This window comes from Ambystoma mexicanum, chromosome 5p (assembly GCF_040938575.1).
Source record: "Ambystoma mexicanum isolate Mex_15411 chromosome 5p, UKY_AmexF1_1, whole genome shotgun sequence".
Classification (NCBI taxonomy): Eukaryota; Metazoa; Chordata; class Amphibia; order Caudata; family Ambystomatidae; genus Ambystoma; species Ambystoma mexicanum.
This window is the reverse complement of record NC_090930.1, coordinates 559,586,775-559,730,953: the sequence shown is the minus strand read 5'-3', so window position 1 is coordinate 559,730,953 and position 144,179 is coordinate 559,586,775. Positions and strand designations below refer to the sequence as shown.

General features: G+C 43.9%; 1 long non-coding RNA gene across 1 annotated transcript; it reads right to left on the bottom strand.

Moving 5' to 3' along the window:
• Positions 1–76,373: 76,373 nt before the first annotated feature.
• LOC138481684 (uncharacterized) lies at positions 76,374–136,738 on the bottom strand. Its single transcript, XR_011274331.1, has 2 exons — positions 136,669–136,738; positions 76,374–76,792 (listed from the first exon to the last, which is right to left on the bottom strand). It is a non-coding gene; the product is annotated as an uncharacterized lncRNA (long non-coding RNA).
• Positions 136,739–144,179: the final 7,441 nt, after the last annotated feature.

The following is a 144,179-nucleotide window of genomic DNA, read 5'->3' as shown; positions in this document are numbered from 1 at the left end:
CTTGTGGTACTTGTGCTGACACACTTGTTGGATTTACGCTGAGACGCCAAACCGCCCCTTGTTTCTCACTGCTTTCTTCTCATTTTTAGATTTCAATTGTAAGCCATGCCCCCCACCTCTCGAGTGACGACCACAGGGTTTGCTTAAAACACCAGGGGTATGTGCACCCGCGCGCGCTCCCAGGAAGTGCAAGAAAGTGGCTGTTTGGCTGGTCGTGCTGTGGGCTCCGGTCTAAGGGGACTCTGGAAACGTTGAGTCGGCAAGAAGAAGTACTCGCCGCCCGACATACCCTGTAACTTGTTGGAGTTACCTTTGTGTTTCACAAGTAAATACATAAATCTTTATCAAACCTCACGGTTTTGTTATACTGGTGCAGACACACTTGTTGGACTTGTGCTGACACATTTGTTGGATTTACGCTGAGACGCCGAACCACCCCTTGTTTCTCACTGCTTTCTTCTCATTTTTAGATTTGAATTGTAAGCCACGCCCCCCTCTCGAGTGACGACCAGAGTGTTTGCTTAAAACACCATGGGTACACGCACCCGCACGCGCACTCAGGAAGTGCCAGCAAGTGGCTGTTTGGCTGTTCGGGTGAGATGGTGGGTGTATGCACTTAAAAGATTTCAGCATAATATACTAATTGTGGTGTTTGACTACTGGGAACTGGATACATTATATGACGGTAAGAACATCAATCTTGAATTACTATAGCTTGCTATTTACTCTATCTATCTTTCGGTTGAATCAGTGAGTTGGACTTAAGTGGTGTGTCGATTTGATTGGAATACACTTTAGTAAAAACTTAAAGTATTAGGTTTGTCATGCATTGAATGATAGGCCATCTCTATGGTTGTCTAGCTAAATATTGACTGCTTAGATTGATAGAGACGGTTTGTGTGATTGCAATAGGTTACTTTTTCTGGTGTCAACAATACTGTTTAAATTGAGTAGGAGAAAAAGTGCTTAAAACTAATCCAGTTGATATGGCAATTGGCCATAGAAGCGGGAAGTGCACTAAAATGGCAAGCTCCCAGTGTGTGGTTGACAATGTCACTGATAGTTCTATCCGTGACTCCGAAGATATTGAAATGAATGAGGCAGAGTTTGATGATCAAATATCCCTATCCGGTAATGGCCCAACAACAAAGCAGGACATGAATGGCACCATAGCAAATGTAGTTACGGATTTGGATAAAAAATGCCATTTTTGCCTATATATAATGAAAAGGTACTGCCGGCTACTTGCTATAATATGACTCGACCCATTAACATGTATGACAATGCTAAAGATGAGGCTGTTCAAAACATCTCAAGTCCATTGTCTAAATCTCTGCCCTCAATTGCTGATTTCAATATTAATGCTATGGTCAACCTTGATTCCCGTATTAGATTGTCTATTGGTTTACTAACTCCACTTATACCTAAGGCAAGAGATATTAGTGATTCTGATTATGGGAATGGTTTTTTTAATCTGCCCAATGCAAATCAGTCCAATTATGAGGTAAATACAACATTAAAGACTGCACTAGGTTCTGAACCTATTAATGGCTCTTCACATGATCTAGATGTAGGATCTGTTTCCCCAAAGGCCAATAGTAGGGATGTATTATCGCCATCTTCACTGAAAGATCAGGAACAATATACCTTTCCTGTAATAGTTAGGATGCTGGATTTACTCGACAAAGGACATGATATTACCCATCTTGAACCACGTAATATAAAACACACAATGAGAAATATTATGTCTAAGCTAAATAGATTAGAAGGCTTTATATGTGCATGAGAAGGGGCCCAGGGTGGGATAAATATCGCAGAAATTGGAAAATCAAAAATAACTCATGAGCAAGCTACTCAATATAATGAGGTATTTACCACTGACTTGCATGAACAAGGGACTACACCATGGCAAGTGTTGGATACTTTGGTAAATGAGATAGGGATGATCAACTCAACTTTATTCGATCTGAGGAAAAACCTATGCCATCCCATCATAAATGAGTTGACCCGAGCTAGGGAGGTCCTTGCAGATAGCCCTACAATATTAACTAACATTATCGAACAATAACTAAACGAGGAACTGTCTGAGGATTTTGACATGAACTTTTCAGGACACACCTCAAAACGATATCGAAAAAAACAAAAATGTGCTATAAAATGTGCAGAAAAAAAAGGAGATCTGCCAAAGAAAAAAACAAAAAAAGAAATTTCGGCTGTTTCTGACAGTGGTGGGAATGATGTGATTGACGTTGCCCAACTCTCTATGGAAAGTCAGGTGCATCTTGGAACAAAAGGCGAAAGAAGGACAGCTTCTAAGGATGGTAAATTAAAGTTAACAAATCGTGAAGATGCTAATGTAGCTATAGCGGAGATACATGTGGAGTGTATCAACTCACAAGCTAAGTGTGAAACTAAAAAGGATCCCACTACTCTGAATAAATCGGAAGGGGATGTAGTGAAAATCCCCAAAATCCTACCAAATTACTTCAAGAGTGATGGGAGAAAATGTACTTCTAATAAGTCCCTAATGACTTTTAATTCAAAGGCTGACGTAACCAAATTAGGTGAATCTTGCTCTGTATTGATAGACACTGAAAAGGGACTACCATTGCTATATTCTGAAACCTGCAGTCTTTCAATAAGAACTGACCCAAAAATGTATGAGAAAATAACTAACGAGACTATTGTGCTGACAGGTGGTGGTAAATGTAAACAATTGGACCATGAAATGGCAAACATAAATCATACTCCCCTCCTAAGATCGGATGTTAATGGTCTGGATTCATCTGCTCAAATTTCAGGCAAATTAGGTCCGGGTTCATCTGCTCAAATTTCAGGCAAATTAGGTATGCAGAAACAAAATTATGCTATTCAAAATGTAACATATGAAGTTGGTGAGCATAGGACTGAGATATCAGCTCCAATAATAGAACATAATTTGATGCAATCACAGAGTTATGCTCGAGAGTCTCTAGAGAAGGCTCTAAACGATGGCACTATATCGCTGGAAATTATTAACCAGCTATTAAATCCAGTAACAATAGGGCCTGTGGTAGCTGAATAACAAAGAGCTACCCAACCCTTAGTTAAATGCCACAATGAGGCGCTAACTAACTTAAAGAATGTTTTAAATCTGGAAGAGTTAACTACTAGTGCCAACAAGGCAGGAAAGCACTCGCAAGACACTAGAAGGATGGAGGAACTTACTACAACTGCTAGCGTCCAACATGATCAGGTAAATAAAAATCATAAGAAAGTTATCAATATGATAGGTTTGGAAGGCCAAAGGGAAAACTTAGGAAATTCAAGAATAATTGCAGGTCTCCTGTATTCAATTCCTCCTTTAAGAATTCTGTCTTCCAATAACTTTGATAATATTTTGCTTGCTCCAACTGTCAGGTGTATTGACCCATGTTCGAGTTATTATGCTGAAACATTTGGTGCTGTGGGCTTAGAAAATCCAAGATGGCCGAAAAGCCCACATTTGCGCCAGAATCCAGGAAAACCGTGCAGTTTTGCGCACACCAAAATGGTCTCCTGACCTGCCACCCACCAGTGAGAGCGTGATGGGCCAGAAGCACCATGAGTGAAACGTGGTGCTAAAGGAAAAACAGCAGTGCCTGTTAGATCAAAAAGCGCTTTGAAATCACCTTTGTTTCTCTGAATGCAAGCTCAAAATGCCTATTTTAAACATTGCAAGATAGTTAATACAGGAGACAATTGCCAGATCCTATCCTTTGGCTGCACACAGAGCAAAACCAGTGCAAAGGAATATGGTGCTGTTCAAAATCCGTTTTAATTGATGTCAAAAATTGCTAAAATCATGGGCACGAAACCAACAAACAAAAAAATCCAACTTCTGGTTGGGTGTTCTACATTACTCTACTGCAGAATACACATCAATACAATGTTAGCAAGGATCATATGCTATCAAGTAAAATCCCCTTTTTGAAATGTATTAATTCAAGACAGCTGCCAAAAATGGGTGCAGTACCGGTGTTTGCCACTGACCGACGCTGGTGAGCTAAACTCTGACATGAGACCTGTATTTCAGAAGTTAAACAGCATCCTAAGTTAGCTGAGACTTCAAAGGCTTGCTGGTCAATGAGAATTCTTAACACCTACTCTTCCCAGGCCCCATACCAGAAGGCAGTCTAATTTAATTAAAAGTTCAAGAGGCCTCTGTCCATGGGAAGCCTTAACACCTACTTTTCCCAGGCCCTACACCAACAGCACAGGATATCACAGGGTCCTGTTGATTAAAAGGGGAGGAGAGTTTCCCTGCAGCCTGGAGGAAAGAGACAATGGATGCCTTCAGCTGAATAGAATATGCTGATTTTGGGTGTGAACTGTCAACAGTTCCTCTGGCAGGAAGACATCTGATCTCTCTGACTCACCAAGTTCCCGGGGGCGGGGACAACCAAATGGGTGTACTGCAGGGAAGGCAAATATATGTTTTATTAAATTGCTTATAAAATATTGTATCAAGCGGACAAAAATGTACAATTTGGAGATTCTTAATATGAAAAATGTGCCCACAATTTGAGACTAAACTCAACTCTGTGTGATCTTCTGAGACCAAACCCTGCGATTTATTCATATTGTAGACACTGGGTTTATGCTAGAAACATGATAACTTATAGTAATATGCTCAGGGAGGGGGTGCAGGTCTGTGTAAAATTTGATGCAGAACCGACCATGGAAAAACCCACTAAAAACGCAAAATGTTGTCGTTTCTGAACCCAAGCTCTTAGAAAGATCAGGGTTGGACAGAGACCTGTCTTAATTCATCTGTGATGTGCACATGCATTATGAACCACATGTGTATCTGGGAAACCTGTTTGTTATGAAAACATAATTTTCTAAGTGAAACCAAAGGGGCGTTTCTTCAATAGATTGTAAAATGGTAGCATCACTCTGACTCACAGCTCAGTTATCCAGTCAGGCGACAGAGAATCCTCTAACCTATCAGGATCCTCAGACAGGTGGGCATAGAAAGTCAGCCTTCCCACCCATTTTCAAAAGACATAAAAAGAACCACTGAGACCCAGAGAGGGACATTCACTTTCCACTTCAAACTGATTTCTTGCGAAGCACTTTGACGGACGACTTCAAATCCAGGCAATATCCAGAGACCAGAACTTAGAATCCAGACTCCAGAACTTAAAGCAGAGGGGCCTGAACCACAAGTTGGATCCTTTTCAGTGGCCTCAAAATCTTTTGCAACCTGATTCTCAACAGCCGGGCGAGCTGTCTTGCTTCTGGCTAGAACTCTGTGCCAGAACCAGACCCAGAAAGCAGAACTGTATCCAGAACCCGTCAGACCCAGACCAGACTGCTGTGCAGCGCCGATAGCAGACCAGACCAGACCGGTGTGCAGTGCTGATAGCAGACCAGACCAGACCGCTGTGCAGTGCCAAGAACTTTTGCCAGAACCAGAGATCCAGACCAGCAGAGCAGAGCTGACCCAGATAGCTGTGACTTCAGAACCACCCGCCAGAAGTCCAGTCTAAACCTGTTGACCAGATCTTGACGGCCTATTTCAAATTTATAGTGTGAGTATCCAGCCAGAACTGTGCAGAACCAATCCCTTAGTTTAAAATAATCTAATTCAAACCATTTCCATCTATCCAGAACTGCATAGGAAATCGTGTGCCCATTCTGTGATTTCAAAGCTATGAAAGTGTCATTTGTCATTCTGAATCTTTACTGTATTTCTGAGAATCTACCTCTACAAAAACGTCTGTATCTTTTGAACCGTACATCCTAGAAGCGAAATTTAACTCCTTATAGTTTTTCGTAATCGCGATCGACGCACTCGGAAAAAGTGTTGCGAATTGCAAACTGGCTCAATTTCACCACTTGTAAAAATAGCTGCTTCTTGCTTTCCACTGCTGAAATTCGTTTCACTCTGATAATCATTCCTGAATCATTGCTATTGTTGACCTGAACTAATTCCAAGTAGTTGTCACCTACCCTGAATCTCCTATAGGGAATTAAAATCATTTTTAGTATATTTTTCACTTCACTGCAAATCACATTTAAAAGTATTTTTGCCTGTTTAAAAGCATACCGGTTGCTCTAGGCTTGCTAGGGGGGAACTGGAATTTGAATTGCATTTTGATTGTATTCCTGAGAACTGTGTGCTCTCCTTTTCATCTCTTTATATGGTATCAGGGGGGGAGTGAATTGCCACAAGGAGAAAAGTGATCATATTATCTCTTGTTGAAACCATATCAGTTTATTTCTGTGTTGCATTCTTTCCATCATTGCTTTTCCTTGAAACCATAAAAGTATTCTCTGCTACCTTATCCTTTCTATACCAACTCCTAAGTAATTAAAGAAGTGTGCTAGTGTAATATTATCCATTGTTGATCATTGTCATATTCATAAGTGTGCTGTCAAATATTAATTTATTCATAAAAGTGTGCTATATATATATGGTTTAATTTTTCAAATAAATCTTTTAATTTGCAAAACAAACCTACTTCTTGGCTCAGTGAGGTCAGGGGGATTCAAAGAGAGGGGCGTTATATAAGGGTTCATCATCCAGATTTATGAACTTGTCATAAAAATATATAAATAAGGGCTTCCATTGGGCATCCCAGACCAGGCATTGACTTAGTTGGATTGGTAGATTGGAGTCACTTACACAATGAATAATTATCGTATGACATGCCATTTATTTTCCGAACAAGTACTGAAGTTAATATTGTCTTATAGAAAAGAACTAGCTGACATGGGATTTACCTTTAATGATGCAAATATAGCTGTAGAGTTTCTATATTCTAATCAGACTACTCAGATCTCAGAGAATCATGTTAAGGAGGGAGTTACTGCTAATGCAAAGAATGAAAAATGATGTATTTCCCAATTATTGTCAATTGCACCTAACAATAATGTCCTGCACGTAACAATAATGAAATGGCATGGATTGAACCATTGTTGAAAACTATTTTTGCAGCTAATCCCGATTTATCCACCTTATAAATCAATGTGAAGTCCTTACTCACTATTTATTCATGTGGTTTTTGTAATATTCCACTTTGGTTAGCAACTTTAGATGAGAAGGATCGTCCATCTATTATTCTCTTTCAGGAAGCAATGAAAGTAGATCCATTGATAATTGCTCACTATTGTACCTATTGTTCTTTTGCTACTAAAGGTTTTGAGGGAAGACCGTATGGAGGTGTTGCAATTTCTATTAACAATGCCATGGATTGTAATCTAATGCTGGTGACTCATCTGTTCATGTGTTGGATGTTCTTGTGACTATGAACAAGAGAGGTGTGAACCCTATTATAGTAATTAGTCTAGACTGGAATCCCTGAAAATATAACATTTATAAGTTATTTGATGACATTGATCTATCCTTGGACCACACTTTTATTGTTAATCCTCACATTGAAGTCATGGTGGGTTGGGACTTTAATTTGCTATTTCTGGAACGTTATACCTGCCATACCTCCCTTAATAACGTTAGAATGACTAGTACCAAGAGGGGGGCTGAGCTGCATTCTTATGTTAATGAATGGGAGATGTCTCTTGTACAATTTAGAAAACTATCCCCAACTCATACTTGGAAAAGAGGTAATGCTAGCTCTGTGATTGACTTTTTTTGTATTTCCAATTCATTATTTTGACCATTGATATTACAAAGATTGGGGAAATAATGCATAGTGATCATGCACCCATCCATATCTCGACGTTTATTGACCTAAATACTTTGAACATAGACCATTGATTGCATGGAATTGAGAAAAAACAGGGTAATATCCATTGCAAGCGAATAGCTGAACGAGTATCGGCACATCTTAAATGTAGTAATGATTTTAGTACCCCCGAATTATATTCAGTGCATTATATTCAGTGCATTATCTTGATCAGCTTGTCACTGCTTTAACTATCGATGCTCTTGGATATTTCCGGTCAAAGCAAAAACCAAGGACTACCGATTACAAGCATGCCTTTGATTCTAAAATCAAATATATTAAAAGAAAAAAGAAACAAAGACATAAGAAAGCTTTATAAAGAGCATCTAAATGTTGGTCAACATATGCACCATTTGATCATATAAGTATAAAAGTAAAGGTTTACACATTGCGCAGTATAATGAACAAAATTGCAAAATGATCAAATCTGCAATTAAGAATGGCAATTCATTTCAACAACAATCTAAAAATATAATTCGGTGGAAGTATGGATAGATTATATTAAGAACAAATATGCATTAACAACACACTTCGCTCAAACAAAAGATTTGGATGTACTGTATCCTCCGTCATAGCAATTTGTTTGGGCTGTTTCCGATATCATGTGGGCAATGAACAAATTATCAAATTCTCGTGCAGCAGGACCAGATGGTATTCCATCGTGAGTCTAATAGGCAGATTCTACCTTTTGGGGCACGATACTAAACACTACGTTTTACAATATCATTGCCTTGGGCATTATCCCGGAGTCTTGGGTCATTACTATTTTGATCCCAATTTATAAAAAGGGAGATCCTAGTATGCCAGAGAATTACAGACCTATTTCCTTATCGGATGCCGCAGCTAAAGTTTTCTCAATTAATTATTGCAGAGTTAGCTAAACATCTGGACTCTCATAAAATCTACTCTAAATCTCAAGTTGGTTTTAGACGGGGGATGAGTACTACCTTAAATGCCACAATCTTGGCGCATTTATTAGATGGAATAAAAAAGAAAGAACTCAATACATTATATATTGTGTCGATTGATATGTCATCAGCTTTCGACAGTGGTTCGTAATGTCTTATGGGAAAAGATGTATAAGCTAGGTATAATAAGCTATGTATAAGCTATGTATCCCCGAACATCTTACATATTGTATCAGAACTTTTAACTCAAATACATCCTACAAAATTCAAACTGGTCATCAAGTCAACAAAGGAATCAGCAAAAGTAGAGTTATACCGAGAAGGATGGTAGACAATCAGAATATGCAATGAAAAAGAGGCTGTCAGCGAAATCCACACTAAAGAAGTTCCACTGTGGCTACAAAGGACAATAATACGATAGCAGCTTTAAGAACAGACTTACAGATAAAGGCAACATTTCCTCATGGCTCATCAGCAATACGATTTGCACGATGTATGTTTCATTCAGCAGGAAGGGATCGAACCACTGAGGGACCTGATGTCTCAGAGAGCCAGGTTTCAGTTACACACAAGTAGTCAGAGGCACCATCTTGTAAAAGATAAAAGCAAAAAGCTGCATGAGCGTTCAAAGAACAAGTATTCAGGAGCAAACAGTTTAACACAAAGCCTGATCTCCGGTCATTTACTGCACTTACTAAGGGTACCATGGGATAGCCCTGAAGCAAACAGGTCTCAGGTGGAGCCGAAGCCAGTATGCTCTCATGAGACAGAGAGATTATCGATGTTAAAGTAGATGTAGGCAGACTATGAAGGGTAATACTAGCCCATGGTCCGTCCGCAGCCCGGACGGGCACAGTTGGACTTGCCTCTTGTGCTCTTTTGGCTTTCATCAGTCACGCCCATTGCACCTGACCGCTGCATGACCACATACATGCCAAGCAGAGAGGTCAGGTAACCCGTGAGGTGTGTAAAGGCAATAGAGTCTGACAAAATACTGCCGTAAGCAAACATTAAGTGGATAAGTACAATTACAAGCAAAATCAAATAAGATATGCAGGACAGACAACAGAGAACATAATATTAGGAAAATTGGCAAAAGGGAGCACAGTGTAAAATCAGGAATTAAAAATTAAAAGCATCACAGAAGCATTTCCAAGTCAGATTTCAACAGCCTCTTACTTTCGCTGTAGAAGCGGGCGGCTCTGCCGGCACATAAATGCGCAGCATTGAGGTGTGTAAAGGCAATAGAACGTGAGAAAATACTGCTGTGAGCAAACGGTAAGTAAATAAGTAAAATCAGGTGCAAAATCAAATAAGATATTCACGACAGAAAACAGTGTCCCTTCTTATTTGGATTTCTGAAACATTGTAGCCAAAGGACATATGTGAGAGGTGGTAACAGCAGGGCTTCTAATACTGTCTATGTGGTTGTTGTGAGGGTCCCACGCTCAACGTAAGCATCAGTGTGACATACATCCGTTCTCTATGTTCAGCCCAGCAGTTTTCAGGTTGAGAATCTGATGTCCACCTCTGTGTGTGATTTTCGTTTTTTGCTCTTTTGTCATGTGAGTAGTATCCGATGAAGAGGTCTCTAGGACTTCAAAAGCTAATGGAACTACCATGTCAGCGTAATATCTTCAGTTAGTCCAATTAAAGGTATCAACAAACGGAATTTGTTTGATTTTAAATCAGGACTAAAACTGTGCCAAACTCTTAATTTATAACGCTTTGGACAAACATCCTATTTCACAACATCAGAATTAAAACATTGATAGTGGAATGTCAGTCTTTACTTGCTCAACGTTGCATCGCAAAGAATGTGCATACAAATTAAATAAGAGGGAGGTGAACACACACTCTTGTTTTGCCCCTTTCTGGATGTAGATTTGTTTGTCCAAGACCACAAGTTCCAATAATGACCGCCTGGGAAAAACCCTTCCAAGCATGTTGCAGTAGTACCCTTTATGGTGTAAGGCTCCAGTGATACGGTGCCCAGTAATGGAAAACGCACACCAGTTGGTGCGCTGTCAGAACAGGACACTGCAGACTTATTATAGCATTCACTGTGTGGATACACGTATATTCCCACTCCTTGCCATGGCTATCTATGTCCCGAGCCTTCATGGACACCCCATTCCTCTTATCATGTCCTAACAGAGCACAGTGATCCCATTCTTATGTAGCTAGCCCTGCTGTCGTGAAAAGGACTGTCTAAGCGCTTTTCTCTGTTGTGCCCTGTATTGCAGATAACTGTGTAACATAACCGACCTTTGCTAATGGACTGAATTGTGCTAGCCCATTATTCTTGTGAACAAACTTACTGTCGATTCCATGACGACTCACTTGTGTACCTATCATCATTCTTGTGTTAATTGTTTTTCTCCATACTCCCATATCTTGCTGATGTACAGCCTATTTTCTTTCTCCCCCATGCTACTGACTCCACTTGGAGCCGGTGATGGACTGTCCTACAGGACATTCTGGAGATTTTCTGGTGGACCAGACCACGTGCCTCTTTTGTGTGAGTACCCAGGTTTTCTGCTCCTCTTACACTCTTACCAATCACCCCATCACCATGTTTCCATCTCTTCTCATCCCCACATCTCGTTGAAGTAAAGCACATTTTGTAGAGCTTCCTATATGTCGTTCCCCACTATTAACAAATGTTACATGTCCATTTTCTGTTATGTTTAACTATCTCTCTTTAACATTCCCTAGGTTAACCCATTGATCCATGTCTTTTTGTAGGAGAACCCCACCAAGCCCTATTTAGAGAGGTTGCCTTGCTCATACAATGTGATATTGGGCAACATTTGAAAAACCTTTTCAGGGCCACTTTTGTTTTCCAGCCCACCCCTGCCCAGAGCTCAGTTGCTCTCTCTCCTGGACCATGCTTTATACTCCCCCAGGAAATGCTGCTGTTTTACACTTAAATTGTTTTCATAATTTCTCATAATTTGTTTACCTGGCTGTTTATTTCCCTGTGCAGCCACTGGAGACAGTGCTTGGTTTGGTTTTGCCCATTCATATTTTCAGTACTTTAGTGAGATTGACAGTGAGTCATTGTTGCTCACCTCGTTAGCATTGGGGGAGATATGTGAGGGCTAGCATTGGCAAGCATGCAGTTCCTAACAATGACAACCAACACAGTACTCTTTTGTATTAGAATAAGTAGTTGAAGAAGATATCATGGAATACCCATTTATTTTAGGATTGCCCGGATACAGGGCCAAAGGAAGTTAACAAGTCAACGAAAGTCAAACATACAGGGACACCTGTAATAATTGCATTCTTTAACAGAGTGCAATATTGATTTAAAGCTTGGTTAATTTCTCCATGGCCCTCTCCAAATTCCAGTTGAGTATTCACCTGCATTGGCCTTAACCCATTCTAGTATTCTTGAATGTACAGTGTCTCAAAAGCTTGTAATCACCCACCTCAAACAAAAAAGGGCAGTACAATACTGAGAGTTATGTATCACTATTTTTGTATATTGATGCTACAATCACTAGTTTACAGTGGTTATGATTTTCTGTTACTATAGAATTAAAGATGTTAACACTGGGACCATGAATTCTATATTGTATTTGAATAAATCCACAGGGATCACATCCTGGCCATTGCGTTTGTAAGATTTTGTATACTAAAGCCTTCTGGACTTGCATCAACTTAAATGGTCTTAATGAGATACAATGACGGTCCCCAAGGTTCTGAGATGGATCAAATTGTATGTGCTGGATCCTTATAACTACCCACATGCAGTGTATCAATTCTAAAACGGCCATTCAGAGCGGCGTGGGCTGACAGGTCCCTCTCAAGGCGCTGACAAATCAGGTGATTATATCCTGCTGTCACTGCTTCCCAAAATGAACGGGTGCTAGAGTACACAAACCCTCAAGGGAGAGTAGGACCCCAACCCCACGTAGCTGTTCTAGGTCAGTTCAAATTTGCTGACATTAACAAAGACCTCTACTCTGATGTTATCCAGTTTCTTTTAAAATAAAAAAGATATCACTTTTATTAATTTCTGAATATATTTAACACAGCAACTGTAGGATATAATAGACCTGCAATCACTATACATCCTGATTGTTCCACTGTTTTTTGAGTAGCCCCCGTTCACACTTGAGAAGAAATACAGACATGACCCATTACGAGACATGTTTGTGTGTTAGAGGAGGCAACCCATTCCTATAGGGCTAAGTCGTATTTGCATTCCCTGCAATCCATTACATATTGCTTCTTTCTAGAAGCAATAAGGGTTCACTTGTCCCCATAGGTCTATGTGCTTTCCAGAGTTCAAGTTTGTTTGGCTGCTTTCCAGGGATGTCAAACCAAGCATTAGGTTTTAAATTTGCTTTAGAGACAAATGGTGTCGCCTTTCTCAAAAGTTCCCCAGTAGCCCCTATTAGTGAAACCGGGGTCAGGATTGACCTTTTTTGATACTAACAGTTTTGCCGCAGATTTAGAGGTTGCATACAACAGTGCATGATTAATCGTATCCCATCTCAAAAGTCCCTTGTTTGTAGTTAAACTTCCTTCATTTGCTCCATAGCAAAGTGCCAAGAATATTAGTACTAAAGGGATGCGGTCACCTTCTGGGCACAGCCCTATGTGCATGTTCTCTATTATGTGCCAAACATTAATAGGTCAATGAGTAAGCATCCTCTGTGACCTTTAAATGACTCATTCCATGATGTGTCCAATTCTTAGTGGCCCTTCACCAATTTCAGCGCTTCTTTTGTCAGAAAAGGTTAAAGTTTGTACGTTGTCTACATGGTCATGGATTGGTTAGCGTTATATATTCAGAATTTTCCCATTGTAGGTCTGTATCATGATCACTATAGTCCTCCCCATAAACTGTGACACATTTTCATTTTAAATTCTCCTCTGAGCATTATTAAGGCAGAGAATGTTCTGGAATACTCCAGAAGGAATTCCAGCTGTTCTTCAAACATCTTCGCACAAGATCACTGACTCTTCTTCAGCGGCACATTATATGATAATCATGTGCATCTTTTCTTCATGTTTAGTTAAGATGTTACATTCGCAATCTCATTTGAGGTTCAAGAATAATCAATCAATGTGTGCAGGGATTTACTTAGCCAATTTAATGTATTTCTTTATTTATTGTTTGCTTGTTAGTACCCGGCGAGAGTCAACCAGCAGGCCTATAATTATGGGCCCCGGGGCATTACCTGACTCGGTAATGCCCCCGCTGCTCGGGTCATATTGCTTAAAGAATATACAGTTTCAAAGCGCCCACAGGGCAAGGAGAGAGGCAAGGTTGGAAATACATTACAACACAATATTTAAGAGCAAAGGGGGAAGAGGGATAGGGACAAACCTACTATGCCTTGTGAGTATTCATAATGTGCAATTGCAGAAAGGAAGAGGGAAGAGGGGGTAAGTGCTGGGGAGTCCGAGCGTGTGGAAGAGGCATGGACGAAGTGCTAGGAATGTTGAGTGCTAAACGGCCTGCGCTGCGAGAGGTGTAAGTGCGAGTGTACAGATGCAAAGTACTGTGGATAGACAGGAGCTGGGAAGAATTGGTGTGGGAGGTCAAGGCCCTGAAGATGCATAAGGGCCAAGGACACAGATTCAGCAACTGTGGGATTATTAGAGGAGAGAAGGAGGGAAGGAGGAGAAAAAGAGGAAAGTCTTAAGGAGCTTCCGGAACTTGAGAAGATCCTGCTCAAGGCGCAGGGGGAGGCTATTCCAAAGGAGGTAGCACAGAGGAAAGTGAGCGACCCCCTACCCTCTGTTTAGCAAAACACTTTAGACACAAGGAGTTGTGCCAGAGGAGTGACATGGTCTAAAGGGAGAGTGCGTAGTGAGATAAAGTTGAAGATAGTGTGGTCCGTGGGCCTAGACAGCCTTGTGGATGATGCAGAGGGATTTGAATTTAATCCGTGCAGCAACCGGGAGCCAGTGAAGACTTTTTAGTTCAGGGGAGATGTGGTCCCTGAGCTTAAGGCCAAGGAGAAATCTTGCTGCCCTATTCTGGATACGCTGAAGGGGCCACAGAGTGGAAGAAGGAAGATTCAGGAGGAGGCTGTTACAATAGTCAAGTCTAGAGAGAACCAGGGCTTGAGTCACATTGAGCCTATGAGGGAAAGGGAGAAAAGGTAGAATTCCTTTGAGAAGGAAGAGCTGATAGTTGGACTTCTTGTCAATATCCTGAGTGTGAGGGGGGAAGGAGAGAGAGGAGTTGAAGATGACTCCAAGGTTTCTGGCTTCAGTTGAAGGTGCAGGGGGAAAGCCCAAGGAGGAAGGCCAGAGTGAGGGGAAGAAGGAGGGAGCAGTGGTCCACAAGAGTTTCACTCTCTTGTGTTCGCTTTTTTGTGGGAATCTGACATAACAGAAAAATGTCAATGTGTGATGAATCAACTTCTGTGATAACAGTGGTCATGGGATGAATATTCTTTTCTAAACCATAAATCAGCCCCATAGCCTTAATACACCAGAAGGGATCTAAACAGATTTGAATAATACACACATTATAAACCTCCTTGTCCAATTTTAGGAAAGTCAACGAAACAGCAGGCTTATCTCCGAAAGTTCATGGATCACTGGTTAGTTGCAACACAGCAAAAATACAATTATTACTGAATGATAAAAGCAGTATCCAGTCAAGGTTTTATTAAAAATATCTACTTTATTAATTACAACAGACAGTCTAACAACATTAGGAAATACAACCCACCCTGTAAAGGAATGCAGAGGACAGACAGTTTCAAAGAAGGCAAAGGGATGCACTCTGGATACTGACAGGAGGATAGTTGGTATGGTTAATACACACAACAGTTTCTTAAGTTTTATTGGCTTTAGCACAAAGAGAGCAATGGGTCATTCAATGTCTCTAGTGCCTTCTGGGCAGGAACAGAAGACAGAACCACAATGTACATTGTGCTTAAGATGTTCTTGGTGCTCGACAGGGTTGAGTCGGCTAAAGGGTGCTTTGCAGGATTCTGTGACAAAGTTCGAGACCGGAGTCGCTGTGTGTACCATGTGGTACAACGGTTAGGTGAGCAAAGCTGTACGAATGGCTGCAGGCTTGCCTAAACCACAGAAATAGTTCATGAATCATTGTCTCAGTGTGGAACGGCAGGTATGACGTACTGGTTGAGGCATCTCTTGCGGATTGACAATGGTCAGCCTTACAGTCGGTTGCAGATCGAGGAACTCGACGGGCTCGAAAATGTCCTTTAAAGCAGAGGTTGGTAGATGGTCATCGAGGGACTTCTCCCAGCTTCTTCAATGGGTTTCTGTTGTCCTTTAAAGAGGACCATCCAAAACATAGGAGTGTGTTGCAGGCAGCTTCCTTGTCCTTGGTTGTAGGTTCAGAGACCTTCTGGCACTTCCTCTCCAGTAAGCTTGCTGCAGATCCTAGCAGGGCACGCTCTGAGTTCTTTTCTCCCTCCGTTCCCTGGGAGAAGTTTAGGGGAGGGCTCTTGCTTCTATCATTGGAAATCCTGGCCTTCCTTTACTGGCGGAAGACATAAGGCAGACTGTACCTTCAGCCAGGGTCTAAGGTTGAGTTCTTCTTTCTTACATCTTGTGATGTCTTCAGATTATCTGCCAAAAGAGGTGCTCAGCCCTCTCTTAAAGCCCAGTGTGCCACAGTGATTGGTGTAGGCCATGTCTACCTTAATGAACCAATCCTGGGGTCCCTGCCAACAATCTTCTGTCTGCATGAGATCATAACCAGAGTGCTTTGCAACATAAAAGGTAAAGGGGTGAACATAGGAAGAAGGTGTGCCCCAGTCCTAAAATGGCTGAACCCTTCTCTTAAGAGAAATAACTCTGGGCTCACTCTCTTTTGTTACTAAGTTCCACCCATCATCCTTTCTGTTGTTTTCAAACAGTGTCTCTGGTTAATGGCCCTCCCTGTGTGGTCCCTGTTAAAGCAGCAGGCTTCCCATGTATCTGTGGTGATACCGACTGTCTGGCTCCTGCAAACCACATTGTCATACCTTATGAAAGGGGTTCCGCTAGCGTTGTGGCTTACCTTAAACAACAGGCCCAGATATGACAGTTCACTGTCATTGATACTGAGTGTGGGAGCTCTCTTCAGGTTGGCACTGTTACGTATGAAAGGTTGGTGGGTTTCCTGTCTCTTTTGTTAACTTCTGCAGCCAGGTCCCATGTAGGCCTTTTTGAAGTACCCTCTATTGATATGTTTATTGCTGTCAAAATATTAGCCCTGCAATCTACCAGACAAATACTTTACGTGGCAACATTCTTCAATGGCTGTTTATGTCTCATTCCAACAAGGCATTGTCCCCATTAAAATATCAATTTCACTAGCCAGGTGGATTGAAGAGGAAAGTATAGTCAAGGAGCATTTTGGTGCTCCTTTTGTGATAGGCCAAGGTACAATGTTTGGCTTGAGGGTGTAAAAAAGGTAAGGAAACCCCAAGTCATTCTATCTCATCCAAGAAATCAAACATTTAAAATCCATTTTTATAAACAAACCAGCAAAAAGTGCCCGTTCTCTGATTGGGCACTCTGAACAGACATGACAACTCTCTCTGAAAATCAATGATCATGTAAATTGTTGTGATTTGATTATTGCTTGATGTGCTTTGCACTCTGAGGTAAACTGCACTGAGAATGGGCATGTGTAGCTGGCTGACATACACCAGTGCAGACGTTGGGGTGGAGGCGAGAGTTGCTATGCTACTCCACTTTGGGACCTACTGTGCTCTCTCCCCACCTGTTTCCTCGCCATAGATAGTTGCAGGTTTTTGCAGTGCATTGCGCTACAAATGTCCTAGAACTGTGCATTCTAGGTTGAGAACCGTCCTTCTACGACCACATTGATGTTTTGCCGATTTCAGGCAACTGTTTCATGTGTCAAGGTGCTGAAATCCAGGGAAAGAGGTGGGTGTCCAAATGGCATGTAGCCAGTATCTTCCTGAGGGTCCTAACAGGTAACTCTGCAAAATTCGGTGCAGATTGGTGAAACAGTGTGGAATTGTATTGGGAACAACGCTTTGACAAGCCACAAACCCAGCCACAAACCCACACAGTTTCGCTTTAATAAATATAGATGGTTGATGGTACAAGTCTCTTCCTCCTGGGCAGTATCTTTGATGATTTGGTCAAAACCTTCTGCACCTGGGATCTACATGTTAACTTTCTTTGTTAATAGTTTGCCTGTCTTACTGGTGGATCAACATAATGTAACAGATACATTGTAATCCCACTATCTTGCCTTTTGACTGATACATTTCAATTTAAATTATATAGTTTCAGGTGTGAACTAGATATGGTCAACAAAATACAAGCTCACACCAGAGGATTAGAATTAGGGCTGAGCCATGAAGTATGTCAAGCCATTATAAGAGACAAAGGATTAATTGATGGGCCAATGATGTTATACCTGATTGTATGAGTTGATTTATTCATAAGGGATGTTGTGCGTTCACTCCTATATAATGACAAATCAGGTATCAATGTTAATATTACTGTAAGTGATAAGGCTTTTGGCAGAAGATATAAAACATGTTTGGAGTCATTATCATTGGGGTTTAACTTTTTATACTCTTACCTCTAGGATTCAAGCTCTCACCGCTGTAATACTGCTAAAGGTAATGACCGCTAACACCAGTGTTGTTCGACCAAATTACAATGTTTCCTCTTCCCTCGTGATGATGGTAATTGAAATATATTGAAAACCACCAGATGTTTACCTGAAATACAGTTGCTATTTTTTCAACTATTTTTTCTATTAATTTCCTTTGCCAAAATGATTGTGGAAATTGATAGTGCAGAGAAATGGTTGTTACCACCACCGTACATTTTTATTTATTAATTTTCTTTTTGTGTTTTTGGTTAAAAAACAAAAAAAACAACAATCATAGCCATGTTTTCAAAACTTGAGGTTTCCTCGACAGTCTATCAACATATCCTTACTTCAGTTTGATTGTTTTAGCCTGTTGTGTGAGTGGTTCCACAGAAGAAGCTATTCATTGTGATACACGAAAAGGATTTTCAAGCTTCAAACAGGAGAATCAATGATAGTTGTCTTTGGTGTCCCTTCTTCAAATAAATCTTCTCTATGTTAGTTAATCATTCAGATTTGTAACATTAGTAGTGACTCCATGAATGCCAATGATTCCTGTATCAAACGGGGGACCCCGGGGGGAACGCTCAGCGTTTCCCCCCGGTGTGGTTTTGGGCGCTGCACAGGCCAGCGAGCTGGCCTGCGCATAGCGTGACGCAGGGGGGGTATTTAAGGGGCAGGGAATGTTCGAAAGCAGGAGACCATTAAGGGCAAGTTTTTTGTCAGGGTTTTCTTCTCTCGAGCGTTCCTTACCTCGGGGCCTGCTAGGTTAGTGGAGGTGAGCATGGAGGGCTAGCTGAGTCAGAGGTGGTGGGGGTTGAGCGGGTGTAGTGCTAGGGGGCGGGAAATCAAAAAGAAAAAAAATATATATAATACAATGGGGAATAGCGGGGGTACCGTAGATAATGTACCCCCTTCTTACCTGGGGCGAGGTCTTGGTCGTCGCTGTTGTGGGACGGGCCGCTGCCATGGGGCAGAGCGTGGCCGGCGAGCGTATTAGGGCAGGGGGAAGGCTGTCGCGGGCCATAGAGCACGTGAGCTTGGGCGGCCGGCGAGCGCGCGAGCTTGGGCGGCCGGCATTCACTGAGAGCACCAGGGAGGGGCTGGGCGGAGAAGCGCGTTACCTTTAAGGGGCCACATTAGGGGAAGAGTAGGCTGTCTGCCACACATGAGTGCGGTGACCGGAGCGCCTTCAAGGGGCGTGAGGTTTAGGAGGGGGTGTAGGGAGAGGGATTTGGGTCGGTCGCGGTTTCGGGGGGTATAGCTGCCTTTCTGGGCCCAAGGGGCGGGCAAGAGGGGCAGGTAGTTTGGGGGGAAGGATTTATAGTTAAAAAAAAATAGGTTTATACAGGGAATAGTAGCAGGTGGGAGGGCTAATAAAAAAAAGAGAGAGAGAAAGTAAGGAGGGAGGAGATAAGGAGGCGTAGAGGGACAATTGGGATAGCCCATAGTTACCACATAGTGTGGGGGGACAGCAGTAAGTTGGGTAGGAAAAGGGGGCACAAGATTTGGGGTACCCTTTGGCATTTGCTGGGTTGGGGGCTGTCGTAGAGGATCTGAGCAGCAGTTGGTAGGGCAACAGGGTGAAGGAAAGGGGGCTCCATGGGTGGCGCTAGCAATCAAGGTTGGCACGTGTTGCGTGAGGGAGGGCGGGATGGTTGGCCGCGGGGCAAGCAAAAAAGGGCTGGTAGACGCCAAGGCATTGAGGGAGGCCCTTGCGATTATCAGCAGGACCTCCAAAACACAGTTGGAGGGCGCAGTGGTGGAAGTTACTGGCAGGGGTGGTGGGGAGGGGGGAAGGCCGCAGCGGCGAGCGGAGGCAGATGTGGCGCTGGCGGCGGTCGTCGCATGCAGCCCTACAGCTGATAAAGGGGCGGCCTGGGATGGGGGTAGGAGGAGTAGGAGGGAGATCCCTAGGAGAGCATCAAAGAGGTCCAGGGAAGAGGGGAATGGATCGAGGAGGGTTTCGGGGGAAGAGGTCGGGGGAGAGGAAGGAAGAGAGGGGAATGTGCACAGGAGTGCTGGCGGAGGGTAAGAAGAGAGTAGGGGTGCGGAGGGCCAAGGGGGTATGTTAGGGCAGAGAGGTAGGGGTGGTAAGTATTTGCAGAAGAGTGTCAGAGGTAGAAGAAAGGAGCGGTCGCCGGGGAGCAGCAAGGAGAGGGAGAAGTGCAGAACAGCCTCCCCAGTGAGGAGGGCATCTGTTGGAGGGCTCGGGGCGGCCCCCACAGTTCTGCTGAAATGGCCAGGAGAGGGCTTAAGAACGGCCCCTCTACAGTTTATCAGGGAGCAGCCTAGAGGGCGCAGCATGGCCCCTAGCGAGGAGGAGCAACGGGTGGAGATGAGGACCCCTCACCCAAGAAGAGAAGAACAAGCAGGGGTTGCCACGGCCCCGCAGAGAGTGAGAAGGAGCAGCGGGGTGGACGCCCTGAGTTCAAAAGAGGAGGAGCTCCCCAGCCCGAGCATGTGCTCGCAACGGCCCTGGTATGGCGTGGGGGATGATGAAGGGGTCGAAGAGTATGTGGATGGAGGAGGGGTTTGGTGGGGCTAAGAGGAGGGAAAGAGGCTTTGGGTTAAGGAGTGAAGGGGATGACGAAGGGCAAGGAGTTCGGCAAGGGTGGGGTCTGGGCAATTATCGGGAGAGGGTTGACATGCAGCAGGAGCCCATTGAGGAGGGAGATGCGGAGCATTGGAGTTGAGGCAAGACTGCAGACAGGCGGCAGCGGGGCAGAGAGAGGTGAGCAGGAGAGGGAATGGTCAGCGGCATGGCAAAGGAGGGATGGGAGGTTGGGGGCAAACGGGGAAGGAGTGTTGGTGCAAGGGGCAATGAGAGAGGTGGTTATGCAGGTTGTGGGAGCAGTGTGTGAGGAGAAGAAAGTGTCCTCGGTGGAGGTCCAGACTGACAGGGCGACTGAGCCCGGGGCAACTGAGGTTCAGGTAACAAAGGAAACAGATGGAGAGGGTAAAGGAAAGGAAAATAATTTACCCTATATGGGCATCACTAAGCCATTGGGAGCGCACCTGATGGCATCTACAAAAGAAAAGATCTGGGCAGGTGAATTTGTGGAGGTTTTCAAGCTATTACACCGGGAGGTCAGAGCCAAGGAGGGCTCCAAGGAAGAGGAGAGGGAGTTAGCCATGCGTCTGAAAGTACCTGTGACTACAGAGAATTGGACGTCAGCATTTATCATATATGCCAGTGTGTAGTGCGAAAAATTTACGGAGAGGTGTGTAGCACTGTGGAAGTATATGGATATGATTAGGAAGGCTTTTACGAGCTTTGGAGGTTTCGTGTGGGTGCGATACAATGAGGAATTTAGGGTGATACTGGCAGAAGAAAGCCAGTCGGTCTGGGGGGAGATTGATATGGACCTCTGGCTACAATGGATGGCGCTGACAATGCCTGCGTCGACGGTGCAGATGGCGAGTGGCTTACCTGGGCCTTACCGGTCCGTTCTTGGTCAGCCCGCCCATGAGGGGGTGGGGGTAGGAGGCAGGGCCCAGCAGTCGGCAGTGTGTTGGGGCTTCAATAAGGAGGGCTGCACGAGGACAGAGTGCAGGTTCAGACACGAGTGCACCAGATGTGCAGGTCGGCACCCGGTTACACAGTGCTTTCAGTAAGGGGCTCGATGGCGGGGGCGTGGAGCATGTCGAGGGGTTGTGGGGAAAAGCTTTTACTCCGGTTAAAGTTGAAGTTCTGGAGAGGTGGCTCAATTTTAATCCAGACAGGGAGGAGGTGGAGATCCTGGGAGTCGGTTTTTGGGAGGGATTCAGGTTGGGGTTCCAAGGGCCGAGGGTGCGTGAATGGGCAGAAAATTTGAAATCAGCCAAAGAGAATGCGGAGGTGGTTAGGGCGAAGTTGCTCAAGGAAGTGGAGGCAGGGAGGGTGGTAGGTCCATTTGTAGATCTGCCGGGCGATTTGGTGATATTGCCGTTGGGGGTAGTGCTCAAGAAGGCGCCGGGGGAATTCAGGCTGATTCATCATTTATCTTGGCCAGAGGGCTTGTCCGTCAATGATTTTATTGCCCCGGAGGATTGTGGGGTGTCATATGCGAGCATGGATGAGGCATTGGAGTTGATAAGGATAGTGGGTTGTGGAGCATTTTTGGCCAAGTGTGATATCAAGGCAGCGTTCAGGTTGCTGCCGGTGCACCCGGAGGATTTTTGGTTGCTGGGGATGCAATTTGAAGATCGCATTTACGTGGACAAGACTCTACCGATGGGGTGTGCGATATCCTGTGCGTTGTTTTAACGTTTTAGTTCATTCTTGCAGTGGGCTTTTACGTTAACTTCAGGTCCTGAGGGGGTTTTGCACTATCTGGACGATTTTTTGTTCATCGGCGGGGCAGAGGATGAATCAGAGTGCAGGAACATGCTGAAGTCTTTTCAGGCATTGATGCAGGAATTTGGGATGCCTTTGGCTGAAGATAAAATGGAAGGGCCTGCTGTGGTTTTGACCTTTTTGGGTATTGAGCTGGATTCCAGGTCCATGACATCATGCTTGCCGCACGACAAGGGGAGTCGTTTAGTGGGTCTGCTGGAGAAGGTGGTGGTGGCGCGGAAGATGACATTGCTGGAAATGCAGCGGTTGGTAGGGCATTTGAATTTTGCATGTAGTGTGGTGGCTCCGGGCCGTACTTTTTGTAGGAAGATGTCATGGGCCATGGCGGGAGCTAAATGCCCACATCATCAGGTGAGGGTCTCAGGGGCGGTGCGGGAGGATTGTAGGATTTGGTAGCATTTCTTGGAAGGTTTTAACGGGGTGTCCATGTGCCTTCAAGGGGATCCTGTAAGTTGGGAGGTGCAGATATTTTCGGATGCAACAGGTGCGGGTGGTTTTGGAGTCTTCTGGCAAGGCAGATGGTGCGCAGAGAGGTGGCCGCCGCGGTGGTTGGACGAGGGTAGAAGTATAGCATTCCTTGAGTTCTTTCCTTTGTTGGTGGTGTTGGAACTGTGGGGCAGGGAGTTTTCCAACAGGAAGGTGAATTTTAATGTGGACAACGAGTGCATGGTCAATGTTGTCAACAGGCAGTCGGCAAGGGACCTGAGGGTGGCGAGGCTGATGAGGGAGTTTGTTTTGCGATGCATGGAATGGAATGTGCTGTTCAGGGCAACACACGTGCCGGGTAAGGATAATGGCATCGCTGATGCATTATATCGTTTTCAATGGCAGAGATTCCGTGGATTGGCACCTGGAGCAGACCAGATTGGGCAGACGGATCCCGGAGGAGCTGTGGAAGCTAGGAAGTTGAGAGCTCTGTCATTAGTGGAGGGCTCCCTAGCCTCGGCGTCTAGGGCAGCTTACAGGAGGGCGTGGGAAGAATTCATAAAGGGGGGGCGCATAGCTGGAAGGGTAGGGAGGTTGCTGAGGAACACAGACTGGATGATGTAGTCAATTTTCTGTTATGGTGTATGGATAAGTGTTGGTCGAAGGCGACTAAAGCTGGGAAATTAGCGGGGATAGCTTTCTATGGCAAATGGATTTGGGGATTCCCACCTAGTGGCGGGGAGATGGCGAGTAGGATGTTAGAGAGATGGGTGAGGGAAAGGGGTAAGGAGAAGGATAGCAGATGACCGGTATCGGTGACCCTGTTGGTCAGCTTGTGCAGGGCTTTGGAAGAATTTTGCTGGACAGCGCGGGAGGGAGTTATGTTTTAAGTCTTCTTTACGTGGTTGTTTTTTGGGGCCTTGCGAGTATCGGAGCTTGTGGGGGTTAAAAAGGGAGCTGGTGGGTTGCAGTGGGAGGATGTCCATTTCTCGGATTTGGGGGTGGATATTTGGATCGGGAGGTCAAAGACAGACCAGAGGGGAAGGGGCTGCTGGGTGTCGCTGGGGTGGGGAAGTAAGGAGCTGTGCCCGGTAAGGGCAGGTTTGGCGTGGAAGGAGCTATCTGGAAGGAGTTCGGGATGGTCTTCTGGCATGAAGGGGGGTCAAGGGTGTCGGCAGTGCAGGTGTTGGGGGTACTGAGGAAGGCGATGGAGGTAGTGGGGGAGAAACCGGAGGAATTTGGGATGCATTCATTCAGAATGGGTGCGGCTTCTGAGGGTAACCGCTTGGGATTATCAGAGGACGAGGCAGGTGGAGGTCGGGGAAGTATAAGGGATATATTAGGGAGCTGGGAAAAGGGACTGGTTGAGTGGGGTTTGTGGTGGGAGGGAAGGGGTTTAGGATGTTGAGGTGACAATATGATTTCTTTTTCAGAGACGGCGAGGAGGCCGAGGCAGATGCGGCTAATCTGGATCGTCGGGCACTCAATCGTGAAATGGGCGGGTAGAGAGGCAGAGAAGAGGGTTTTTGGCATGCAGTTGGGTTGCAGCTATCAAGTAGGGATTGTGAGGTGGTCGGGTCTCGGGGGGTTGCGCTGGAACCAACTGCTGCCCATGCTGGCGGGGATGAAGGAGCGCTTTGGGGTCCAGGACGGGTTAATCATTCATGCTGGGGAGAATGATTTGGTGCGGGATACGGGAGTAGCTCTGTTGAAGAAGATGAAAAGGGATCTGGAATAGCTTAGGGAAATATGGCCTAAGGTAAGTCTGATATGGACTAAGTTGTTACCGAGGAGAGTTTGGAGAGGTGAGGTAAGTGAGGGCATGGTAGAGCAAACGAGGAAGAAGATTAACAGGGAAATTATCAAGTTTTGTGGTTTGGCAGCAGTGCGAGTTGTGGAGCATAAGGATATTGTATATGAGAACTTTGCTTTTAGGGAAGATGGGGTTCACCTGTCGGTTTATGGAAATAGCTGCTACCTGTTGGATTTGACGTTGTTAGTACAGGACATGGTGAAGAGTTGGAGGTAGTACACTATTCAGGGGTGAGGCAGAAAAGAACACCTCAGGGGAGGGTTTTTTCTGGTGCCAGGGGGAATGGCCACTTTGAAGAGTGGAGAGGCAAGCAATGGGGGGAATAGCGTGGGTAAGAATGGGGGTGGTGCTGTTTGTACGAATGGGCTACCCCGGGGGTGCAGAGAGGGGAGCAGGTCTTGAAGATGGAGGGGCATGGCCCCGGGGAGATGATGCCAAAAAGTGGGAACGAAGGTTTGAGTAGATGGTAAGGGGATGTAAGGGCCTGGGGATAGGTAGGGAGATAGTTGTGATTAATTATTTATTTATTGTTGGGGCATAAAGAGTTATTTATTTATTTAATGTTTTGGCAAATTGTTAAAGCGGTTAATTTTAGTCTGTATGGCCAGGGGCCAGGTTAGCGTTTATTTGTCAGCTTTGGCCTGTCACATTAAAGCGACCTTTTCCACTTTTAAGCGAGTTTGGGATTTTGTGCAGTAAGCCCAAAGTGGAACCCCAGGGGGAATGCGCAGCGTTTCCCCCCGGTGTGGTTTTGGGCGCTGCACAGGCCAGCGAGCTGGCTGCGCATAGCGCGCCACAGGGGGGGGGGTATTTAAGGGGCAGGGAATGTTCGAGAGCAGGAGACCGTTAGGGGCAAGATTTTGTCCCCGCCCCCCTTTTTTGTGAGGTCCATTGGGGTAAGTGGAAGGGGTGGCTGATTTGTGTTTGGGTTGTTTGTTTTCCTTTTATCCCCTGATTTACAGTTTCTTTGGGTTATTTTAAGTTTGGGGCATAGTTCGGGGGTTGATGGTAGTTTTTGTGTGACAGGTCAGGGAGTTAGTTGGGGGTCATGTTGTAAGGTTTTGTTGTAAAGTTTTGTTGCTGATGTAACAGGTCGTCCTGGCCGCGGGTCGGTGGAAGATGGAGTTTGGTGTTGAGGGGAGTTGAAGGGGTTGGAGTACATACGGTTGCCGGGGGGCATGGCCCCTTTGGATGAGGGGGGAGGCAAACAATGGGGGGGAATGGCGCGGGTAAGGATGTCACATTAAAGCAACCTTTTCCAGTTTTAAGCGAGTCTGGGTTTTTGTGAGTAAGCCCAAAGGTCTATTGGAACACCATTGGCAGAGGGCTCAGTGAAAGGCACACCTTCTCTTTCCTAGAACTGGAATGAAGGGCTTTTTGAAGACAGTAATATGGCTTATTTATTCAGTGTGGTTAGTTGCATTGACAATACTCTATGAAAGTCATGAAATAGGATGTTTCACAGTCTTAATCAGTATATCACCCTGCTTGCTCAATTGTAAAGTGTCTGAACATAAAGTCTGTTCAGTAAGGAAAATAATTGGCTCCAATCCGCTTTCAACAAGTAAGTGTGAATGGAATTTGATACAATGGGCTTTTTAAGATCACTTGTCTCTTTTGGGAAAGCCATAGCCCTTCAAATAGTCACAACTATATGATGGTGCGAGGTGTTTTATTTAACAGTGTAAATAAGCACTGTGCATTGCTCTTTTGCCACCAAAGTCAATTGATAACATAAGTACACAGTTGGTCAGTTGAAATTAAGCCATACAAGATTTTAGGGTGTCTTTATATTTTCCATTTATACTATAATTGAAAATATTTAATGAAAAATGTTACATGCCTAATAAATGGTACATTCAATGAATGACTAACATACTGTGCACAAATATTATCAAAAGATCTTACATTAGAAAACCAAGCAATATAATTTGTCTTCTAAGCTAAGTGACTTTTAAAAAAGAGAAATAAGAACAATATTCTATGATTATTTTCTTTGCAACTAGTATTTTGTCTCATCACAAAAATGGCACACTCATGTACAGCCACTGAATGTAACATGTAACCGCTTGCCTCCAAATAATTCTAAGACTTTGGACCTCATTTTGAGTTGGCAGACATTTTATTTTTTAATGGTATGTTATTGCTGGAGGTTATTACTGTTAGAACCAGTGTTGTTCTATCAAATTACAACTTTCCCTCTTGCCTTGTAGTGATGGTAATTGACATATATTGAATACCACCACATGTTTACATGAAATACCACTTACTCTTTTTTCAACTGTTTTTTTCTTTTAATTTCCTTTGCCAAATTGATGGTGGAAATTGATAGTTCAGAAACATGGTTGTTACCACTACTGTATTTTTATTATTGTGTTTTTGGTTAAAAAAATCATACCTTACACAAATATAAAAATCATATAGGATAAGAAAAATAATCACTGATCATTGAGGCCCCAGCAACAACGGGGGCTAATAGTGCGCATCCACCTTGAAGGTAAGACCTCCTGGGCTTGGTTTCATCTTGTGGTGAATTTCCATTTTTTTATAAGATTGCATGCCCATAATTCCCTGCCATCATGTTTTTCACATTGGGTGGTGCTCCCATGCCTATGTCAGCCCTCGAGGCCGCTGTTGCTCCAGCTGCCCACATTGTAATTGCCTTTGTTTGCCTCGTTAAAATGGTCCCCAGATTTTCCATCATTGAGGCTGTTTGGGCTGTGCTCTTTCGGCAGCTCTGATTGGCCGCAGAGCGTGATATTCTAGCCAGTCATGGAAGCCAGCAGGTGAATGCAAGCCCCAACCATGGCCCTCTTCTAAGGCTCCTGTCCGAGCCTGTCAGAGCATCATGGGGTGTTGGGCACCTCTCCTTGTAATCTCCTGCGACCTCCCAGCCCTATTACTTGTCCAAATATCTACCACCAGCCCTGGTAAGCTACCATGAGGCATGCTTTCTCCTCCTCTCCATAACAATACCTTTGCTGACACTTTGGCATGCTCCTTCACTCACTAACTTTCTCCTACTCCCACACATCACAAGTCATCACCACCTTGTTCCACATGCCTCTGAATGCCTGCCTAGCCAAAAACCTTCTCTGACTGCACCCTCCACCTGTGCTACCGATTTTGTTTTGTGTGTTCAGAGTGCCTTGTATCCAAAATCGATTTTAGGTGCCCTTACATCTATGCTGCCAATTTCGTTTTTAGTGTTCAGAGTGACTAGTATCTAAAATCGAATTTAGGTTCTCTACCTATGTTTTGTGTGCTTTGATTGCTATTCCAGTGCATCTGTTTCTTGCTTCCCTCAGCTACTAGGCCACCTGGTGAGTTTGTACTTCTACTGTGCTGTGCAGTTCCTCCTATTTCTTTCTCATTTCCTCCACCATTATGGCACTCACCATCTCCCCTATATTTTCTAATTGCTATAATATCACCTATCCTTCCTCTCTCACAAGGTTTGGAAGAAAAAAGTTAAACAAGATGTACTTACCACTAACCCTGGCCTACCTATTGCATACACCTCTGTCAGTACAATTTTGAGGCAGATCTTTACTGATAGCCTATTCTCTGTCCCTTCTCCAGATCTATGGACTCATCATCTCATCTCTACTCTCTCTCTCCTCTTACATCCTCACCCATTAATGGTGGCACTAAATAGGAAGTCCTCTTAGTAGGGTTTTCATCATCCAGGTGTATCAATATTGTCTATCACAGAGGCATTATTTTGGTTCAGGGTCCTCAACCCAACCTCCTCCTCTTTGACCGGCATCTGCCATCCCTCATTAACCTCCTCCCTATTCCTGCTACTCCATATTTCGCTCACTCTACCCTCTCTGACTGGTGTACCACACACCTGTACCCCACCTTGGGAAACCTTCAAAGGTTGAGACCTCTAGCATCTAGCTACGCTTAATGCTCGTTCTGCCATCAAACACTGTGCCGACATATGCCTCCTTCTTGAAGACCTTGACCTTGATATCCTTGCTCTTACTGAGACGTGGTTCAAGGCCAGCTCAGTAACTGTTTTTGACTCCCTTCTTCCTGATAGCTATAGGATCATCTCCAAGCCTCGCGCTCACCGTGCAGGCAGTGCGGTTGCTCTTATCTTCCCTGAGTGGGTCCCTTCTTCCCACATACCCACCCAGCCTTACTATTACTTCGAGAGCCTGGTTTGCAAATTGGTCATCTCTCCAAGCTCCTCTCTGACCATTGCCACCATCTACAGGCTATCCGGCTCTACCTTCATGTTCCTCTATGAATGGCCCTCTTTCTCCTCCTCTCTCCTCACAACCACCAATAAACTCCTTCTCATTGGTGATTTTAACTTCCATCTGGACTCCTCAATCACAACATCCACTCTCTTCCATGACTTCTGCTGCTCACTCTCCCTCTCCATTCTCCCTTCTGTTCCTATCCACTAGACTGGACTCACTCTTAATGTCTTCATCCACACTAATCTTTCACTCTCCTCCCCCCTCATAACCCCACTCTCCTGGTCAGACCACTCTCTCCTCTCACCTGGGTCCTCTGGGCCCACTGACCATGTGTCCCCAGCCATGCCGACCTCTTTTACGAAAGTTTGTCCGATGAAACAAGTATCAGCTGATGCCTTTGCATCTACCTTCATCCACCCTCTGTTCCCACAACATACCCTACCTCTGACTATGCTCTCAGCACCCTCCATCTCGCCATTACTAATACCCTTGACATTCTTGCGCCAGTCATGAGGATCCGACTGAAACATGCCTCTAAGAGCAATGCCTGGTACAGCTCTGAACTTGCAGCCCTGAAAAGCAAGTGCAGAGCTGCGGAAAGGAAGTGGCAGACCTCAGGCTCACCCTCTAACAAACTGGCCTGTTGCCTGATCCAAAGGCAATACAGACTCTCCATCCGGACGAAGAAAAGGGTCCACATCCAGGCTTGTTTCTCTGGTGCATTCAACAACAAGGCTGAACTCTTTATAATGTGCAGGGAACTAGCCAACACCCCACTGGCCTCACAATTCACTGCAAAAACTCAGGAGTTCCTGAGCACCCATGTGTCCCTTTGCCCCACCATTTATCTCACCCTCTTCCATCCTATTGACTCCCATCCTCCCTCTGCCTCTTTCTCGTCTCACATCTGATGAGGTCACCAGAGTTTTCCGCTCAATGAAGGTCTCCTCCAAACAGGTTTCCCCCTGCTCCTCCAGAACCATTAAGGACAATATTGGCTCCCTTGCCACCATACTTGCTGATTTCTGCAACCATCTTTTGCTACTGGATCTTTCCCCTACACCTTCAAGCACTCATTCTTGCTCCCCCTGATGAAAAAACATTCTGCAGACCAATCTTGTCCAGCCATCTACCACCCCTTCCTTGGGAAACTCTTGGAGAAGCTGGTCTTCCCCCAACAACTGATCCAGCACAATAGACTTGCAGGTTGCCTCCACAGCCATCAATCTGGATTCTGAGCATCCAGAGTCACGGAAACTGCTCTTCTGAAAAACCTGTGAGGAACTGCTTGCATCTCTTGATTCCAACTCTCCAGCTTTTCTCATTCTACTTGATCTTTCCCCTGCATTTGATACAGTCAACCATTCCATCCTTATAAACTTCTCCACGATATCCTAGGTATCTTGGAGTGGGCATTGGACTAGCTACTCTCCTCTCTCAGTGACCGTCCGTCCCAGTTTATTCTGGGCTCTTTCTCCTCCCCCACCTCTATCTCCACCTGCAGCATCACCCATGGCTCCAACCTTTCTCCCTGGCTCTTGAACAACTACCTTCTTCCGCTTGCACACTTCATTTCCACCTTCTCCCCAAACTTCCAGTGTTATGCAGATGACAAACAACTCTTCTTCAAACTTCGCTCTGGTCCTCTTCTTACATCCTCCATCATTCCTGACTACCTAGCTTCCATTCGGTACTTGTGTACTTCTTATGACCTCTGCCTCTACACCAGCAAGACTGAGATCCTTCCTATTGGGACTCCAGCTCCCTCTTTCTGTCCCTCACTCTGGCCATCTTCTATGGGCTCTCCCCCTTCTCCTTCATCTGAAGCCATAAACCTTTGACTCCTCTCTCTCCTTCATCCCTCACACTCAGGACCTTAACAAGAAGTCCCACGTTCAACACCAACCCCTCAGAGGAATTTGTCCTTTCCTCACTTTCCCACAGAAGTTCAATGTCTCTAGAGCCCTGTTTATCTCTAGGCTAGACTACTATAATAGCATGTTCCTTAATCTACCCTCTTCTTCTCTACGAACCCTCCAGCTAATCCAAAAGAGGGCTGCAAGATGTATCCTTGGCCTCAAGCCGAGGGACTGCAGCGCTCCAGCCCTAAAAACTCTCCACTGGCTCCCGGTTGCTGCAAGGATAAAATTCAAATCCTGCTGCATCACCCACAATGCTGTCTGGAGCTGTGGACCACGCAGTCTACAACTTGCTCTCATTAAATACCCTCCCTCCAGATCTTTAGACTCCTCCGGCACCAACTCTCTGTGTGTTAAGCGCTTCACTAAACAGCAAGCTTGTGGCCGATCTCTTTCTTCAGGAGGCTCCCTCCTATGGAACAGCCTCCCCCTTCCTCTTCATCTTGAGCTGGATCTCCTAAAATTTTGGAAGCTCCTCAAGACTTTCCTTTTCACCTCCTCCTTTGATTCCTCCCTCCTCTGCGAAATCCCACAGTTGCTGAGATTGGTGACCAGGGGTGTTGCTAGGTCTGAAAAAGACCCGGGGCTACGCTAATGTCAGAACTGTCGAGACTGGGGGCTAGCGAGCCTTTTGGTTGTAGCTCCCGAGATTCTATCCCGGGCTACAACCAAAAGACCAGGGGCTATAGCCCCCGTAGCCCCCCCTAGCAATGCCTCTGTTGGGTCTCGGGGAGTTGGCTGGAACCAACTGCTGCCCATTCTGGCGGGGATGAAGGAGCACTTTGGGGTCCCGGACGGGTTGATCATTCATGCTGGGGAGAATGATTTGGTGCGGGATACGGGAGTAGCTCTGTTGAAGAAGATGAAAAGGGATCTGGAATAGCTTAGGGAAATATGGCCTAAGGTAAGTCTGATATGGACTAAGTTGTTACCGAGGAGAGTTTGGAGAGGTGAGGTAAGTGAGGGCATGGTAGAGCAAACGAGGAAGAAGATTAACAGGGAAATGATCAAGTTTTGTGGTTTGGCAGCAGTGCGATTTTTGGAGCATAAGGATATTTATTGTATATGAAAACTTTGCTTTTAGGGAAGATGGGGTTCACCTGTCGGTTTATGGAAATAGCTGCTACCTGTTGGATTTGACGTTGTTAGTACAGGACATGGTGAAGAGTTGGAGGTAGTACGCTATTCAGGGGTGGGGCAGAAAAGAACACCTCAGGGGAGGGTTTTTTCTGGTGCCGGGGGGCATGGCCCCTTTGAAGAGTGGAGAGGCAAGGAATGGGGGGAATAGCGTGGGTATGAATGGGGGTGGTGCTGTTTGCACGAATGGGCTACCCCGGGGGTGCAGAGAGGGGAGCAGGTCTTGAAGATGGAGGGGCATGGCCCCGGGGAGATGATGCCAAAAAGCGGGAACGAAGGTTTGAGTAGATGGTAAGGGGATGTAAGGGCCTGGGGATAGGTAGGGAGATAGTTGTGGTTAATTATTTATTTATTGTTGGGGGCATAAAGAGTTATTTATTTATTTAATGTTTTGGCAAATTGTTAAAGCGGTTAATTTTAGTCTGTGAGGCCAGGGGCCAGGTTAGCGTTTATTTGTAAGCTTGGCCTGTCACATTGAAACAACCTTTTCCACTTTTAAGCGAGTCTGGGATTTTGTGCAGTAAGCCCAAAGGGGGAGCCCGGGGGGAATGCACAGCGTTTCCCTCCGGGGTGGTTTTAGGTGCTGCACAGGCCAGTAAGCTGGCTGCGCATAGCGTGCCGCAGGGGGGGTATTTAAGGGGCAGGGAATGTTCGAGAGCAGGAGACCGTTAAGGGCATATTTTTTTTCCCCGCCCCTCCCCTTTTTTGTGAGGTCCATTGGGGTCAGTGGAAGGGGTGGCTGATTTGTGTTTGGGGTGTTTGTTTTCCTTTTTCCCCTGATTTACAGTTTCTTTGGGTTATTTTAAGTTTGGGGCATAGTTCAGGGGTTGATGGTAGTTTTTGTGTGACAGGTCGGGGCGTTAGTTGGGGGTCATGTTGTAAGGTTTTGTTCTAAAGTTTTGTTGCTGATGTAACAGGTCGGCCTGGCCGCGGGTCGGAGGAAGATGGAGTTTGGTGTTGAGGGGAGTTGAAGGGGTTGGAGTACATAGGGTTGCTGGTGGGCATGGCCCTTTTAGATGAGGGAGGAGGCAAGCAATGGGGGGGGAATAGCACGGGTAAAGATGTCACATTAAAGCGACCGTTTCCACTGTTAAGCGAGTCTGGGTTTTTGTGAGTAAGCCCAAAAGTCTATTGGAACACCATTGGCAGAGGGCTCAGTGAAAGGCACACCTTCTCTTTCCTAGAACTGGAATGAAGGGCTTTTTGAAGACAGTAATATGGCTTAGTTATTCAGTGTGGGTAGTTGCATTGACAATACTCTATGAAAGTCATGAAATAGGATGTTTCACAGTCTTAATCAGTATATCACCCTGCTTGCTCAATTGTAAAGTGTCTGAACATAAAGTCTGTTCAGCAAGGAAAATAATTGGCTCCAATCCGCTTTCAACAAGTAAATGTGAATGGAATTTGATCTTTTGGGAAAGCCATAGCCCTTCAAATAGTCACAACTATATGATGGTGCGAGGAGTTTTATTTAACAGTGTAAATAAGCACTGTGCATTGCTCTTTTGCCACCAAAGTCAGTTGATAACATATGTACACAATTGGTCAGTTGAAATTAAGCCATACAAGTTTTTAGGGTGTCTTTATATTTTCCATTTATACTATAATTGAAAATATTTAATGAAAAATGTTACGTGCCTAATAAATGGTACATTCAATCAATGACTAGCATACTGTGCACAAATATTTCATAAATTATCAAAAGATCTTACATTAGAAAACCAAGCAATGTAATTTGTCTTCTAAGCTAAGTGACTTTTAAAAAAGAGAAATAGGAACAATATTCTATGATTATTTTCTTTGCAACTAGTATTTTGTCTCATCACAAAAATGGCACACTCATGTACAGCCACTGAATGTAACATGTAACCGCTTGCCTCCAAATAATTCTAAGACTTTGGACCTCATTTTGAGTTGGCAGACATTTTATTTTTTAATGTAATGTTATTGTTGGAGGTTATTACTGCTAGAACCAGTGTCGTTCTACCAAATTACAACTTTCCCTCTTGCCTTGTAGTGATGGTAATTGACATATCTTGAATACCACCACACGTTTACATGAAATACTACTTACTCTTTTTTCAACTGTTTTTTTCTTTTAATTTCCTTTGCCAAATTGATGGTGGAAATTGATATTTCAGAAACATGGTTGTTACCGCTAATGCATTTTTATTATTATGTTTTTGGTTAAAAAAATCATACCTTACACAAATATAAAAATCATATAGGATAAGAAAAATAATCACTAATCATTGAGGCCCCAGCAACAACGGGGGCTAATAGTGTGCATCCACCTTGAAGGTAAGCCCTCCTGGGCTTGGTTTCATCTTGTGGTAAATTTCCATTTTTTTAAAAAATATTGCATGCCCATAATTCCCTGCCATCATGTTTTTCACATTGGGTGGTGCTCCCATGCCTATGTGAGCCCTCGAGGCCGCTGTTGCTCCAGTTGCCCACATTGTAATGGCCTTTGTTTGCCTCGTTAAAATGGTCCCCAGATTTTCCATCATTGAGGCTGTTTGGGCTGTGCTCTTTCGGCAGCTCTGATTGGCCGCAGAGTGTGATATTCTAGCCAATCATGGAAGCCAGCAGGTGAATGCAAGCCCCCAACCATGGCCCTCTTCTAAGGCTCCTGTCCGAGCCTGTCAGAGCATCATGGGGTGTTGGGCACCTCTCCTTTTAATCTCCTGCGACCTACCAGCCCTATTACTTGTCCAAATATCTACCACCTGCCCTGGTAAGCTACCATGAGGCATGCTTTCTCCTCCTCTCCATAACACTACCTTTGCTGACACTTTGGCATGCTCCTTCACTCACTAACTTTCTCCTACTCCCACACATCACAAGTCATCACCACCTTGTTCCACATGCCTCTGAATGCCTGCCTAGCCAAAAATCTTCTCTGACTGCACCCTCCACCTGTGCTACCGATTTTGTTTTGTGTGTTCAGAGTGCCTTGTATTCAAAATCGATTTTAGGTGCCCTTACATCTATGCTGCCAATTTCGTTTTGAGTGTTCAGAGTGACTTGTATCCAAAATCGAATTTAGGTGCCCTACCTATGTTTTGTGTGCTTTGATTGCTATTCCAGTGCATCTGTTTCTTGCTTCCCTTGGCTACTAGGCCACCTGGTGAGTTTGTACTTCTACTGTGCTGTACAGTTCCTCCTATTTCTTTCTCATTTCCTCCATCATTATGGCACTCACCATCCCCCCTATATTTTCTAATTGCTATAATATCACCTATCCTTCCTCTCTCGCAAGGTTTGGAAGAAAAAGTTAAACAAGATGTACTGACCACTAACCCTGGCCTACCTATTGCATACACCTATGTCAGTACAACTTTGAGACAAATCTTTACTGATATCCTATTCTCTGTCCCTTCTCCAGATCTATGGACTCCTCATCTCATCTCTACTTTCTCTCTCCTCTTAAATCCTCACCCATTAATGGTGGCACTAAATAGGAAGTCCTCTTAGTAGGGTTTTCATCATCCAGGTGTATCAATAATGTCTATCACAGTGGCACTATTTTGGTTCAGGGTCCTCAACCCAACCTCCTCCTCTTTGACCGGCATCTGCCATCCCTCATTAACCTCCTCCCTATTCCTGCTACTCCATATTTCGCTCACTCTACCCTCTCTGACTGGTGTACCACGCACCTGTACCCCTCCTTGGGAAACCTTCAAAGGTTGAGGCCTCTTGCATCTAGCCACGCTTAATGCTCGTTCTGCCATCAAACACTGTGCCAACATATGCCTCTTTCTTGAAGACCTTGACCTTGATATCCTTGCTCTTACTGAGACGTGGTTCAAGGCCAGCTCAGTAACTGCTTTTGACTCCCTTCTTCCTGATAGCTATAAGATCATCTCCAAGCCTCGCCCTCACCGTGCATGCAGTGGGGTTGCTCTTATCGTCCCTGAGTGGGTCCCTTCTTCCCACATACACACCCAGCCTTACTATTCGTTCGACAGCCTGGTTTGCAAATTGGTCATCTCTCCAAGCTCCTCTCTGACCATTGCCACCATCTACAGGCCATCCGGCTCTACCGTCCTGTTCCTCTAAGAATGGCCCTCTTTCTCCTCCTCTCTCCTCACAACCACCAATAAACTCCTTCTCATTGGTGATTTTATCTTCCACCTGGACTCCTCAATCACAACATCCACTCTCTTCCATGACTTCTGCCGCTCACTCTCCCTCTCCATTCTCCCTTCTGGTCCTATCCACTCAACTGGACTCACTCATAATGTCTTCATCCACACTAATCATTCACTCTCCTCCCCACTCATCACCCCACTCTCCTGGTCAGACCACTCTCTCCTCTCACCTGGGTCCTCTGGGCCCACTGACCATGTGTCCCCAGCCATGCCGACCTCTTTCACGAACATTTGTCCGATGAAACAATTATCAGCTGATGCCTTTGCATCTACCTTCATCCACCATCTGTTCCCACAACATACCCTACCTCTGACTATGCTCTCAGCACCCTCCATCTCGCCATTACTAATACCCTTGACAATCTTGCGAAAGTCATGAGGATCCGACTGAAACATGCCTCTAAGAGCAATGCCTGGTACAGCTCTGAACTTGCAGCCCTGAAAAGCAAGTGCAGAGCTGCTGAAAGGAAGTGGCAGACCTCAGGCTCACCCTCTAACAAACTGGCCTGTTGCCTGATCCAAAGGCAATACAGACTCTCCATCCAGACAAAGAAAAGGGTCCACATCCAGGCTTGTTTCTCTGGTGCATTCAACAACAAGGCTGAACTCTTTATAATGAGCAGGGAACTACCAACACCCCACTGGCCTCGAAATTCACTGCAAAAACTCAGGAGTTCCTGAGCACCCTTGTGGCCCTTTGCCCCACCCCTTACCTCACCCTCTTCCATCCTATTGACTCCCATCCTCCCTCTATCTCTTTCTCATCTCACATCTGATGAGGTCACCAGAGTTTTCCTCTCAATGAAGGTCTCCGCCAAACAGGTTTCCTCCTGCTCCTCCAGAACCATTAAGGACAATATTGGCTCCCTTGCCCCCATACTTGCTGATTTCTGCAACCACTCTTTTGCTACTGGATCTTTCCCCTACTCCTTCAAGCACTCATTCTTGCTCCCCCTGATGAAAAAAACTTCTGCAGAACAATCTTGTCCAGCCATCTACCACCCCCTTCCTTGGGAAACTCTTGGAGAAGCTGGTCTTCCCCCAACAACTGACCCAGCACACTAGACTTGCGGGTTGCCTCCACAGCCATCAATCTGGATTCTGAGCATCCAGAGTCACAGAAACTGCTCTTCGGAAAAACCTGTGAGGAATTGCTTGCATCTCTTGATTCCAACTCGCCAGCTTTTCTCATTCTACTTGACCTTTCCCCTGCATTTCATACAGTCAACCATTCCATCCTCATAAACGTCTCCACGATATCCTAGGTATCTTGGAGTGGGCATTGGACTGGCTGCTCTCCTCCCTCAGTGACCGTCCGTCCCAGTTTATTCTGGGCTCTTTCTCCTCCCCCACCTCTATCTCCACCTGCAGCATCACCCATGGCTCCAACCTTTCTCCATGGCTCTTGAACAACTACCTTCTTCCGCTTGCACACTTCATTTCCACCTTCTCCCCAAACTTCCAGTGTTATGCAGATGACAAACAACTCTTCTTCAAACTTCGCTCTGGTCCTCTCCTTACATCCTCCATCATTCCTGACTGCCTAGCTTCCATCCGGTACTCGTGTTCTTCTTATGACCTCTGCCTCAACACCAGCAAGACTGAGATCCTTCCTATTGGGACTCCAGCTCCCTCTTTCTGTCCCTCACTCTGGCTATCTTCTACGGGCTCTCCCCCCTCTCCTTCATCTGAAGCCAGAAACCTTTGACTCCTCTCTCTCCTTCATCCCTCACACTCAGGACCTTAACAAGAAGTCCCACGTTCAACACCACCCCCTCAGAGGAATTTGTCCTTTCCTCACTTTCCCACAGAAGCTCAATGTCTCTAGAGCCCTGTTTGTCTCTAGGCTAGACTACTACAATAGCATGTTCCTTAATCTACCCTCTTCTTCTCTACGACCCCTCCAGCTAATCCAAAAGAGGGCTGCAAGATGTATCCTTGGCCTCAAGCCGAGGGACTGCAGCGCTCCAGCCCTAAAAACTCTCCACTGGCTCCCGGTTGCTGCAAGGATAAAATTCAAATCCTTCGGCATCACCCACAATGCTGTCTGGAGCTGTGGACCACGCAGTCTATAACTTGCTCTCATTAAATACTCTCCCTCCATGTCTTTAGACTCCTCCGGCACCAACTCTCCGTGTGTTAAGCGCTTCACTAAACAGCAAGCTTGTGGCCGATCTCTTTCTTCAGCAGGCTCCCTCCTATGGAACAGCCCCCCCCTTCCTCTTCATCTTGAGCTGGATCTCCTCAAATTTTGGAAGCTCCTCAAGACTTTCCTTTTCACCTCCTCCTTTGATTCCTCCCTCCTCTCTGAAATCCCACAGTTGCTGAGATTGATGACCAGGGGTGTTGCTAGGTCTGAAAAAGACCCGGGGCTACGCTAATGTCAGAACTGTCAAGACTGGGTGCTAGCTAGCCTTTTGGTTGTAGCTCCTGAGATTCTATCCGGGGCTACAACCAAAAGACCAGGGGCTATAGCCCCCTGAGCCCCCCCCTAGCAACACCTCTGTTGGTGACCAGGGCCCTTATGTGTCCTCTTGGGTTCTGGCCTCCCACACACAATCACATACAGCCTCCACCCCTCCCAGCACATTGTCTTTGCACCCTCCAGCCTATTTCACTACAGGCCTGCACTTATCTATTGGTGGCTGACTACTCCACCTAGGCACTTACAGCTGCTCAATCCCCAGAACTTCCCTCGTGATACACCTAGCACGTCTCCCCCACTCCCTCATCCTCTCTCTCTCTCTTTCTCTCTCTCTCTCTCTGCAATTGCACATTTTGAATGCTCACAAGTCCTAGTAGGTCCCCCTCTATCTTTCATTGTTATATTTGTTTTCATTTCCATGTTCCCTCATTGCTGCCCCGTGGGCACTTTGAAACACAATTTACTTGATATATAAGCACCTTAAAATGTGCAATAAATAAAATAAATAAATACATTTATCACAATTCTAATAAAAAAAATCTAAAAGCAATTCTCATTAATCACGGTTTTCATAAAAAAATCTAAAAACATCCAAATACTTTTATTAATTCAAATCAGATATTCAAGTCACATGTCAATTTATTTCTAAAATGTAATTTCCTTGTCTAAACATCAGATTCAATTAATTAAAAATTGACTTTGAAAAACTAACCAGCGCTATTATTAATGGGACTTGTGAACCATTCATTAACCTCTACCATAGACTGAGTGACATAACAGCAGATGTTGCATGCACAAACGGTACTAAAAACATTGTCCTCAAGGATACCAATGAAGTGCATTCCATTACATGACTGATAGTTTCTATTAAGTGGGTGTCAAGTGGACTGCAGTCGGGCAGTCAGTGGTGGTGTCCTTTTGCTGGAAGACTTGCTCATCTTTCTTGTGGTTTCGAGTGCCTGGAGGCATTGCAACACTTGCAGTATGAAACATAACCGTTGCTTTACTACAGGCTCTAGTGCCTTTAATTCAGAGGCAATGCTGTGAGGGACGTTGAGCGAATGTCCAGGGCTCCATCGCCACCATCATCAAAACCCTCGCAGGACTGTGAAGTGGCCGCAAAGTGGGCGTCAAGTGGACTGCAGTTGGGCAGTCAGGCAAGAGGGCAACGGTTGAGTGAGCTTCAACCTTTGCACTTACAATTCCAGCTTCACACACTCAGGAGAGTGTCACAACATTGAGGGAGGTGTTGTGACCCACATACTTAGCCCTATTTTCCCTTGTCTGACACTCACGGTCAACTTTAAGCTGCTGTCATAAATGTCATAGAGAAACATAGTACGGAGACTGTGGGGCTCAGACCCTTTGATCCGCTACTCTTTGACCTAGAACGGCGAGCGGGTGTCACCAGCAAAATACTACCTCTCGTTTTATTCACCGGACCACCACCCTTCGATTGAAAAGTACACCTGCGAATATGGATGAGACCCTGGTTACTGGAGATCTATTTTGTAACACTGGGTCTCCCCTAAAGGAGGCAGCTCTCAATGCGCCATTGACATATGTGTGGAAATTGGTTTAATGCCGTCCTCCCCTCAAAACATTCTAAAGCGTCCTCTTGAATGTGACACCTCCCTTCCACTTGTTACCTCAACTGACACGATACTTGGAAGCGACATGGAGGACACTGCTTTATTCTTGGACGTTCTGGAAAGTCTGACACAACCTATAGTATCTACCAGCAGTGACGGGCACCTAGTTCCTCATGTAGAGGACAACAACTGTGCCCGCACAGAAGGCACTAAGGACCCAGAAGTAGCTCAGCAGACTTATATTTGGGACGGTGTACCAAACCAACCTCAAGAAATCAAACAGTTCGAACTCTGGTCATACATCCTGGAAAACTAGATGCTTGACCCCAGTTATATTACAAGCCAAACAATGCTTTTTTTACACTCGTTCAAACTCTTCTTCTACACTGAGTGACCACTACGCCTCATTAACCACTACTAACCCAATGACTGGTGGTAGACCGCACCATCAGGGTACAGTTCTCTCCAAAAACACAACTTCACTGGACCTAATCAAAGAGCCAACACAACTAAATGACCATGAAAATCTAACTGAGATCCCTCTCTCCTTCATGCCCCAGAATTTGGAGATGACAAATCGAAGTACAACTCACTCCAACTGCTTGACGGACAGACTGCACCTCGCTGGCCCTGGGAGGGTCAATGCTAAGGGCACCGTATTGCCAACACCATCTGGAGCGCCTCCAGACCATGCTGGTGGACATTTTAGAGGGTCTCACTTAAACAACACATACATCTTGAAACAGACCGACAGTCCCATACTTTCTGATCTGCAAAGGCCAACTCTGCCCCACTCGAACATCACACATCTGCAATATATCACCTGTAAATGCCGCAGACTTACATCCAGCAGTCATAACTCTCTCCTGACAGCAGCCCCCCTCATGTCAGACGAGGATCTGCTATTAGACCTCATACCTGCTGAGGTTGATGAAAAAAACTTGCCCACACCATCCATAGATGCAAACATGATTGCAGCCTTCTCTTTAACCATGGCCCCTTTCATGAGCTGTATGAAACCATTGCGGACCAGTTTAAAGATCAAACCACTCTCCTAGCCATGTTACACTCTGAAATGGTTTTTGTCGAGGGCTTTATCTCGACTCTCCAGGGGAACATGGAAAAAAATTCAGCGCACATAACAAAATTCCTAAGGAGCATTCTGGATCCAATAATAAAAGAAAAAGACAAAAGAAGGTTGTCGATGTTACTAAATCATTAGAAAGGCACACTTCTGGTACAAGACACACATGATAACAGCCTCCAAGTACCAAATGACGTGGAATTTGAGAGGGATGCCATTGCCGAACTCCCCCTTGCTGCACACGCAGTGAAAGGCAATACAGTGGTCAACAAACAGGATGCCATCCTTGTTACACCAGCTCAAGTACACCAAACCAAAGGCCCCAAATGTATTGAATTACTGAGCGAGCTGGGATCAGAAGCAAGTGAACAAAATGTAAATACACTGGATGACCTGCAGGTTGTGGATCTTACCAAACCGCCTCACTCTAATAACAACACAAAAGAATTGCGGGGCCAGTCAGGTTCAGGAAAAAACAGAAATCCATCAACAGCTTGTTTAAATAAATCTGAAACACCTGTTGCCCTTTTCCTAGCTCCCTCGCCAGCAAAAATGTATGCTACTTTCTCTAAATTTCACGATTTCACAAACAACTCAAGGGTCGCGGGTTCAGCTCCAATCACAAAAAGAGCCCCAGGGAACAAAACACAACTCAAACAAGTGAATCACAATACAAAGAGTACACCAACGAGAGCCAAATGACAGGTTAATTAATCAAGAATATCAAGGACCAGGAGCGTCCTTCCCCCAAGACGCAAGATAATGTTAGTGAAAAGACAACACTTGACCTACAAGAAAGACAACAGGACTTATTCCACCCAAAACCTATAGATGATTCTTCTACCAGTGTGGAATTAGTACATGAACCTCAGAGTTCCCTCCCAGAATGGCAGCGGGCCTCCTCTTCATGGATTCACAGTGACATTTCACAAAAGGAAATATCAAGTGACACAGAGGATTTGAGGAACCTCTCCACCTATTCCGATGACTGGGAAGAAGGTCCTCTGTCTGAGGCGTCTCTAGCAGATAGCCTGGCTATTCTTAGATTACACTATACCCACAGTGTTCAGACCAGTGACATACTGGACAAAGAAAGGATCAAAGACCAAGAAGACGTCATTGAGTGGCAGACAGAAAATCAGAGGTGAACCTTCCTCCACAGGTCTTGATTTCAAGGCCACATGCAAAAGCCAGGGGAATTTGTGGGGCATACACTGAGACACCACACCAGGCGGATAAGTGGAGAATTACACCAAAGTCACTGAGAGGTTGTTACAGGACTCTAGAAAAAAGACGTACGGACCTCAATGGGCAGGCTAACTGGTCAGATAAAGTGACCCTGTCATGGGTCCCGAAACAAGACAAGCCGGCCCAACCAAATTGATTAAAAAGAGTTGTAGAAACAAGAAGAGATGACATGACTCGTATGTTACTCGAAAGAAAACTGTATATAAAGGATAACTTGATCCTCAATAGGGCGAACATTTTAAGACTCTTCCAGAGTATTAGCTCACTTACGATCATTCACTTCAAGGATCTCCACCTGATTGATTTCCCTGAGGAGTCAAGAAAAGATAAGGTGGTTATCTACTTCTCTTCGTTCAGAATTAAGCAACTCCTAGAAAAGAAGCTCCTTTATTAAAAACCATGGGATTCTCCCTGAATGAAGTAGTATATCCAGAATCGATGGAGACTAGAGCGGTCGCAGACTTGACCCAAAGGCCAATGCAAGACTTCAAACAACTGAATAGTAGATCTAATAATGCGATGCGTGGATGCAACCAAACAAGCTCCAAATTGTGATAGATAATTCTAACTCCGCACTGGATAAGAGTCGGACCCAAAAAGGCGAGCAGGAGGACAAGGACGACGAAGGATGGCACTGGTTGGCTGGTGCTCTAGTATTCCCCTCATAAGGCCCAAAGTCTGCGATTAACGTTGTACAGCGAGACCTTTTACTGGGCTGCTGGAACACGAGAGGCTTTAAGCACCTGTTTGGTAAAGGGTCTGTGTAGTTTCAAGAATTTGATGTGGTATGTCTCCAGGAGATGTGGTTAATAGACACGCCACTTCTCGAGGGCTTTTCCACCTACTTAAACCCGACAATAAAAGGATCGACAGGACGACCTATGGCTGGCCTCCTCATGCTACTAAATCACTCCAGTGGTCTGAGGGAAACATGGGTACGGAACATCTCCCCTCCTGTTAAAATTGTGCTAATAGAAAGAAAAAGCCCCAAAAACAACACTGCTGGGGCGCTTCTAATATGCAGCTTGTATTGGAACATCAAAGCAACGTCATCTACTAACTTCATCCAACAGGTTATGGAGGAGCTTGACAAAGACAGGGTCAACAGGGCGGACGTGAACATCATCCTGTGTGGTGATCTAAACATCCACAGCTTCAATAATGTCCCAAGCCTGATAGAGAGGTCAGCTTCTAACTGGCAGGAAGCCAAACTACAAGGCTTGATGTGGAGAAAGGAACTCACTTCAAGAAACATCTCATTAATAAACAGCTCAGTTGCGGGTGACACCCCACCCAACCATACTCGGAAGAGGGGTAATGACACCCAGATACTGGACTACATCTTCCTCTCAGATAACCTGCACATAAATCTAAAGGACATGGTGATCATTCACACGACTCTTAGTGACCACAACAACTTGAAGATGCAAATCTCATATGAGTTGATCAAAGGGCCTGCGATGAGGACTGAAACCATTGGAATGCAGCCTGGAAGGAACAGACTGAGATTGACAAGCGACAATGTAATCATCTTAACAGCAGCCCTGGGTGGCTCCCTCGAAAATGCTGACATAGACTACCCCAGACATATGTCTATATATACAGAAAGAAGAGCCACAGGAGGATGACCTGGCAGTATCTGTGAGGAAGAAAGAATTGAACAGGCTTAAAAGAGCTCACAGGAAACAACCATCATCACAAACCCTAGATACTGTCAACAAAGGCAAGTTTATCTATAAAATCTGGCTGAAACAACACAAATACACATTAACTCAACAAAACTTGGAGCATATGCTAAAACTTGTAGCCCCAAACAACTCTGGGGAGATGTGGCAAATCTTCAACTCTTTAGACGCTCCTCAGCAGTCTATATTAACAAATCTAATTCCAGTCAGAGTGTGGATAACTCACTTCAACGCCCTCTTTTAAAGCTTGAAAAAAGACAACGTAAATGGCCAAGACCCGATTCACCAAAAAGGGTCGTTTGAAACCAGAAAAGAAGACATCTTAGACCAAATAAAAAATTCCAGCAATTTGAGAGCAGCCGGCCCTGACGGCATGACCAACATGACTCTCAAGAAGAATCCGGAAGAGTGGGCATCTTTCATGTACGATCTGCTGAACCTTGTGAAACTTAAGAAAAAAATACCAGCTTCTTGGACTCCCTCACTTTTTGTTCCAATCTTCAAGAAGAGCGATAGGTCTCTTCTAAAACTACAGGCCTATCGCCCTTCTGGATGTTATTGGCAAAATATTTGCATCCCTTATTTTGAAACACCTCACTACCTGGAGTAAGGAATCAAATCAATACGATCAATGACAGGCCAGATTCGAAAATGGCATTGCAACTTCCCAGAACTTCTTTCTGATCAATTTCCTGAAGATGAGAACAACACAGAGGAACAGCAAAAAGATTTACCTGGCTTCAGTGGACCTGTCGCAGGCTTTTGACTCAGTGAACTGACAAATCCTATGGTCCAAGTTAAGAGCCTGGGGCTGTCCTCCTGACCTGCGAGAAGCCATAGAGGCCCTCCATTGGGGTACATGGATCCAAATAAGGTTGAACAAACTGGGTGACACGGCGAAACCCATCAAGACAACAATTGGCCTTAAACAAGTCTTTCACCTTGCACCAGCGATTTTCAACCTATACACATCTGAAATGGAAGATGCATTCAAGGGGGTCAGGTGTTTCCTGCCATCTATATCTGGAACACCTTGTAAGTAGACTTCTGTACGCCGATGATGTAGTGATAACGGACGAAACGCCAATTGGTCTTCAGCGTCAGATAGAGGCACTGGCTTCCTACCTGTCAGCCAACGGTCTCCGGATAAATACATCCAAACCCGCTGTCCTAACATTCGACAGGTCTTTAGGGAAATGTTAAGAGCAAGGGCTGGTTCATAAATGGAGCAAACATTCCAGAGATCACCTAGGTGACATATCTAGGCATTTCAATAAATGACAGCTCTAATGACGCACCCAGAGAGGCCAACCTAAGAAAGAAAACGAAGATTCTATCAGCACAGGCAAAACTTATTAGGTACTGCAAATCTTTATTTGTTCCAGTAATTACATTGTACTGTATCAAAGTCATTCCCATCTTGACCTACGGGGCATAAGCATCACTTGCACTGAGCTGGAAAGTGTGGTGAGTCCTGGAGGGCACCTTCTGGAGATACGTTTTATCCCTGCAACGCTGTACGCCAGTAGCAGTGATCCCAAAGGAGTTGGGCCTCACTCTGTTGCTCACAGTGCCACTCTGGAAGACTCTTTCCTTCTATCAGAAATGCCTACTGCCACCATCAGAAGGAGGGTTTGCTCTACTTGGACAGGCACTCCAGGCTACTAGGGAACGCACATTGTTGGAATGGAGCGACAAATGTAAAGGAATATTGGATACCATTGATGTCACAGAGAAATTGCTCAAGGAAAATCCAGACCATGTGAAATGAAAATTCTACTAACAGGACTTGATTGACACTTAGGAGTCAATTACTAACCTCAAACTATATTGGAAACACTGCACTGCCCCTATCAGGTGAGGTTCCAATCTACCATACCTGACAAAGTTCAACTCGGACCGCTTACAGAGCCAACTATTAAGATTGCGCCTTAACCTGTTGCCAACACGGGAGCTGCTTGAAGTTAGGAAAGCCAAGGATGCAGGAGGTTATCGCTGCAGACTATGCAACTACAAAGTAGAATCTCTATACCACCGGATTATAATCTGCCCGGCTGTTGAACATACTAGAACCAACTTGATGGGCATGTTTTTTGCTGGAAATTGTACCTTAGCAAAAGGGGACATTTGGTTCAAATTAGTGCAACAAACTCAGCTTTCTTTGACTCTTGCCCTGTTGGACTTCGTCTCAACAATTCTTTGAAAACTTGAAGAAGGAAATGAAGTTGCGACTTGACCACTTTGAACTGTTACTTCTCAGGTTGATCGAAATCTTATTCTTCAGACTTAATAATTTTTATCTTTTTTCTTTGTGCTACAAAAACTATATCAGATTAACCTGCAACAGCTAAAAGGTTTTACTTAGAAATCATATGCTAAATAAAAAAATATAGTTTCTATACAATTCAAATCACACAGTCGACATACTCTCAGCTCTTTTGCAATTTGCATTTTTGGTCCCATGATCTCTAAAGTTGGAAGGTAATTACATCTAAATTTCATATATCATATTCTAATTTCTTGAGAAGGGAGCGTTTTCAAATAAGGTTTAATATCTCTCATTGTAACATACCAAAAAGTCTTGTCTTAACACAAGTTTACTCTCAGTAAAATATTACTATCTGTAAACGTATCCCACCTGCTGTACTTCTTTTTATCACCATTTTGGATACCCAAGATTGAGGGCAGCATCTTGCATGAAACCCTTACAGTGTTTCCAAAATGTTCAAGTGAAAGCTTTTGTGTTCACTTTCATCATCCCCCACAGACATGTACCCAAACTTGACCCATCCAATTCCATAACTTTGTTACATAACCCAATAACCTTCTTTACATACACCGACCACCAAGATTGAAGATTCAATTCCAATCATATAATACTGAATGGTACAGATTTAGGTAGACCAAGAACCACTTTCCAAATGCTCCCCTATAGAATATCAAAGTGTTTCCTATTGGTGATAGATAGGACTTCCGCCCCGTATAAGACCATTAATGTTACTTTGGGCCAGTAAAGCTCCATAAACGGTAACCGTGAAAAGGTGAATAATATACTCTTTATCGCTTCCTTCAATGTAATACACCCCTTTACTTTTGCCTCCATTTATTCTTTTTGTTTCACTAGACTATTGTCAAAAGAATGAGTCCCAAATATGTAAACATTTCCACCTCTTTTATGCTTACATTATTTAAAGTTCAGAAGCAATGCTTTCTGTGTTTCTTATTGCTGATTATAATAATTTGGGATTACTCTGCATTAATAACCATTTTATTTTCAGATAGAAATGCAGCTATCCCATTCAGGGACCGCTAAAGTCCTGCAGGCGTAAAGTTGAAAAAGATCAAATTGTCAGCATATGCTATACAAGTGACTCTGAGACTATTTAGTTTGGTCGGAAAGGTACCCGACTTTTTACACTCATGCCAGAGATACACATATGTGAACATATATGTTAAAAAGCGTTGGCGCAACAACGGATCCCTGACAAACTCCTCTTTCTACCTGCATTGCTCTACACATCGCCCTCCACATTAAGTCAAACTATAACATCAATATTGGTATAGAATAATTGGAGCATATTAAGCAAGCCAGGATCTCCCCCTCAAGCACTTAACTTAGCCCAGAGTCTTGATCTATCAACCTTATTAAATGCAGGGGATAGATTGAGGGTTGCCACATAAAACATTCTCCCTGTTCCACAGTCCGCTTGCACAAAGCATGCCAGGACTGCCAACCACTAATGATCGTACCTATCCATTTGTAACCAGTTTGTAAAGGGTGGACTCTGTGTGTAGATTCTGCCCACTTTGTTAGATCCTTCAACACAAGACAAACTAGTATCTTTGATGAGATGTCAGTAAGAGAAATAGAATGATAACTTAGGGGAGACTCCCTATTGCCCTTTTTGTTAATGGGGATAATAATAGCCTGAGTCCAAGTCACTGGAATAGTTAGAGACCCCACAATGTGTGCATACAGATTGAAAAGAATATCTGCTCATAGATCTATATTATTCTTCAAAGGCCATTTGTCATCCCATCCAGGCAACTTGCTCTCAAACTCTTTAATCTTCCTGTTGCAAGTTTAATGTCATCTCTGTCAAAATTCACAACCCACATAGCCATCGGCAAGTGATTCCCTTAGCCAGTCGTATTTCCTCTTCCACATGCTACAACAACAAAGTAAAATTAGTCATTCATTTTCAGGAAGACTGGTGGATTGTGATTTCACTTGGAATTGTTCTTTATTATTGAATCTCCAATAGATGCCTCTTGCATCTTTTTTGACAAGTTCTTTTAACATTCTGTGATTCTCTTTAATATACAACTTAATTCTTCCTATTTTTTCCTTCTTTACCATCCAATCCAAGTTACACAATCTTATTATCTTCTTTATATGTGCTTGCATACTTCATTTCTTACCATTAATGGTGCTAAAGATCCTACCTTTTTTCCCACAAATACCTTTTGCCTCCACCTGACTTGTGTTTCTGTCAATGGTTTTAGCTTAGTCAAAGTATTTGCACATTTGGGGTAGGAAAAATAGATTTGTTCACTAGCTTTTAAGTCATCCCACCACTTTGATACTTGGATGTTGACTTTCTCAATGTTCCTGTTGAACTATATCAATCTACTCCCTGCTGCATTGAACACAACATTGCTATATATCGATGTTACTAAACACATTGGCCCTCATTAGGACCCTGGCGGAAAGTGACTGACCTGACCGCCATAGCGTAAATAGCGTTTCCGCCATTGCACGACGGAGCAAAGTGCGGCTAATTCCGACCCATCGGGGACGAGCACTACGCCATGGCGGAAGTGCAAAGTCCGCGATGGCGGAAATGTCCCCAAAACGGCTCTCACCGCCGCCGTACGGCGCCCTAGGTGCAATTCCGCCACCCATCATAGCGGTCACCGCAATGAGCGGCAATCGGAAAGTACGGTGACCGGAAATATACGGAAACGGAAGTAAAAACATGGTCCCGGAACGGGAAACAGCACGCCGTACACCTATAAAAACACAATTTCCACACAACCATTAAAAATACTACCCTGAGACTCATCCCAACCCGTCATCCACCCTAGTGAAACCAATAAAAATGGGAAAAGTAGCGAAAAAAGCGTGCGACCGCAAGTGGCAGGTCCACTTCTCCCGTGAGGAACTCACCGTGCTCACAGAGACCCTCCAGGAGAATGCTGCCGTCGTCTTCTCGACGCAAATGACCAGGACGGCACTTGCGAACAAGAAGGCCATATGGGCCCTGGTGGCACAGCGGGTAAGTGCGGTGGGGACCGCACCCCGCAACCCACAGCAATGCAGAAAGCGATGGGACGACTTGCGGATACGCGTACGGTGCATACTATACGCCAACCGTAACATTGCCACAGCTACCAGGGGAGGATCGGAATCACCCATCAAGTTGACCCCCTGGGAAGAAATCTGTGCCTCCACCATTGGAATGGAGAGTATAGAGGGAGTCGGAGGGATGGAGAAAGGAGTGCAGACATCCGAAGAATCAGGTAGGTGGGCCAAATAAAACAATGCTAAATCCACAATGTCCAATCATGTGAAGTACCATGTGTCCACATAGTGCAACAGTAACACATGTCCAGGAGAACGTCCACATACATAGGCCTGATAGCACACTTTAAAAGTCACATTAAATACATAAATAATTAAAAATCCTAAAAACACCCTCTACACGTGCAGCAGGCACACCCTAACTGCAGGCTGCAAAACAACTGCATCCTCAATCCACACAAAAATGAAACCACCTCCAAGGCCCCAACCCAAATCACCCTCAGGTACCACCCCAATGCATGTGATACATTGCCATTCCAATTTCCACAGACCCATTAAATACGCTCGCCCTCCTTTACTCCACCACAGGGTCCGATTCAAACGACGAGCTCCACGACACCCCTACCAGCACACCTGCAAAGAGGGCCAAGACCAACGGCCAAAGACCCTCCACCTCAGCTGCACGCATCAAGACACGGCAGCAGCACAAATCAAGTGGCAGCACACAGGAGGGAACTTCAACAGGCACCCCAGCAGCCAGCATGCCCACAACAGCACCACCACAGGTCCCCCCAATGGATGCCACAGAAGGCACTGCTTCTGGTGGCAGCAGCACCATAGGTGACACTGCATTAATGGCAGCATGCTCCGACACAGAAAACGGGGATGTCGATCTAGGATCCATCCATGACCTGTCTCAATCCCCCTGTTTGTTCCATCCCGTACACCATGAGGATACCACGCAGGGGCACCCACAAGACGACGACTGGCCATCCCCCACAAGCCCTGTGGCAAGGCAACATGAGGTGACCAGCCCCTCTGTGACACCACCGCAAATGGCCATGGCACAGCAGAGGCAACAGTCCCTCGACCAGGTGATCGTGCAACAGCAGCAACTGGCCACGCTCCTCAAGGACCATGCTGATGAATGTGGGGGTACTAAGGCAGCCATAGAAACATCAACTGAGACACTTAGGGCAGAAATGGAGAGAAGTACAGAGACACTAAGGGCACAAATGGAGAGAAGCACCGAGAGCCTGAGAGTACAAATGGAGAGAAGCACCGAGAGCCTGAGGGGGGAACTGCATGCGACGTCCAAAGACGTATGTGCTGAACTTGCTGCTGTGCGCCGTGTGCTCACTGAGCTCTCACAAACCCTTAGGGACATGCATGGACGTGAGCAGGCAGAGACATCATCCATTGCAAGTTCCGCCCAGGGCAGCCCCCAACGTAGATTTGGGAGGAACCTGCGCTCCACAGGCAGGGGTGCCCCTGATGCCCGGAGAGGGGGCTTGCAATAGCGACTGCCCACTGACAATGAGCATCTTTGGACACTGGTGTTCGGGGGGGAGGTAGGAGGGTGGAGGGGGTGTGTTGGGCTCACTTGGGTGGCGGGTCGATGGGGTGTGTAACATAATTTCACATATGCCATAAACAATGCACGATCATCCAATGAGATGTGTGGACATTGATCTTTGTGTACGAGGCCATTATAGGCGTACAGTCCATATTGTGCATGTTCCAGACACACACAGTGCCACAAGTCCCGTGTCCATGTATCAGCCACCAGGCGTGAGTGCTAGAAGCATGCATCTATGATATGCTGACGAATGTCACGGCCCTCCTGTGCCTCGCAGACTCCTTGAGGTGCTGCCACATCCCCACCCTCATCATGACCATCTTCAGGTGCTTGCAGTTCTGCGTCAGGGGGCCTGGGCACATTTCTACGTACGCACATGTTGTGGAGCATGACACATGCCATGACCATCTTTGCAACCTTCTCATGGCGGTACAGGAGTGCCCCGCCAGACCTGCTGAAGCAGCGGAAACGAGTCTTCAGTAGGCCGAATGCCTGTTCTATGACTACACGGGTACGTGAGTGTGCATGGTTGTAGTCCTCCTCATGCTGGTCCTGTGGGTTCCGGAGTGGTGTAAGGAGCCATCTCTTCAGTGGATACCCGGCATCACCTGTATGTGGACAATAAAGGATGTTTGTGGAATGACATTGCTACGTACGCACCCCCCCCCTTCCTGCCAGGTCATTGCCGCATCACATACCCCACATCATCATGCATGAAATGAGACTCACCGAGTAGCCAGGATCTGTTCCCTGCGTGTCGCTCCATGTAGCGTGGTATTGTAGAGTTCCTCAAGACCATAGAATCATGGGTTGATCTAGGAAATCGGGCACAACAATGTGTAATGATCCTGTTGGAGTCACACACCATTTGTACATTCAGAGAATGAAATTGTTTTCGGTTGCGGTACTGGGCCTCCATGGCATGTGGGACGACCAATTCCACATGGGTGCAGTCGATGGCACCAATGCAACCCGGTATGCCGCCAAGTGCATGGAATCCCACTTTTGTGTTCGTAATTTCCTGCTCTGAGCGTGGTAGAGAGATGTAGTCGTCTGCGTGCCTCAGGAGGGCATCGAGCACTTGCAATAGTGTCCGTGAGAACAGTGGCTGTGAAATGCCATGCAACTGTCCGACTGTGTGCTGGTAGGTGCCTGTGGCCAGGAAGTGGAGTACAGACACCACCTTCAGTAGGGGTGGGATGGCGGTTGGGCTATCTATCATGCTGACAAGGTCAGCCTGTGTCATGTCCACAATGGCGGTTATGGTGTCCCGGTCCAAACGGTAGAGGGTGTGGATCTGCTCAGCAGTCAGGTTGAACGGATGTGCTCGGAGGCGTGGGATTGCGGGCTGCCTGCGTGGTGGTAGTGGCTGTGCTGGCGGCCCTTGCTGGCCCTGCCTTGCCCTCCTCCTCCTCCTGCGTCTCCTCTGTGCGGCCGGTTGTTGTAGTAGTTGGTGTTCGTCTTCTTCTTGAAGTTGGAGTACTTGCAGTGCTATCAGGTCCCCCAGGGCCAACATCGCTAGTCCTGCCGGTAGCATTTCGGAGTGGGTGTGGTTATGGGAGGGGGTTGGGTGTGCAATTTATGTGTTTTCAGGCTGTATAGCCTCCACCTGTGGTGATTCATTCCACCTGTGCAAGCTGCTATCCCCTTTGGGCGAGCACGTCCCGCACACAACGCTGCAATTCGACGAATGGCATCTTGCTATTGCAATCATGTATTTGTTCCCGATGGCAGTGAAATATTGGTTCATATGTTCATTCTGCTATGGTCCCATTGTTTCACATACTATCTTTGCAGTCGCGAACAAACTTGTGAAGGGTCAGTGGAATGTAGTACTCGATTAACGGTGGACCGTCATGCAGCACTGTACCGAGGTTCACCGACGGGCGGGGCGTCCCATTTGTGAGTGAAGCCAGTTGCCATTTTCACACACTGCCGCACTAGATGGATGAATTTGTGATTTCAAGCGGTCACAGATGCCTTTTCGACGTGATGTTGCAAATGAGGAATTCGAAGGACAGCGCTTTCGGTTTTCAGCTAGCGGCGAGGAGATGCCCACAGGTCTGACTGCAAATATAACGTTCTATTGTTCAATGTCCTTGGGACAGGGGCCATGGCGAGAATGCAATGATTGATATGAATAGTATGGGATGCGCAATAGCGTAGTGGACGATGAGGCCGGACGTTCCCAAATACATGTTACTTCACAACACTGGAATTACGGGCTGGAGCACAGTGGATTTTGCAGACTGCATTACGCACAGACTCAATGGAAATTTCACATGTTATGTGAGTATGAAATCAGGCGTTTTCATTACGGGATGAGGGAATGATGTATGGATGCATGGACAGATGATTTAATACGGAGTTTGCCATGTACAGGGCTTTTTGGAATCTATCCACCTCCCCTGCGCTATGTGATGCAGAGCTGCCATAGTGGGACCATCGTCTATCGGGCCTTGTTGAACCCTCCCTGTCTCGACGCGCCTTCAGACACTTGTGTCTATGCACGTTACTGATCCCATCTGATGGATTCTGTTTTAACAGACGCATGCACAAAAACACTCGTTTGTAATAGTGTTTTCACCTCGATATATATAGTTATGATTCGCAAGTGGTTTTTGGGTGGCAATAATCCTTTGGAGTGGGCTAGCATGCATATGGCTGTGGATTTAGTGTGATCATTGAAGTGAGTAATTCAAATGAAGTTCTGATGCCCATACTATTCTTTTTCATTTCATTTGGGTGACAGGTATCTCCTCCCCTTTTGCCACTGCCATCTGTATGCCACTCCTGCAGATGGATTTTACTCCCGACACCTACTGCTTCGTGTTAATCAGTGGAGCACCATTACGATCTTATGGGACGATCGCCAATGGGCCACATGCCCTTACGCAGTACTAGTGGCTAGGAGCAACATTTCGGCCTTTCAGCTGGACTAGTGCCTACCTAATGGGACGGCCCTGCGGTTCTAGGCGCTTCCATGTTGCCTTTTTGAACGTGAATGTAGCCCCTGTGTACCATGAAGGAACAGGGCGTCACACAAGAAGAAGCTGGTCATTTATTGCGGATGCAGCCCACAATGATGAAATATATTTTGGAGTTCATGACCTAATGGCTGTATGGGCTTGGTGATTTTGTTGTGCATTAAATTTCTATTCTGATATGAACCGTGTAGCGTTCTTCTTTGCAAGTGATGTAGCATATTCCTATTTGTGGAGCGATGTATTGTGAGGTGATCTGCATTGGGTTCCAGCTTCGGAGTATAGTTGCGTGGTACTGTACTGGGCGCGTTTGCCTACGAAGCCCAGTGAGGTCAGGGATAGGGGCTGCCATTATGACTGTTTTAATGATGTCATGCTCAGGGGCGGGGGATTAGCTTTTGTGTAACAGATGCCGGTCAGCCAGGTGGATTGGTGGAATGATGTGATTATCAGAATATGGCTGGTCACAGGTGCCTGTGTTTGCGTGCGTTTCTTGGAGGGAGACTGAGGTCATGTCCATTTGAATGGCTTCTGTATTCATGCCATCTGTGCCCTGCAGCTCCCATTGGCCCCTCTTGAGATGAGCCTGGCTGCTCAGTCACTCTGCCAACTTGTGTGGTGCATGCTTATGCTGATGGTTGGTTTGTTTACTGGCAGGAGTACAGGGCTGGTGCAGTGTCACTCAGGATACTGCTTTGAATGTTGCCTTACACTGGTGTCAGTCGATGGGGGGGCCTGTTTTTGTTTGTCTCATTTTTCTGTTCATGTTGCTGGACTTGACCCTTCACATGCCCGTGCTGCATCAGTGCGGCAATGGTGCCATGGCAAATATGGATGGCCACTCACAAGGCACTTGGAGCCCCTAGATTCATTTGTTCGTTGGCAGGCATGGATGACTTGTACATTTCACTGGTTGCATTGTGTGACTTCATTGCACCTATGAGGAGTTGTGCAATGTGGCCAGGGAGTGGTGTACAGGCACTCAGTAGGGACGTTTACGGTTGGTTCGCGATGCCGTACTTCTCACCATGGCGGAATGGTACTTTCCGCCATGCTTGATGGCGTTAGGTGCATGTCCGCTAGGGTCAGAATTCGCGTACCGTTGCGCCATGGTGGTGATTACGGTTTGGCATGGCGCGCGTGCGCGTACTTGGTGCAGTTAGCGTTGGCGTTCACTACGGTGTCGCTAATGGCATCGTACTTTACGGTGACGGGTCATGATCGCACCGAGCGCTATTCGATGGCGGTATTGCATTTCCGCCATCGTTTTTCGATTTCCGCCAGGGTCGTAATGAGGGCCATTGTCACTGCTAATCTGCAGAATTTCAAGGTAAGGATAGAGTGGTCACTCAAATGCATTGTGATGGTTATAGGTGAAAGGATCGAAAAAAGGGTCGAATGACAAAAAGGTTGAGTCAATTTGACCGAAAAAAAGGATCCTTTTTTTTTTTTTTAAATTTTTTGGGGGGTAAAAAAAACCCTTTTAAAGCTACACTACGCAAAAAAAAAATATATATATTTTACTTTTTTTTGATCCTTTGGTTTTCGGTCGAATGCACTCGACCCTTTTGCATTCGACCCTTTTGCTTTCATGCTATTCATGCTATTGTTTGAGTAGAGGGTCTGCCTAAAAGGAGCTCTTTTTATTCTCGGGGAAAGATAGAGGGGGGCTTCACACGAGAGACATTAGAATACCAGGACGGAACACTTATATTGAATTTGCTGCTCAACTGGGAGCCAATGCAGCTTCCGATGAGATTCAGAAATCTGGGATCAACGGCCCGGCCCACATACAGCGCAGACAGCTCCATTTCATGCTGCCTGTAGTCTTTTTATGTTGGCTTTATAAGTGCCTACCCAATGCCTGTTGCAGTAGTCCAGCTTCGTATTTACAATAGCTGCAGCAATCAGAGCTCTATTGGCCTCTGATAGATATGGACGAATCTCCCACAATTGATTAGTATAGTAAGAGCAGGACGATTTACGATATGAGATGTGTTTGTTGAAAGACAGGTTAGAGTAGAAAAAATACTCCCAATGTTTTAACTGAGTCTGAGACAGTAATGGCATTGCCATTAACTAGGAAGCATTTGTACTGGGAGTCTAGATTTTCTTTTACTTTCGCTGGGTACCAATGACAAGCAACTCTGTTTTTGAGTCATTCAGAGCCAATGAATTTATAGCCATCCATATCCGTATGGCTTCAAATACTACATTAATTCTGTCCATATCTTCACTATAAACCCCAGAGAGTCAGGAAGATCGCATAGGGGCTTAGAGTACACTTTAAAAAGTAATGGAGATAAACATTATCCCAGAGGGACACCACAGGTTAAAATTGATCTTTGTGATTGGGCATTTCCCTTGACCACTGTAGCCGTCCTTGGTCCCAAAAATGACTTGAACCAGCTTGCGGCTAAGTGGGTGCATTTCCCTACCTCAATCAGTCTATTCACCAGCAATGCATGGCCGACCAAATCAAACGCTGATGAAAGGTCTAACAATAAAAGTAAAGCTGTGCTACCTTGCTCAATAATACCTGTAATATTGGATTTTAAATCTAAGAGGGCAGTCTCTGTCCCATGATCTGTACAAAAATCAGATCATTCAGTAGCCAAGATATTATTTTGTTCCGCAAAATTTTGATATTCAGTACAATTATCTTTAATATAAATGGAACATTCGTAATAGGTCTATAGTTCCGTGGGACTGTTGGATCAGGGTTATCTTTCTTTATCAATGGAGTTATCCACGCCTTCTTGATATTATGATATTATCTGGAATATAGGCCTCTTGAAAAGAGCAGTTTTCAAAGTGTGTAACCCATGGAGTAAACTTTTTTGGCAAATTCCTTAAAAAGCATTGCAGGAAAAACATCTCCCTTACAAGATGTAGGCTTCATGCTTTGTATTGTCTCCATTACCTAATTCTCGGATACCTCTTTAAATGAAAAAAGCATAGTGTTTGGATTAGTTATGGTATTAGAAGATGTTAAAGGAGGATCAACAGACTGTAACAATTTAACCTGATCCTGAATGCAATGTTGATGCTGAGCTGTTTTTTGGATAAAGCATTCATGAATACGTTGACATCAATCATAGTCTTCAGCAGTAGATGCCTTAACCATAGTACCTTTTAATTCCTACAACACAGTTAACAATACTTTAGGTTTTGATTTAGCCTGTTCCACTCTTGCATTTAATTTATTTTCTTTGGCTTTGAACACTTCTTCCTTAAAAGATCTGGCTGCACATTTATAGATTGCGGCCATCTCATTAGACAGATGTTTCCACCAGCTGCATTCTGCCTTACATTTTACAGCGCTGGAATGCAGCAACTCTGCGGTAAACAACTAATTGAAGCTAACCACATTTTTCTGTTTTACTGATTTTAATGGAGCCAGAGATCCGAATGTTCCATTTGTCCCTGTTCTAAAGGAGAATAAGAAGACATCAAGGTGAGGATTCTCTTCCAAGGAATTTAATAAAGGTAGTACTTGAGATTCAAAAGCTTCAATAGACACTTTTTACAATTACGAGTTAGAATTGAAGGTCTTACAAATTTTACAGATTTAACAGGAAATAGAGGGTGAAAACCTCAAAGAACACGTGGAAATGATCCGACCATATACATTTATGCTCGGAATTATTACTTAGTCCCTGATTCTCCTCTTGATCATCAATATTAGTCAAAGCATTTACATAAGGTTTTTGTTGAGTGTCCATAATTATTATTGTTTCTGATTCAGTCTCATTTCTATTTTGCCTATGTGTATCAGTTGTTCTCTCTGCTGCCTTGTTCGTAAAATATTTCTTAAAAAACCTTCTAGACCCTCTATTAGACCAATTTGCCATGCCTTTCACATTCTTTGTTTTTTGTTGTTGTTTGCAGTGCACTCTTTTTCTAATTAAAGTTGGATAAAGATCCCTCACCTGTCCCGCCACTCATGCTGTCAATCATTACTGTTGATATGCCCACATCTTTATCATTTTGTCCACACACTTGCTCAATGTTCCTCATCCTCTCCCTTAATTCAGTCAGAATACTGGCGTTTAAGCTAAATTCTAGGAGAATAGTATCATACAGTCTCATGAATGACCTGTAACACTAAATTCAGGGCAGCAAGAAAGCTGTCCCCTAACTGAGAGGAATCATCAATGCAAGGTGTAATCTGTGTGAAAAGGCAATGATGAGCGATTGCCCCTGTCATGCAATCGTGGGCAGTGTCTTCTCCATGAGAGAGCCAAGATGAGTGATTGCCTTCTTTAGTGGGATTATGGGCATTTTTCACAACAGAGATCTGTTCAACCTCCTGCATATCCTTCTGTGATAGAAACAGTTTTTGACAGTCACCAAGTCAAGAGCATGGCAAATCTAGCACCCGTGTTTCATCTTCGAGAATCACACAGACATCCAAAAGTGACATGTTCACTTGTCTCTCGACTAGTCTCTCAATGTCATTTAAAACAGGCCCTGAGATTTCAAACAATCATTAGTCACGTTTGTGACACCCTTAAACTCTGATAGTCAAACCAGCCTGGTGTTGCCAACAGGTGACCCAAGTGCACCCCTATGGACATACAGACTCTCTATGTCTTTCATGTATTATTGTGTGATTCATGTGCAAACTTCAATACTTAGTAGCATTGAACTGGATGGACCCCAGCCGGCCCATGAGACTGAGGGTCTCCAAACAGCCCTTTAAGATGAGCAGCAGCACCCTCGAGATAGATGGGGATGCAGATTTGTACTCTTGCACCAAATAATAATGACAACTCAATAGTTTGGCAAAGGGAATCTGTTTAATGACAAATACAGAACACAGGGAGTTCAATGAACATCAGCAACCGCTTGATCTTCATTCTTGCTTAAACTCCAATTAATTTCAGAAAAAACACAACCTTTATACCAAAAACTTATCATCATTGACGTGTAATCTCAAAAACCTAACATGCAACTTGATTGGTTATAGGAAGGTAACTTTAACATAGGTACTATATCTGTATATGGTAATGGGGAGAGGGTACTGGATAATAATGTCAGATGGTGCAACTAAGCCCTTCCTTCAAACTGGCCACTTTAAACGGCACATAAAGTATGATGTCCCATTGGCTCTATTCTCTATAGGACCCCAGATTACATGGTCCACTATGATTGGGGTGGCATCAATCCCACACATACTTTTGCACTTGCGGTTATAGCATGCAGAATAATTAGCCAGGTGCAGGGAGTAAGTGTGCACCCAAGCTTCCCTCCAATTTATGATACAACCATTCATAACCTCAGTGGCCATGTGTCAATTACTGCTTTGTAGTTTGGCCTTGAGTCTGCTTCTTGGTCTGAGAAAGTTAAGGAGTATGAGTATGACAAGGCTCCATGCGTAGGTGTGAAAGTCTCATCCCTTTCTGCTTGCCTTGCCACGTGACTAGGACACTGTGACATCGGCCTCTACTTCATGCAATTTTGTGTATTTGATTTAATTCTGTCAGTCATTTACCACCTGCAGCTTATCCCGACCTTGCTGAACAGGAGACTCTGTTATTTTTCTCTTTAATTGTAGGCATTGCTAGCCTATTACAGCCTGATACGACCTTGGCTTCTTTGCATGGTTACCTCCAGCTGGGCTTCTCTCGGTCTTTAATTCTTGATTTGTTTGCTGCGGCCCTCTCCTCTTGAGACCTTTAGTAACTTCTATTCAACTCTGCTCATGTGCGAAGTGGATTTTCACTCATATATAAAGTGCTTTTGAGGTATTTATATGTATAGTTGACACTTGCTGCAATTTATTTTACTACTAAGCATATGCAAGCTCCACAATTTCTTTGCTTCTTGCGGTTTCTTACGTATGTACACGTTTAACTGACTTAATGTCTTCATCGGGCATATGGCATAAGTTTCTTCATCTTGACATCAACTGTTTCACCTTAGGCTCAAGATGTCACTTATCCATGGTATTTCGTCTCTTTGTCAGTACTCTCAGGTCATTGTATCTTCTATATGTGAGTCAGTCTGGTTTCTTATGATGTCACCATTCGTCTTCTCTTAGTATCTTCTTGGTTTCTTTGGATATTCCATTCTGACAAAAGTCCTTTGTCATGTCTGTAGATATGGATTTCTCAGTGGGTACCTTACTGTCCAGGTTTGCTTAGGTGTCGGTACTTCAATAGGTGCTGTTTTTCCGATAGGCACTGGGCAGAGCCCAATTGCGTCTCTCTCCTGGTTTATCTGTTCTTCATATGTCACATATTTTGGCGTGAACATTCATGGCACTTCGAAGGGGGTGGCTGGAGAGCAGATGATGCCTAGCACTTCCTCTTCACTCCCCCCTCTGGGCGATTCATCGACCACTCTCACTTCTTTTTTTGCATTCACCATTCTGTCAACCGCTGGATCTAGACATATAGGTCTTGGGGGTCCATATCCTTATCAATCCCTTTAAACATCCTGCTGTTCTTATGTGCTCATCTTTGTTCCATGTCATTAGTTGACATTCTCCATTTGGTTTGCAATAGATCCATTTTCCCACAAACTTTCTATGTTTCTTAGGATACTGAAACTTTGCTCCTTCTGGTGCATAAATGCTGGCCTTCACAAAGTTTCTTATTTCTTCATCAGTCAGGTCTTTGGACTTCCATCCTGACTCGACGTCAATCATGATTTTCATCCATATGGCCTTTTTCGCAGTTTTCTGGCACTGAAAGATTATTATCTTGATAACACAGAATCCAAGCAATATCATCACCAACAGGGCTCCACGAACTTGAATGCATCTGCCATCCACTGTGGAACCCATGAAAACAGTGATCCAAACCAATTGTCTTTATCCACTTTGTCAACTCTATCAATCATCTGATTCTGTAGTTTTGTCAGCATACCTATGGCTTCTGTTAGGGTACCATTTTCGTCATCGTGAGATAATATAAATGTGCAACATGATTCTCCGATTTTTGCACAAACACCTCCATCCTTAGCTGTGATCATGTCTAGGACATATCTGTTCTGGAGAGTCATTAGTCGAATCGCTCTTAACTCTTCTTTGATTGCATAGACAACCTTTATGGTTGTGTTGATGGTCTGCAGTAACTCCCATCTGGTTATCTGCAACCATTTAATGTTTGATCCAACCTGAACTCTTGGCATCCGGATTGTCATGAACACTGATGAGGTCATATGGGATTGCATCAAAGGCTTCTATCAATTTGGCAGAGAAGTAGTTTTCTCTCTTCATCCTGGTTATCAGTTCCACAGATCTTTTCTTCCTCAGGTGAGCATCTGCTTCCAGGAAACTGTCAATATTTAGGTCACCTTTTGGAATCACCAATACTGGAACATGGACATTCCCCAATGTATATATTCCTCACCAATTCTTCTATCTGATATATGCTTTGGATCCACACGCCCAGTAATGATCCATGATCACTGCTGTTCCATGCATCATCCCTGTAGCAGTGAAGATTTGTCCACAGTTCTGATTTTCTCCCATTTTTCTTGTACCATTGTTTCTGAAACACATTTTAGAATTCTCCAATGGCACTATCTGTAGGGGTCCTCCTCTATCTTCGAACTATGTTAGCAGTCTTACCAGTCTCGGCCATAATGGTTTGCATACCATCTGTGCATTTTCAATGGTTTCCTTATAGTGTCCACTGATCATCCATGCTGTGCAAATCACTACTCCTTTCTCCCATCTGTCTGTTGAAAGCACTGTTCCCCAGATTTGCATTTGACCTCTGGTCTTCCATCTTCGCGCTTCTTCTGGCAATTTCCCTTTGACGTTCAGTTTTTTGCTTGTTTCTCTTCTGATCTCTGCTCTTTTAACTCTAGGCTTTTCATATCTTATCCCAATGTTCTTTGTTTTGCAATTGTTTCTTATCTTTATGTCTTGCACATAATCATCTTCATCTGGATCAGTCGCTTCAGTTGCCCATTTGACTGAAGCATCACTTCCCATGAACTGACCTCTGGTCTTGCACGTTGCAATGCGGGACTGCACATCTATTTCAACAGCTACAAAGATTTTTGACTTCCCCATGCTGTAAGGTAGGAGTGCACACACAAAGCATTCTTCCTCTGAAAGTCGTCTTCCAAGTTCCTTCATGTGTTGTTACCATTTGTTGTTTCCGAAGTGTTATGTGCTGTCCAAGTAATTGTTCAATTCGTTATTGTCTTCTTGTGTGCTCCTTCTAATTCTTAAGGTTTTTCTGTAGTTTGCTATAACCACGTCCTTAAACACATCCGTATAGCTTCAGCTTTTTCTTGCTGGAGGATTCTCAGGTATCTCCATCAATGATCCAGGCATTTTCGTCTATATTATTTGAGTAGAAGAAAGTTCAGTAAGTCTTTCTTTATTCCTCTGGTTCTTTCTGGCTCTGTTTATAAGCATCCATATTGATTCTGCCAGTATCTTAGCACTTGATTGTATTGTGGATCTCAAGCTTGACCCTTTCACCGCTGGATCAGGCGTGCTTGTCGGTGCTGTCTCTATTTGCTCATTTTCTAAAGCCTTTTGTCTCTTTAAAAGTTCAGCTTTCTCCATCTGTCTCTCAACATTTCTTGGAGTGGAACTTCTCATCATTTTTGTCCAAGCTTCCCCCATTCTCTGGAATGTGATTCTGAACATATTGACACGAGACCAGGTGTGTATGTACTCATTGTTTGTGTGTGTGTACATTCCATCAACCCCTTCTCAGGTTTACTTTGCCGACCCTGTCTCCGGTGTTGCAATTAGTTTGTTACCCCAAGTTTCGTGCGTGTGTCATTATTTATCACATCCATCTCAAGTTCAGTCACTCCGTCATTCTTTCTAGGAATTGGAATGACTATGTAAGGTCTGGGTACCTTTGTAGGTTGCATGCGTACATCATTAGGTAGGTGCACGGAAACCTGAACGCTTTGTGCACCAATGAAAAATGCAGTTCTAATCGTCAATGACAGTAATATGATAATAAATATTATGCATACGTAAATAATACATTTGTAAGTAAGCTTACAGCATTTGTTCCTTGGCAAATATGAACGTCTCTCCTCATGAGGGAGGACAAGGTTACTGTTCTGGTTTCCCATCTCGATCATTTAAGGAGAAAACTAACTGTTAATATATGTTAAACATGTGCCATTTTCATCTGGATTCTGCTGTCTCTGTTTGCAGGTACAGGTGCTAAACTGCTTATCCTTTTTGTCTGAATAATAGACTGTCTCTTGTCTTTGGAAACAGTTCTTTTCTAAAACGGAAGTTCGAAATAAGGCAATAAATTCAGCAAGTCTTTTAATTTGCGTGTTCTAAATAAACCAGTTCCCAGTCAATGGGGGTCATTACGAGGTTGGAGGTAGCCATGGCGCTATTAGCGCCATGGCTATGCCCTTACCGCATTCCCGGTCCGTGTTCCCAGAATAGGGACTTACCGGGTCATTCCGACCTTGGAGGACCCGGTAAGTCCCCATTCCGGGAACCATTCCCCATTCCCATTTGAGCCCCCATTTGAGCCCCCATAGCTCTGAGGTCCCTTAACGGGTCCCTTCCATAACGCTTGGTAAAACCAGGCATTAGGGTAGGGGCCTGCTAAGGGACCTCGGAATAGGGTGGTAAGGGATTACGGGTGCCGGTGCCCTTACCAGTGCCGGAAATCCCTTACCAGCCACCTCATAATGACCCCCAATGTCTCTTATATGTTTCGCTATGGGTGACATGTCGTTCATTCTTGTCAGCATAAACAAAACAAAGTCCTTGGCAACACCTTCATGATCTGTCCCTCGACAGAAAGTTTTATGATCTTCTCTGGTGATTCTGCTGCTGATTATAAACTTAGACCTGCATTATGATAACCATTGCAGGAGCATACTCATCTGTACAGAGTTTGCTGGGTCTCTAATGAAAGTGAGGACATCAACACTGGCATGTCTCCCCACAAGTTCTGGAAAGTCTTCAATTAAGCCAATGAAAATGTTATTAGCTAGTCTGATATCTTCTTGTGACAGGGACATTTGTCTTGTCCTCGCTATATTCCGGAAGCAAAAGAAAATGCTCTGCAATCACTTTGAGCAGCCTCCTTATTGTCTTTTCTTTTCAGGATCTTGAAGAAACTCTGTTATGCTTGTGATTCTTCCCACCAACGACGGGTATGACCTCAATACTAACTCGAAATAGACCAGAATGTCAATATTGCGTGACACCATGAGTAAGTCCAAATAAGGCTTCTGTATTGAAATAGTGAGGATACTGTATTCTCTTCCAATTTATGTATCCTCGATCAAAATCTGGCATATCATTTCTTTTCAAGGCTTCAGTGTGCCTCAGTCCAAAGTCTAAAATCAACTAGCTATTTTGTGGCTTATACATGCAATTCTTCTTCTTCACCCTGCAAATAGGATGCACAGAGTGTCCATGTTTTTATGTCCTTTTTCCCTTATTTTGCTCAAAGGAAGTGTCCAAAATTAAGCCACAACTTGCACAAAATGTTCCTTGTCTCTGTTTTGCTGGTCATGCGTCCTTCTTTCTCGTCATGGATCTCGTCTGCACATGCTGTGGTTCTTCCTTGTTGTCTGTAGTCCATATGCGGTGGTGTCCTGGCAGAGGGTCTTCTCTGGTGTATGGCTTGATGTCGCCCAGAAAGATCCATGCTCTTCTTCCCTGTAGCTTGTCTACAGAGGGTGTAACCTCCTCCACTCTAAAGGGGCCGTTGAACCTTGGCTCATCCCACTTTTTCTTGTGTGGATTCTCACCAGGACCGTGTCCCCAGGGAATATGGGAGGAGCATGTAATTTCGGAACTGGGTCTGTTGTAGTATCTCCTTCTGTGTTCTGTACTGCCCTGCACCCTTCTTGTCATCACTGCTGCTGTCCTGAAATTACAGTATGACAAGGTGTCATGCAATTCAAATAGTTTTGCATTTCCAATCTAACACTTCTACTGTTGGCTGGGCATCATATCTAGCTCTATTTTGAGGTATCAATGGCGTGCGCATCCTTCTGCCTGTTACAATTTTGTGCGGCGTGAGATGATGGTCAGAACCAGGCTGGTTTCTGAGTGCATAAAGTGCCAGTGGAAGACAGTGTAGCCATCCCTTCTTCAGAGTAAGCTTCAACTTGGCTATTCTTTCCTTTGGCAAGCCGTTGAGCTTCTTGCATTTTCCGTTCCTTTGAGGATGATACGCTGAAGAAAACTTGTGCTTTATACCAAGGAACAAGGTAATCTGTTCAAATACTGCATTAACAAAATGAGGACCATTGTCTGACCTCATGACTTCACACACTCCCCATATGTGAAACACCTCCCTCACTAAGAATTTGGCTGCACCGGTAGAATCTGGGTGTGTACATGCACCTGCTTCTATCCATCTAGAGAATGGACACACCACAACAATTAGATACCTGTACCCGTTACATACTTGAATCATATCGACATAATCAATATGCAAGTGCTGAAAAGGCCCATTAGGCCTTGAGATAACTCCTCTAGTTTTACGTAGTGTATGCCCATCTGTGAACTGCTGACAAATTATATAGTTCACCATAAAAATGCAATGTGTTCTGCCAAGTTCGGTATGAACTAGTCTTCAACAATCGCTGCTGCTAGATTCTCCTTTGTCATGTGCGCTGGATAGTGTAACTTTTCCAGTGATATCTTTAATAAGGATATATGCATCACCAGTTTACCAGTGCTGTCTTGTTGCCACAAGCTTTCAGAAGGGTTTAAAGAACACCCCTGTCACTTCCATAGGTTCTTTTCTTCCTGTGGTGCCTCCCCTTGGAGCTCCACTAACTGAGTTCTTACCAAATTGCTATAGCCTTAAGGCTCGCTTTGTGCAACAATCATTCTCTCATGCACATCAGTTATTTCCACACTCCACACATTATTTCATATTTAGTCCCACACGCTTGGCTTCAGTGTCTGCTGCTTGATTTCCACGTGAGATAAAATCTGGCCCTTTTGTATGGGCGACGCATTTCACGACCGATATGCCCACTGAGAGCTGTAGTGCCTTAATGAGCCTGCCAAGTAAGGCTGCGTGCTGCACTGGCATGCTGTCCGCTCGGAGGTAGCCCCTCTTTTTCCAGCACGCTAGGCCTGCGTGCACTGTTGACATCACATAGGCGGAGTCACTGTACACAGTTACTTCCTGGTCTGCGTGATTTCTCAAGTGCGAGTATCAACGCCAATAATTCTGCAGCTTGTACTGAATAATGTGAGGGTAATCGTGCACTAATGGGTACTCAAAAGTACCCATTTGCCGTGTGCTTCATCATGGCCGTGCCTGTATATCTCTGTCCATCATTTTGATCGATCCGAGAAGAACCATCAACGAAGACAATCTCTCCTTCAGCTAATGCAGTTTCTTTTACTCTGGGAATCTCATCATCGAATTCTTCATTTTTCGCAGTCATGTATTAGCTCTTCTTCCGTGACTGGCTCTGCTATAAACATAGCTGGGTTCACTATTTTGCATCAAACTATTTTAATTGTTGGATTTGATATGACCACTTCATAAGCAGAAGCTCTCTGAGATGTTAATGTGCCTTTTGGTGTCTCTAAAATGGCAAATAATGCGTGCTCGATGAATAACGTTATTGGGCATCCCATCAGAATGGTTGTAGCCTTCTCTATGGTGAACGCTGCTGCATCTAAACTTTGTTCACATAGGAAGTGACCCCTCATCACTGGGTCTGAATTCCCGCTGTATTATGCAAGGGGATTGTACCCCAACGTGGTTCTCTGTGTGAGTACTGCTGTCAAACACTGCCATATGTGTGTGAAAACAGGTAGAATTCCTCTGCATAATTGGGAATCCCTAAAGCTGGTGCTGTACAAATGCCCTTTTTTAGTTCAACAAACCCTTCTTCCATGGTCTCAGTCCACGCCATTTTTGCTTTCATTGCCTGTGCTTTCTTCAAGGCTTATAACAAGGGACTGGTATAGGAAATGTAGTCAAAGACCCATGCCCTGACATAGATGCATAATCTGAGAAAACTCTGTATTTGTTTAATCATGTGTGGTTTGGCTGTCTTTGAAATAGCTTTGGCTTTTTCAGGGTTAACCTTTTTTCCCTCATGTGAGATTAGCTGGCCTATATACAGCCCTTCTTGTTGAAAATATTGTAACTTCTCTTTGTCAACTTTATATCTTTTCTCAGCCAGTATAGTCAATAGCTGAATAGAATCGTGTCTGCACTTTTCCTCTGCCCTGCTGTAAATTAGGATGTCATCCACGTATTTAAAGACAACGCTCTCTAATGCGATATTGCTTAAGTCCATCTGTTGAAGATCGAAGGAAAATCACAGTACCCTTGAGGCAGCCTTGTGCTTTTCCGATGAACTTGTCTGAACGTAAACAATGTCAAATCTTGTGAGTCTTTGTGCAATGGGATTGAGAAAAATGCATTTTTCAAGTCAATCACTGTGAAATACCTTGCTTCAACAGGTATATTACATAGGATCGTGGATGGGCTAAGGACTAGAGGGAACTCGGCCTCAACTATCTGGTTTAATGCTCGTAAATCTTGCAATAGCCTCCAAGACCCCCCTTTCCCTTTTTTCACTGTGTAAATAGAAGTATTGCATGACGACTCTGACGTCACTAAGATGCCTTGCTCCATCATGGCGGAAATTGTCTTAAAAATCCCTTCATCTTCTTTCCTAGACATGGGATACTGTCGTGCTTTGGTAAAATTTCTCCTGGTTTCAATTTAATCTTCAATTCTCCAACTCCTTTCAGTAAGCCTACGTCATAGGGGCCTGTAATCCACACTGAAACGGGCAACTTTGCCATGTCGTCCTCAAAATATTGAGGACATTTTTGTGCCAGCATCATTCTCTAAGGCACTTCTCTTTTGATTATTTTTGCCAAATAGATGAGATTAACCTCAACTGTCATCTCATTTTGACTTGTTTGTTCTCAAACAGATCGTCATCAGTGACGTCAGTCAATCTGTCACCTTCCCCAATGGCAATTACTGCACACCATTGTCTGCCTTCATCATCACAACCGTCAAGCAGAGCCATTTCTCTTTGAACTATGGCTGCTTGTATTGTCAAGGGAAACACTCGTCCCTTTTCCTCGTGCATAGGTAAGCTTGGTCTGAATAGAAACTCATCTGGGGTTCTCATGGTTTTGTCTGCAAGGCCTGGTAGCCATGACATTATATGCGCACTCGATAAGCACATTTTTCTGGTTCCAATGGAATAGCTCTCAAAGCCATTTGTCCTGCGTAAGCTCTAATCATTTTGCATACATTCAAATAATACATTCCTGGAGTTGAACATACTATGCCCTTCTCCGTGAACGAGATTGTCATGTTTAACTTTGTCATCAGGTCTTGTCCCAATATATTCACTGGGGCTTACCTTCAATATAGAAGTGGCACATTCATGTCACATTCTCCTATGGACACTGGAAGTTCTCTGGTAAAAGGAACACAACTTGTTGCTTCTGTGAAGCCCTGAGTATATATGGCATCGTCGGACAAAGAAAACTTGCCTACATGTATACACGAGCGTGTCGCACCTGTGTCAACTAAGAAAGAATATTCTTTATCTCCTATACAGACATCTACCCTTGGTTCCTCGTGAGGGTTCGGTGTCACTGATAAGATAGAACACATCAGGTCTCCCAGTGAGCTGTCCTAGTCTATATATAATCTTGTCCCATTCGGAGTGAACGGATTTCCCCTTTCCCTTGTGGCATTTCTCATTCCTGAATTCAGTATCTATCCTGTGCCTGCTGTTTGCGACAGTTGCATTTGCGATTGTTGAGATTTTCCCTGTGGAAAATTGGCACATTTTGGGGTTGCAAACTTTGCTGTACTCCCGGCGCTTGCTACTGCACAGTGTGATTCTGCGCAACTACCTTTCCACCCTGCTGCAAGAACGCAGATGGATTCACCATCCCTCCTCTTGTGATTTGGTCATTTTGCACAATGCCTTAACTTCTGCATGTGCGTGCTAGATGCCCTGTCATTTCACACGTCCAACATGTTGGCGGTGGTCTGATTTTTTTGCCCATTTTGCATACCCTGGTTTCCATTTTGCATATTTTGAAAACCTCCTTGATTGTTCTGAAAACTTCCCTGATTACTCTGCCATCCTCTTCCTCGAAAGCCTCTTCCCCTTGGGTAAAGCCCATTATTGTTTTGATCAAACTGCCTTTGATTATTAATCTGCTGTGTGTTAGATCTGTCTGTGTTAGTTATCATTGCCTACTCTATGGCATATGTTGATAACTTTTTCTGCACCAATTTAGCCTCTTCACCTTTGCGTGCAGCATCCTTTTTGTGATTTTTCTCTTGCAACAGCCTGCAATAATACACGATGGTCAACTTTATTTCAGACCATGGCTTGGCCTAAATCCCTACCAATTTCTTGAGCTGCTTCTGTACCTGTTCTGGCAGCCCTTGCATAATATATGGTAAAACACAGGTATTGATTTTCCACAAGATTCATGAGTTTCCAGCACCCAGGCGTTTTGGAAATTCTGAATGTAAAGCAAAGGATCATCTGACTCCTTCATCTTGAGTGCCATTAAAGCTCCCATATCAGAAGTGTCCTTGTATAGCACTCAAAGCGCTTTCAATGGTGCTCCGTCATGCGCAGTATTGACTGTAGTCACTCCAGGGTAACCTGCTCGCGTCCACACTTCATCAGCTCTATCACCAAGTATGGCGTTTAAAAGACCTTTAATATCCCCTATAGCTAACGTGTTCCCTCCCATCATTTTTCAAACTCATGTATCCATTTCCTGGCTCCCGATGTGAACATTGGGAGCTTATTTTTCAGGTTTTCTCTGTCCATGTGATACCAGGGCATATATTGTGGTCTCGTTCCTCCATTTTCTAGTAAAGGGAACTCTGACACACAACACACCTTTTCCTCTCTCATCATTTTTCTGTCTATTGCAGGAGTAATATTCCTGCATCGCTGTCTACCTGGCAATGTCCTTAGCCTGCTCACATAGTGTGTTGGAGACACCCCCCTCTGACCATATGATACTCCTTCATGCCAGTCTGATTGTGTGGCTGACTCTGATGTCTTAGGTGCAGACCCTCTAGAATCTGACCATCTTACTCCCTTTGACCTAGAGAAGCATTTTTTGCTTCTTCTCTCGTCTTCTCTTTCTTCACATTCTTCTCTTTCTGCGTCCGACATTGTCTGTGCCCAACTCATGCAACTTCTCTCATCCTCCTCATTTCTGGTCAGGGTCAACCTCTCTATTTATGCTACTTCGTGAGGCGTCCTAAGTATCGTACAACTGAGTGCTCTCCAGATGCTCATGCTCTCCTTCCCTTTGGGGTACTCTTTCTAGCCCCATCTCATCATATATTCTATTGATCGTCTCTCTGATTCTTCTGGTGTCGAAGTCATCTTTGATATTTGCCCTAGACCTGCCTGGTACTGAATCATACTCAGGGAATAATTCTTCTATATCTTCCCAGCCTACTACTGGATCGGGTTTTTAACCTCTCTTTCCAGATATTGAAGATCCTGTGATCTCTGTCTTCACTTTCAGTTCCTCTCTGATCCTATCTTCTTCTTGTTTCCTCGCATCTCTTCGTTCATTTTCCCTTTGCATTTCCTCATCCCTTTGTCTTTTTATTCTCTTCTCCCATATCTTTTGTTCTTCTTCTTCTATTCTCTTTTATTCTATTCTATCTCGATCATCAGCTGTTCTCTGCTTATGATCACATTTTCTCTGCTCTTCTGCCTTTTCCTGTTTTCTGACCTGTTCATCATGATAAAACTGCTCTCGTTTCTGTCTATACCTTTTCTTAGCCCCTTTGTCTCTTGCTCAGGTTTCTTTTTCCCTCCTCTCTAATTCATCCTGTTCTCCTTTTTGTCCCATATCCTAAATGCTTTTACCATCAAGGTTCAATAAAATCTGGCCTCCCATCCATTTGTTCTGTGTGAATGCCATCTCATCAGTCCTATCCTCATCTCCTTTCCATCTCTTTTCCTCACTTCCCGTATCAAGAGATGTACTTGCTTGTGTTTGGTTTCTTTTTTCATTTCTGCGCCTCTCCTTGTCCTTGGGGACTTTGGAGGTAATATCTCTGTCTCTGTCTTTCTCTGGGCTTTTGTCACTACTTTGCGTAGGTGACTCATATAATGGGGTGCTATATCCTGTGGCTGCTTTAAGTTCTCTCAATTATAATATTTCGTGTTTACTAGTTTTGCTTTTCATTTCAGACAGGGCGGGTGGCACAGAAGGCTCTTTACCCCCCTCTGTGCATATATCCAGTATCCAACATAACGGTGGCTCCTGCTCCTTTTCTTGTTGATACATCTTCCAAAGTTCTAAACTAGCTAGGCGTTTGTCTAACTTTTTGCTAGTGTATGTGGCATGCAAATATGTCGTCATGTGCTGCAGGACCATTTTAGATAGTGATCCACCTTGGGGCCATGGCATAAACATTTTGTCTGCGGTCCCTTTAACCCATTCTGCACTGTACTGTTTAAGCTTAGGTGCATGTTTCTGTTACGCTCACCTGGTATCCACAGGGATGCCACCCAGCCAGTTGGTTGTTAGTGCCCTTCCCAATGATTCCCTGGTGTGGTCTCGGTGTCGTTGGGATTCCGCCTGGAAATGAAGACTATATTAGGACTGGGTGACCAAGGTAAGTTTTCCCCCACCTCCCTTGTGTTTCCAGCCCCTCCAAGTTCTCTTCTCACCTAGCTGTCAGAATCGGTGGGCTCTCCGTCCTGCTCTCTGGGCAGGGGAGCGTTGTCTTTTGTGGGCGCGGGCGGTCCAGTACTTCACTGACTGCTGCCCTTGTAGTGTCTTTCAGGTTGGTTTTATTGCGATTGATGGCATCGTAATTCTTGCATGCCTTTTCTCTTTTCTAAATATTTCTTTATTTATCTCCCTAAGAGCCTGGAGTGTCCGCTTGGAGAACTGGATATGCTGGTTCTCACCGGGAGATGATGGCGCGCTATAGCGCTATGATACGGTAAGGAGGCATTTTGCGTAGTGCAGCAATGTCTTGTCCTCACTGACCTGTGCTTTTCTCTTTTCGTAGGTTGCAGTGAGTTCCCAGCGCAGATGGAGTTCCAGAGCTATGCCTGCAGAAAAGCAACCAACCAGGTAAGTCTTTAAGCGCTTTGTGGTTGTAATGTCTCCACTACCTCCTTTAATGATGTCTTCCTCCTTTTCTCAGGTCCTTCGATCCGGGCGGTGAACTCCACCAACAGAGCTGCTCAGGAGCTGTGAGCAGTGAAGGATGATGAATGCAGGTAAGATTCTGCTGCTAACGATGTTCTTGGTTTTTCTGCAGGTCCGGAATTCACCAGGCTCGTGAGTAAGCTGGACACGGTGAGCGTCTTGCTAGAAGCAAATTAACGCGAAGCGTGTTGTCTTGTTCGGGTGTGGTTTAAATAGCCACTGTAAAGTAGTCCAGGTAAAGTAGTCCCTAAGCCACCACACCCAAAACACTAGACCGCATAGCTTGGTTCTAGGAATCCATGTCTTTCCTTACTGATGGGCCTGGCTCCAAAGTCACCAGGATTGGCCCCAAGAGGGCCTGAGAAGTGGATGCCAGGCCTTATTAGTGATCTGAGCCCTGATTCCACCTGGCTAATGGGCTTGCCAGTGGGGATCAGGGCTGAGGGTCGTGACAGCTTCGGCAGCTGTTTGCACATGTGCGTCAATGGGGAAATGTCTTCCTTGTTTCACCTGTTTATCTTACCCTTGTATAACACTTTATTAGGCTTTATGTTTCACAAACAAGATCAAAAATATGAGCAAGCACCAATCGTCACAAGCTCGAATCCCATTTTTTCAACAAAAATTTCACTTTTGCTTTTGTTAACTACAACCATCAATACATGCCATGCAACATCATATTATCACAATCGTGCAATTTTCATGCTAATTTTTAAAAGTTTTTACCTTCTGATGTCATAGACAAAAACATGAAACAGACAAGACAGATTACGGCCAGCTACACAAATCTCATGCCATCTGCTTCCTCAGATGTATTCTGCCCCTAATTGTATTCTCACATGGAATTTAAGACCATTTCTTTCAGGTCGTCTTTAATCGATTCTGGTTGTCTATGTCGTCCTATCAATTCAGGACTTTAAATGAAGGCTTCTTCTAGCGCTCTTTTAAAAACTAGGATAATGGGCATATACTCTTTACCTTGGTCACTCCTGGTATCTCTCTCTATTGCTCGGCCACCCTCAAGTCAATATTTTTTCCTTATATATACATTATACTTTTACTCTGACGTTATTTTTGTCCCACCTCGCTCCGTTCCCTTCCCTTCACTTGTTTTAAGGCATGCAACTTTTTGCCAAAGCATTCAGTCTTTTTCACTCACGGTTTGTATGTTTTTCCTCTCCAGATGCTCGGGATCACTGCCTTCATTAAAGCCTCTCCGTGCTGCTCGTCCGATCGGCTGCTCGTGGAAGTGGGAAGGGACTTTTGGGGGAAAGCAAAGGTTCCTTCAGACCTAACCAGCAGGGTTTTCAATTAAACTAGCCACTATCTAGATAGAGCTTCTCGTTCTATCAGCCGGATGGCAAAGGACTTGTGATATTGCTGAGGACCCGAAGTTACTTATGTCGACGGTCAATGGGTGTCTTATCCAATCTAACCATCTAATCTCTGCTACCGAGTGAACTGGATGGACCCAAGCCGGCCCATGAGACTGGGGGTCTCCAAACAGCCCTTTAAGATGAGCAGCAGCACCCTCGAGATTGATGGGGATGCAGATGTGTACTCTTGCATCAAATAATAATGACAACTCAATACTTTGGAAAAGGGAGTCAGTTTAATGACAAGTACAGAAACTGGGGAGTTCAATGAACATCAGCAACCGCTCGATCTTCCTTCTCGCTTAAACTCCAATTAATTTCAGAAAAAACACAACATTTATACCACATATTCATCATCAAAAACCTAACATGCAACTTGATTGGTTATAGGAAGGTAACTTTAACATAGGTACTATATCTGTATATGGTAACGGGGAGAGGGGATTGGATAATAATATCAGGTGGGGCAACTAAGCCTTTCCTTCAAACTGGCCACTGTAAACGTCACAAAAAGTACGATGTCCCATTGGCTCTACTCATATAGGACCCTAGATTATATGGTCCACTATGATTGGGTTGGCATCGATCCCACACATATTTTTCCACGTGCGCTTAGCAGCATGCAGAATAATTAGCCAGGTGCAGGGAGTAAGTCTGCACCGCAGCTTCCCTTCAATTTATGTTACAACCATTCATCACCTCAGTGGCCGTGTGTCAATTACTGCTTTGGAGTTTGGCCTTGAGTCTGCTTCTTGGTCTGAGAAAGTTAAGGAGTTTGGGTATGACAAGGCTCCATGCGTAGGTGTGAAAGTCTCATCTCTTTCTGCCTGCCTTGCTACGTGACTAGGACATGTGAAATCTGGCTCTACTTCATGCAATTTTGTGTATTTGATTTAATTCTGTCAGTTGTTTACCATCTGCGGCTTATCCCGACCTTGCTGAACAGGAGACTCTGAGCTTCATTACGAACCTAGCGCTCCCGTAATGAACGTTGCCGGTACGGGACCGGCACCGTTCATTACGAGATGCCCTATTACGAGGTCCCCAAGGTTGGAATGGCCCGGTAATTCCTCATTCCTCATTCAAGGAACCTGGACCTGGAACCCGGCATTGGAGGCCAACTGTAATTTTTCTCTTTAATTGTAGGCATTGCTAGCCTATTCCAGCCTAATACGACCTTGGCTTCTTTGCATGGTTACCTTCAGCTGGGTTTCTCTCCGTCTTTAATTCTTGATTTGTTTGCTGCGGCCCTCTCCTCTTGAGACCTTTAGTAACTTCTATTCAATTCTGCTCATGTGTGTAGTGGATTTTTACTCATCTATAAAGTGTTTTTGAGGTAGATATATGTATAGTTGGCACTTGCTGCAATCTATTTTACTACTAAGCTTAAGCAAGCTCTGTGATTTCTTTGCTTTTTGCGGTTTCTTGCATATGTACATGTTTAACTGACTTAATGTCTTCATCAGGCATATGGCATAAGTTTCTTCATCTTGAAATCAACTGTTTCACCTTAGGTTCAAGATGTCACTTATCCATGGTATTGTGTCTCTTTGTCAGTATTCTCAGGTCATTGTGTCTTCTATATGTGCGTCAGTCTGGTTTCTTACGACATCACCATTCGTCTTCTCTTAGTATCGTCTTGGTTTCTTCGGGTATTCCATTCTGACAAAAGTCCTTGTCTGTAGATATAGATTTCTCAGTGGGTACCTTACTGTCCAGGTTTGCCTAGATGTCGGTTATTCTGATAGGCACTGGGCAGAGCCCAACTGCAGCTTTCTGCTGGTTTATCTGTTCTTCATAAATCACATATTTTGGCATGAAAGTTCCTGGCACTTCGAAGGGGGTGGCTGGAGTGCGGATGATGCCTGGCACTTCCTCTTCAGCATGTTTTACAGAAAAATATTCAATACTACAAAAGCATCTAGGATATAAATCTGTGATTCAATAAGCAAGTGTAATCACACCCAAAATTCATTCATATCAAACTTAAATGTGTTGCCTGGTTGTTTCTAACAAAACATTTCACAAATCCAAAGCGAAGTAAACATCACCTTTCCTCATTGTAAGGCAAAACACTTTCATAATCATAATATTTTTGAACAGTCTACTCTAGTATGACATTATTGCCAATGCGTTTCGGATACACAAAAGCCATCTTCAGGGCTTTAGTGTTGATTCTTTCATGAAAAAGATAATCGTATTTACATATTCCTCGGTATGCCTACATTAAATAACAAATCACGGTGTTACTATCTAGGTAATTGTTCTCTGTAACAATTCCATATTATATTCAACACCTAATTACTGAGTCAGATAAGGATTGAACTGCCTGGCTATATTATTTCCATTGCACCAGGTTAAAAATGGCAGAAATATTCTCCTTTTCCATGATATAAGGCTTCACTGCCCTCTCCGGTGACATCCCCGGTCATCAGATTTTGAACAATCTCCTTATCTAACAGGGTAGGTTTAGTACTTCTTAAGTTGTATCTTTTTGCCTCACCTGCATTCTAAGTTAAGGCAGTGTTATACGGATGTTAGAGCAACGCCACTTCTTTCTGTCCAATAAATGGTCCTGTAATGTCCAGCCGGACGTGTAACTTACTGTCTTTGCTGAGTCACTCTTGCTGCCCTGCTCAAAGTGCTGCAACTGCAATTAGTCCACTTTGCGTAAACCAGAGATTTGAAACAATGACTAATCCCCCACACTAACGTGAGATGGGGGTTTAGATTCTATTAAAGACAAGGAGGCGATTATTATGCATATCAATCTTTACTCTGAAACCACAGCAGCAAAGAAAAAACTTTTACAAACAAAAAAGTTTCAACAACAGAACTAGATAAAGTTCAATGTCAATGCATGGGGAACTCCCCAAACCATCATGGAGGATAGGTCATACCCTGCAGGGGACCAATGAGCAGGGACCCTCCTCTATATATGTCCATTACTCTAACCCCAACCCCTCTTTCTGCAGCTGACTTGCACCAGACGCCCAATAGAACGGTTGAACTGTGTAGCGCAGAGAAAAGGATCCAGCGAAACCGGAGATCTCAACCTTTCCGCAGCCTGAAGCAATGAAGAAGTTCTTCTGGATAGGACTTCTCACCCGAAATCACGCACTCCAGAACTTATAACTGCGATCCACACTCCTGAGCAGAACCTCAACTCGTACCTGTAAGAACAACAAGCAAGAAGGGTGGGTGGTTGGGAAGAACAACAAACCAAAGAATGTTCTCACTTGAACCACCTGTGTACATGCGTATCACAATTGTCATATCATATCATATCCAGGGTGGGTGGGAGGGATAATAATCGCCTCCTTGTCTTTAATAGAATCTAAACCCCCATCTCACGTTAGTGTGGGGGATTAGTCATTCTATGACAAGACAGGAGGCTCATATTATGCAAGTTCAAAGCCCTTGCATCTCATTAGTACGTACAAAATGATCCAATATAATAGATAATATAATAAAATAATAGGAAAGGAAACATTTTTTTTAAATGCTTTCATTAAATCAATCTGTTGACCAATTAGAGAATTGCCCAAGACTAGGTTGCCCGAAAAGCTGTCTTATAAGGCAAAGTCAAATCCACTGCAAGAAAACAGGAAATGTGCCAATTCCAGCGTTCCTTACAGGCCACCAAAACCAACTGGTTAAAAGAGGGGAAAACATTGAACAAAGTTTTCCTATACTAATAGGTTAGGACAAAACCATCTGAAATAAACACCTATGTTGTTCAATCAAATATTCAAAACACTTAAATTCGTACCATTTTTGGGGACCTAGAAAGCAAACCAATGAAAACAAACACCTAGCTCTCCTGGAGATAAAGAAAAGTACCCCATAGGGGTGAAAGTCTTATAGGTTCCATCCCATGCATTAAAGGAAGATATCGCATTAGAAACAGGGTATGTCACAGAACTACACTGGGGAACCAAGAGGGAAAGACTAATCTTCAAAAGGGTAAAATGGGAGTAAAAAATCATTTTTATAAATTTTGTAATAGGACAATCCATCCTGAGCGGAGATGAAAAGCAATAGAATTAATCTACAATTGTCTTCAGACATATGGGTATACTAAGGAGGGAAGTCTTCTGAAGGCAGAAGCAGAATGGAAGAGAGGGCCCCACCTGAGAAGCTAAACCCGTCAAACCGCCAACACAGAGACCCTTAGACCTCCCGAACTCTTGAAGAAGGACTCTGCTACCATGACAAAAGGCAGATATTACAAACCTGATCCTTAAGAGGCCAAACTTGGCAAGAAGAAAAAATGTATCCGACATCCAATCACTACCATTATAGTGATATCTAAACCCCTTTGTAGGTATGCCCGGTGCTTGAACCTTGATCCCTCCTCCCTGGTGATAAATCCCCTAGAGGATCAAAAGTAACCGAAGGAGGACACCAAATTTCCAAAATCTTAGCAAGACTCTAAACTGCAAAGAACTGATCACTAAACGGTTAAACTGAAGGTGTACACCAGAAGAGTTCCAACCTATATTTCAGCCAATTTGCAGATCTTTGAAGCTCACCCTGAGCTGGCACCTTACTGCAAACAAACTCTTGTGAAAACCCCAAAGGTCCACCTGCCATGCAGGTGACTATGATAATCAAGTCATCAACCAAATATATATCCCAGCACTCTGGTAATCGTAGCGGCAGACACCGTCTGAAAGTTAATGTATAGACTCTGGAACGCATCGTGATAGAGGGTCATAATAATGTGGATGGGGGATAGTATCACTCCCAGACCCCTCTATCCCACCAAGGGATATTGAGCCTTCCCAAAAGAGGAGAAACCTCCCCCACTTATTCATAGGAAAAACCTTGCAATCCAGAAGAAAACTACCCTGAGGACCACATTAAAGCCCCGCTTTACACCGTTAAGAGAAATAAATACCCACTAGCGCCTCTAACCAATCCCCTGACTGTGAACAGACTCTGGTTAACTTATTGAAATACCAGAGATTAGCACAAAGGAAAGTAACAGACGGGAGGGAAATGCTCAGTGCGAGTCTGCACTGGTCACCCGCCAGAACTCCTGTAAAAAGGAAAAAACGGAAACCATTGGATACTCCCAGAGGTGTAATATTATGATGCAATCTCCCCCAAGGATGGCAGGAAGGGGAATGAGGGGGAAAGGACTCTGGATAATTATCAATGCCCCGTAAATGCAAGGTTGAGAAGAAATCTGGGACCACTGTCCCCTCAAACCCTGAGGTCTGAGTCACTGTATTCATGTGAGGCTGACTGGCCACTAAGGGAATCAGGGGAAGGAAAAACTAAGCACATTGTCCATAGCAAAACAGTACTTATACAGTACTACAAACCCTCAGGTATATGAGTGGTGCTTATCACTACTACGAACGTTGTGTGGTGTGAGGTGTTCACTTATCGATCTCAGCAGGATAAAAGACTGATGTAGACCTTTCCAAAATTAGGAACCTGTATCAGAAGGGTCAGCACGGATATGAAAACAGCACTCTAAAGAGGTTAAGCAACGCTCATGAGGGTACAGAAGCCTGCATGTACTCCTCGTGCAGAGGAGAAGTTGCAACACACTGTTAGATGGTTAGCTGAACCATAGGCCATGCTTTGGGAGGAAAAACATGAGGCAGGCGCCAGAAAGTTATTATTTGGCAACTCGTCTAACTGATACCATCAAGTGTTTCCAAACACTCCATCCAAGTAAAACATGGTTGCTCAACTTGTCATGTAAAAAACTGAACGGTTACCCTCGAGCTGACCCTGTCTCCACCAGAAACCAAAAGAATAAGTAATGTCCAATGGGACAAAAGTAGGGGAGAACAAACGTCCCCACTAAAGAGAGCCTTAAGCCCTACAGACCTCAATAGAGGCATAACGCATCATCTTTATTCTTCCTCATGTTGAGAGAAAATACTCTAGCTTAATCAGCACGGGTATTGGGTGGAGCAATTGAGGTCGGGAATCAAAACCTAAGGAAAGGACTGAGTTGTCCTGAAACTAACCAAGGTAAAGGGTGACAGAATGTTTAACTAAAAGACGAATGATAACACCAGAGAGATGGTTAGAGAGGAAGGTACAACCCCATATGGGTCTGTTTACAACCACTTCCACACTCTTTTCTTTAAAGTACTTAATAAAGAATATATAATATATGAAATATATATAAAATATCCAAAGAAGAGGGGTTACGCCCTCACAGGGGACCGAATCCCCGGCCCTTATATAAGCTGATACTCACTGAGCTATCTGGGCCACTGACAATTCTGAAAAACGCAAATGTGTTCCAGTCAACACTTAAACATATTGTTTATCAAAGCGTACACTGAGCAAGTGCACCTCAACTGCTCACCCCAGCAGGGTGAGGCAACCAATAGTACACGAGGGAGCACCTCGCAGTAGGAACAAGGCGAAGCCTGAAACCGAGCAGGTTACTGCACGCCTACAAGACCAAACAATGGCGTAAGCCATATGCAGCACCGAAACAAAACTGCCGACCTTAAGGAAGGAATACACTGAGCAAGTGCACCTCCAACTGCTCGCCCGAGCAGGGCGTGATAATCAGCAGTACACGAGGGGGTAATCTCGCATTAGAACTCAGGCAGAGCCTGAAACCGAGCAGGTTATGGTGCATGCCAGTTAAGGTAATTACCCAAGTTGCCTACTTTAAGGGAGGAAACACTGAGCAAGTGTACCTCAACTGCTCACCCTAGCAGGGTGTGGACACAGCCGTATACGAGGGGACCACTCGCAGAAACCCCAGGCAACCTTGCCACCGAGCAGGTGACTGCACCTTTCCAGGGAAGATAACCCAAACAAAAGAAAACTGTCAAGTTGAAGGTAGGATACACTGAGCAAGTGCACCTCCAACTGCTCGCCCGAGCAGGGTGTGATAATTAGCAGTACACGAGGGGGTAACCTCGCAATAGAATCAGGCTGAATCTGAAACCGAACAGGTTATGGCACCTACAGTGAAGGCAAAGCACATAACTTAAGAAATAAGTAAATGAATAAATAAACAAAGAAAATAAAATAAAACTGCAGACTGGCAGTGCATCGGGCTCTTGCGCTGGATGGTCAGACTTTGACTTAACAAACCCACAGTCTATCAGTATACATTCTTTCTTTCCAGCACTAAAGGTAAGGAAATGTGTTGTGTCACCAGGGATACGAAATTACAAACATTTAACAAAACCACATTTTTAATATTAAAATGTTTGTGCTATAATCTTTCTGAAGAAGTCATGAACCAACCAAATGCCCATTAGGAAATCCCTGCTCAACTGAGCAAAAAAAGTGACAATCAAATACCTCCACTGTAAAATACAATTATTTAAAATATAATAATTAAAATATCTAATCTTAAAATATACAAATAAACGTCGGCCGAACCCGGGTCTTCCTGCATGGGAGACCTGCAGCTCTATATTTGAGCTAACTTGGCTCAGTACTGAAACAGAGGCTTTTGTTACAAACATAAGCCACAGGGGCAGGCCGAACCCAAAGCCTGCAGCACCTGGAATCCCCAGGTGACCATAAATCTGTCAAGGGGCACGAATTCAAACAAGAGCCCCGTACACGCCGGGTGTCAAGCAAGAGCTTCTTTCTGACCGGCGCGCAATAGGAGCCTAAAGGGTGTCACGCCCAATAAACCATTACACCTGGAATTCACAGGCGAAATGAAGAGGGAACAGTGTAAACAACACTGCTCTCGCGCACGCCGGGAGCGAGTTGATTAATGCACTAGAAACACCTGAGTTTACAAGCGCGAGAAATTTTTAAAGAAGAAATAAATTAGAGAGCTCCCTCGAACTCACAACCTCATGGACTGTAGTCCGAAATTCAACCATTGCACCACTGCTTCAGCTGAAACATGATGTATAAGCATAATACATATTTTCTTTTTGAAAGACACCAAAATGAAACCAACGGCCGCACGCGGCTATCCAGATACAATGTATCAAATACACAAATTCCTTTATAAATAAAGGTAATTAACACATATTCACCATATATGCCATATTCAAACTAATAAAGCCTACTACTGACAAACAATGTAAGACACAACTGAAAGGGGTGACTTAGCTCTGTGGTGTCAGCAGCAAAGAAAGAGGGGTTGGGGTTAGAGTAATGGACATATATAGAGGAGGGTCCCTGCTCATTGGTCCCCTGCAATGAGATAAGTAGAAAGAGTCATGGGACTCTCAGTGGTCCCCAAATCGAGCTCCGGGCAAATGCCGCTACTCGTTCGCCAGAGCAACAAAGGAACATGTCCACCTCCAACAAATCAACTGCTTCAATTGCACTTAGTGCACTTTGCACGCTTTCCGCAAGTCGAAGATTTTAAACAATCCTGCCTCTTCCGCATTAGTGTGCAACGAGTTAAGTAGAAAGAGTAAAGGGACACTCAGTAGTCCCCAAATCGAGCTTCAGACAAATACTGCTACTCGTTCACCAGGGCAACATGGGAACATGTCCACCACCAACAATCCCACTGCTTCAACTGCACTTAGTGTACTGTACATTTTTTTAATTATGTATTGCACAGGAAGGCTGGTGAGAGGTTAGGCATCAGCAATGACCACATTTTCAAACCTTTACAATGTCCTCTTTCAAAAAGTGCGTTCCCCTATTGAAAGGAAGCAATTGCACTTCGTTCCCGTACTGAAAAAAAATACTTAAAAAACGTATGAGGACTTCTAAAAACATTTTGCTACACCTCTTCGTAGGAGGTAGATGATTGGACGACTTTCATGGTAGAATACCGCAGTGTAATACAGTGATATACAGCTTCTGTTTTATTCTAACCTGATATCCTGCTGATTCGACTCCTGTTACCTGTAACATCAGCGGCTGGCACTGCGAGTCCAGGGGGACTCTTGCCTTCTCAGCCCGCGCTCGCTTCCTGGAGGAGGCGGAGCCCATCGGCGGTCACGTGACCTATCACGTGACTTCATCACATCTTAAAAAGCAGCCCCGATCGTTCGAGCGGCGCTTCTGTTTTATTCTAACCTGATATCCTGCTGATTCGACTCCTGTTACCTGTAACATCAGCGGCTGGCACTGCGAGTCCAGGGGGACTCTTGCCTTCTCAGCCCGCGCTCGCTTCCTGGAGGAGGCGGAGGCCATCGGCGGTCACGTGACCTATCACGTGACTTCATCACATCTTAAAAAGCAGCCCCGATCGTTCGAGCGGCGCTTCTGTTTTATTCTAACCTGATATCCTGCTGATTCGACTCCTGTTACCTGTAACATCAGCGGCTGGCACTGCGAGTCCAGGGGGACTCTTGCCTTCTCAGCCCGCGCTCGCTTCCTGGAGGAGGCGGAGCCCATCGGCGGTCACGTGACCTATCACGTGACTTCATCACATCTTAAAAAGCAGCCCCGATCGTTCGAGCGGCGCTTCTGTTTTATTCTAACCTGATATCCTGCTGATTCGACTCCTGTTACCTGTAACATCAGCGGCTGGCACTGCGAGTCCAGGGGGACTCTTGCCTTCTCAGCCCGCGCTCGCTTCCTGGAGGAGGCGGAGCCCATCGGCGGTCACGTGACCTATCACGTGACTTCATCACATCTTAAAAAGCAGCCCCGATCGTTCGAGCGGCGCTTCTGTTTTATTCTAACCTGATATCCTGCTGATTCGACTCCTGTTACCTGTAACATCAGCGGCTGGCACTGCGAGTCCAGGGGGACTCTTGCCTTCTCAGCCCGCGCTCGCTTCCTGGAGGAGGCGGAGCCCATCGGCGGTCACGTGACCTATCACGTGACTTCATCACATCTTAAAAAGCAACCCCGCTCACCCTTGCGGCGTTAAGCCCGGTGCGGAGTAAAGGGCGTTGCCTTCTTATTTTTACAAGAACTGTTTTGCTGCTGTTTGGCGCTGAGAGGCATAGACATCGAGTTCCGTCACACAGTCAAACTCGCTGCACTTCCCGCCACCTGGAAACAAGGTATCTTGATAATTGAATAAACTGTGAATTCTCGAGTCCTTGACTCGGATGAGCTAGTAGAAGTAAGTGAGCCCGTTATTAACCATTTACAATTAAAATTACACAACAAGGTGCTCATTCTAAAAGTTCTAGCTAAAAACCACTCTATACTTAAAAGCGATGAAACTTCGCAGCAATCCGACTGAAAATGATCTGAAGACACCTGAATGGGAAGAGCCTATTATATCAACCATGATACCCGATGATACACCGATGAGCACACAACTAGATTTTGCGCCATCATCTTCCTCTAATATAGTGCCTCCACAAACTACAGCACACATTCATTTAGAGTCGCCTATTTTAACTCCTAATAGAGCACACGCAACACATGAAGCTTGTCCTCTCCTAACTGAAAACTGGAAAAGAGGACTCGAATTCACTGTTACACCATCAAAGATACAGAATAAAATCGACGATCACTTCGGTGGAAAAATAACTCTCAAAGAAGCTGCCCCGGTGATCATTTATGGTGAATCCGCATTCATTAAAGCCGTTCCTGCTCCAACATCACCAATTTCTGATACAACCATCCATCCCCTCGAGAAGATAAATCTATTAAATTCAGATGGGAGTTCAGACTCTTTATCCTCTGACCAAGATATCAATTTACTAATGCCTCATACCCCGTCTGAAGTTCAAATTTTGCAGGACGAGCCTCTTCAATGTCCACCTGGTCCTTCTGCATATACTCTACATGCTCTTAGTTATGTTCTAAATTCCTTAGTCTCTGTCTTTGAATTGCTAAAGGGTGAAGTTCAATCACAGACAGGCTCCCTTATTGAATTAACCAAAGAAGTTGCTGTTTTGGATGGTGCGATGGTAGGTTGCTGCAATCTTATCAACAACAATCTTTTGCAACAAATACAAGAACTCAAAGTAGAATCAGCAAAACAAGGAATGGATCTCTCTGCCATTCAGAGATCCATGGCTCTTAAAAACACTTTAGAAGAATCCAACAAAAATTCACTTCAGGAGCTTCTCAATCATATACAAAATTCTGCCATCAAAGCTCCGTCTTTACTCACTCAAACCACTAATAATGACATATGCCAGCCTTTAGACGATACTCCCTTGTCTGAGTCAATTCTTGATGAATTTCGAAGACTGGCTAATGTAAGTATTGAGTGTGAAAATGAGAATATTTTAAACACACATATAACAATTGATCCGGTCCCCATCAATGAAGAGCAATGTGTGGTGCATACTCCATGTCCACAACAATCTTCGTCATCAGGAGGAAAGAAACAAAGGAAAAAAGAAGCGAGAAGGAAAAAAAGATTACGTGACCAAGGCATCAACATGAAACACAAGAAAAAGCATACCTCTCAAAAAATTGTTAAGAGCTGTACTACAATTAATAAACAAAATCAAGAGGTAGTTCTCTCAAATGATATGGAGAGGGTAAAGAAAACAACATTGATGACGTCAACAAGTTCGCAGACCACCAAAGTGACCTTTGATCAATCCACAGGATCTTCTACATCAACTCCCCAGAAGACTTTAAAAATAGCTCCAATTTTCCTACGGAAAAGTTTTTTAAAAAATGTTTTATCATCTCCACCTAGTAGTACTGTTAATCAAACCAAAGAGGCCCCGCGGACCATTGCCCCCATTTTTCTAAAAATTCATCATCATGGTCAAAATCAATCACCAATACTTGATCATAAGATAGAAATAAAACTTGGCACTGGTAAATTTAAAACCTTACCTCCACTTGGCTCAAATGAAGTATATGTTGCAAACGCAAGCCAAAGACCAGATGCGATTTCAACATCATTCACTCATGAGAGAGAACCTGTTGTCTCTAATTCTCGTACGACCCTTGATTCAAACAAAAGTATAACTTCTTTGACAGACAAGAAAGAAACAAAAAACATGGTCCACCCAAAAAATTGTGGTATCTCTATGGCGAAGCGATCGATCAAGCCCACAGTCATTTCGCAGAAACGCATAGTTTTGGCATCAAAAGCAATCTCTAAAAAATACCATTTACAGACTTTAGCACGTCAAGATAATGTTAATAACAATCAAGGGAAAACCATCATTGCTGCTAAACATCATGTAAAATCCAATCTAGACAGCCTGGCTATCACTGTGGACAGTTCAGAGTACACTCTACCGTCTACACAAAATAAATCTGAAAAGCAAATCAATCATAATCTTCTTTCACACGGATCTTCCCAGCAGACTTTAGAAGAACATAGAAAGGAGATTCGGTGTGCAGTAGACGCATATATGTCAGCACAACCAGCACAAAAATACTTTAGACACTATGACCCAACTAGCAACTTTTCTCTCTATGGTCAAGAAACCTCTATTCCTAGACTAGAAATCCCTCGTCAAGCTTGTGAGGCTGAAATTGGGACTGCTAAGACTCAACTCGTATCCCAGCATTCTCTTGGATTTAACTGCATTAAGGCAAACAATCAAACCTCCATAGTCGATCCACCACTAATGGGAAAAACAATGCCTGATATAAACAATGCGCTACAAGAAACACATCTTTTAACAGCACTGGGACCACAACTACAACGACTAATTGAAACAACCATAGCAAATTCTCTAGACAAACAAATCTCATCAGAATCGATTCCAGCTAAGTCTGATCCTGCTCTGTTACAGAACAAAAGATTATTCAAAAATGATCCCAAACGACCAGCATTGCATTCATTGATCATTGCTTGTCGTCAACCGCCAAATGTGCAATATGATCTAAATCGCAGCTCCATACTTACCATCTTTGCTGAAATCCCTGAGTTAGAAGATATACACTCAAATGACATTCAGTTGGTAGAGTTTGAAGATGCCCAGATTCTCACTTCAGTAAAACTGTGGATAAACTCTAGAGTGGTTGTCAATACCATATGGTCAGCTAAGAATCATCTATATGATTTAGGTTTTGTCGTCGAAGTCAGTCATCTCTCATCTAAAACTCCGACGACAAAATCCTCGCCTCTAAATGACACTCATGAGAAGAATATTGAAACAACTACCACTCAGGACTCCTCAGTTGTCTTTAGAAAGTCTTGCAATTGCCAGTTAACTCATAATGAGCACTAGCTAGATACATCTAAGCCTCGAACTCATGTCTCTCTTACTAGTTGGAATACGAGAGGGTTTCGTCATTTATTGAATACTGTTGAATTAAGCCTTGATGACGTTGATATAGCCACACTTCAAGAAACTTGGCTCACTAGTGCCCCAACTTGGGACAATTATAATATACACACAAATTCAGCCCACAAATCAAATCATGGACGACCGACGTCAGGGCTTTTAATAGCGGTTAAACAAAATCCTCTCATAGAATCTGAACATTGGTCATCTCCAAATTGTTTCCAACATATGATAAAACTTAAGATTGGTGAATCAATATATGCCTTAATAAACGTATATTGGAACCCTGCTAATATTTCCGACCACTTATTCATGAGAGACATGAATTCTTTAATGCATTTGGTGAGTCTTGACAACACTATAAAACATATTATTATAACAGGGGATCTAAATTTGCATTATTTTGATCGTCATAAATCTTGTAATAGATTGATATTATGGAACCATTTTATCGAGGCACATAATCTTCAAATGCTAAATGGATCATTTATAGATGACATTCCCCCACAGCCAACGTGGCATAGAGGTCAGTCCTTAGCAATTATTGATTACATTTATGTAAGTCAATCTCTCATTTCACAAGTTTCTAAGTTTGAAGTAAATCCCTCAATTTTGAGTGATCACAATTGCCTCTCTATGCACTGGAATATAATTGATTCGATAAGCGTTCAGGCCACTAATAACACCTTAGATTTCGTAACTGTCAATTATGGTGGTAATCGCCTATGCTGGAGTGAGACCTCTCTAAAAAGATTTAATCATTTCTATGCCAGATTAACATCTGAAGCTAATATACACTCCATGATACAAACGCCTTACCATAAAGTAATGCAACTTTTTCAACATAAAGCTAAAAAATGTATGTTGTCTAGCACTCGCACTATGCATGTTTCCGATAGGGTCGTGGAAGCTGCAAAAACACTATATCGCTCGAAAAAGCGACAAGCTTTGAAACTGTCGCCCAATTTAAGAACTATTGTCAATTCCCAACTAAGGACAAACTATAAAAATTGGCTAAGATCACACCGAGCGATTCTATATCAAAATGACAGCTCCAACATGCTAAACATGATAGCAGGAAAGAATACTTCACAAATTTGGTCGATAATTAATAAGGTGACTACAAATCACCAAATAAATCAACAATCTAACAATGTGTCTGAACAAGCATGGATTACGCACTTTTCAAATTTATACATGCCATGTTCAAACATAAACAGTCAGAACCTGCCAGAAGTAACAAACCATTTTACTTTAACTTTTGATAAAGAAGATATACTATTTTTCATAAATAAAGCAAGCGCTTCTCGAGCTCCGGGTCCTGATGGGCTTTCGAATTTTACGTTAAAACAATACCCTGAAATTTGGTCTGAGATATTATACAATATGTTTTCAAATATAATTCAGACACAATTAATCCCGGATTCATGGAAGCGTTCAATTATTCTTCCAATTTACAAAAAAGGAAATAGATCTGATCCAGCAAGTTACAGACCCATCGCCTTGTTGGATGCCCCGGGAAAGATTTTCAATCGCATTGTACTCCGGGACCTAAATAATTGGGCTTCTAATTTAAAAACGAGAGATCCCTTTCAAGCGGGTTTTGTGGCAGGTTTAGGAACAGCCCCAAACATCATGATATTAAATATGTTGAAATCACAGTGCATAGTTCGAAATAGCCTGCTATATTTGGCCTTCATCGATTTCAGGGTTGCTTTTGACTCTATTGACCGTCATTTGCTTTATCAAAAATTAATTCGCTTTTCATGTCCCTCTTCTTTAATCTCCATTATAAAACAACTTCATACTAACACTTCGATCCAAGTTCGCCTCACCATGGAAGGCCTGCTCTCTAAATTAATTCTTACTGGCCGAGGCCTTAAGCAAGGCTGTATTCTGGCATCCTTTTTATTCAATTTGTTTATTCTTGATCTTGGTGAATCTTTTGTAGACATAATTAGTGATGCACCAAAATTGGGCCTTCAACGCATAGCCTGGTTGTTATATGCGGATGACTTAGTCCTCTTATCTCAAACCCCTAAAGGGTTACAGAAACTATTAGATAAACTATATGCATACTCAACGGAAAATAATCTTATAATTAATCTAGAGAAAACACAAGTAGTTGTTTGTCAAAAAGTTAACAACAGCTCTAGTGCGAAAAAATATAAATGGCATTTAAATAAGGTCACCTTAATGAATGTTGAAAACTATAAATATCTAGGCTTGACCATTTATAACACACAAAGTGAAAAAGCCTATGTTACCACCCTCAATTCCAAACTTGACACATTGAAATCACAAGCCAATATACTTGTACATCGTTATGGTAAGTTTTCATACACTCACATCATGACCTTTTATCAAACAAAAGTAGTTCCGATTTTATTATATGGAGTTGACACCAAACTCCCTATTAGAAGCAAAATATGGGAATCATGTGAAGCACGGTTTTGGAGATCTGTTTTAAAACTACCGAATTGTGCCCCACTCCCCATGATTCGTTTTGAAATGGGTTTGATATCACTATTCTCACAATTAATATGGAAAATGTGCGCACTATTCAGGAAATGTTTGTTAGGGTTGGCTAAAAATAACATCTTAAGCACAGTAGCGTTTTATCTTGCTAATTCCCAAGATCTTTTCCCAATTAGATGGCGAACTTGTGTGTTAAACGCCCTAGCAGATGCAAGTATATCGCTTGAGACACTCCTCACAAACCCTGATCGAGCCAAGTTAAAGCTGTTCCAATATGATTGGATACGCAATACGGCCAAATGCTGCGCATACAAAGATTTTAATGAACAATGGTTTGGACAAAAAAAGCTGCGCACTATGGCAGACTACTTAGTCAAATTTCCAGCGCCACATACGAGACAACAATATTTACGATTTAGGTTTAACTTACTACCGACAAGAGAAATAATGGCAAGAAGAGGGCTGATTTCAAAACATTTAAATTATTGTCGTTTTTGTGAAAACTCAGACGCTTCTGAGACTTTACAGCACCTGTTAGTGACCTGCCCAGCTTTAATATTAATGAGAAATCTTTTTTTTACTAATTTATTGTGTGCTTATGTCCCTATGGATGAGAATGAAATTTGGATTAGATTATTCAGGAGCACAAAATTATCTATTAGAGTTGCAATAACACAATTCTTAAATGCTATTCTATTTAATGATAATAATGATATTACATTTTTATGATGAATGATCTAATGTGGAAGTGTAATTGTATATTGTTAATTGTGTTTTCATATATTTGAAAGGTTGATTTTATCAGCTATACCAAATAAATTAAAAAAAAAAAAAATTAAAAAAAAAAAAAATATACAGTGATATATGTAGCACACACTGAATCCCCTTAGAATGCCACTAGTAAGTATTGTTTTCTCTCACCCACTTCACAAAGGTTGGTAGTTTCAGTTTCAGCCACTGAACGTAATCTCCTGACAGACTGCTCCAAACAATTCCGGGATTTCTTCTCACTCCCTGATCATTGCCAAACAATGTCACGTGTGTGTATGTTATGCCAGGTGGTCCCTGAGATTCCCTAGCCCATCTCTCGCTCAAATAAATCCAATTTGAAGACGTTTCCCCCACTCCTTGAGGCAGGACTGATCTTGAACCTGAATCGCACAACAATCCATGCCATTGTTGTCCCGAATAACCCACATCTCTTTATCAAACCCTGTATGCAATTTAGGAAGTCATACTGGTCTGCACTGGGCAGTATTCTGGTGATTTGGAATTCGGCCAAACAACTTTGCCCTTGTTTTCTCTTGAGTAGACAAGCACATGTACACAAAGTCAGGCGCGCATCGTTAATTTATGTCAGAATGTGACCTAGTTTATTCAAACCAGTGCATAACTAATGCAAAATAATTATCACTGATCTGGCATATCATTTGCTACTTTTCAACACGCGTGTAGGCAAACACACAGAGTTCAGAGAGAGGTGTTTGTCGACGATGCAAGTTTATTTGAGGTAGTGCATCAGAGTGGAAGCTGAAATCACTCCCCCCGACTGTTCGCAGGACTGCTGTTACATTTTCAAGAGTTCATATTATCATCATGTGTCATGACTCCTGTATTTTAGAGACTAGGCCAACAGATGGCATGTCAGGGAGTGCAGTGCGCACACTTATCGGTGGAGAGGTTGCTTTGGCATTGTGGGCGCTATGAAACTACGCATGCTTGTTGAGCATGAATCTGTGCTATATTTGAGAAGGTCTGTCAGTAAATAAGAGCAGATAACATGCAAAATATGTGCTTCGGATGTGTTTGTTTCTTGAAGAAGCGATAATAAATATGTTGTACCAGCAGACCCATACTGCAGTGCGCATAGGCCATGCTACCCTTTCCCTACAGGAAAATGGGAGGGGGGAGGGGGCAGGAGGGCAAACTGCCCCGGGCCTCGCGATTCAGGGGGCCTCGCGGCCCCCTCTCCTACATAGAAGGCAGCACAGTCCACCCGTGTCTATTATTCACACGCGGGACTGTGCTGTCTCCTATCTGCCCCTGGAATCATTTTGCTGTTTGTTGCGAAGCCGTTTGGCTCCGCAACAAACAGCAAAATAATGGGAGACAGCAGGCCTCAGAAGTGAGCTCTGCTGTCTCCCGTTATTCAGCTGGCAAGGTGGACATGCTGCCTAACAGGAGAGGACTCCTCTCCTATCAGTCAAGTGTGTTCACGTTGCTCATTGTGAACACGCTGACTGATAGGAGAGGAGTTCTCTGCAGTCAGGCAGCATGTCTGCATGTCAGAGTGAGTGCCATCCGGTCCCCCGTGGCTGCTCGGGGGCTTTTCAAGTGTGCATGGAGGTAAGGTAAATGTTTTATTTTTTATTTTAAGCTAAATGTTTATATATGTGTAGTATATATGTGTATTTAAATTAAATGAGTATGTATATGTGCATGAATGTGTGCGTGTATGTTGGTGTTCATGTTGGTGTCAATGCTGTGTTTGGTTTTATGTATGCAAGGAGTTGTGTAACTGGTGGATGAATGCATGGGTGAAAGTGTTGTATGTGAGTGTGTGCGCCAGCCCCCATCCCCAAATTAAGCAGATCACTTAATTAATGGGTGGGGTTTATGCATCAGAGGTGCACCTAGGCAAAATTTTCGGAGGGCGACGGAGTGGGACTAACACTTCAAATGTTGGGAGGGACGCTAACTACAGAGCCAGTGGGGGAGGGGAAAACTTACTTGTGTGGGCCCATCTAATATCTTTCCACATTCGAATGAGACTATTCTGATGAAGCTTTAATGTTACAAGCAGCTAACTCTCGCCCTCATTTCTGAAACGTTACACTTAGTGCCTGCTGTGAGAATGAGATGTCTCATGTTACCACTTCCCTTCCAATCACTCCCCTGGTATGCAAGTGCTAACACCACATCACAATTTCAATTACCTAAAAATGTATGTTTATGAATGCAGGTGCTAACAGTGAAATGTTTTATGTTAGTAATTTCAGGGCCTTTTAACAGCGAAGCCCAAGCCCCGTTTAATGTCTGTGTCTTGCTCCATCTGGCCACAGCTCTGTTGGTCAGCCCGGCAGGGGCTGGATGACAATTTTGAAAGCGGATAGTGAGTGGGGCCAATGTGGGGCCAATAAACCCATAGCGCTGTCAGTCTCCCCACTGAGGGATGGTGTCTGGGTCTTTCAGCTTTTGCAGTTGAAATGGGCCCCCCAGCAGCTGCCCTCATGTCCACAGTCTTATGACAGAGACACCTACTGATACTCTGCAGCTTTTAACCACCTCACTGTATTATTTTGACTTAATTATTGATTTAAGCACTCCACAGGTGCCTTGGCCTATTTTTCCAATCTGTAACGCCTGGGGTGCCCCACAAACATCGCAAAGAAATGGGCCCCCTCCAGCCCTGACACATCTTCAACTAGCCCTGCTCACACTTCCCTCCCACCGCCCTGAGCCCAGCTAGGAAGCTGCGTAGCAATTTCACCTTCCCTTTGGCCACTAGTCGTACCTTTCAACCCAATTCAAAGGCTTGTTACTTTCATAATGCTATGCTTATCTCTGGAGAGAGGTGGGCCATCTAAAAGCTGAGACCAGACGTTAAGACTTTGGCTTTATCAAAGTTAGTCTGTTGATATCGCATGGATAGGCATTTGTACTCTGCATGTTTGATGCTGCTGCCACTCCATAACGAGAGCTACAGGCTGCCGACACTTTGAGAGAGGCCTTCTGCCTCAAAGTGGGAGTGCTTCAGCCCTCCCTAGCCAGGGGCTGGCTCCGCCCAAGTAGCAAGGTAGAATCAACAAAATCCAACATTTCGGGAGAGGGCAAGATCCGCTCAGTGGTGTTGTGCCCTACGTGTCTTTCACTGAAGTCCTGTTAAAAAGAAACATTGGCAAATCCAACAGTTTTGGCTTGTGCATAAGTAGTAGGCATTTGCCAGGCACTGCTATTAGATGCTCAGGTATTCAAACCAGTTTGCACCTGCTACCATCAATGGCCAGTTAATACCAATACAACAGTGCCTTTACCATGCCTACCTGAAAGCCCAAACTGTTAGGATTGCCAAGGACTGGACTGTGCATCAAGGTTAAAGCAAACATACTACTTGGCTAAATTGGCCCAGATTGAATTTAAGCCAATCGAGCCAGTAATAACACTTATGGCGCACAGTCAGGCTGGACATGCTTTCTGTGGCATGGCATGGCATGGCATGTTTACTGGCTGGGACGGCGTACATGGTAATAATGGCATATATTGGTGCAGCCTGCATGGACCACATGGGAACACCCAGCATGAACATATCTTTATACTAGCATTTGTTGTGTGCAACGGCGGCATGAAATGTATTGGAAAATGTTCCTGTGCACGGTTGGTGACTTGCAAGAATTGGGTTTTTCCATGTGCTCCTGTACAAAACAAATTGCAAACTGTATGGATTTCTACCCAATTTTACAAAGAAAGTGCTGTAAAATGCATAAATGTAACCCGATATTTCAAACATTTTCTTGGGAGTGAGAAACCCCCTCAAATAACCCTTGTTTGGTTTGGACACCCTCACTGTGCTCTGGTGATCCTGTATAGATGGTACAACATTTAAGCCTCTTCAGTTCAGAAATTCACCAGCCTCCACTGTACATCAACCATCTGTCACTGCGTATGATGTGTGTTTTAATGCGCACACAGGGGCAGGGTGCTCCTTAATGCAGGCATCAGGCACCACATGCCGTCATGACATCCTGTATATGTTTATGCCTATGATACAAAGGTTAGTCTGGCATAAAACCTTTCTTCAGTAGAGCAGTCTAACTTTGCTGTAGTTGATTTGCAGTTGTAGTAAAAAACCATATTTGGGTTCCTCCACACAAACTCAAGGGGAGATTTCTCAAGTCCCCTGTTTGCGAAGGTGCTGCCGTGGGCCCAGTGCTTAACATCAAAAGGGGGCCTCACCAAATGTTTTGCCCCGGGCCTCACCACATTTTGTGACAGCCCTGGGGAATTGGGACGTATATATAGTTCATCATGGCATTGCAACGGTTAAAAGAAACCGTGTAATCTTGAACCGCTGCTCCCAGCTTTTGTTTCTGTGGTGTCCCGTAGAAAACATATTTTCAGGTATTTTATGTTTTGTTTAACACATTAGCCAATGCCACAGACACCTTGTTTGAAGTTGCTTTCATCGTCTGTAAACTGTTGGCTCTCGCGCGTCTTGGTCCAGACCTACAAATGAATAAGTTTTCGACACAGCATTTTTACAAATTTAATTACATACGTTTGCATTCCACATTTAGAGGTTTTGTTCATTTTCATTTGCTTTTCGTGTTGACCGTTTTTGTTCCACTAGCAGATTAATAATAATTTATTAGTTATGCTTTGAAAGATATGTTTTGGTCTTTTAATTTTCATGTGTAACTTTGCTTATTTGTTTGATTCTGCATTTATAGGACCCAAGCAACACGAGGTCACCAGTTTCACGGGCAATGCTGGTAGGGAACCATTTTCCAAAAATGTATTCCTTATGGGTTTTTGCCTTGCAGTACGGCTTTCTGAAACATAACAGCCTTTCTGTTCTTGAAATACAGAATATACTATAAATATAAGGCAGCATCTGTTTCCAATTGCAGAGCGTTGACTCAATTATCTGGTTACCTTAGGGCATCTTTTCATACACACCGTATGCGTACACCGCCATATTGTAATGTTCTCTAACTAAAAAAAGATATGGCTCAAAAGAGTTCCCATCATCAGCTATGCTCGTTCTCGTTTAATTGTAGCTATTTATCAATAAACTCAAGTATATGAGACATTCCAAGTCAATGCACAGAAGATGCTAGAGGTCAAAGATCATGGTTTTAATCTAAAGAAAGGATCATAACAGAGACAAGCCCTGGGCCTTATTTAGAAAACCATTCGAAACCGAACTTATTTATTGGTAAACATTATCACATTTGTGTAACCTTCCTTAAGGCACAACGTATTAACTGCAAACAGTCACAGAAGATTGCATGCCTCAGTTCAATGGCTTGAAGTTGTGTGGCCACAATATTTCAGTCACTGAGTTGCCTCATCCGAGTCATCAGTGTATCATGCGGATAGCAATGCTGTGGTCATAGAAATCGTCTCGTCAGGGGTTGCACGAAGCAGTAAAAATGCGGCAGTAATGCTATTACCACCACATTACCTCTACGTCCAATACCAAGTTCGGGGGAAACTGGAGATTCCACCCATTTTCAGCACAATTACCGCAGTACAATTACCGCATTGGTAACTGCACCGAAAATGCCCCATTGAGCCCCATGAACTCAGACAAATGTGGGGATTTACAGCAGTACCACAACTTGCGTTCCGGTGCTAATACGCCGTACCAAGTTGCGTTAACGCTAATTGTGTTGGGCGCTAAACCGGCAGATTGATCTCTGCGATACCGCCCAACCCCTAATGAGGCCCACTATATCTTTATGCCAATTGAACACTGTTTGATAAAACCGGTATATTTAATTTCACCATGACTGACTCACATACCATGTAAATAACTGAAACAAACCCATCCCAAAAGGAAAATCAGGAAAAAATGATTGCATGCCGTTTTAACGAAAAGGAACAATCAAAATTAAGTTTATAAGGGACGGGGACGTCTTGGTAAGTACATGCAGGGGACCCCTCTTTGTAATTATTTAAACTTTGCCGTGAGTGAAACTTTATTTCTCTATTTTTATGATGGTGTATTTACAGACTGTTTATTGCATAACATTCACAGTTTTCATCTGCGGATTCTCTTTGGTGTATTGTTTTAACCGATGGGTCATGCGTTTGACCCAGACATGTATGTGGTTGGGGTTGTATCTTACTTTTTCCCAGATGTTGGTTGCAAGTCGAGAGTGAGGAGAGGGTTGACCCAATGTCCATAGATCTTTCCAGTTTCCCACAGCTTTTTCGGCCTTGCATACCTAAGTGTCTTTTGTGTGAATGTCATTTAAATAGGCACTGACACATGGGTGATGGGCTGAGGGTAGTCCCCCACCCACCTGGGTATAATGTGTGCATTATAATTAACAGATAGTTGTAACTGATCAAATTCAATAAAATGTGTTATTCTGAACAGAAATGACATACAGAGGAAGCAATGCATGCAACCGAGGCAGTCCGTGGGTAGGGTGCCTTTACAATAGGGCCAAGATAGTTGAGTTTGAGGAACCATTTGGTGAGGGGTTGGGGAGGTGGTGCATAAACCATGGGTTGAGACGAGGAATTGTAGGAGGATATAATTTCTGCTAGCATCCTCCAACCAGGGACAGAATAAGAAGCCATAGATGTGACTGCTTGGTGCAGAGCGTCGCGGGTTGCACAGGTTGCAGTCTCGATGGTAGGAGACATGCAGCGGCGGCCATCTTCCAGGGAGCATCAGCTCTGGCAAAAACAAAGTTGATAGAGGCAGCTGCCTCCTCCTACCGTGTGGTGAACCCTTTTTTTTTTTAGAAAAACAAGAGCTTTATTTTGTATACAAAAGAAAAATGTGACAGGGTATTACAAATCCGTTGCCAAAGTGCTCTCTGATGTTTTTCGTACAGGATTCAAGTTCTAAACACACAAATCATCACTCATCATGCACTCGATATACAGTGTTAATCTCCCACCCTCATTGGCTGCCGCCTATATACATGCAAATAGTGTGACCGCCATTCTGGGGAGCGCTAGTGTCTTAAATGTTGGTTCCTGTTTTGGCATTCTAATACCTCTGCCTTTGCTCACAGGAATAAGACATAAGACCTTCTTACTAGGCCACAGCCCTTCTTTTTTTTTTTTTTTTGTATATAATCTATATTAGATTTTTACAAAAGGAGTTCTCATGATTACGTATACCCGACAAAAGAAATGTTGAAATGTTGAAAGTTACATACTAATAGATGTTTAGAACATTGTTAGTGTTTACACCATCCAGAATTTATCAGAATTAAATGGCTTTTCTCGTTAGATGTCAGAAATGTCAGAGATGGCTAATCTTTTCCATAATGATGTTTAGTAGTTTTGCCGTCGGGATTAGCCATCTGGTTTGGGCTCCTGTAATCAGGCGGTTCCACCACATATCTTCGTCGGGATTGTTGGTGTTGCGTCCATGCCGTATGTTAGAGACGGGATTACTTTAGCTTTATAGAAATGGATAGCGGGAAGGAGACTGAATTTGCCATATTTTCTATGAACTGCCCGAAGCTGTGATGTTAGATGTTTCGCCTTTGTCCATAGAGTTTGTTGCATTGTATTAGCGTTCCTAGAACTGTCAATTTCAACTCCCAAGTATTTGAATGTTGTAACAACTTCAATTTTTGCCTGGTGAAGGAACCACTGGAGATTTTCTTTCTTTTTAGTCCCCTGTTTTTGGAAGATCAGGACTTTAGTTTTTGATTTGTTTATCTCCAAGTTATTATCCTTTATGTATTGGGCAAGATTGTCGAGTTGTCGCTGGAGTCCAACCTGCGTATGGTCCAAAATTATCAGGTCGTCGGCGTATAGAAGCCGGCTGACCCCTACGTTGCCGACTTTAGGTGGGAATGACCTGATCGCATCCTGGGAATCTTTAAAGTCGCCTAGGAAGGATATAAAGAGTGCGGGGGCCAGCGGACATCAATGCTTCACTCCACGATTAGAGGGAATTTGATCTGATAGGAGTCCTTGGTTGTTCAGGCGAACGGCCACCCTGGTGTTCGAATGAAGGGCGATTATAGGGTCCAGGATGTCTTCAGGACACTTCCACGCTTTCAATTTCTTACACAATTTCGACCTGTCGACTCGGTCGAACGCCTGGGAAAGGTCAACGAAAGCTAGGAAGACTCTTGGTGCTCCCGACAAGACTTTGTCTTTGATGATGCTCAAGATCATTATGTTAGCTGCCGTACTTGCGTTTTTTTTAAAAGCCAGTTTGCAGTGGGTCTGCCAAGGGGGATAGCCTTACCCAGCTCAACTGAGCAAAAAAGGTGACAATCAAATACCTCCACTGTAAAATACAATTATTTAAAATATAATAATTAAAATATCTAATCTTAAAATATACAAATAAACGTCGGCCGAACCCGGGTCTTCCTGCAGCTCTATATTTGAGCTAACTTGGCTCAGTACTGAAACAGAGGCTTTTGTTACAAACATAAGCCACAGGGGCAGGCCGAACCCAAAGCCTGCAGCACCTGGAATCCCCAGGTGACCATAAATATGTCAAGGGGCACGAATTCAAACAAGAGGCCCGTACACGCCGGGTGTCAAGCAACAGCTTCTTTCTGACCGGCGCACAAAAGGGGCCTAAAGGGTGTCACGTCCAATAAACCATTACACCTGGAATTCACAGGCGAAATGAAGAGGGAACAGTGTAAACAACACTGCTCTCGCGCACGCCGGGAGCGAGTTGATTAATGCACTAGAAACACCTGAGTTTACAAGCGCGAGAAATTTTTAAAGAAGAAATAAATTAGAGAGCTACCTCGAACTCACAACCTCATGGACTGTAGTCCGAAATTCAACCATTGCACCACTGCTTCAGCTGAAACATGATGTATAAACATAATACATATTTTCTTTTTGAAAGACACCAAAATGAAACCAATGGCCGCACGCGGCTATCCAGATACAATGTATCAAATACACAAATTCCTTTATAATAAAAGGTAATTAACACATATTCACCATATATGCCATATTCAAACTAATAAAGCCTACTACTGACAAACAATGTAAGACACAACTGAAAGGGGTGACTTAGCTCTGTGGTGTCAGCAGCAAAGAAAGAGGGGTTGGGGTTAGAGTAATGGACATACATAGAGGAGGGTCCCTGCTCATTGGTCCCCTGCAGGGTATGACCTATCCTCCATGATGGTTTGGGGAGTTCCCCATGCATTGACATTGAACTTTATCTAGTTCTGTTGTTGAAACTTTTTTGTTTGTAAAAGTTTTTTCTTTGCTGCTGTGGTTTCAGAGTAAAGATTGATATGCATAATATGAGCCTCCTGTCTTGTCATAGAATCCTGCCCCTTCGGGATTAGCGTGCAATGAGATAAGTAGAAAGAGTCATGGGACTCTCAGTGGTCCCCAAATCGAGCTCCGGGCAAATGCCGCTACTCGTTCGCCAGAGCAACAAAGGAACATGTCCACCGCCAACAAATCAACTGCTTCAATTGCACTTATTGCACTTTGCACGCTTTCCGCAAGTCAAAGATTTTAAACAATCCTGCCTCTTCCGCATTAGTGTGCAACGAGTTAAGTAGAAAGAGTAAAGGGACACTCAGTAGTCCCCAAATCGAGCTTCAGACAAATGCTGCTACTCGTTCACCAGGGCAACATGGGAACATGTCCACCGCCAACAATCCCACTGCTTCAACTGCACTTAGTGTACTGTACATTTTTCTAATTATGTATTGCACAGGAAGGCTGGTGAGAGGTCAGGCATCAGCAATGACCACATTTTCAAACCTTTACAATGTCCTCTTTCAAAAAGTGCGTTCCCCTATTGAAAGGAAGCAATTGCACTTCGTTCCCGTACTGAAAAAAAATACTTAAAAAACGTATGAGGACTTCTAAAAACATTTTGCTACACCTCTTCGTAGGAGGTAGACGATTGGACTACTTTCATGGTGGAATACCACAGTGTAATACAGTGATATATGTAGCACACACTGAATCCCCTTAGAATACCACTAGTAAGTATTGTTTTCTCTCACCCACTTCACAAAGGTTGGTAGTTTCAGTTTCAGCCACTGAACGTAATATCCTGACAGACTGCTCCAAACAATTCCGGGATTTCTTCTCACTCCCTAATCATTGCCAAACAATGGCACGTGTGTGTATGTTATGCCAGGTGGTCCCTGAGATTCCCTAGCCCATCTCTCGCTTAAATAAATCCAATTTGAAGACGTTTCCCCCACTCCTTGAGGCAAGACTGATCTTGAACGTGAATCGCACAACAATCCATGACATTGTTGTCCCGAATAACCCACATCTCTTTATCAAACCCTGTATGCAATTTAGGAAGTCATACTCGTCTGCACTGGGCAATATTCTGGTGATTTGGAATTCTGCCAAACAACTTTGCCCTTGTTTTCTCTTGAGTAGACAAGCACATGTACACAAAGTCAGGCGCGCATCGTTAATTTATGTCAGAATGTGACCTAGTTTATTCAAACCAGTGCATAACTAATGCAAAATAATTATCAGTGATCTGGCATATCATTTGCTACTTTTCAACACGCGTGTAGGCAAACACACAGAGTTCAGAGAGAGGTGTTTGTCGACGATGCAAGTTTATTTGAGGTAGTGCATCAGAGTGGAAGCTGAAATCACTCCCCCCGACTGTTCGCAGGACTGCTGTTACATTTTCAAGAGTTCATATTATCATCATGTGTCATCACTCCTGTATCTTAGAGACTAGGCCAACAGATGGCATGTCAGGGAGTGCAGTGCGCACACTCATCGGTGGAGAGGTTGCTTTGGCATTGTGGGCGCTATGAAACTACGCATGCTTGTTGTGCATGAATCTGTGCTATATTTGAGAAGGTCTGTCAGTAAATAAGAGCAGATAACATGCAAAATATGTGCTTCGGATGTGTTTGTTTCTTGAAGAAGCGATAATAAATATGTTGTACCAGCAGACCCATACTGCAGTGCGCATAGGCCATGCTACCCTTTCCCTACAGGGATTTCAATGATTTCCTGTGGGAATTGCAGGGCCATGGGGGGGGGGGCAGGAGGGGTGGCAGGCGGGCAAACTGCCCCGGGCCTCGCGCTTCAGGGGGCCTCGCGGCCCCCTCTCCTACATAGAAGGCAGCACAGTCCACCCGTGTCTATTATTCACACGCGGGACTGTGCTGTCTCCTATCTGCCCCTGGAATCATTTTGCTGTTTGTTGCGAAGCCGTTTGGCTCCGCAACAAACAGCAAAATAATGGGAGACAGCAGGCCTCAGAAGTGAGCTCTGCTGTCTCCCGTTATTCAGCTGGCAAGGTGGACATGCTGCCTAACAGGAGAGGACTCCTCTCCTATCAGTCAAGTGTGTTCACGTTGCTCATTGTGAAAACGCTGACTGATAGGAGAGGAGTTCTCTGCAGTCAGGCAGCATGTCTGCATGTCAGAGTGAGTGCCATCCGGTCCCCCGTGGCTGCTCGGGGGCTTTTCAAGTGTGCATGGAGGTAAGGTAAATGTTTTATTTTTTATTTTAAGCTAAATGTTTATATATATATGTAGTATATATGTGTATTTAAATTAAATGAGTATGTATATGTGCATGAATGTGTGCGTGTATGTTGGTGTTCATGTTGGTGTCAATGCTGTGTTTGGTTTTATGTATGCCTGCATGCAAGGAGTTGTGTAACTGGTGGATGAATGCATGGGTGAAAGTGTTGTATGTGAGTGTGTGCGCCAGCCCCCATCCCCAAATTAAGCAGATCACTTAATTAATGGGTGGGGTTTATGCACCAGAGGTGCACCTAGGCAAAATTTTCGGAGGGCGACGGAGTGGGACTAACACTTCAAATGTTGGGAGGGACGCTAACTACAGAGCCAGTGGGGGAGGGGCAAACTTACTTGTGTGGGCCCATCTAATATCTTTCCACATTCGAATGAGACTATTCTGATGAAGCTTTAATGTTACAATCAGCTAACTCTCGCCCTCATTTCCGAAACGTTACACTTAGTGCCTGCTGTGAGAATGAGATGTCTCATGTTACCACTTCCCTTCCAATCACTCCCCTGGTATGCAAGTGCTAACACCACATCACAATTTCAATTACCTAAAAATGTATGTTTATGAATGCAGGTGCTAACAGTGAAATGTTTTATGTTAGTAATTTCAGGGCCTTTTAACAGCGAAGCCCAAGCCCCGTTTAATGTCTGTGTCTTGTTCCATCTGGCCACAGCTCTGTTGGTCAGCCCGGCAGGGGCTGGATGACAATTTTGAAAGCGGATAGTGAGTGGGGCCAATGTGGGGCCAATAAACCCATAGCGCTGTCAGTCTCCCCACTGAGGGATGGTGTCTGGGTCTTTCAGCTTTTGCAGTTGAAATGGGCCCCCCAGCAGCTGCCCTCATGTCCGCAGTCTTATGACAGAGACACCTACTGATACTCTGCAGCTTTTAACCACCTCACTGTATTATTTTGACTTAATTATTGATTTAAGCACTCCACAGGTGCCTTGGCCTATTTTTCCAATCTGTAACGCCTGGGGTGCCCCACAAACATCGCAAAGAAATGGGCCCCCTCCAGCCCTGACACATCTTCAACTAGCCCTGCTCACACTTCCCTCCCACCGCCCTGAGCCCAGCTAGGAAGCTGCGTAGCAATTTCACCTTCCCTTTGGCCACTAGTTGTACCTTTCAACCCAATTCAAAGGCTTGTTACTTTCATAATGCTATGCTTATCTCTGGAGAGAGGTGGGCCATCTAAAAGCTGAGACCAGACGTTAAGACTTTGGCTTTATCAAAGTTAGTCTGTTGATATCGCATGGATAGGCATTTGTACTCTGCATGTTTGATGCTGCTGCCACTCCATAACGAGAGCTACAGGCTGCCGACACTTTGAGAGAGGCCTTCTGCCTCAAAGTGGGAGTGCTTCAGCCCTCCCTAGCCAGGGGCTGGCTCCGCCCAAGTAGCAAGGTAGAATCAACAAAATCCAACATTTCGGGAGAGGGCAAGATCCGCTCAGTGGTGTTGTGCCCTACGTGTCTTTCACTGAAGTCCTGTTAAAAAGAAACATTGGCAAATCCAACAGTTTTGGCTTGTGCATAAGTAGTAGGCATTTGCCAGGCACTGCTATTAGATGCTCAGGTATTCAAACCAGTTTGCACCTGCTACCATCAATGGCCAGTTAATACCAATACAACAGTACCTTTACCATGCCTACCTGAAAGCCCAAACTGTTAGGATTGCCAAGGACTGGACTGTGCATCAAGGTTAAAGCAAACATACTACTTGGCTAAATTGGCCCAGATTGAATTTAAGCCAATCGAGCCAGTAATAACACTTATGGCGCACAGTCAGGCTGGACATGCTTTCTGTGGCATGGCATGGCATGGCATGTTTACTGGCTGGGACGGCGTACATGGTAATAATGGCATATATTGGTGCAGCCTGCATGGACCACATGGGAACACCCAGCATGAACATATCTTTATACTAGCATTTGTTGTGTGCAACGGCGGCATGAAATGTATTGGAAAATGTTCCTGTGCACGGTTGGTGACTTGCAAGAATTGGGTTTTTCCATGTGCTCCTGTACAAAACAAATTGCAAACTGTATGGATTTCTACCCAATTTTGCAAAGAAAGTGCTGTAAAATGCATAAATGTAACCCGATATTTCAAACATTTTCTTGGGAGTGAGAAACCCCCTCAAATAACCCTTGTTTGGTTTGGACACCCTCACTGTGCTCTGGTGATCCTGTATAGATGGTACAACATTTAAGCCTCTTCAGTTCAGAAATTCACCAGCCTCCACTGTACATCAACCATCTGTCACTGCGTATGATGTGTGTTTTAATGCGCACACAGGGGCAGGGTGCTCCTTAATGCAGGCATCAGGCACCACATGCCGTCATGACATCCTGTATATGTTTATGCCTGTGATACAAAGGTTAGTCTGGCATAAAACCTTTCTTCAGTAGAGCAGTCTAACTTTGCTGTAGTTGATTTGCAGTTGTAGTAATAAACCATATTTGGGTTCCTCCACACAAACTCAAGGGGAGATTTCTCAAGTCCCCTGTTTGCGAAGGTGCTGCCGTGGGCCCAGTGCTTAACATCAAAAGGGGGCCTCACCAAATGTTTTGCCCCGGGTCTCACCACTTTTTGTGACAGCCCTGGGGAATTGGGACGTATATATAGTTCATCATGGCATTGCAACAGTTAAAAGAAACCGTGTAATCTTGAACCGCTCCTCCCAGCTTTTGTTTCTGTGGTGTCCCGTAGAAAACATATTTTCAGGTATTTTATGTTTTGTTTAACACATTAGCCAATGCCACAGACACCGTGTTTGAAGTTGCTTTCATCGTCTGTAAACTGTTGGCTCTCGCGCGTTTTGGTCCAGACCTACAAATGAATACGTTTTCGACACAGCATTTTTACAAATTTAATTACATACGTTTGCATTCCACATTTAGAGGTTTTGTTCATTTTCATTTGCTTTTCGTGTTGACCGTTTTTGTTCCACTAGCAGATTAATAATAATTTATTAGTTATGCTTTGAAAGATATGTTTTGGTCTTTTAATTTTCATGTGTAACTTTGCTTATTTGTTTGATTCTGCATTTATAGGACCCAAGCAACACGAGGTCACCAGTTTCACGGGCAATGCTGGTAGGGAACCATTTTCCAAAAATGTATTCCTTATGGGTTTTTGCCTTGCAGTACGGCTTTCTGAAACATAACAGCCTTTCTGTTCTTGAAATACAGAATATACTATAAATATAAGGCAGCATCTGTTTCCAATTGCAGAGCGTTGACTCAATTATCTGGTTACCTTAGGGCATCTTTTCATACACACCGTATGCGTACACCGCCATATTGTAATGTTCTCTAACTAAAAAAAGATATGGCTCAAAAGAGTTCTCATCATCAGCTATGCTCGTTCTCGTTTAATTGTAGCTATTTATCAATAAACTCAAGTATATGAGACATTCCAAGTCAATGCACAGAAGATGCTAGAGGTCAAAGATCATGGTTTTAATCTAAAGAAAGGATCATAACAGAGACAAGCCCTGGGCCTTATTTAGAAAACCATTCGAAACCGAACTTATTTATTGGTAAACATTATCACATTTGTGTAACCTTCCTTAAGGCACAACGTATTAACTGCAAACAGTCACAGAAGATTGCATGCCTCAGTTCAATGGCTTGAAGTTGTGTGGCCACAATATTTCAGTCACTGAGTTGCCTCATCCGAGTCATCAGTGTATCATGCGGATAGCAATGCTGTGGTCATAGAAATCGTCTCGTCAGGGGTTGCACGAAGCAGTAAAAATGCGGCAGTAATGCTATTACCACCACATTACCTCTGCGTCCAATACCAAGTTCGGGGGAAACTGGAGATTCCACCCATTTTCAGCACAATTACCGCAGTACAATTACCGCATTGGTAACTGCACCGAAAATGCCCCATTGAGCCCCATGAACTCAGACAAATGTGGGGATTTACAGCAGTACCACAACTTGCGTTCCGGTGCTAATACGCCGTACCAAGTTGCGTTAACGCTAATTGTGTTGGGCGCTAAACCGGCAGATTGATCTCTGCGATACCGCCCAACCCCTAATGAGGCCCACTATATCTTTATGCCAATTGAACACTGTTTGATAAAACCGGTATATTTAATTTCACCATGACTGACTCACATACCATGTAAATAACTGAAACAAACCCATCCCAAAAGGAAAATCAGGAAAAAATGATTGCATGCCGTTTTAACGAAAAGGAACAATCAAAATTAAGTTTATAAGGGACGGGGACGTCTTGGTAAGTACATGCAGGGGACCCCTCTTTGTAATTATTTAAACTTTGCCGTGAGTGAAACTTTATTTCTCTATTTTTATGATGGTGTATTTACAGACTGTTTATTGCATAACATTCACAGTTTTCATCTGCGGATTCTCTTTGGTGTATTGTTTTAACCGATGGGTCATGCGTTTGACCCAGACATGTATGTGGTTGGGGTTGTATCTTACTTTTTCCCAGATGTTGGTTGCAAGTCGAGAGTGAGGAGAGGGTTGACCCAATGTCCATAGATCTTTCCAGTTTCCCACAGCTTTTTCGGCCTTGCATACCTAAGTGTCTTTTGTGTGAATGTCATTTAAATAGGCACTGACACATGGGTGATGGGCTGAGGGTAGTCCCCCACCCACCTGGGTATAATGTGTGCATTATAATTAACAGATAGTTGTAACTGATCAAATTCAATAAAATGTGTTATTCTGAACAGAAATGACATACAGAGGAAGCAATGCATGCAACCGAGGCAGTCCGTGGGTAGGGTGCCTTTACAATAGGGCCAAGATAGTTGAGTTTGAGAAACCATTTGGTGAGGGGTTGGGGAGGTGGTGCATAAACCATGGGTTGAGACGAGGAATTGTAGGAGGATATAATTTCTGCTAGCATCCTCCAACCAGGGACAGAATAAGAAGCCATAGATGTGACTGCTTGGTGCAGAGCGTCGCGGGTTGCACAGGTTGCAGTCTCGATGGTAGGAGACATGCAGCGGCGGCCATCTTCCAGGGAGCATCAGCTCTGGCAAAAACAAAGTTGATAGAGGCAGCTGCCTCCTCCTACCGTGTGGTGAACCCTTTTTTTTTTAGAAAAACAAGAGCTTTATTTTGTATACAAAAGAAAAATGTGACAGGGTATTACAAATCCGTTGCCAAAGTGCTCTCTGATGTTTTTCGTACAGGATTCAAGTTCTAAACACACAAATCATCACTCATTATGCACTCGATATACAGTGTTAATCTCCCACCCTCATTGGCTGCCGCCTATATACATGCAAATAGTGTGACCGTCATTCTGGGGAGCGCTAGTGTCTTAAATGTTGGTTCCTGTTTTGGCATTCTAATACCTCTGCCTTTGCTCACAGGAATAAGACATAAGACCTTCTTACTAGGCCACAGCCCTTCTTTTTTTTTTTTTTTTGTATATAATCTATATTAGATTTTTACAAAAGGAGTTCTCATGATTACGTATACCCGACAAAAGAAATGTTGAAATGTTGAAAGTTACATACTAATAGATGTTTAGAACATTGTTAGTGTTTACACCATCCAGAATTTATCAGAATTAAATGGCTTTTCTCGTTAGATGTCAGAAATGTCAGAGATGGCTAATCTTTTCCATAATAATGTTTAGTAGTTTTGCCGTCGGGATTAGCCATCTGGTTTGGGCTCCTGTAATCAGGCGGTTCCACCACATATCTTCGTCATTAATAAAAGAGTTTGTAAACAAGGGACCAAAGAAGGCGTCCCTTTCCTGTGCGATCGCTGGGCAAACCATCAGGAGATGTCTTATGGATTCTGTAGTTTCAGAATTTTTACAAAGACGACATGATTTCTCATTAGTAGCAGCTCGGATAGCTAGAATTTCTTTTGTAGGAAGCAAATTAAGACGGGCTTTCAGTAGAGTTTTCATTGACAGCTTACTGGGGTATTTTTTACAGTATTCCATAGGCTCTTTAAGTTTGTTAAAGACGGGTGGTAGATGGATTAGCAGCTTGTTTGATGTTGCTTTTTCATTCGTATTTATCCAATCTAACCACTCCATTTTTGATTTTATTCTTAACGGATTCTCGATTAGTTCGTCTTCTGAGCAGGCTATCGCCTGCAGGAATTGTTGCTGAGTTTCAACCCAGTTTTTAAGTAGCTTGTTGTTTCCCTTACTGATTTCTTCATTGATCATACGGTATATTTGAAGACTCTCTGGATGTCTTATTTTTCTGAATAACTGAATCCTACTTTGTGCCACCACTGCAGCTATAGAGAGCAGACCTAGTTCACGTCTTATTGCTGCAGAAGATGTAGATTTAGGAAGTCCAAGTACTGTTCGCCAGATATGGCCTTCTAGTTTGGTCCAGAGGGTCGACGGGATTGTTGGTGTTGCGTCCATGCCGTATGTTAGAGACGGGATTACTTTAGCTTTATAGAAATGGATAGCGGGAAGGAGACTGAATTTGCCATATTTTCTATGAACTGCCCGAAGCTGTGATGTTAGATGTTTCGCCTTTGTCCATAGAGTTTGTTGCATTGTATTAGCGTTCTTAGAACTGTCAATTTCAACTCCCAAGTATTTGAATGTTGTAACAACTTCAATTTTTGCCTGGTGAAGGAACCACTGGAGATTTTCTTTCTTTTTAGTCCCCTGTTTTTGGAAGATCAGGACTCTAGTTTTTGATTTGTTTATCTCCAAGTTATTATCCTTTATGTATTGGGCAAGATTGTCGAGTTGTCGCTGGAGTCCAACCTGCGTATGGTCCAAAATTATCAGGTCGTCGGCGTATAGAAGCCGGCTGACCCCTACGTTGCCGACTTTAGGTGGGAATGACCTGATCGCATCCTGGGAATCTTTAAAGTCGCCTAGGAAGGATATAAAGAGTGCGGGGGCCAGCGGACATCCCTGCTTCACTCCACGATGAGAGGGAATTTGATCTGATAGGAGTCCTTGGTTGTTCAGGCGAACGGCCACCCTGGTGTTCGAATGAAGGGCGATTATAGGGTCCAGGATGTCTTCAGGACACTTCCACGCTTTCAATTTCTTCCACAATTTCGACCTGTCGACTCGGTCGAACGCCTGGGAAAGGTCAACGAAAGCTAGGAAGACTCTTGGTGCTCCCGACAAGACTTTGTCTTTGATGATGCTCAAGATCATTATGTTAGCTGCCGTACTTGCGTTTTTTTGAAAACCAGTTTGCAGTGGGTCTGCCAAGGGGGATAGCCTTACCCAGCTCTGGAAGTGATTCAAAAGCATAGTAGCGAAGACCTTGCCTATAACGTCCAACAAGGCTATAGGACGATAATTCGAAGGGTCCTCCCTGACGCCCTTTTTGAAAATCGGAACAATGACCGCCTGGGTCCAGGAGTCTGGTATTATCTTTTGATCTCTGCAATCTTTGAAGATTAAGCTCATTACTGCTGCCCAGTCGTCAGAGTTTTGCTTAAGGTCCGAGTTTGCTAGCCCGTCCGGACCTGGGGCTCGGGATAATTTTAATCTTGTGATGGTTTTTTTTATCACGTCTTCGTCAGAAAGGTCCACCCAGTTTCTCACTGGCGATTGCTTTGGAAGAGTGGTGGTTGTTGAGGGTGCCTCAAAAAGATCAGAGAAGTGTTTGACCCAATTTTTTTCTGCGACTGAGTTGGTCATAGCAGCTTTCGGATGATGGTTTGTTTGATTTATCATAGTCCAGAAATCCCGCGATTTTTTCGAGGCTAACACCTTGAGCATATTTTCTGCATCGGACTGGTAGAGGGAACTCGGTACATGTCTCAGCCATTGTTTGTAATTCCTCTTTTCTGTGAGATAAATTTCCCATGAGGTAGTTGTGTTTAAAGCAGCGGCTTTTTTCTTTGCTTTCCTTAGCGTCCTACGTTTAATTACCAAATTGGTATTGTAGACGTGATTGTATTGAAGCGCAGAATCGTTAGGAAATTTCCGTGGTTTTTTGAACGGAAGAAGTAGTGGAATATAGCTGTCTCTGAAAGTTACGTCTTCAGTATCAATGGCGGAGGTTAACATTTTATAGTTAGCAGTCAATGATTTGATGTCTTTGGTAGACATACAAAGGCGGGTTGCCTGGGAATTTGTCTCAATCGATTGTTTGTAGAATTGCTGATCATGAGCAACGGTTTTGCAAATAAGGTTCAAAAGGTTATGGTCACTCGCCTTGGTTCTAATTATTTCAAAGGTGGTTATGCGATGGTAGATTTGTTCAGAAACAAAAATATAATCAAGGGTGGCCGATGAGTTGTCGCGTTCCCATGTAGGGATCAAATTTTGGCTCTGTGTTGCATTGGCAGCATTATGGAAATTTCTAGAGCTCATTAATGTTAGCCATATTTTACCTCTTCTCTCTGCCAGAGTACTGGGTAGTGCATTTGTTTTTGGCACGTTTGAAGCCACGCAGTTTGCATTTAAGTCCCCACAGATAACAATATTCGAAGTGTGATGCTTAATTCTAATTTCGTCGATGATGTTAGAGGCGGCATCACAAAAGGTTTCTGGTGATGTTTTTTGGGGGTTCCAGTATGTATTAATAATGGCGAGCGGTTCAAAGGAGATTTTACCTCTTGGCGAGGATTTCTCCGGCCATGTAGCCAGAATTGCCAGCAGTCCGTAGGATGCTTCTATTTTCTTAGAGATGTGTATCCCTGAGCCTATACGGACGGCTATAAGTAGGCCGGATGATGGACGGCCGAGGGGGCCTTTGTGGGCCGGAGAGATCTCTATGATGTAACCATCCAGAGCCGGTTTGTCCAGTAGCCAGGTTTCCTGAAGACAAACGATGTCGTGGGTTCCCAGGTTGTAGCTGTCATATTCAGTTAAGTGCATGTGGCCTCTGGTGTTCCATGATGCTATGGACAGAAGTGAGTTTTGAAGATCCTTTTGGCTCAGACGGGGGGGCTGAAGAGATGGAGTGGCGCCCCCCGTTTGCTGCTATTTTTTGAGTCCTGGTGTTAAGACATCTCGTATCCAAGACCAGCGACCCTTTTTTGGCACACTGTCTAGGTTAGTTGTCAAAGAGTGTGATGGGTTTTTCCTGCTTTCACTTTCTTGGAGTGGAGAAAGTCGACGATCTTGGTGTCGTACTCTAGGGGAGTATCGGCGAGTTTGGAATCTCCCATAGTCGTTATGGCTTCTAGGCTCTCTTCTTGTTTGTGTTCTTTCGTTTTCCGATTGGTCATGTCTAGGCTTGTCCCAAGTGCTAGGGCGGTCCCTGTTTGGTCTAGTAGGGTTGTAGTTGAATTCTCTCCGATGGGGTGAGGTTTTTCTCCGTCCCGCTGAGCCATATAAGTCCTCCGTACGAGATTTGAATCTGTTTTTTTTACTGGGTGAAATCTTGGAGTTTTCTTCACTCTTATTACTTGTGTTCTGGACCGGGATCTCAGTAAGTATAAAACCCGACTGTTCTAGCTCCATGTAAACACCTTCTGAAATTTCACGAATTGCCGGTGACTTAATGTGGAGGTATGCTTTTGCTTGCTTGGACCTGTGATACGGCTCAATTAAGATGAAGTCGTCTGATTTTAAGGACCGAAGAGTAGCAACTTGTTTTAGGATCTTAAGTACTGTTCTTCTATTCAAAATCATATAGCGATCGTCCATGGTTTTTTGTTCAATTTTGAATAGGCGGGTAGCTCTAGTTATGGAAGCATGAGAACTTTGGGGCGTCTCTAGTTTTGTAGTTGACAGTTTTCGTTTTTTAGTATGTCTTTGCTCAGAGAAGATTACCCCATGTTTTGAGGTCTCCTTTTGGTGTAAGTTCGGAGAAGGTAAGGGCAATGTTGTTGTAATTTTGGCCCTACTCTCCGGATTGGGATTAGTTGATGTCATCGTAGGTTTGTCATTCTTAGAGCCAGGGAGTGCATTTGGTGTTTCATTCTTAGAATTCGGTACACTTTCTGCTTGTAGTTCTATATTTTCTATTGTATCCCAATGTTGCGTTAGATCGATCAGAGGACTTCGCGACACAAATTCCTCACAGGTCCTGGGGGACGGCATAGAATCTGGCCCTGTGTTGACGTTATTTTCGCTCCGATGTAGTGTAGCCAGGTTTCCATCGAGCGTTTTTTGTTTGTTTTTTGGCGATTTTTTTGGTGCTAACACTAGGTCAAGAGCAGACACTGTTTTCAGATGGGAATTATCTTGTTGGGCACCCAGAGCAAGTTTCAGCACAGGATAATGTTCCCCTACGGGTGTCACTTTTTGGGGCCCTTCACTGGGTGGAGCAAGTTTAGGTGCTTTGTTTGGTATGCGGGGGTGCTTGTCAATTAGTCTTGCAAACACCGGCGCGAGTTCTATGGGTGTAGGGAGCAGCGTTGTCTGGGTTTCTTTATTGATCGAGCTTTTTTTAGCTCTGGTAGTAGATTTTAAAAAATTGATCTGTTCGTCTAGCGTGGCCAGTTTTAAGTCCCAGGTGTCGCTATGTATCTTGTTCCTTTGGTCCAGGGCAGTTATGAAACCTTCGACAAAGCTCAATTTAGTGTGCATCATTGCTGTAACTGTAATGTGGTCTTTTAAGGAATCACTGATATTCTCGTACAGTTTCCCGAAAGGTGCCAATGCTATTGTTATAGCAGACATGATAGTTGTAAGGTCAGGTTTTTTCGGAGTTGCTTCCTTGGTACAAGGCGTAGATATTTCGCTAAGCCTCCTGTTTTTAGGTGGTGACCGATCCCTTGATCTAAGCGGCGATGATGGCATGGATAGTGCAAAACATTCATCTGTCTGAACTTCTTTTTTCAAGTATATTGGTTGTGGCAGAGATTTATCAGGTTCCAAATGATCAGCTGATGGACGGCCAGGAGGTCGATGGTGGATAGCGGGTGGCGACAGTACCGAAATTGCTCTTGGGGATGATGTATCTTTTGATGAGCTCTCCACGGCTCGGGATTGTACAGAACCATTCAGGACTTGGTCTGTCGTGGCTTTAATACTACTGAGTGTTTGTGTCTGCGTTTCTGGTTGTGTTAGGTTTGTTTTGGGCAATCCTCCTGGAATCGTTTTTATTGGTGTACCATATTCCATCATCTCTCCAGAAAGGTTAACTATGGACGAGTTTTGAGCGTCCATAGGTCTTGAAACTCCTTTAGGGTCCAGCTTTTTTTCCAATGTAGGTTTGTCGTTTGTGAGTGAACCAAATGACTTTTCTTTTATTGTTTCTATCACTTTCCTTACTTTGGACACTGGGGGGAGATCTTGGATAGCTTCGAGGATCTCGGCGTCCGAAAGTTCATGTACTTGGTCCAGTTTTCTTTTACATTGCCTTTTAAAAAAGTCTTTAAGTGCAACTGATAGAAGCGGGTGTGGAAGGGTTTTTTTTGTTAATGATTTTTTTTTGAGATTTGAAGTTTGTATATTCTGTGAACTCAAACTGGGTTCTTTTGACGATTTTTGACGCGATGATTTTACTGCTTTGTCGACTTTGTCAAAAGAAGGTTGTTTTTTTGACTTTTGTTTTTTAGGAGCTTTGATGTTTTGTATCACAGAACAATTTACTTCTATATTATCGCTTGAGTCTTTTTCTGTCGATAGATGTCTGGCAGAAGGCGCCTCTTTGAGTATTGGCACGTTTTGAACATTTATTTCTTTGTTTCTATGTGGTTCCGAGGATGGGGTCAAAGGCTTCCCCGATGGTATATTGTTACCCATGTTTTCGATTTCAATCTGCAGGCCTTCGTTATTCTGCTTTTGCGAGTCCATACTGGGACTCCTTGATACATGGATTTGTGCTAGTACCGTCGTGCTTACTTGTCCCACGTTGGTACTGCTAGTAGGAGAGACGTTTTGGCGACGGCCCTGCAAGTCTTCAGTCAAGTCCTCCACGGTTTGTAGCTGGTGGAGGTGGTTAGGCTTAGTTGCAGCGGGGGAGGGGAAATCCACCTCCCTTGGCGGAACCCTCCAACCGCTGGTCTTCGTTGGTTCCCGGCCCGAAACTTGTCCTCCGGCAGACGTGATATCACGTTGCTCCCCCGACAGGGCGCCCAGCTCGGAGACCAGCTCAGGGGCGGCGGCCGGCCGTCCTCCGACAGTCACGGCCTCCGCTCCACTCGCCACCCCGGAGGGCTGGCGGTAAGGCTGGGCGGGAGAAGTCGCACAGGGGGAGGAAGAGAAAATCGTCGCCGCAGGATTCAGTCGCGGCGAGCGCGGCTCGCATACTCCCCCAGGGGAGGGGCACGCCTCCAACGCCACGGCCCGCAACACAGGTGAAATGGGAAAAATCGGGGGCATGGTCGGGTCTTCTGCTTGAGATGAAGCAGCAGATGGGATATTGCAGAGTATTAATGCCGTTTTGTTGGCAACGGCGACCGGAAGGTTGAAGTGGCTTGTATGAGTCATAATCTCCACAGTCTCCACGGTCTCCACCGATGGATTGGTGATGGAGGAATTAATGGGGGACAGAAATGGGGAGCGCCGAGTAATATCGAAAGGATTTTCAAAATCAAACTGTGGTCTTACCATTTCTATCACTTTGTTTGGTGAAATAGTTATGGTGGAAGGCGGGTTGATACCAGTCCTTATCTCCTTCACCTTTCTGGTTAAAGACTTCTGTGCAAGGAGTACGTGGGGTTCCAAGACCTTGCGGTTGCTCCTGAGTCTTCGTACTTCCAAAACTGACTCAGCAGGAGTCGTCAGATCGGAGAGTTCAGGAATTAAGTTTATAGTTTCGACGGGCTCCATAGGCTCCATAAGGACAGGCACGCAGACAGCCGCGGACTGCTGCAGACTGCACAAGCCTCAGCACACGGCTCCGCTCACCGCTCCGCGGTGTATACTGGGTATAAGTGGGTCCTCCCACAAACAACAGAGTAGAGAGACTGCTGCAGACTGCAGAAGCCTCAGCACACGGCTCCGCTCACCGCTCCGCGGTGTATACTGGGTATAAGTGGATCCTCCCACAAACAACAGAGTAGAGAGACTGCTGCAGACTGCACAAGCCACAGCCCTTCACTTCCTCGGCAGCACACCTTACTACCTAATTAGTTCAAAGGCACAACTGATGTGGGGGCATATGTGTGTTTTCCACTGTACTTGGGAATCAGGATGCAATGGTAAGGCGAAAGATGAGGCCTCCCATTTCTGTGTCTCTATGAGAACATGACCTGCAAGAATTTGGGCCTGCTCGTAAACGCAGTGTTAGTTTGTGTTATGACTGTCATGTATATATGTCCAACATAGTTCAATTGCAACACTGATGGATATCTTCCCCCTATACAATTTCCCACTACTGCCAATTATCCCAACCCATAACACACATCCCATGCTCATTTCCAAATTTTAATATATTTTTTGCAATCTAAATCATCTAGGAGGGGCGGTGTTATGGACGTGCATCCTAATGCACGAAAAAGAGGCTGAAACATGTCTCGTAATGCGTGTGGTCTAGTGCAGAAGAGAGAAGGCCTAGAGGTCCAGGTGGTCTGCCTCTTTTTTGGTGGGACCAAACCTGATTCACATATGATCCTTCCCCTTCTGTAATGGCATGGGAGCCAATAAATCCTGCAAAAAAACACTGCTCTCCTATTTTTAAAGAAAACACTCAAAAATATGGAAATTAATAATTGGTCAAAAAGATTATGAAGAAACCTAAACTGCACGTGAGAAACACAATCCTGTTGCACAATTTGCAACTGGACATAACACAAACTAGTATCCTAAATTGCCAAAAGGTTAAGTCAAGTTTACTGTTGTTTTCCTATACTCTATCATAGACTAAAATAAAGTAATGTCCAGTTTTAATTGTCTTTATCCAAAAGATGTATTCTTACAAACAATAGGATCCTGCTCAATACATTTTTGGACTTAGTGGTCTCTTCTTCAGGAGAAAATCTCAATTTATATCTGTAAGTTTAACAAAAAGATGGCATACCTTCAGTGATAAAGTCTGAGGATGTTTTATAAAATGTAGTAAGGAGTAGGTAAGAGCCATTTACCTTATGATTCCTATAGGACTTTCATGGTATTCACAATAAAGATTTCCCAAAACAAATTCCCCACACAAGTCCTCCAAATTTGAGTCTTAATGTTCCAAAAAGAATCCAGTGAAAAAAAGAATTTTGAAACTGTATGTTTAGTTCTTAATTACTAAACGATTAAAAAAGATTAGAGAAAGTTCATACATTCCAGATAAGCTGAGGTTGCTCAATCAAGAAAAAGCAATTCACAATGAGTTAATGATGCTCTAAATGTTCACCAAATTCAAGTTTTCCAAGTTAGAGCTGATACTAAATGAGGCATACAGGGCCTGATTAATGGAAATATTTGCATGTAAAATCTGGTACTTGCAGGTCAAACTGTGTGCACAGCGCGGCTCTGCGAGTGGCCAAGCGCCTTGCGTGAGACTCCATGTGGGGGTGTGTGGCCTGTGTAGGGGTCCAGATAGGGGCGGAACATGCAAAATAGGGAAGAAAGACCCAGAAATTGGGAATTAGGAGGGATGGACTGCAGGCACGCAGTCGCTAGCATGCCCACAAATGCGCACTACAAATTGTATTCATGGATGTGACTGTGCAACCTCTCACCTGCAAAATGCCCACGCAGTGCCCTTGAAGTGTCCGCCAACCGGAAGCAGGTGTATGGCCTTGCACAGAGGAATTGCAACTCTGGAGGTGAGTTTGCATGTCAGATTTAGGGGTGCTTGCATGCAGACGGGTTTCCGATCGCATTTAGTGGTGCGCGTACGCAGCGTAGCAGGGTGCAGGGAATGTTTACGGGGGTTCGCTTGCAGTTTGACTGGGTAAATAAATGCTTTGCGTAAAACTGTATGCATGTCCTCGGCATGCTGGTTACAGTTACGTGCCGAGATGCAGGCCCGCTTGTGAAGACCCCACTCACTGTTTGAAGGGTGCGTGTATTCTCACCCTGGGATGCACGCAAAGGTACCTGTTCTAGCTTATTTTTCTTTGCGTGGGGCATGAGGCAGGTGTTTTGGTCGCGACTTGAATACATGGTAATGACTGAAGAATCGTGGTCTCCGTGTAACGCTACCATGTAGCTTCAGAACGAGTTTAGACTATGTTCACATGCTAGTGTTTATTTGGCAAGGGAAGTAATGTTATAAGTTAACAATGGTAATGCTAGACATCTCATTAGTCGAAAAGTAATGGGCAGGAGTTTACATGAGAGCGAGTTTATGTGGCTCGAGGACAAGATATATCAACAGGTTATATTGTGCAATGTTCAGCATCTCATTGATGGAAACATAGTCTGCACGAGATCAAATACAAACAAGGTTGTGTTGCTCCAGATCACAATCTAATACATATCAAATACTAGAAAGGCACTTGAGAATTTAGTATTAATGTTCATTAATCTCTGTTCACATAATATTCCAGAACATAGGACATTGTGGTTTAAGGAGTGAAACCCACACAACAAATTTATATGATCACGTGCCTCCAAGGTAGTTTATAGTTTTAGTATTCAGAGGTACACACCCAGGTAAAAGTCACCTGCATGACACCTGGCCTAGTAGGATCGTTGTCTGTCTTCCCCTTGTTCCCCCCTCCCTGCCTCGTCGCGCCTTGAAACACTTGTGTATAGGCGCGTTACGAAAGCCATATCATATCATATCATATCATTCATACCGAGAGGACTTAAGGAGTCCAAACGGTTGATCCTGAAAAGTTCCCTCTCTGTTAGCTTTCTATCAATATCCCCTTTCTTGAGAGTGAATTAACCACTTCCAGTAACACATATCTCATCTGTGAAATGTTGTAATTCAATTCTTGGAAGTGTCTATACACTGGGAATTTCTCATTATGTGTGCAAATGTTGCATTTATGTGCGTTGTACAGTGCAATTTCCTGTGCTTAAGGTTCATTCATAACTATTCACCCATCAACTTTCAGTATTTTATTTGTCACCCTAAGTAGGTCAAGCATGCCCAGATATTGGACCTAAGCCTCATAATATTATTCGGATTGGGTGGGCAGTACAATGTCTATGGATGTTGGGGGAGATGTAATAGGAGGGAACCTCAATTAGACCCATTTGACCTCAACATGATTGATCATGTTTACTGTTTCATTTTTAAATAAGGGGAAAGCCTAAAAGAAAATGTCTTCCCGGCTGTTTCATTTATGATCCCTGGCGGCTGAGCTTTGCTCTGGGCTAGTAAGTCAATGGAAAAGAAACAAGCTGGCTATTTCTAAAGATCAAAACAACAAGTAAGAAACGAACACCCCCAGCTCGACATAAGCTGCTAGCAAATAGGTGGGATATATACAAGCCTGATTTCACGCTATGAAGCAAAGCTCGAAGGAAGGACAGCCACATAACTTCTCGAGTTTCCTAATAAGCAGATTGTAGAGTTGGCAGGCTGAGCCTAACCACAGTGCTGGATACAATTCCTAAATGGCTTTGGTATGAAGGACAAGCTATTCTATTGCATTTAACAGCGACAATTAATTCCTGCTTTCTGGTACTAAAGATGCCATTTTGTCATTTTTTCAAATTTATATATTTGCCAATTCAGCTTTTTGAGGCTTTTTAAAGCTTTTTAAAGAACATTATTATTATTATTATTATTATTATTATTATTATTATTATTATTATTGTATTTGTTGAGTGGGGACCTAGCTTTACAGAGGTATACAACTGTACAGGTGCATAACAGAGCCCTTTTCAGAGGTAACAACCGAACAAATATCCAGAAGGGGGTAGGATACAGAGGAGCACAGAGGAGGGGTACAGCTGTACAGGGTGGAAGGGAGGAGAGTGACGGAGGGTGTCTAGCGAGTCAGGTTTTGGGGGGAGTGACTTGATGGCCTCTGTGTTGAGTGGGAGATACTCCTGGAAGAGGTGAGTCTTGAGTTCTTTTCTGAATTGTAGGAGCATGGGGGTGAGTCTGATGCTGACGGGAGGAGGTTCCATATTCTTGGATGTAGACAGAGAAGGCATGTTTTCTGGTCCTTTCCTTTTTGCAGTGGGGGATTTCAAGTTTGCATGTGTCCTGGCTTCTGGTGGTGTGCTGTCCACTAGAGATGCTGATTTTCTCTGTGAGTTAGCTGGGTGACTTGATGACAACTGCCTTATGGATGATGCAGCAAGACTTGAAGGTGATTTGTACCAGTGAAGGTTGATGAGGGCCAGGGTGATGTGGACGTATCTGCATAGACCCTTGATGAGGCATGCAGCTGCATGTAGGACACATCTGAGGGGCACAAGGGAAGACAACAGGAGGCCTTTGAGGAGGGCATTGCCCCATCTAGGTGGGATTGGACCAGTGCTTGAATGGTGGATCTAAAGCTGTCCGGAGGGAGGAAGGGCTTGACTTTCTGCAGGAGGGAGAGCTGATACCAAGCTGTCTAAGTTTTCTTACCTATGCATGTCTTGAAGGAGAGGTGTTTGCCGATGTGGAACCCTGAGGGACAGGTTGTGAGCTCAGGTGTGAAGCCCTCAGGGCTCATGGGTTCATTGAAATGTTTTACTTTTCAATGGTTTTGTATTAAGAATAGGAATTCTTGTTATTTTACCTCGCATCTATTCTCTGGAGCATTAGAAAACATTGAATTAGAATGTTAGATTGCTTTTACGTAATTGATCTTAGAAGCCATGGGTTTTTTATAATGTTTTTGAACCATTTTGATTTAATGGGTTTACAGGGGTTGGTATCATCTCACCTATTTTAAGCATCACTGTGCCATACTGTAGGTGGATATGCACATTGTTGATTGGTTGCAAGCTTTAGGTTCCTAGAATGGAATACGAGAAGAATAGGATTCTAGAACTATATTAAACGACATAATTGTTAATATTGGAGAATGTTTATTGTTTGACTATACTATTTTAAATGCTAACATATTACCTCTACGAGAGAATTAATACACGGAAATGTTAAACAAGAATGGGAGCATTTTTTGTGCGAGTACAAAGAGATACCTGAAATCAAATGTAAGTGCATGTTGTTTGAGCGATAAAAATGTCGAAGGTTATTGATGACAGCTCATGTCACAAACTGAAATCCTGGAGGGCCTTCATAAGGGTGCTAGGCAGTGTTGCCCTCTCACCCCAATTCTATTTATTATCTTTTTGTTAGATTTTAGTCTGCTGTTTTAACTGAGTAGAATATACCCACCTGGATTAAAGTGTACTAAATATACAGCGCTATTATAAGTGGAATGATACGTTCTTGATGGACCTTACACCAAAGGGACTACGAGATAGCCAGAAGTGTGCGGCTAGTTATTTTGAGGAGCACGGCTTTGAACCTTATTTCACAAAACCAAAAATAATGATTTTTGGTAAGGACATATCAAAACATGAGTGATCTATCAATAATGTCAACATTGAAGTCATGGGCACTCATAACTATCTGGGTATTTTGTTTTGTAAATCATGTAGCTGGGCTCCTCACATCGGTATGGTCAGAAAAAGGCTAGTAGAACAAAAATGTTTAGAATTCTTTTTTGTTGTTATTCCTTTGCTTCGGGTAGTCCAAATATCTTTAATGCAGTAGATGGAATACAGGCTCTCTTACCACATGTTAAATATCCATGATATAAAAGGAGTTTAGCACTGCTGAAGATTTGGGGCTATGACCCTACCCAGGCCCTCTTGGTAGTATAAATAAGAGGGACCTGAAAAACAGAGATTAAGTCTTAGAGCACACCAATGCCATGGGCTGCATTTGTAATTAGAGTTCGCTGAAAACTTTTGTAGATTCACACTGAAGTGCCCCAGTGGTAAATTAAATAATTAAACTGAGGTCCATGAACATAGGATGACCAATTTAATGATATAGAATTAATGTTCTTCATCTGAAGGGCCGTATGATCTCGCTCAGAAACACTAGGTTATGTGCCTGTGGCTTAGGAGAAACAGAGGAAGTGTTGCATTTTCTGCTGATATGTTCAATGTTGCTGGACCTCAGGAGACAGGAGTCTGTGGCTTTGGAATAATTTGATTTGTTATAATGTGTGGTCTATTGCCGAGGTGCTCTCTCGAATTATGAATTGTAATTACATTAATTTCATAGTAGACAAATGCATTTCTGTGAAAGAGGCTTTTAAAAGATAGGGAAGACCGTTTTAATTATTTTAGTATGTATAATTCATATTTTAGGATTGCACCCTTTTTACAGAATTGTACATTAGTGTTATGATGTTTTATATTGCACTTTTTAGATTTGTTAATGGCAAAAGCCTAATACAATTAACTTTGATTACATGCTACTTATGTACACAAGGATAATGAGAATAGGTTCTTAGATGCACTGTGGCAGCGCCCCAACAGTATTGCTGTCCAATATTAAACTTGTCAGGTGCCCAAGTGTAGTGGTTTCTCTGGCATTAACCGCAGAGCTATAGCTCCCTCCAGGGCCTTGCATTGCATATATCAATATTATATGCCACAAAACGTGCCAAAGATCCATGTGGGCATTTTATGTGAAGGGTAGCTTTTGGCAAATGTGGAATGAGAAAAATCACAACAGTGTTTTTGGTCAAGAAGGAAATGTTGGAGTTTTGGTAAGGTGCCAACCACAAATAAGGCTTTTTAGATACTGTCCCTTGTAGAAAGGGAGGGGTTGGGAAAACTGAATGTTCAGAGGTTCAAGGAATATTCAAATCAGCAGAGTCCAAGGGAGGCAGAGCAAGGCCTAGTACATAGGTGTGTCAGACATGAGTACAAACAAGAAGCATTAGGAATCGAATCACAAGTGCATAATACAGAACACCATTAGGATACATTACTGTGCACAATAGCCATACCAATTCAGGCAAAAGGGAGGGAAGAGCTTGGAAGTAGGTGGGTGAAAAAGGGTTAGCATGGGGAGTTAGAGAGGGTAATACCTGGAAGATACTGTAGTGGAATTTGTAATCAGTAGTCAAGTATCACATTTTGTTTTCAGAGGATGTTTTTCTATTGTTTTCGGAAGTGGCAGCCATTATCCAGTAGTTTGCTGGCAGCTGTTAGAATCGGCACATATCAAGGTTCTTCCACCAAGTCTCGTTTTTCCTACAAGGGATAACCACAAGGATTCCAGTGCAAGAGGATCTCAGATGTTGTTCCAATAGATCTGTTAATGATGGATTTTAAAGTCAATGTGATTTTTGACAGGAAACCAATGCAGGGAAGGATGGGTAGTAGGATGGGTTTCCTCTGTTTGATGGCAAGGGTAAGTCTTGCTGCTTTGTTCTGGATCACATGTATTTGAGCAACAGAGATTTTGGAAGGATCAGCAGGAAGCCGTTACAGTAGTGCAGCCATGAAGGAACCAATGAAGAGGTGACCTGAACTTTTTGTGACATGTTGAGAAGTGGTTGTATGTTTCTCAGCATCTGCACCTATAAGTCAAATCTTCTCAGGAGTTCACCGATCTGATTTGCAAAGGAAATGTGATTGTCCAGGATGAAACCTAGATTTTTCATAGAGGTCACAACTTTGGGGAGGGAACTTAAGGAAGGCAACCAGGTGAAAGAAATGGTGACCAGGTTGGACTTAGATGATTTTAATGTTGTTGGCATTTAGGCAGATGATGTTGTCTATCATGTAGTCCGGAATCCAGAGTTGGCAATCTGAGATCTGGTGGTGAGAATTAAAATATATAGTGATGGTGTGTCAGTATTCATGTTTTCATAACTGACTATGACATGTGCACACTTTTCAGTTCGAGTAGTGCAGGTAAACGCTTACCGTTTACATTGAGTATGATGAGAATCTGGAAGCCGCGGAGGCACTGTGCACTGTCGGTCAGGAATCAACACGGCACTGCACGGAACGGGGCATTGTGTATCCAGCTGGTGTGGTGCTTGAACCGAGTACTCTGATAACCTAGATGTAATTTCTGTGGTTACCGGAGTGGCAATAATTAAGGTCTCTAACAGCTAATAAAATAGCAGCGAGTCATTCAGAAGTGGACAGCATACGTTTATGGGTATAGCACTTGTTACCAATTGTAAAAAGCATCCTGAAGACGGGTTTTGAAAACACACTGACACCAAGAGGTATTTCCTTCCGGTGTTGCTTTCCGACACCCAGAAACACAATCCAGTGTTGACGCCCCATGTTTCAATAGTGACCTACACGTGGTTTCAAATAGTCACCTTTGTTACTAACATCACACTGGCCTAAATGAAAAGTTGCGTTCCTGTATATTCATTGTACTTGAGTATGCATTGTTTCCTTTTTCTTCAAACGCAACCAAAAACATTTGTTTTGCAAATGTTTTTTATTTTGAAAAATCTTTGTAAATTCTTTGATATGATTATGTATATTAATTAAAATATATTTTTGATGATATCTGGTTTTTGGCTGTATATATGCTTTGTGAATAGCCCTCTGCAACAACTCAGGGAGTATTCCATCTGCAACCCGTGTTTTGGGAAGAAGGGGAGCTAGTGGTGGGAGCGTCTGCTTTTGTTACTTATGTAAACAGTGTACTTATGATTAGAAATGATGGCATTACAGTTGTCTATCCACATACATGCAACAACATATCAGCAGCAAAGCTAAACACAAACTGCAACAGCTGTACATATATATTATAAACTATAATAATAATGATAAACATACAAAAACATGTTTTATGTATTGCTCATGCAGGATTGTACCTGCTTCCAGGGGCTGTAATAATAGAAGCTATCATTACCCAATTAAATGCTACTAGATATACTGACTGTGGAATGCTGAAGAGTAAAGTTGGCCCTGCCAGGATTCAAACCTGTACCCTGCTAGCTGAACACAGATGTATAGAGGAGCTCTTAACTATCCCTACCAGTATTCAAACATGTACCCTGCTAGCTGAACACAGATGTATAGAAGAGCTCTTAACTTGCCCTGCCAGGATTCAAACCTGTCCCTGCTAGCTGAACACAGATGTATAGAGGAGCTCTTAACTTACCCTGCCAGGATTCAAACCTGTCCCTGCTAGCTGAACACAGATGTATAGAGGAGCTCTTAACTATCCCTACCAGTATTCAAACATGTACCCTGCTAGCTGAACACAGATGTATAGAGGAGCTCTTAACTATCCCTACCAGTATTCAAACATGTACCCTGCTAGCTGAACACAGATGTATAGAAGAGCTCTTAACTTGCCCTGCCAGGATTCAAACCTGTCCCTGCTAGCTGAACACAGATGTATAGAGGAGCTCTTAACTAGCCCTGACAGTAATCAAACATGTACCCTGCTAGCTGAACACAGATGTATAGAGGAGCTCTTAACTATCCCTACCAGTATTCAAACATGTGCCCTGCTAGCTGAACACAGATGTATAGAGGAGCTCTTAACTATCCCTGCCAGTATTCAAACATGTGCCCTGCTAGCTGAACACAGATGTATAGAGGAGCTCTTAACTTGCCCTGCCAGTATTCAAACCTGCGCCCTGCTAGCTGAACACAGATGTATAGAGGAGCTCTTAACTAGCCCTGACAGTATTCAAACCTGCGCCCTGCTAGCTGAACACAGATGTATAGAGGAGCTCTTAACTAGCCCTGACAGTATTCAAACCTGCGCCCTGCTAGCTGAACACAGATGTATAGAGGAGCTCTTAACTAGCCCTGACAGTATTCAAACCTGCGCCCTGCTAGCTGAACACAGATGTATAGAGGAGCTCTTAACTTTCCCTGCCAGGATTCAAACCTGCACCCCGGTAGCTGAACAGATATGTATAGAAGAGCTCTTAAATTGCTGAGCTTTCATGACAGCATTTAATAAATGCAGTGCCTCTAGACACGTATTGGTACATAGGAAATTTCGAAAAAGGATACAACGCCCTTTCCTGATACTATGACTATAATCTTATGAGCATACTCTTATGGGTACATCAGAAGTCGTTCATTCTTCCACCCTGGATAAACCCCTGGATCTTCGCCCCTTCTCCTGCTCTTCGTTTTACGACCAGTAGAGATTTTGTCAGACACTTTTGGTGTTCGTTTTGAAAGGCAATTGTAACCTGTTCTTCACTGTGTCTTTCTTGGAAATGTCATAATTTCCAATATACATATGCACATCTCAGAGATAATCTCTTCAGAGTTGCCACAGATGAAATACAAGATGTGATGTAGCTGCACATCATGGATAAAACTGTTCGAGTTCTAATAACACAATGAAGTCTACATTTTTGGTTCAATGGATGTTCTGTTTATGTGTACCTTTAAAGCAATCACATTCGTAAAGGAATGCTAAGGTTGCAATGCAATACACAAATCCTAATTTATTCCAGTTATGGTTTCTAAAGCAACCCATAAATGCACCATTTATGGTGTGTAAAGCAACACGTACATGTGCCACCAACATCATAAAATAACCATAAACCCCACTGGTCATGGCCTGTGGACATCCCCAGTGACGTTTTTGGTCAAACCAACTCCTAGCCTTGCCCCTGAATGCCAGATTCACCAAATCGGCCTCAAGTAGCTACTTCATCTGTGCAATTCATCCAGCCCTCCTATATTGGCCAGTTGCCACAGTATCCCCTCAAATTGCTGTAAACCATGCCCTGGGCCTTTCCAAAACTTTGTGAGTGAACATTGGGCCTGGGTGCATTGGCCAAAATGACAATTGTTGTAGCCCACAGGACACAAGAAGATAATTTCTAGTTTGCCAAAGCTATCAGCTGATACTGCTAGCTCCCCTTTGGTATGCCTTGCAACCCCTATGCATATTTACATGGGCAATGCCAAGGACTGATAGCAAATACAGCAAGAGCAATGCCTACCTTATTTTTCATATGTGTGAGCCTGTCTGAATCCAACATTGCCTTTGCTTAGTTTATTTGCTGTTTTACATTATGAAATGCACCATTCATTCAACATATGCACAGTGCTGATGTTACACTTACCTTGGCCTATTTCTGATTTGCAAATGCTCTCTCTTTTTAATTTGACCTTGGCTCCCCATGCACTACACTCTGGTCTCCAACCTTTACGTTGGCAAGAGCTACTTGTAGATAATGGCCAATCGGTGGGAGCTACTGGGGTGGTGATATCCATGAGTATGAGAATTTGTAACAAGATTTGTTTGGGTGGTATATTTGCTCTTTATGTAAACAAGGATTACTATATGCTGTTACCATGATATTAATACCTTCAGAGACATCTTTATTTCATAATGTATGTATTGTCTCCTAAAAATGATCAAGCATATCAGAATGTAGGAAACCAATCGAGGCATTCAGTGTGAAGGCTGACACTGCATGCTACTCATCAGTACTAATTAATGGGAGTTGTAGCTTAAAAACAGCAACATCACTCAGATGCTGTCAGACGGGATAACAGCTTTGATTTCAGGAAGTTCGTTCATGTCTAAAAAAGGTAGGTTTGAAGATCATTTTGGCTTAAAGTGCATATAGCCTCCTTGTCATAGTGTTTGCATCCAACTGCACACCTGATATGGCTGACAAATTCAGGACAGGTTTTAAAATCTTGTACAAAAGACTCAGTCACAGGAGTCACTGCACCCTTCACAACTGCATCAACTAGAAAAGTGGGTTGAAACAAAATTACCACATTTGGCTGAAAGCACACAAAATAACAAAAGAAGTTGCCAAATGGAAAGAAATAGCCCTTCTTGTCACTCAAAAAGACAGCACGCGTTTATGGAGTGTACTCAGGGGCAACTAAAAGCATGCCCTAACAATTAACGGGGTATCAGAACCTGATTGGGTGTTGCACATTGCACAAACTTTGGGTGCATCCTTTCCCAACGATGTGCCCTGCCCGCTAATGACTGCTCCTTGGATATGTCAGGCTTCCGTATTAGATCTAACCATCATCATCGAGCAGCTAGATGGCTCACGTGCAGCTGGACCAGATGGGATATGTAATGCTCTTGTTAAAATATCACCCGGGCTATGGGCGCACGCACTGCATTTACTGTTTACCCAGATTGGCACATCAGGTAATATTCCCGACACCTGGCGTGAAAGTCATATCCTCCCAGTGCACAAAAAAGGGCCATGGAACTCGTTGGGTAACTACCAAATGTTGGCGATGCTCGACGTTCCTGCAAGGCTGTTTGCCGAGGTCCTCTTGTTGAAGCTTAACTTATGGATGTTGGAAAATAACATACTGCTGAGCAACCAAATGGACTTTAGAAAAAAGCCTCAACCACCCACAATCTTCTAATTTTGGCCTTATCAGTCGAATATGCATGGAAACGTAGAGAAACCCCTGTATATTGTGCATTCATTGACTTTACGGCAGCCTTCGACTCAAAGATTCGCAACAAATTGTGGTTAAAATTAACACAATGCAACATCCCTCCTGGGCTCCTGAGGATGCTGATGTTACTCTACACAAACACGACTGTGAGGATTAGATTAGACACTGAAGGCAAACTGTTCCAACCTGTGCCGACCCAGCAGGGAGTGAAACAAGGGTGCATCATTGCTGCTACCAGAGGCATTGCTAGGGGGGTGCTGAGGCGGCTATAGCCCGGGTCTTTGGGTTGTAGCCCCGGAATAAAAGCTCTGGTGCTACAACAAAAATGCTAGCTAGACCTGAGTCCCACCAGTCCTGATATTAGTGTAGCCCCTGATCTTTTCCAGACCTAGCAACACCCTTGGCTGCTACCCTTTTCAATCTTTATTTGGCCGATCTTGAGTTAGCATTTCAAACCTGTACACATGTCCAGTTAAAATGGGTCGTCATCAGACGAGTTGGATAGCGTATGCTGATGACTTGTTATTACTTGATCTCACTTCCAAAGGCCTCCAGAATTTCATCTCTGCACTGGGCGTTTATGCAGAGAAAAATGGCCTCTCGATAAACATTGTGAAAAGTAAAATAATGACATTCTCTCCTGAGCACTGACTATCTAAGAACATAGTATGTAAACTCGATGGCACACAACTAGAATGTGTTTTGTTGTATAAATATCTTGGGATAAATATACAGAACACCCTGAAGTTGACAACACATTGGTCCCAAACCAAGATTCAATGCAACAGAGCTAACCGCACACGTTGCCTATTTATAGGCCAGCAAGATGGTATTTCTATTGAAACCATACTCCTCTAATACCTTGCCAAAATGCCCCCAATTCTTTTCTGATTCATTGAAATTTAAGGCCACTGCTATGTTGCAGCACTGAAATGTTTTGAGGGCAAAATGTTGCGTGATCTCCTTTGTGTGCCGCAAATGGTCTCGGTTGAAGATGTGTACCTAGAATTTACATTAAATGTGATTGTATATGATTTTATTCTGAAAACAGTAATGTTTTATGACAATCTTAGATGGCTCCAGAATAGAACTATGATGGTCACCTTTTTAAATGCTTTCCTTGAGCTCGATAACTGTAACTCGATAGGTACATTAGTATCATTACTAACTCTACATTCAAAGTGGTGTGTTGGGTGTTTTCTCCCTAGCCAAGATGGTGATGTACGACCTGTGAAATCTAGGCTAAAAACAAGACTCACCATGACTAATAGAGCAACACCTAGTAGTATTAAATACTAAACTGAATAGTGCCCTGTTTTGTGCATACATCTCTGCATGTTTGATCAAACCGATTTATATTGCGGCATACCCAAAAGGTTTGATAGCAAGACAGTATATTCTTCTGAAGTTCAACAACAGGGAGGCATTAATCACCGAAGGTGCTCGCTATGGTATAGCTTGTGAGTCTCGATACTGCCGACTATGTGGCACAGAAGCAATTGAAACCATCCAGCATCTCTGCTCCTTGAATGTGAGAGCTTGCAACAACTGAGGTCGAGTTACCTTAAATCATACAACAATAGTGGCAATTTTGTTGATTCATCTATGTTGTGGTCATTATTTATGGACGGACATGTTCTCAATTTGATATACTACATGACCACATGTTATTTAAAATGTGCTGACATCCAGAATTATCACTGGGGGTTTTAATACTGTAAAAACCCTATTTTAGATTGATGCACGTGAGGCACCTTTAAGCTTGAGCTCATGAAAGTCATCAGTAATTATGTGACATCAAACTACCAATGTTTTTAGCTATTATGTGTTTCATGTTGTATTTAAAGTGTGTTTTAATCCTTACTGTTTTAACATTTTTAATATACAAAGCCGTTGGCTATAAGTATACCAATAAATAAATAAATAAATGAATACATGTTCAACAAATAACTAGCAACTTTGAAGGATGCGTCTGTAACAGCATTTCCATTGCAGTGTTTAGTATACCCACTTTTTAGGATCACAGACACTTTCCTTTGGGAAACATTTTTTTTTCACCATGTATGTGTATTATGGAAAACAAGCCTCTCAGGATACTCCTCTTCCCCACTGTAACTTGGGCACCATAGATTAAATTGCCACATATTCTTTTTACGCTGGAAGAAAAGAAATCAATTTCCCACTCTGGATCGAAATGGTACATCTTTTGCCTTTTAATGGATGGTGCATCTGCATTCAGGATTTCAACAAGGGTAAGTTATTTGTTTCTTTTGGGGCTGCATGTGCAAAATCAATCTGAGGAGTAGTTCAATTAAAGTATAATATGGTTTTAAAAACATTCAGCATATACCAAGCTCAGCTTTGTCAAAAAATAAAATCCAGTGCCAGTTCAGCATATCCTCAATTCAAGCACATTGCTGCAGGTCGCAGACTTCAGCCAAGGGACAGTAAGCAGAATTCTACTTTGTTGACTACCGTTAAACGTTTTTATGCAAAATAATTGGCAAGATTAAAAAAAATTAACAGGTGGTAACCAAGTGATCAAGTTATATGCAACAAAATTGTAAATCACAGGTATAAAATACCATTCAGTTTTAGAGCGATGACTGGAAACTAGCACAAAGCATATAACAAACCAACCAGACAATATATGTATTGTTATAGTAAGATTTTGAGCAAAGAGATTATGGTTGTGTCAAGGGGCAACTTATTCATAATGGCTGGTGACCTGCCATTCTTCTGCCATTCATTAAGGAAGCAGTATCACAGACAAAAGTTCACAGGATCGCTGAATCTCCCTGCAGGAATCATGCAGGTAATTCTGGTGCATGATCCATGGACCATGTCTCTTTTGCACGTACATCTCTCTCAGACATATTAAGGGCTTCAGCATCACAAACATTGTTTAAAATGACAATTAGGATCTATTGTTTGCAATGGCATCAACACATGTTTTACAGTGGCATTGCCGGCACAGTGCCAGCACATCCCATGTACTCCTGGTAATAAGAAATCTATTCAATTTTGAGAATTATTTGTAAATGGTATGGTGCTTTGTCCACTTTTTATCATAAACAGTGCTTATAAATTGCACCATTTCAACCCAGTTATGAAAGGCCGAAAATCCCCAGCCAGAATTCGAACACATGCATATAGTTCCTCACAGATCTTTGTAGATCTCCCGGTTTCTGTAAATAGCCAAAGTGGATCAACACTATTCATTGTTCTCCCATCCCATGGCTCTCCTCAATGTTCTCTCACTGTATTCACCACCCTGTTTTGTGCAGTGTTCCATTATTTTGTAACATGGTTTAAGCAGTTTTAATCCCATAAATATCAAAATATACATATACAAACCACTGCTCTCTTTTCTCATTTCATTTTTACTTTTGTTTCGTAAAACATAGGCTGAAACAGAACTCTCATAACATGTTTTTCTAGTCCTGGCATGGATAGCACATGCCATTTTACAATTCTGTTTAGTTTGTAAATGTAAATGTAAGTGGACAAGCACCAGAATGCAGTGCGGCTGGTAGTTAAATTGCACTTAGCACTTACATTCCTGTATTCGGTCACCCATAGAGGTTGCCTCCTCCATATCATTGCACATTCCATCTCATCCTTTAATACAATTGGGTACAATGTCTTTAAAACTGAGAAGTCAGTATATTAAAATAAAAACAAATTGAATTCAAATCTTAAAAAAACACGCTGAGCAAAAATTCAAGGGTTGATTTAGTAACCATAACTGATAAAATGTAAGATTTCTGTAATACATTGCAACCTTAGCATTCCTTTTCTGAATGTGAATGCTTTAAAGGAAAACCTAAACATAACATAGCTTGAACCAAAAAATGATTACAGCTGTAGATTTATTTTCCCCATTCTGATTAAAAGGCTACAATTACCAGCATGCAAAGTAATGCTAACCAAAATAAATCTCAAGAAACAGTGAGACAGAAACAATCACAGCCCCAGCTTTTTTCACATGGCATTGCAGTTGTATGCCTCCCTTCCCTTTCTAATGAGCCATAATGTACACCTCTTGGTGGCAATAACTACAACGCACAATTCCCATTTAATTTTGATATTGATAGGTCACCCCAACACTGCCTGAGCCCTTCAAGCCCAGAAGCAGCCCCTCCTATCACTGTGCACACAGCTTTTGACTGTTTGCTTTGCAGGAAGAGGAGAGGGAGGGGACAGTGAAAAAAGGCCCAGGGACTTCAGACACCACAATAAACAAACAATTCTCATGTTGGTATCTGATGCAAGGAGCTACTGGGAAGCCTCAGGAGACCTGCCAGTGGATCGGATACCTTGGGACTAGAGGGAACGTTGGAGGTGGAGAGCATCATGACTCAGGTGGGGCTATCAGTCATGTCTTGGGTTTGAACGTAAAGTCCTCATTGTAAATGTAATTGTAACTGTAAATTTGAAAAGCGCTTATACACAAGTGAAGAGCATATACTCCACCTTCAGCCAGTCACCACTGTGTGCATATTGATATGATAGTTTAGTTTATTTATATAGTGCCCATACACAATGTGTTTCAAAGCGCTTCAAGGCAAGGGAGGCAACAAGGGAAAATACAATGACATTCTTAGAGGCCATGAACAGTAAGGATGTGAAATCAACTACCTTACTCGGCCTGACGACATTTCAGATAGTGCAAGAGCTAAGACATAGATAAGGAAGGGAGAGAGAGAGTGGGAAGGAAATGGAAACAGACAGGCGACTACCGTACTAGGCCTGACAACATTTCTGGTAGAGCTGGAGAAAAACAAAAGGTGAGGGAGAGGGGTGCAGAAAGGGAGGGGAGGAACAAAACAAGCGACTATAATACTAGGCCTGACGACATTTCAGATAGTGCTGGAGGGGGCATGGGGAGGAAAAAAACAGTAATGGGAGGGTGGAGGAAACAGATGCGTGCTACTTGTCTCTGTCCTTGTCAAGTCCTTTTCTATCCAGGTGCACTCTTGTCCCAGGGACATTTGAAAGTACATGGATGGGGTGAACGCCCAGATTTCTCACCTCGAATGAACCAACATGAGGGCAAGAATTTCTAAACTCGATGAACTTGAAAGGAGAACATACAACTCAAATGAACCTGTTCACGAGAAGATGGTGATAAAAGTGGTTTGGTGATTGTGTTTTTTGTTTCTTAATGGTAGGTGAACGTGCCCCCTTGCAGCCTTTATATTTCTCCTTGTTTGCGTTGCATGTTTGATTGAAGTAGTAATGCTGGACCGAAACTGGATTTCTGTGGTTGTGCATAGCATAGTTCTCTGCACTGAACGAGATGAAACGACTCGCCCACGGTCACACTGTGCCTCGGTGGCAGCCAGGGCGTGTACTTCACAGATGGAAAATCCAGAGCACTGCACGTGAGTCTTGTGGTGTGTGTCTTTACTGAATATTCATAGGTGGGTTTGATATGCATGTGTACATTCGAAAAAATAGAAAGGAAGAGGCAGGCAACACAATTAAGTAAGGACTAAAGGGAGGTTGTGATTTACACTTGAAAAAAAGTCAGTATTTGCAGAAGTGTTCAAACAGGAATCGGCTGGGAGCAAAGTAGATTGTAAGTAGAATCAGGAGGCTGAATTACTGAAGTTAAATCACCATGATATGTAAAATATGAGTAGACAAGGAACTCGTGGCTGCTATTATTAATGAAGAGAACATGCTACCTGGGAGTTTCATGTTTCCTCCTTTTAGTGCAGTGAAACCAACCATTAATCCCCAGATCCAAAACAATGTTAATTCCCTCTCCCCCCACACAAAGTAATTCTTTATTGCACAACGTGTTTGCGATATGGTGCGCGGTTCTGTTTTAGGAATGCAATAAAATTGTATAAAATGCAGGTCCCTTTTGGTGAGTGCTCAGTAGCACAGTGAATAGAGCTTCCTTTATTTTATGAGTGCAACACCCGTAAACATGCACCATTCTATTCAGGCGATGCTTTTCCAGTCCTGGTTTCTTCTTTGCATTGTGTAACGTTTCGTTTTATCACCGTAATAAATAGGGGCTACAGGACGAAAAACACCGGACTGGACAAGCATGTCTCAATTGGAAGTGGGCATGTTGGTGGGCAAGGCACATTTGGCAGTGTTGAAATCACAGCTCTGTTGAATAGACTACATTAGAATACCATTTTGCAACACTGCAGTGATATGATGCACATCGTTGTTTCCTATGTAGAGTGGCACACAACCTTAACTACGGTGTAGTTAATACATAGCCATTTTTGGGATATCTCTGGGCTCTTCCAGAGAAGTCAATTTAGGCATATATTTGTTGACAAAATGAAGCTGAACTCATAGACCTTAGAGTCCTTTAAGACGAGGTAGCAATATGTAGAGGTGGATGGGATACAGAAGTTACTCAAACATCAATAATCAAAACGACTCTGAAAGTTGTCAAAACTGTGTTCTGTTTTATTATCAGTTATCTAAAAAAGGGAGTACAACGGGCATCATCTGACGTTGCACAGCACGATCTCAACATATTTCAGAAAAAACAGTACTTTTATACCAAAAACCCGTTATTGCTGACGTCATGTTATGTTATGTTACTTGGCATTTATATAGCGCCTTATGTATCATTGGTATGATCTGAAACTGCTGATAGGTTGAACGCCCTCGGGAACCGCAGTTCAGTCAGTAGAGAGAAAGAAAGTGTGGTATGGTGCATGGGTGCACTGGCTATGTGTGCAGCTAGTGTGGTTGTTGCATAAAAGCTGCTTCTTAGCGGTAGGTGTGGTGCTGAGGAAATCAGTTGGATGTGTTCAGACTGGAGAGTGGACACCCAGACTAAGTTCTGGCTGTATTATGCCTGAAGAGACGCTTAAGCTAGCTGGAATGTGCTCAGCTAGTTGTGTTTTATTAGGATGATGTGGAGTTTGTGGGGTCATGTTATTATGAGAGCAGCTAGACCGAATGTGTCATAGTACAGATGTGTTCTATTTGAATTATGGTGTATCGGGGACGCTTTCTAGATTCAGCATTTAGCACAGCGATGATATTAGGCACACTTTCTAAATCCAGACTTTGGCAGAGCGATGCTATTAGGCACACCTTCTGAATTCGACTACACCACTGTGACGCTAATAGGCACACTTTCTAAGTTCAAACTTTACCACATTGATGCTAATAGGCACACTTTTTAAATTCAACTTTACCACAGTGACAGTATTAGGTACGCTTTCTAGAATCAACTACACCACAGTTGTGGTATTAGGTAAACTTTCTAAGTTCAACTTTACCACAGTTACACTATTAGGTACACTTTCTAGATTCAACTATACCACAGTTACGCTACTAGGCATACTTTCTGAGTTCAACTTTACCAGAGTTACGCTATTAGGCCCACTTTCTAGATTCAACTTTACCACAGTTACGCTACTAGGCATACTTTCTGAGTTCAACTTTACCACAGTTACACTATTAGGTACACTTTCTAGATTCAACTATACCACAGTTACGCTACTAGGCATACTTTCTGAGTTCAACTTTACCAGAGTTACGCTATTAGGCCCACTTTCTAGATTCAACTTTACCACAGTTACGCTACTAGGCACACTTTCTAAGTTCAACTATACCACAATTACGCCATTAGGTACACTTTCTAGAGTCAACTATACCACAGTTACGCTATTAGGTACACTTTCTAAGTTCAACTATACCACGGTTACGCTAATAGGCACACAGTCTGAGTTAAAAATTACCAGAGTTACGCTATTAGGTACACTTTCTAGATTCAACTTTACCCCAGTTACGCTATTAGGCAAACTTTCTAAGTTCCCTCCAAGTTCCCTCCAGGTGTGGCACTAGCTAACAATGGTAAGTAAGTTAGTGTGTATTGCGAGGCAGCATTTACAGTCCATTTACAGTGGTCACATGTCTATATAAGTATGCATTATCTAAGTCAATGGCAGTCTATCCTATGGGGAGGTAAGGTAGAGTGGCAGGGGCTTTCTGGAGTAGAGTAATTGCTCTACACTCCACCAATGCCACACTCACAGTTTTTGTTAGTGTCTGCTGAATGCTGGCTTCTCCTGTGGACACCTGCAGACACATCTTGGAGATGCCGATGTGGGAGCCGCCCTTTGCCTTGGGTCCTTAGCCGCAGGGGCTGCCAGGCAGAGGGCTGCCCGGCAGAGGGCTGCCCAGGTCTGGCCCAGGATAAGGAAGGAATTGTCCAATCAGGATGGGAGGAGGGACAAGGAGGCGGGACAAAGAGAGGGGAAGCTCCAGCACTGCTGGGGAGCCCACAAGGCTCACGAAACTCAGTGCACCGCCATGATGGTTCCAAGGGAGGGTCAGGGGGTCACAGTTCACACGGTCGCCTGTTGCCAAGATGGGAAATGGCACAGGGAGTGTTTGTGCAGTGATTCCCAGGCCACAACTCCAATGGGGGGAATTGTCCAATCAGGAACAGAGGAGGGACAGGGAGGCGGGACAAAGGGAGGGGTAGCTCCAGCACTGCTGGGGAACCTGTGAGGCTCACGAAACTCAGCGCACCGCGATGATGGTTCCAAGGGGAGACCAGGTGGTCACAGTGCACACGCTCACCTGTTTCCAAGATTGGAAATGGCACAGGGAGTGTTTGTGCAGCGATTCCCAGGCCACAACTCCAAAGGGGGGAATTGTCCAATCAGGACCGGAGGAGGGACAGAGAGGCGGGACAAAGGGAGGGGAAGCTCCAGCACTGCTGGGGAGCCAGCAAGGCTCACACAAATTCTGTGCAGTGCCATGATGGTTCCAAAGGGGGGCCAGGGGGTCACAGTGCACACGCGTACCTGTTGCCAAGATGGGAAATGGCAGAGGGAGAGTTTGTGCAGTGATTCCCAGGCCACAACTCCAATGGGAGGAATTGTCCAATCAGGACCGGAGGAGGGACAGGGAGGTGGGACAAAGGGAGGGGAAGCTTCGGCACTGCTGGGGAGTAGGCGAGGCTCATGAAATTCAGCGCACTGCCATGATGGTTCCAAGGAGGTCCAGGGGGCCACAGTGCACACGCTCACCTGTTGCCAAGATGGGAAATGGCACAGAGAGCGTTTGTACAGCGATTCCAAGGCCACAACTCCAATGTGGGGAATTGTCCAAGCAGGACCAGAGGAGGGACAGGGAGGCGGGACAAAGGGAGGGGAAGTTCCGGCATTACTGGGGAGCCTGCGAGGCTCACGAAAACTCAGTGCTCCGCCATGATGGTTCCAAGGGGTGGCCAGGGGGTCACAGCGCCCACGCTCACCTGTTGCCAAGATGGGAAATGGCACAGGGAGCGTTTGTGCAGCGATTCCCAGGCTACAACTCCAATGGGAGGAATTGTCCAATCAGGACCGGAGGAGGGACAGGGAGATGGGAAAAAGGGAGGGGAAGCTCCGGCACTGCTGGGGAGCCCGTGAGGCTCACAAAACTCAGTGCACTGCCATGATGGTTCCATGGGGGACCAGGGGGTCACAGTGCACACGCTCACCTGTTGCCAAGATGGGAAATGGCACAGGGAGCCTTTGTGCAGCGATTCCCAGGCCACGACTCCAATGGGGGGAATTGTCCAATCAGGACCGGAGGAGGGACAGGGAGATGGGACAAAGGGAGGGGAAGTTCCGGCACTGCTGGGGAGCCTGCGAGGCTCACGAAAACGTAGTGCTCCGCCATGATGGTTCCAAGGGGGGGCCAGGGGGTCACAGTCAACACGCTCACCTGTTGCCAAGATGGGAAATGGCACAGGGAGCGTTTGTGCAGCGATTCCCAGGCTACAACTCCAATGGGAGGAATTGTCCAATCAGGACCGGAGGAGGGACAGGGAGATGGGACAAAGGGAGGGGAAGCTCCAGCACTGCTGGGGAGCCCGTGAGGCTCACGAATCTCAGCACACCGCCATGATGGTTCCAAGGGGGGACAGGTGGTCACAGTGCACACACTCACCTGTTGCCAAGATGGGAAATGGCACAGGGAGCATTTTTGCAGCGATTCCCAGGCCACGACTCCAATGGGAGGAATTGTCCAATCAGGACTGGAGGAGGGACAGGGTGGCTGGACAAAGGGAGGGAAAGCTCTGGCACTGCTGGGGAGCCCGCAAGGCTCACAAAACTCAGCGCACCACCATGATGGTTCCAAGGGGGCCCAGGGGGCTACAGTGCACATGCTCACCTGTTGCCAAGATGGGAAATGGCACAGGGAGTGTTTGTGCAGCGATTCCCAGGCCACGACTAGAATGGAGGGATTGTCCAATCAGGACCAGAGGAGGGACAGGGAGGCGGCACAAAGGGAGGGGAAGTTCCGGCACTGCTGAGGAGCCTGCGAGGCTCAAGAAAACTCAGTGCTCCGTCATGATGGTTCCAAGGTGTGGCCAGGGGGTCACAGCGCTCACACTCTCCTGTTGCCAAGATGAGAAATGGCACAGGGAGCGTTTGTGCAGCGATTCCCAGGCTACAACTCCAATGGAGGAATTGTCCAATCAGGACCGGAGGAGGGACAGGGAGGCGGGACAAAGGGAGGGGAAGTTCCGGCACTGCTGAGGAGCCTGCGAGGCTCAAGAAAACTCAGTGCTCCGTCATGATGGTTCCAAGGGGTGGCCAGGGGGTCACAGCGCTCACACTCTCCTGTTTCCAAGATGAGAAATGGCACAGGGAGCTTTTGTGCAGCGATTCCCAGGCTACAACTCCAATGGAGGAATTGTCCAATCAGGACCGGAGGAGGGACAGGGAGATGGGACAAAGGGAGGGGAAGGTCCGGCATTGCTGGGGAGCCTGTGAGGCTCACAAAACTCAGTGCACCAACATGATGGTTCCAAGGGGGGCCAGGGGGTCGCAGTGCACACGCTCACCTGTTGCCAAGATGGTAAATGGCACAGGGAGCGTTTGTGCAGCGATTCCCAGGCTACAACTCCAATGTGAGGAATTGTCCAGTCAGGACCGGAAGAGGGACAGGGAGATGGGACAAAGGGAGGGCAAGCTCCGGCACTTCTGGGGAGCCCGTGAGGCTCACAAATCTCAGCGCACCGCCATGTGGTTCCAAGGGTGCACAGGTGGTCACAGTGCACATGCTCACCTGTTGCCAACATGGAAAATGGCACAGGAAGCGTTTGTGCAGCGATTCCCAGGCAACAACTCCAATGGGGGGAATTGTCCAATCAGGACTGGAGGAGGGACCGGGAGGCGGGACAAGGGGAGGGGAAGCTCTGGCACTGCTGGGGAGCCCGTAAGGCTCATGAAACTCAGCACACCACCATGATGATTCCAAGGGGGGCCAGGGGACACAGTGCACATGCTCACCTGTTTCCAAGATGAAAAAAACACAAACAAAAAAAATATCATACTACTTGGCAAACCTCAAAAACTTATGAGTAACGGTGGTTGTCTTTCAGGGACATCTAGGTATACGTTCTATATAGCCAGAGGTTATGATTGGGTATCTTAAGTCAGGGGGGCAACTAAGCCCACCCCAAATAAATGGTCATCATTATCATCACTGAATACACAGCAATTGATTGTTTACATAAACTATAGGGCTCTTTACTACATGACCCTCTATGGTTGGTTTGGCACTCTTGCACCCTTCTGTAATATTCCACATGCCAGCAGCACACAGGCTACCACTCCAGGTGCATGGAGGTTTGGTGTGGTCTTGTCTCCCGCCAATGAGCCCAACATCTATCATCACTCCTACAGTCTGCCATTCTGTCTTCTTGGTTTTGGTGTAGCTTGACCCAAGCTATTTTGAGCTCACCTATGTGACTAGTGACCACTTTTTCGAGCCTATTTCTGCATTTAACATTATTTAATGATGAACTCTTGATGCCGTCAGTGTTTTTTCATTCTGCTTTTGACAGGCGCCCAACTCACATGGTGCTGCTCCAGCCAAGCCTTCCTCGAAATTCGCCCTCGCTATCAGTAATTTCCAACTGTGCCACACACTGATATCCATTCCACTTATGGAATTTCGAGCCTTGTTAAAGTGCATCGTGGAATATCTAGGTTCTGTACATTTCTATATGTATACAATGGCGCGTCACTGCAAAACTATTCACTATGTAGCCAGCCTTATGATTACTTTTCCCTACTTGCGTTACTGCATCTGCATAAGTGTAAAATGATTGATACATTCTTCAGCATTTCTGTAGCATGAGATCTTCATCTCAAGCCCAAAATGTTGCTCATCTTTACCATCTTCTCTTCTTTTCTAGGTGTGTCAGCTCTTACTTCACATGATGTCATCAGTCTCCTTCTGTGTTCAAATGCACACCTCTTCTGGCACTCCAGCAAGACAGGCACCATTTCTTCCTGCATTTATATAGGGTTTCCTCAGTCGGTACCTTATCTCGAAAGTTCTTTGCAGTAATGGAATTCTTACTGGAACTGCACGTGTCGTCATGTCTGGTTCCCAACATATAGGCAACATGGGGCAGAGCTTTTGGCGGGGTACTTGGCTCCACCTCTACACGCCCCCCTCTGGGCGATTGATCGACCACTCTCTCATCACTCTTCACATCAAGACATCCTTATCTGAAGAAATGCTTCTTTGATACCCATATCTTTATGACTTCTGTCAGACCTCCTGCTGATTTCACATGTTCATCAACATTCCAGGTCATAAGCATGCATTGTCCATTGGGGCTACAGTAGATCCATTTCCCCCCATACCTCTTGTGGTGGCTCGGATACAGGAACTTCATTCCCTCAGGTGCATGAATGCTGGCCTTCACATACTCTCTGATTTCTTCATTTGTCAGCTCCTTAGGCTCCACTACTGATTCGACATCAATCATAATATTTATTCCTACTGCTTTCTTTACAGTCTTCTTGCATTGTGTGATTATTATTGTGATCACACAAAATCTGATCATGACCATCACCAGCAGGGCTCCTAGGAACTTGGACATGTCTGCCATCCATTGTGGAATCCACGAGAAGATCGATCCAAGCCAACTGTCATCAGTAATGTCTTCTACTTCGTTTATTATCTGAACGTGCAGGTTTCTCAACACTGATATGGCCTCTGTTAAGGTGCCATTCTCGTTGTCATGAGAAGGTATGAATGTGCAACCTGATTCTCTGATTTTGGCACAAATACCTCCATCCATAGCTGTGATCATATTAAGGACATATCTGTTCTGTAGAGTCATTAGTTGTATGGCTCTCAGCTCTTCCTTGATAGCATTGAATCCCTTTATGGTAGTGCTGATTGTCGGCAACGGCTCCCATCTGGTTATTTGTAACCATTTAGTAGTTGCATCCATCTGGATCCTGGGCATGAAGATTATTGTGAAAATCGATGAAGTCTTACTAAACAATCTGTGTTCATATGGGATAGAATCAAAAGCTTCTATTGACTTTGCTGAGAAATAGTTCTCCCTCTTCAATAGATTAAAGAGCTCAGCAGATCTCTTCTTTCTCAGGTGAGCATCTGCTTTTGGGAATTCACCAATTTCAGGTCACTCTTTGGAATCACCAATGCTGAATCATAGACAATCGCTAAAGAACATAGTCCTCCCCAATCTCTGGGTAGCTTCATGTAAGCTCTGGATCCAGAGTCCCAGTAGTGATCCATTATCACTGCTGTCCCAATGCTGATTCCTGGTTCATCAAAGATTCAGCCACAATTTTGATTCTCTCCAACTTTTCTCGTGCCATTGTTTTTAAAACACAGTTTCATTGTCCACATGTACTATCTGCAAAGCACCTCCTTTGTTTCGACCCACGTCAGTAATTTTGCAAGTTTCGGCCATAAAGGTTTGCATCCATTTTCCACAATGTCAATGTTTGGCTTGCGACGACCAATTACTACCCAAGTTCTGCATATAACCACACCTTCCTGCCAACCGTCGGAGAAAGTACTGATCCCCAGACCTGCATCTGGCCTCTTTCTTTCCATCTTTGCATTTCTTCTGCAGTCTTTTCCTGGGCTTTCAAGTCTTCTGTTTATTTCCTATCTGATTCCTCCTCCCTTATTACCAGGCTGTTCATACGTTAGCACATGATTTCTGATGTGTTCCTCCTCAGAAGGCCTTTTGCCCACCTCTTTCATATGCTGATCCCACACATTATTTCCTAAACGTGCTGTACTGTCTAAATAATTATTTAATTTGTAATCATCCTATATTGCTTGTCCCTTGGGTCTCTTCTTTGCATAATAACTAGGCATCCAAAGATCATGAAGAACCTGTAAAGCCGATCTCCCACCAAAGGTGATTTCTCATGCACCACTGGTGTGGGGACAATTACATAGGGCCCAGGCTTTCTTGCAATGTCTACCTCTCCATCAGCTACTAGAGTGGGAAGATTTAGAGGAACTCTTCCCTTCTTTGGGCCCAAATATATGCAACATGAATTATCAGGATCAGAAAAAACAATTATAAACATTGAGCAAGTATATATGTTGTACCACTACATTACACTCCTTTAAAGTGATGGCTCCATTCGTCATCATCTTTGATCACTTTCTGGAATAGGTGGTTTATGGACTATGTGGTTTGCGCTGTAATTATCTTTAAGAAAAGAAAAACTCTTTTTATTCAGGCAGTCACATATAATACTTGGGCAGCTGTTTAATCTGCTCAACAAGCTCCAAAAGCAGCTGGCTGACTGCAGGACGATTGATAGGATTCCGAATGAACACAAATGTGTTGTCTTTGGGCCAAACAAGATGAGGATGTGCTGCAAGTAAATAGTAAAAGATCAAAGCCTTGACCATTTGTACGTTCAAAGAGATATTCAGGCAACTGTCTGATCTGGTGCAGAATTGCTGCCAGAAGATGTCCAATCGCTCGGCCATTCTTAGGATCTTGGACGAAAGTGCACACATCAATGTGATGGCCAACAAGAGCAGGGTAAGCTCTGAGTATAAAGATGAAGACAGCAAGAAGTAGTCTATGCACATCTACATCAGTGAGCACCATTTGGCCCACGAACGAGAAACTCGGTTTGGAAAGAGCTGGGAAACAGGAAATTCAGATCTGGCATTCTTTGTTTTTTCTTTTGCACTCCAAAGCCCAATGTCAACACACTTATATGGCTTAAGAAAAGTAACTTTCTCACTCCTTGCTGTAGCATATACAAATAGTGTTTTCAGGGAAGCCATAGTCCAACGTCACCAATCCCTGTGGCTCAAGAAAAATTGCTGGTATGCACTCCGATCAAGTGTCTACAAGAGTGCTTGCGAAGGAGCCACAGTCCAATATAGTCTTTGTCTATGTATTGGATAGTATCTGCGTCCTTCATCCTCGACATTGATTTAGTCTGAACGTGCTGAACTGCTTCTTCTTGACTTGCTTCCGAATGGGTTGGGTGTGCTGGGGTCTTTCCAGCGCAGACTTACAAGTCACCTTTTTGAATCAAAGCTCGTCTTCGAAGGACTTTGACTGCTGACGGTGTTAAGGTTTCCACAATAAAAGGGCCGCCAAATCTAGGCTTGTGCCACTTGTGAAATTTCTGATCAGTATTTGATCTCCTGGAAACATTTTAGGTGTAGATAGTTCTTGAACTCGGGTTGCTGAATGGTCTTCATCTGTGTACTGAGACTGACACCCCATCCGCTTGACTTGATCTGAAATTACAGAGATACTAGCCGTCATACATGTTAAGTAATCATGTAACTCAGCACCTAACAATTCTGCAGTTGTCTGGGCATCACTCCTAGTCATCGATGGAGGAGTGAGAGGCATTCTCATTCGCCTCCCAGTGACTAGTTCGTGGGGTGTGAGGTGGTGGTCTGAGCAGGTTGATTTCTTAATGCATATAATGCAAAGAGTAAGCAATGCAGCCACCCCTTCTTCAGTGTTAGCTTTAATGTGGCTATCCTTTGCTTGAGCAGACCATTGAGTCTCTCACTTAATCCGTTTGCTTGCGGGTGATAAGCAAAAGAAAACTTGTGCTTTGTACTAACCAACACACTAATTTGCTCAAACACTTCATTCTATAACCTATAGCCATTAAAAACTTGCAGCATATCAACATAATCAATATGTAAATGGTGAAATGGATAATTCGGTCGAGGGATAACTCCTCTGACTATTTGCAGCGTGTGCCCAGCAGTAAACTCTTTACATACGATTCAATTTACTACATGAAAAGCAACGTGTTCTAACAGGTTTGGCACAAACCAATCCTCCGCAGTGGTTGATGCAAGGCTTTCCCTAGTGACATGCAGAGGGTAGTGTAGATGTTCTAATGCCATCCTTAATAAGGCTACAGTCATCACCCGTTTACCAGTGCTATCTTGTCGCCACAGTGCCTCGGTGGGGGATAAAGAACACCACCTCCGTGTCCACAGGTCTTTCTCTTCCTGTGGGGCTCCACCCTGAACCTCCATAAATTGTGTTTTAGATAAGTGATTAAAGCTTTCATTCACAATCATTATGACAATCTTCTCTTTCACATCAGGCGTATCACAACTCATTATGTCAGGTGAATATGCATCCCTTTTCGCCTCTTGGTCCGTGGCTTGGTTTCCATGTGAAATAAAGTCTGTTCTCTTAGAGTGCGCTGTGCGCTTAACTATTGCAATGGCTGCTGGGAGTTGTAGTGCCTTAATGAGCCTATCTAATAAAGCAGCATGTTGCAATGGAGTGCTGTAAGCTCGGAGGCAGTCCCTCCTTTTCCAAGGTGCTATCCCTGCATGCATGGTTGACGTCATGTAGGTGGAGTCACTGTGTACTGTTACTTCCTGGTCTGTTTGTTTCTCTAACGTGACAATCAATGCCACTAATTCTGCAGCCTGTGCTGAAAAATGAGATGGTAGTCTTGCACTCGCCATTACTTTGAACTCCCCATTTGCCTTGTGCTTTACTACAGCGGAACCTGAATGCCTTTCTCCATCAGTTTGATTGATTCTCGAAGAACCATCAATAAAAATAATATCCCCTGCTGCAAGAGCATTTTCTTTCACTCTTGGAATATCATCAGAGAATTTCATGCACTTGTTAGTGGTTCAGCAACAAACGTGGCAGGGCTCATCATTTGACACCTAACTATTTTGATCACCGGATTCGATATTACCATCTCATAAGCAGAAGCTCTTTGAGATATCAATGTACCTTTAGGTTTATCCAAAACAGCAAACAAAGCATGCTCAACAAATAACGTCATGGAACACCCCATTACAATGGTTGCAGATTTCTCAATAGCGAATGCGGCGGCTGCCAATGATTGTTTGCAAGGGAAGAGACCCCTCATTACTGGATCCAAAATCCTACTGTAATACGCCAGGGGCTTGTACACCAATGTAGTTCTCTGTGTGAGTACTTCTGTCATAACTGTTCTATCTGTGTCCGACAATAAAAAGAACTCCTCAGAATAATTGGGGATTCCTAAAACTGGCACTGTGGATATTGCCTTTTTTAATTCATCAAACCCTTCCTCCTTTTCTTCAGTCCATTCAATATTTTCCTGATTCTGCTGTGCCTTTTTCAGGGCTTGTACCAATGGTCTTGTGTAAGAACTGTAATCAAATATCCATGCTCTGACATAATTGCACAGTCCTAAAAACTGCTGCTTTTGCTTTATCTTGTGGGGTTTTCTGTTTTCAAAATTGCCTCATCTCTTTCAGGTCTGACCTTCTTTCCTTTGTTTGAGATTAACTGCATTATGTACAACACCTCTTCTTGGCAGTACTGCAATTTCTCTTTGTCAACCTTAGACCATTTCCATGCTAAAATGATCATT